Source organism: Phyllobates terribilis, unplaced genomic scaffold (genome assembly GCF_046119375.1).
Source record: "Phyllobates terribilis strain yellow unplaced genomic scaffold, ASM4611937v1 Scaffold_1__5_contigs__length_1240528914, whole genome shotgun sequence".
NCBI lineage: Eukaryota > Metazoa > Chordata > Amphibia > Anura > Dendrobatidae > Phyllobates > Phyllobates terribilis.
The window spans coordinates 873878494-874022672 of record NW_027362761.1 but is presented as its reverse complement, the minus strand read 5'-3'; positions in this window follow the sequence as shown (position 1 = coordinate 874022672).

Sequence of the window (144179 nt, the reverse complement as noted above, 5' to 3'; positions counted from 1 at the left end):
TGCCCCTTGGAAGAGACATGGAGGTCGCAGTAGCTTAACAAGACGGTTTTAATGCCCCTTGGAAGAGACGTGGAGGTCACAGAAGCTTAAGAATACGGTTTGAATGCCCCTTGAAAGAGACGTGGAGGTCGCAGTAGCTTAACAAGATGGTTTTAATGACCCTTGGAAAAGTGGTGGAGGTCGCAGTAGCTTAACAAGACAGTTTTAATGCCCCCTGGAAAAGTGGTGGATGTCACAGCAGCTTAAGAACACGGTTTTAATGCCCCTCGGAAGAGACGTAGAGGTTGCAGTAGCTTAACAAGACAGTTTAATGCCCCTCGGAAGAGACGTGGAGGTTGCAGTAGCTTAACAAGACGGTTTTAAGGCCCCTTGGAAAAGTGGTGGAGGTCACAGTAGCTTAACAAGACGGTTTTAATGCCCCTTGGAAGAGACGTGGAGGTCACAGTAGCTTAACAAGACGGTTTTAATGCCCCTTGGAAGACACACGGAGGTCGCAGTAGCTTAACAAGATGGTTTTAATGCCCCTCGGAAGAGACGTGGAGGTCGCAGTAGCTTAACAAGACGGCTTTAATGCCCCTTGTAACAGTGGTGGATGTCACAGTAGCTTAACAAGACGGTTTTAATGCCCCTCGGAAGAGACGTGGAGGTTGCAGTAGCTTAACAAGACGGTTTTAATGCCCCTTGGAAACGTGGTGGAGGTCACAGTATCTTAACAAAAGGGTTTTAATGCCCCCTGGAAGAGAAGTGAAGGTCACAGTAGCTTAACAAGACGGTTTTAATGCCCCTTGGAAGAGACATGGAGGTCGCAGTAGCTTAACAAGACTGTTTTAATGCCCCTTGGAATAGTGGTGGAGGTCGCAGTAGCTTAACAAGACGGTTTTAATGCCCCTCGGAAGAGATGGGGAGGTCGCAGTAGCTTAAGAAGACGGTTTTAATGCCCGTTGGAAGAGACGTGGAGGTCGCAGTAGCTTAACAAGACAGTTTAATGCCCCTCGGAAGAGACGTGGAGGTTGCAGTAGCTTAACAAGACGGTTTTAATCCCCCTTGGAAAAGTGGTGGAGGTCGCAGTAGCTTAAGAACACGGTTTTAATGCCCCTTGGAAGAGACGCCGATGTCGCAGTAGCTTAACAAGACAGTTTTATTGCCCTTCGGAAGAGACGTGGAGGTTGCAGTAGCTTAACAAGATGGTTTTAATGCCCCTTGGAAAACTGGTGGAGGTCGCAGTAGCTTAACAAGACAGTTTTAATGCCCCTTGGAAAACTGGTGGAGGTCGCAGTAGCTTAAGAACACGGTTTTAATGCACCTTGAAAGAGACGTCGATGTCGCAGTAGCTTAACAAGACAGTTTTATTGCCCTTCGGAAGAGACGTGGAGGTTGCAGTAGCTTAACAAGATGGTTTTAATGCCCCTTGGAAAAGTGGTGGAGGTCACAGTAGCTTAAGAAGACGCTTTTAATGCCCCTTGGAAGAGACGTGGAGGTCAGAGTAGCTTAACAAGATGGTTTTAATGCCCCTTGGAAGAGACATGGAGGTCGCAGTAGCTTAACAAGACGGTTTTAATGCCCCTTGAAAGAGACGTGGAGGTCGCAGTAGCTTAAGAAGACGGTTTGAATGCCCCTTGGAAGAGACGTGGAGGTCGCAGTAGCTTAACAAGATGGTTTTAATGCCCCTTGGAAAAGTGGTGGAGGTCGCAGTAGCTTAACAAGACAGTTTTAATGCCCCCTGGAAAAGTGGTGGATGTCACAGTAGCTTAAGAACACGGTTTTAATGCCCCTCGGAACAGACGTGGAGGTTGCAGTAGCTTAACAAGACAGTTTAATGCCCCTCGGAAGAGACGTGGAGGTTGCAGTAGCTTAACAAGACGGTTTTAATGCCCCTTGGAAAAGTGGTGGAGGTCACAGTAGCTTAACAAGACGGTTTTAATGCCCCAAGACGGCTTTAATGCCCCTTGTAACAGTGGTGGATGTCGCAGTAGCTTAACAAGATGGTTTTAATGCCCCTTGGAAGAGATGTGGAGGTCGCAGTAGCTTAACAAGACGGTATTAATGATGCTTGGAAGAGATATGGATGTCGCAGTAGGTTAACAAGATGGTTGTCATGCCCCTTGGAAAAGTGGTGGAGGTCGCAGTAGCTTAACAAGACGGTTTTAATGCCCCTTGGAAAAGTGGTGGAGGTCGCAGTAGCTTAACAAGACGGTTTTAATGCCCCTTGGGAAAGTGGTGGAGGTAGCAGTAGCTTAACAAGATGGTTTTAATGCCCCTTGGAAAAGTGGTGGAGGTCACAGTAGCTTAACAAGACGCTTTTAATGCCCCTTGGAAGAGACGTGGAGGTCACAGTAGCTTAAGAACACGGTTTTAATGCCCCTTGGAAGAGACCTGGAGGTCGCAGTAGCTTAACAAGACGGTTTTAATGCCCCTCGGAAGAGACGTAGAGGTCGCAGTAGCTTAACAAGACGGTTTTCATGACTCTTCGAAAAGTGGTGGTGGTCGCAGTAGCTTAACAAGACGGTTTTAATGCCCCTTGGAAGAGACAGGGAGGTCGCAGTAGCTTAACAAGACGGTTTTATTGCCCCATGGAAGAGACGTGGAGGTCGCACTAGCTTAACAAGATGGTTTTAATGCCCCTTGGAAAAGTGGTGGAGGTCGCAGTAGCTTAACAAGACGGTTTTAATGCCCCTTGAAAAAGTGGTGGAGGTCACAGTAGCTTAACAAGATGGTTTTAATGCCCCTTGGAAAAGTGGTGGAGGTCACAGTAGCTTAACAAGACGGTTTTAATGCCCCTTGAAAAAGTGCTGGAGGTCGCAGTAGCTTAACAAGACGGTTTTAATGCCCCTTGGAAAAGTGGTGGAGGTCACAGTAGCTTAACAATACGGTTTTAATGCCCATTGGAAGAGACGTGGGGGTCACAGTAGATTAATAGATGGTTTTAATGCCCCTTTGAAGAGACGTGGAGGTCACAGTAGCTTAACAAGACAGTTTTAATGCCCCTTGGAAAAGTGGTGGAGGTCGCAGTAGCTTAACAATATGGTTTTAATGCCCCTTGGAAAAGTGGTGGAGGTCACAGTAGCTTAACAAGACGCTTTTAATGCCCCTTGGAAGAGACGTGGAGGTCACAGTAGCTTAAGAACACGGTTTTAATTCCCCTTGGAAGAGACCTGGAGGTCGCAGTAGCTTAACAAGACGGTTTTAATGCCCCTCGGAAGAGACGTAGAGGTCGCAGTAGCTTAACAAGACGGTTTTAATGACTCTTCGAAATGTGGTGGAGGTCGCAGTAGCTTAACAAGACGGTTTTAATGCCCCTTGGAAGAGACATGGAGGTCGCAGTAGCTTAACAAGACGGTTTTATTGCCCCATGGAAGAGACGTGGAGGTCGCAGTAGCTTAACAAGATGGTTTTAATGCCCCTTGGAAGAGACATGGAGGTCGCAGTAGCTTAACAAGACGGTTTTATTGACCCCATGGAAGAGACGTGGAGGTCGCAGTAGCTTAACAAGACGGTTTTAATGCCCCTTGGAATAGTGGTGGAGGTCGCAGTAGCTTAACAAGACGGTTTTAATGCCCCTTGAAAAAGTGTTGGAGGTCACAGTAGCTTAACAAGATGGTTTTAATGCCCCTTGGAAAAGTGGTGGAGGTCACAGTAGCTTAACAAGACGGTTTTAATGCCCCTTGGAAAAGTGGTGGAGGTCGCAGTAGCTTAACAAGACAGTTTTAATGCCCCTTGAAAAAGTGGTGGAGGTCACAGTAGCTTAACAATACGGTTTTAAAGCCCCTTGGAAGAGACGTGGGGGTCACAGTAGATTAACAAGATGGTTTTAATGCCCCTTTGAAGAGACGTGGAGGTCACAGTAGCTTAACAAGACAGTTTTAATGCCCCTTGGAAAAGTGGTGGAGGTCGCAGTAGCTTAACAATATGGTTTTAATGCCCCTTGGAAAAGTGGTGGAGGTCACAGTAGCTTAACAAGACGGTTTTAATGCCCCTCGGAAGAGACGTGGAGGTTGCAGTAGCTTAACAAGACGGTTTTAATGCCCCTTGGAAACGTGGTGGAGGTCACAGTAGCTTAACAAAATGGTTTTAATGCCCCTTGGAAGAGACGTGAAGGTCACAGTAGCTTAACAAGACGGTTTTAATGCCCCTTGGAAGAGACATGGAGGTCGCAGTAGCTTAACAAGACGGTTTTAATGCCCCTTGGAATAGTGGTGGAAGTCGCAGTAGATTAACAAGACGGTTTTCATGCCCCTTGGAATAGACGTGGAGGTCGCAGTAGATTAAGAAGACGGTTTTAATGCCCCTTGGAAGAGACGTGGAGGTCACAGTAGCTTAACAAGATGGTTTTAATGCCCCTTGGAACAGTGGTGGAGGTCGCAGTAGCTTAACAAGACGGTTTTAATGCTCCTTGGAAGAGACGTGGAGGTCACAGTAGCTTAACAAGATGGTTTTAATGCCCCTTGGAAAAGTGGTGGAGGTCACAGTAGCTTAACAAGACTGTTTTAATGCCCCTCGGAAGAGACGTGGAGGTTGCAGTAGCTTAACAAGACGGTTTTAATGCCCCTTGGAAAAGTGGTGGAGGTCACAGTAGCTTAACAAGACGGTTTTAATGTCCCTTGGAAGAGACGTGAAGGTCACAGTAGCTTAACAAGACGGTTTTAATGCCCATTGGAAGAGACATGGAGGTCGCAGTAGCTTAACAAGACGGTTTTAATGCCCCTTGGAATAGTGGTGGAGGTCGCAGTAGCTTAACAAGACGGTTTTAATGCCCCTTGGAATAGACGTGGAGGTCGCAGTATCTTAAGAAGACGGTTTTAATGCCCCTTGGAAGAGACGTGGAGGTCACAGTAGCTTAACAAGATGGTTTTAATGCCCCTTGGAACAGTGGTGGAGGTCGCAGTAGCTTAACAAGACGGATTTAATGCCCCTTGGAAGAGACGTGGAGGTCACAGTAGCTTAACAAGATGGTTTTAATGCCAATTGGAAAAGTGGTGGAGGTCACAGTAGCTTAACAAGACTGTTTTAATGCCCCTCGGAAGAGACGTGGAGGTTGCAGTAGCTTAACAAGACGGTTTTAATGCCCCTTGGAAAAGTGGTGGAGGTCACAGTAGCTTAACAAGACGGTTTTAATGTCCCTTGGAAGAGACGTGAAGGTCACAGTAGCTTAACAAGACGGTTTTAATGCCCCTTGGAAGAGACATGAAGGTCGCAGTAGCTTAACAAGACGGTTTTAATGCCCCTTGGGACAGTGGTGGAGGTCGCAGTAGCTTAACCAGAGGGTTTTAATGCCCCTTGGAAAAGTGGTGGAGGTCGCAGTAGCTTAACAAGACGGTTTTAATGCCCCTTGGAAAAGTGGTGGAGGTCGCAGTAGCTTAACAAGATGGTTTTAATGCCCCTTGGAAAAGTGGTGGAGGTCACAGTAGCTTAACAAGACGGTTTTAATGCCGCTTGGAAGAGACGTGGAGGACACAGTAGCTTAAGACCACGGTTTTAATGCCCCTTGGAAAAGTGGTGGAGGTCGCAGTAGCTTAACAAGACGGTTTTAATGCCCCTTGAAAAAGTGGTGGAGGTCACAGTAGCTTAACAAGATGGTTTTAATGCCCCTTGGAAAAGTGGTGGAGGTCGCATTAGCTTAACAAGACGGTTTTAATGCCCCTTGGAAAAGTGGTGGAGGTCGCAGTAGCTTAACAAGACGGTTTTAATGCCCCTTGGAAGAGACGTGGAGGTCACAGTAGCTTAAGAACACGGTTTTAATTCCCCTTGGAAGAGACCTGGAGGTCGCAGTAGCTTAACAAGACGGTTTTAATGCCCCTCGGAAGAGACGTAGAGGTCGCAGTAGCTTAACAAGACGGTTTTAATGACTCTTCGAAATGTGGTGGAGGTCGCAGTAGCTTAACAAGACGGTTTTAATGCCCCTTGGAAGAGACATGGAGGTCGCAGTAGCTTAACAAGACGGTTTTATTGCCCCATGGAAGAGACGTGGAGGTCGCAGTAGCTTAACAAGATGGTTTTAATGCCCCTTGGAAGAGACATGGAGGTCGCAGTAGCTTAACAAGACGGTTTTATTGACCCCATGGAAGAGACGTGGAGGTCGCAGTAGCTTAACAAGACGGTTTTAATGCCCCTTGGAATAGTGGTGGAGGTCGCAGTAGCTTAACAAGACGGTTTTAATGCCCCTTGAAAAAGTGTTGGAGGTCACAGTAGCTTAACAAGATGGTTTTAATGCCCCTTGGAAAAGTGGTGGAGGTCACAGTAGCTTAACAAGACGGTTTTAATGCCCCTTGGAAAAGTGGTGGAGGTCGCAGTAGCTTAACAAGACAGTTTTAATGCCCCTTGAAAAAGTGGTGGAGGTCACAGTAGCTTAACAATACGGTTTTAAAGCCCCTTGGAAGAGACGTGGGGGTCACAGTAGATTAACAAGATGGTTTTAATGCCCCTTTGAAGAGACGTGGAGGTCACAGTAGCTTAACAAGACAGTTTTAATGCCCCTTGGAAAAGTGGTGGAGGTCGCAGTAGCTTAACAATATGGTTTTAATGCCCCTTGGAAAAGTGGTGGAGGTCACAGTAGCTTAACAAGACGGTTTTAATGCCCCTCGGAAGAGACGTGGAGGTTGCAGTAGCTTAACAAGACGGTTTTAATGCCCCTTGGAAACGTGGTGGAGGTCACAGTAGCTTAACAAAATGGTTTTAATGCCCCTTGGAAGAGACGTGAAGGTCACAGTAGCTTAACAAGACGGTTTTAATGCCCCTTGGAAGAGACATGGAGGTCGCAGTAGCTTAACAAGACGGTTTTAATGCCCCTTGGAATAGTGGTGGAAGTCGCAGTAGATTAACAAGACGGTTTTCATGCCCCTTGGAATAGACGTGGAGGTCGCAGTAGATTAAGAAGACGGTTTTAATGCCCCTTGGAAGAGACGTGGAGGTCACAGTAGCTTAACAAGATGGTTTTAATGCCCCTTGGAACAGTGGTGGAGGTCGCAGTAGCTTAACAAGACGGTTTTAATGCTCCTTGGAAGAGACGTGGAGGTCACAGTAGCTTAACAAGATGGTTTTAATGCCCCTTGGAAAAGTGGTGGAGGTCACAGTAGCTTAACAAGACTGTTTTAATGCCCCTCGGAAGAGACGTGGAGGTTGCAGTAGCTTAACAAGACGGTTTTAATGCCCCTTGGAAAAGTGGTGGAGGTCACAGTAGCTTAACAAGACGGTTTTAATGTCCCTTGGAAGAGACGTGAAGGTCACAGTAGCTTAACAAGACGGTTTTAATGCCCATTGGAAGAGACATGGAGGTCGCAGTAGCTTAACAAGACGGTTTTAATGCCCCTTGGAATAGTGGTGGAGGTCGCAGTAGCTTAACAAGACGGTTTTAATGCCCCTTGGAATAGACGTGGAGGTCGCAGTATCTTAAGAAGACGGTTTTAATGCCCCTTGGAAGAGACGTGGAGGTCACAGTAGCTTAACAAGATGGTTTTAATGCCCCTTGGAACAGTGGTGGAGGTCGCAGTAGCTTAACAAGACGGATTTAATGCCCCTTGGAAGAGACGTGGAGGTCACAGTAGCTTAACAAGATGGTTTTAATGCCAATTGGAAAAGTGGTGGAGGTCACAGTAGCTTAACAAGACTGTTTTAATGCCCCTCGGAAGAGACGTGGAGGTTGCAGTAGCTTAACAAGACGGTTTTAATGCCCCTTGGAAAAGTGGTGGAGGTCACAGTAGCTTAACAAGACGGTTTTAATGTCCCTTGGAAGAGACGTGAAGGTCACAGTAGCTTAACAAGACGGTTTTAATGCCCCTTGGAAGAGACATGAAGGTCGCAGTAGCTTAACAAGACGGTTTTAATGCCCCTTGGGACAGTGGTGGAGGTCGCAGTAGCTTAACCAGAGGGTTTTAATGCCCCTTGGAAAAGTGGTGGAGGTCGCAGTAGCTTAACAAGACGGTTTTAATGCCCCTTGGAAAAGTGGTGGAGGTCGCAGTAGCTTAACAAGATGGTTTTAATGCCCCTTGGAAAAGTGGTGGAGGTCACAGTAGCTTAACAAGACGGTTTTAATGCCGCTTGGAAGAGACGTGGAGGACACAGTAGCTTAAGACCACGGTTTTAATGCCCCTTGGAAAAGTGGTGGAGGTCGCAGTAGCTTAACAAGACGGTTTTAATGCCCCTTGAAAAAGTGGTGGAGGTCACAGTAGCTTAACAAGATGGTTTTAATGCCCCTTGGAAAAGTGGTGGAGGTCGCATTAGCTTAACAAGACGGTTTTAATGCCCCTTGGAAAAGTGGTGGAGGTCGCAGTAGCTTAACAAGACGGTTTTAATGCCCCTTGGAAGAGACGTGGAGGTCACAGTAGCTTAAGAACACGGTTTTAATTCCCCTTGGAAGAGACCTGGAGGTCGCAGTAGCTTAACAAGACGGTTTTAATGCCCCTCGGAAGAGACGTAGAGGTCGCAGTAGCTTAACAAGACGGTTTTAATGACTCTTCGAAATGTGGTGGAGGTCGCAGTAGCTTAACAAGACGGTTTTAATGCCCCTTGGAAGAGACATGGAGGTCGCAGTAGCTTAACAAGACGGTTTTATTGCCCCATGGAAGAGACGTGGAGGTCGCAGTAGCTTAACAAGATGGTTTTAATGCCCCTTGGAAGAGACATGGAGGTCGCAGTAGCTTAACAAGACGGTTTTATTGCCCCATGGAAGAGACGTGGAGGTCGCAGTAGCTTAACAAGACGGTTTTAATGCCCCTTGGAATAGTGGTGGAGGTCGCAGTAGCTTAACAAGACGGTTTTAATGCCCCTTGAAAAAGTGGTGGAGGTCACAGTAGCTTAACAAGATGGTTTTAATGCCCCTTGGAAAAGTGGTGGAGGTCACAATAGCTTAACAAGACGGTTTTAATGCCCCTTGGAAAAGTGGTGGAGGTCGCAGTAGCTTAACAAGACAGTTTTAATGCCCCTTGAAAAAGTGGTGGAGGTCACAGTAGCTTAACAATACGGTTTTAAAGCCCCTTGGAAGAGACGTGGGGGTCACAGTAGATTAACAAGATGGTTTTAATGCCCCTTTGAAGAGACGTGGAGGTCACAGTAGCTTAACAAGACAGTTTTAATGCCCCTTGGAAAAGTGGTGGAGGTCGCAGTAGCTTAACAATATGGTGTTAATGCCCCTTGGAAAAGTGGTGGAGGTCACAGTAGCTTAACAAGACGGTTTTAATGCCCCTCGGAAGAGACGTGGAGGTTGCAGTAGCTTAACAAGACGGTTTTAATGCCCCTTGGAAACGTGGTGGAGGTCACAGTAGCTTAACAAATTGGTTTTAATGCCCCTTGGAAGAGACGTGAAGGTCACAGTAGCTTAACAAGACGGTTTTAATGCCCCTTGGAAGAGACATGGAGGTCGCAGTAGCTTAACAAGACGGTTTTAATGCCCCTTGGAATAGTTGTGGAGGTCGCAGTAGCTTAACAAGACGGTTTTCATGCCCCTTGGAATAGACGTGGAGGTCGCAGTAGATTAAGAAGACGGTTTTAATGCCCCTTGGAAGAGACGTGGAGGTCACAGTAGCTTAACAAGATGGTTTTAATGCCCCTTGGAACAGTGGTGGAGGTCGCAGTAGCTTAACAAGACAGTTTTAATGCCCCTTGGAAGAGACGTGGAGGTCACAGCAGCTTAACAAGATGGTTTTAATGCCCCTTGGAAAAGTGGTGGAGGTCACAGTAGCTTAACAAGACTGTTTTAATGCCCCTCGGAAGAGACGTGGAGGTTGCAGTAGCTTAACAAGACGGTTTTAATGCCCCTTGGAAAAGTGGTGGAGGTCACAGTAGCTTAACAAGACGGTTTTAATGTCCCTTGGAAGAGACGTGAAGGTCACAGTAGCTTAACAAGACGGTTTTAATGCCCATTGGAAGAGACATGGAGGTCGCAGTAGCTTAACAAGACGGTTTTAATGCCCCTTGGAATAGTGGTGGAGGTCGCAGTAGCTTAACAAGACGGTTTTAATGCCCCTTGGAATAGACGTGGAGGTCGCAGTATCTTAAGAAGACGGTTTTAATGCCCCTTGGAAGAGACGTGGAGGTCACAGTAGCTTAACAAGATGGTTTTAATGCCCCTTGGAACAGTGGTGGAGGTCGCAGTAGCTTAACAAGACGGATTTAATGCCCCTTGGAAGAGACGTGGAGGTCACAGTAGCTTAACAAGATGGTTTTAATGCCAATTGGAAAAGTGGTGGAGGTCACAGTAGCTTAACAAGACTGTTTTAATGCCCCTCGGAAGAGACGTGGAGGTTGCAGTAGCCTAACAAGACGGTTTTAATGCCCCTTGGAAAAGTGGTGGAGGTCACAGTAGCTTAACAAGACGGTTTTAATGTCCCTTGGAAGAGACGTGAAGGTCACAGTAGCTTAACAAGACGGTTTTAATGCCCCTTGGAAGAGACATGAAGGTCGCAGTAGCTTAACAAGACGGTTTTAATGCCCCTTGGGACAGTGGTGGAGGTCGCAGTAGCTTAACCAGACGGTTTTAATGCCCCTTGGAAAAGTGGTGGAGGTCGCAGTAGCTTAACAAGACGGTTTTAATGCCCCTTGGAAAAGTGGTGGAGGTCGCAGTAGCTTAACAAGATGGTTTTAATGCCCCTTGGAAAAGTGGTGGAGGTCACAGTAGCTTAACAAGACGGTTTTAATGCCGCTTGGAAGAGACGTGGAGGACACAGTAGCTTAAGACCACGGTTTTAATGCCCCTTGGAAAAGTGGTGGAGGTCGCAGTAGCTTAACAAGACGGTTTTAATGCCCCTTGAAAAAGTGGTGGAGGTCACAGTAGCTTAACAAGATGGTTTTAATGCCCCTTGGAAAAGTGGTGGAGGTCGCATTAGCTTAACAAGACGGTTTTAATGCCCCTTGGAAAAGTGGTGGAGGTCGCAGTAGCTTAACAAGACGGTTTTAATGCCCCTTGGAAAAGTGGTGTAGGTCACAGTAGCTTAACAATACCGTTTTAATGCCCCTTGGAAGAGACGTGGAGGTCACAGTAGATTAACAAGATGGTTTTAATGCCCCTTTGAAGAGACGAGGAGGTCACAGTAGCTTAACAAGACGGTCTTAATGCCCCTTGGAAAAGTGGTGGAGGTCGCAGTAGCTTAACAAGATGGTTTTAATGCTCCTTGGAAAAGTGGTGGAGGTCACAGTAGCTTAACAAGACGGTTTTAATGCCCCTCGGAAGAGACGTGGAGGTTGCAGTAGCTTAACAAGACGGTTTTATTGCCCCTTGGAAACGTGGTGGAGGTCACAGTAGCTTAACAAAACGGTTTTAATGCCCCTTGGAAGAGACGTGAAGGTCACAGTAGCTTAACAAGACGGTTTTAATGCCCCTTGGAAGAGACATGGAGGTCGCAGTAGCTTAACAAGACTGTTTTAATGCCCCTTGGAATAGTGGTGGAGGTCGCAGTAGCCTAACAAGACGGTTTTAATGCCCCTTGGAAGAGATGGGGAGGTCGTAGTAGCTTAAGAAGACGGTTTTAATGCCCCTTGGAAGAGACGTGGAGGTCGCAGTAGCTTAACAAGATGGTTTTAATGCCCCTTGGAAAACTGGTGGAGGTCGCAGTAGCTTAACAAGACAGTTTTAATGCCCCTTGGAAAAGTGGTGGAGGTCGCAGTAGCTTAAGAACACGGTTTTAATGCCCCTTGGAAGAGACGTCGATGTCGCAGTAGCTTAACAAGACAGTTTTATTGCCCCTTGGAAAAGTGGTGGAGGTCACAGTAGCTTAACAAGACGCTTTTAATGCCCCTTGGAAGAGACGTGGAGGTCACAGTAGCTTAACAAGATGGTGTTAATGCCCCTTGGAAGAGATATGGAGGTCGCAGTAGCTTAACAAGACGGTTTTAATGCCCCTTGGAAGAGACGTGGAGGTCGCAGTAGCTTAACAAGATGTCTTTAATGCCCCTAGGTATAGTGGTGGATGCCGCAGTAGCTTAACAAGATGCTTTTAATGCCCCTTGGAAGAGACGTGGAGGTCACAGTAGCTTAACAAGACGGTTTTAATGCCCCTTGGAAGAGACATCGAGGTCGCAGTAGCTTAACAAGACGGTTTTATTGCCCCATGGAAGAGACGTGGAGGTCGCAGTAGCTTAACAAGACGGTTTTAATGCCCCTTGGAATAGAGGTGGAGGTCGCAGTAGCTTAACAAGACGGTTTTAATGCCCCTTGAAAAAGTGGTGGAGGTCACAGTAGCTTAACAAGATGGTTTTAATGCCCCTTGGAAAAGTGGTGGAGGTCACAGTAGCTTAACAAGACGGTTTTAATGCCCCTTGGAAAAGTGGTGGAGGTTGCAGTAGCTTAACAAGACAGTTTTAATGCCCCTTGAAAAAGTGGTGGAGGTCACAGTAGCTTAACAATACGGTTTTAAAGCCCCTTGGAAGAGACGTGGGGGTCACAGTAGATTAACAAGATGGTTTTAATGCCCCTTTGAAGAGACGTGGAGGTCACAGTAGCTTAACAAGACAGTTTTAATGCCCCTTGGAAAAGTGGTGGAGGTCGCAGTAGCTTAACAATATGGTTTTAATGCCCCTTGGAAAAGTGGTGGAGGTCACAGTAGCTTAACAAGACGGTTTTAATGCCCCTCGGAAGAGACGTGGAGGTTGCAGTAGCTTAACAAGACGGTTTTAATGCCCCTTGGAAACGTGGTGGAGGTCACAGTAGCTTAAGAAAATGGTTTTAATGCCCCTTGGAAGAGACGTGAAAGTCACAGTAGCTTAACAAGACGGTTTTAATGCCCCTTGGAAGAGACATGGAGGTCGCAGTAGCTTAACAAGACGGTTTTAATGCCCCTTGGAATAGTGGTGGAGGTCGCAGTAGCTTAACAAGACGGTTTTCATGCCCCTTGGAATAGACGTGGAGGTCGCAGTAGATTAAGAAGACGGTTTTAATGCCCCTTGGAAGAGACGTGGAGGTCACAGTAGCTTAACAAGATGGTTTTAATGCCCCTTGGAACAGTGGTGAAGGTCGCAGTAGCTTAACAAGACGGTTTTAATGCCCCTTGGAAGAGACGTGGAGGTCACAGTAGCTTAACAAGATGGTTTTAATGCCCCTTGGAAAAGTGGTGGAGGTCACAGTAGCTTAACAAGACTGTTTTAATGCCCCTCCGAAGAGACGTGGAGGTTGCAGTAGCTTAACAAGACGGTTTTAATGCCCCTTGGAAAAGTAGTGGAGGTCACAGTAGCTTAACAAGACGGTTTTAATGTCCCTTGGAAGAGACGTGAAGGTCACAGTAGCTTAACAAGACGGTTTTAATGCCCATTGGAAGAGACATGGAGGTCGCAGTAGCTTAACAAGACGGTTTTAATGCCCCTTGGAATAGTGGTGGAGGTTGCAGTAGCTTAACAAGACGGTTTTAATGCCCCTTGGAATAGACGTGGAGGTCGCAGTATCTTAAGAAGACGGTTTTAATGCCCCTTGGAAGAGACGTGGAGGTCACAGTAGCTTAACAAGACGGTTTTAATGCCCCTTGGAACAGTGGTGGAGTTCACAGTAGCTTAACAAGACGGTTTTAATGCCGATTGGAAGAGACGTGGAGGACACAGTAGCTTAAGACCACGGTTTTAATGCCCCTTGGAAAAGTGGTGGAGGTCGCAGTAGCTTAACAAGACGGTTTTAATGCCCCTTGAAAAAGTGGTGGAGGTCACAGTAGCTTAACAAGATGGTTTTAATGCCCCTTGGAAAAGTGGTGGAGGTCGCATTAGCTTAACAAGACGGTTTTAATGCCCCTTGGAAAAGTGGTGGAGGTCGCAGTAGCTTAACAAGACGGTTTAAATGCCCCTTGGAAAAGTGGTGGAGGTCACAGTAGCTTAACAATACCGTTTTAATGCCCCTTGGAAGAGACGTGGAGGTCACAGTAGATTAACAAGATGGTTTTAATACCCCTTTGAAGAGACGTGGAGGTCACAGTAGCTTAAGAAGACGGTCTTAATGCCCCTTGGAAAAGTGGTGGAGGTCGCAGTAGCTTAATAAGATGGTTTTAATGCTCCTTGGAAAAGTGGTGGAGGTCACAGTAGCTTAACAAGACGGTTTTAATGCCCCTCGGAAGAGACGTGGAGGTTGCAGTAGCTTAACAAGACGGTTTTAATGCCCCTTGGAAACGTGGTGGAGGTCACAGTAGCTTAACAAAACGGTTTTAATGCCCCTTGGAAGAGACGTGAAGGTCACAGTAGCTTAACAAGACGGTTTTAATGCCCCTTGGAAGAGACATGGAGGTCGCAGTAGCTTAACAAGACTGTTTTAATGCCCCTTGGAATAGTGGTGGAGGTCGCAGTAGCCTAACAAGACGGTTTTAATGCCCCTTGGAAGAGATGGGGAGGTCGTAGTAGCTTAAGAAGACGGTTTTAATGCCCCTTGGAAGAGACGTGGAGGTCGCAGTAGCTTAACAAGATGGTTTTAATGCCCCTTGGAAAACTGGTGGAGGTCGCAGTAGCTTAACAAGACAGTTTTAATGCCCCTTGGAAAAGTGGTGGAGGTCGCAGTAGCTTAAGAACACGGTTTTAATGCCCCTTGGAAGAGACGTCGATGTCGCAGTAGCTTAACAAGACAGTTTTATTGCCCCTTGGAAAAGTGGTGGAGGTCACAGTAGCTTAACAAGACGCTTTTAATGCCCCTTGGAAGAGACATGGAGGTCACAGTAGCTTAACAAGATGTGTTAATGCCCCTTGGAAGAGACATGGAGGTCGCAGTAGCTTAACAAGACGGTTTTAATGCCCCTTGGAAGAGACGTGGAGGTCGCAGTAGCTTAACAAGATGTCTTTAATGCCCCTAGGTACAGTGGTGGATGCCGCAGTAGCTTAACAAGATGCTTTTAATGCCCCTTGGAAGAGACGTGGAGGTCACAGTAGCTTAAGAACACGGTTTTAATTCCCCTTGGAAGAGACCTGGAGGTCGCAGTAGCTTAACAAGACGGTTTTAATGCCCCTCGGAAGAGACGTAGAGGTCGCAGTAGCTTAACAAGACGGTTTTAATGACTCTTCGAAATGTGGTGGAGGTCGCAGTAGCTTAACAAGACGGTTTTAATGCCCCTTGGAAGAGACATGGAGGTCGCAGTAGCTTAACAAGACGGTTTTATTGCCCCATGGAAGAGACGTGGAGGTCGCAGTAGCTTAACAAGATGGTTTTAATGCCCCTTGGAAGAGACATGGAGGTCGCAGTAGCTTAACAAGACGGTTTTATTGCCCCATGGAAGAGACGTGGAGGTCGCAGTAGCTTAACAAGACGGTTTTAATGCCCCTTGGAATAGTGGTGGAGCTCGCAGTAGCTTAACAAGACGGTTTTAATGCCCCTTGAAAAAGTGGTGGAGGTCACAGTAGCTTAACAAGATGGTTTTAATGCCCCTTGGAAAAGTGGTGGAGGTCACAGTAGCTTAACAAGACGGTTTTAATGCCCCTTGGAAAAGTGGTGGAGGTCGCAGTAGCTTAACAAGACAGTTTTAATGCCCCTTGAAAAAGTGGTGGAGGTCACAGTAGCTTAACAATACGGTTTTAAAGCCCCTTGGAAGAGACGTGGGGGTCACAGTAGATTAACAAGATGGTTTTAATGCCCCTTTGAAGAGACGTGGAGGTCACAGTAGCTTAACAAGACAGTTTTAATGCCCCTTGGAAAAGTGGTGGAGGTCGCAGTAGCTTAACAATATGGTGTTAATGCCCCTTGGAAAAGTGGTGGAGGTCACAGTAGCTTAACAAGACGGTTTTAATGCCCCTCGGAAAAGACGTGGAGGTTGCAGTAGCTTAACAAGACGGTTTTAATGCCCCTTGGAAACGTGGTGGAGGTCACAGTAGCTTAACAAATTGGTTTTAATGCCCCTTGGAAGAGACGTGAAGGTCACAGTAGCTTAACAAGACGGTTTTAATGCCCCTTGGAAGAGACATGGAGGTCGCAGTAGCTTAACAAGACGGTTTTAATGCCCCTTGGAATAGTGGTGGAGGTCGCAGTAGCTTAACAAGACGGTTTTCATGCCCCTTGGAATAGACGTGGAGGTCGCAGTAGATTAAGAAGACGGTTTTAATGCCCCTTGGAAGAGACGTGGAGGTCACAGTAGCTTAACAAGATGGTTTTAATGCCCCTTGGAACAGTGGTGGAGGTCGCAGTAGCTTAACAAGACAGTTTTAATGCCCCTTGGAAGAGACGTGGAGGTCACAGTAGCTTAACAAGATGGTTTTAATGCCCCTTGGAAAAGTGGTGGAGGTCACAGTAGCTTAACAAGACTGTTTTAATGCCCCTCGGAAGAGACGTGGAGGTTGCAGTAGCTTAACAAGACGGTTTTAATGCCCCTTGGAAAAGTGGTGGAGGTCACAGTAGCTTAACAAGACGGTTTTAATGTCCCTTGGAAGAGACGTGAAGGTCACAGTAGCTTAACAAGACGGTTTTAATGCCCATTGGAAGAGACATGGAGGTCGCAGTAGCTTAACAAGACGGTTTTAATGCCCCTTGGAATAGTGGTGGAGGTCGCAGTAGCTTAACAAGACGGTTTTAATGCCCCTTGGAATAGACGTGGAGGTCGCAGTATCTAAAGAAGACGGTTTTAATGCTCCTTGGAAGAGACGTGGAGGTCACAGTAGCTTAACAAGATGGTTTTAATGCCCCTTGGAACAGTGGTGGAGGTCGCAGTAGCTTAACAAGACGGATTTAATGCCCCTTGGAAGAGACGTGGAGGTCACAGTAGCTTAACAAGATGGTTTTAATGCCAATTGGAAAAGTGGTGGAGGTCACAGTAGCTTAACAAGACTGTTTTAATGCCCCTCGGAAGAGACGTGGAGGTTGCAGTAGCTTAACAAGACGGTTTTAATGCCCCTTGGAAAAGTGGTGGAGGTCACAGTAGCTTAACAAGACGGTTTTAATGTCCCTTGGAAGAGACGTGAAGGTCACAGTAGCTTAACAAGACGGTTTTAATGCCCCTTGGAAGAGACATGAAGGTCGCAGTAGCTTAAGAAGACGGTTTTAATGCCCCTTGGGACAGTGGTGGAGGTCGCAGTAGCTTAACCAGACGGTTTTAATGCCCCTTGGAAAAGTGGTGGAGGTCGCAGTAGCTTAACAAGATGGTTTTAATGCCCTTTGGAAAAGTGGTGGAGGTCGCAGTAGCTTAACAAGATGGTTTTAATGCCCCTTGGAAAAGTGGTGGAGGTCACAGTAGCTTAACAAGACGGTTTTAATGCCGCTTGGAAGAGACGTGGAGGACACAGTAGCTTAAGACCACGGTTTTAATGCCCCTTGGAAAAGTGGTGGAGGTCGCAGTAGCTTAACAAGACGGTTTTAATGCCCCTTGAAAAAGTGGTGGAGGTCACAGTAGCTTAACAAGATGGTTTTAATGCCACTTGGAAAAGTGGTGGAGGTCGCATTAGCTTAACAAGACGGTTTTAATGCCCCTTGGAAAAGTGGTGGAGGTCGCAGTAGCTTAACAAGACGGTTTTAATGCCCCTTGGAAAAGTGGTGTAGGTCACAGTAGCTTAACAATACCGTTTTAATGCCCCTTGGAAGAGACGTGGAGGTCACAGTAGATTAACAAGATGGTTTTAATGCCCCTTTGAAGAGACGAGGAGGTCACAGTAGCTTAACAAGACGGTCTTAATGCCCCTTGGAAAAGTGGTGGAGGTCGCAGTAGCTTAACAAGATGGTTTTAATGCTCCTTGGAAAAGTGGTGGAGGTCACAGTAGCTTAACAAGACGGTTTTAATGCCCCTCGGAAGAGACGTGGAGGTTGCAGTAGCTTAACAAGACGGTTTTAATGCCCCTTGGAAACGTGGTGGAGGTCACAGTAGCTTAACAAAACGGTTTTAATGCCCCTTGGAAGAGACGTGAAGGTCACAGTAGCTTAACAAGACGGTTTTAATGCCCCTTGGAAGAGACATGGAGGTCGCAGTAGCTTAACAAGACTGTTTTAATGCCCCTTGGAATAGTGGTGGAGGTCGCAGTAGCCTAACAAGACGGTTTTAATGCCCCTTGGAAGAGATGGGGAGGTCGTAGTAGCTTAAGAAGACGGTTTTAATGCCCCTTGGAAGAGACGTGGAGGTCGCAGTAGCTTAACAAGATGGTTTTAATGCCCCTTGGAAAACTGGTGGAGGTCGCAGTAGCTTAACAAGACAGTTTTAATGCCCCTTGGAAAAGTGGTGGAGGTCGCAGTAGCTTAAGAACACGGTTTTAATGCCCCTTGGAAGAGACGTCGATGTCGCAGTAGCTTAACAAGACAGTTTTATTGCCCCTTGGAAAAGTGGTGGAGGTCACAGTAGCTTAACAAGACGCTTTTAATGCCCCTTGGAAGAGACGTGGAGGTCACAGTAGCTTAACAAGATGGTGTTAATGCCCCTTGGAAGAGATATGGAGGTCGCAGTAGCTTAACAAGACGGTTTTAATGCCCCTTGGAAGAGACGTGGAGGTCGCAGTAGCTTAACAAGATGTCTTTAATGCCCCTAGGTATAGTGGTGGATGCCGCAGTAGCTTAACAAGATGCTTTTAATGCCCCTTGGAAGAGACGTGGAGGTCACAGTAGCTTAACAAGACGGTTTTAATGCCCCTTGGAAGAGACATCGAGGTCGCAGTAGCTTAACAAGACGGTTTTATTGCCCCATGGAAGAGACGTGGAGGTCGCAGTAGCTTAACAAGACGGTTTTAATGCCCCTTGGAATAGAGGTGGAGGTCGCAGTAGCTTAACAAGACGGTTTTAATGCCCCTTGAAAAAGTGGTGGAGGTCACAGTAGCTTAACAAGATGGTTTTAATGCCCCTTGGAAAAGTGGTGGAGGTCACAGTAGCTTAACAAGACGGTTTTAATGCCCTTGGAAAAGTGGTGGAGGTCGCAGTAGCTTAACAAGACAGTTTTAATGCCCCTTGGAAAAGTGGTGGAGGTCGCAGTAGCTTAACAATATGGTTTTAATGCCCCTTGGAAAAGTGGTGGAGGTCACAGTAGCTTAACAAGACGGTTTTAATGCCCCTCGGAAGAGACGTGGAGGTTGCAGTAGCTTAACAAGACGGTTTTAATGCCCCTTGGAAACGTGGTGGAGGTCACAGTAGCTTAACAAAATGGTTTTAATGCCCCTTGGAAGAGACGTGAAGGTCACAGTAGCTTAACAAGACGGTTTTAATGCCCCTTGGAAGAGACATGGAGGTCGCAGTAGCTTAACAAGACGGTTTTAATGCCCCTTGGAATAGTGGTGGAGGTCGCAGTAGCTTAACAAGACGGTTTTCATGCCCCTTGGAATAGACGTGGAGGTCGCAGTAGATTAAGAAGACGGTTTTAATGCCCCTTGGAAGAGACGTGGAGGTCACAGTAGCTTAACAAGATGGTTTTAATGCCCCTTGGAACAGTGGTGGAGGTCGCAGTAGCTTAAAAAGACGGTTTTAATGCCCCTTGGAAGAGACGTGGAGGTCACAGTAGCTTAACAAGATGGTTTTAATGCCCCTTGGAAAAGTGGTGGAGGTCACAGTAGCTTAACAAGACTGTTTTAATGCCCCTCCGAAGAGACGTGGAGGTTGCAGTAGCTTAACAAGACGGTTTTAATGCCCCTTGGAAAAGTGGTGGAGGTCACAGTAGCTTAACAAGACGGTTTTAATGTCCCTTGGAAGAGACGTGAAGGTCACAGTAGCTTAACAAGACGGTTTTAATGCCCATTGGAAGAGACATGGAGGTCGCAGTAGCTTAACAAGACGGTTTTAATGCCCCTTGGAATAGTGGTGGAGGTTGCAGTAGCTTAACAAGACGGTTTTAATGCCCCTTGGAATAGACGTGGAGGTCGCAGTATCTTAAGAAGACGGTTTTAATGCCCCTTGGAAGAGACGTGGAGGTCACAGTAGCTTAACAAGACGGTTTTAATGCCCCTTGGAACAGTGGTGGAGTTCACAGTAGCTTAACAAGACGGTTTTAATGCTGCTTGGAAGAGACGTGGAGGACACAGTAGCTTAAGACCACGGTTTTAATGCCCCTTGGAAAAGTGGTGGAGGTCGCAGTAGCTTAACAAGACGGTTTTAATGCCCCTTGAAAAAGTGGTGGAGGTCACAGTAGCTTAACAAGATGGTTTTAATGCCCCTTGGAAAAGTGGTGGAGGTCGCATTAGCTTAACAAGACGGTTTTAATGCCCCTTGGAAAAGTGGTGGAGGTCGCAGTAGCTTAACAAGACGGTTTAAATGCCCCTTGGAAAAGTGGTGGAGGTCACAGTAGCTTAACAATACCGTTTTAATGCCCCTTGGAAGAGACGTGGAGGTCACAGTAGATTTACAAGATGGTTTTAATACCCCTTTGAAGAGACGTGGAGGTCACAGTAGCTTAACAAGACGGTCTTAATGCCCCTTGGAAAAGTGGTGGAGGTCGCAGTAGCTTAACAAGATGGTTTTAATGCTCCTTGGAAAAGTGGTGGAGGTCACAGTAGCTTAACAAGACGGTTTTAATGCCCCTCGGAAGAGACGTGGAGGTTGCAGTAGCTTAACAAGACGGTTTTAATGCCCCTTGGAAACGTGGTGGAGGTCACAGTAGCTTAACAAAACGGTTTTAATGCCCCTTGGAAGAGACGTGAAGGTCACAGTAGCTTAACAAGACGGTTTTAATGCCCCTTGGAAGAGACATGGAGGTCGCAGTAGCTTAACAAGACTGTTTTAATGCCCCTTGGAATAGTGGTGGAGGTCGCAGTAGCCTAACAAGACGGTTTTAATGCCCCTTGGAAGAGATGGGGAGGTCGTAGTAGCTTAAGAAGACGGTTTTAATGCCCCTTGGAAGAGACGTGGAGGTCGCAGTAGCTTAACAAGATGGTTTTAATGCCCCTTGGAAAACTGGTGGAGGTCGCAGTAGCTTAACAAGACAGTTTTAATGCCCCTTGGAAAAGTGGTGGAGGTCGCAGTAGCTTAAGAACACGGTTTTAATGCCCCTTAGAAGAGACGTCGATGTCGCAGTAGCTTAACAAGACAGTTTTATTGCCCCTTGGAAAAGTGGTGGAGGTCACAGTAGCTTAACAAGACGCTTTTAATGCCCCTTGGAAGAGACATGGAGGTCACAGTAGCTTAACAAGATGGTGTTAATGCCCCTTGGAAGAGACATGGAGGTCGCAGTAGCTTAACAAGACGGTTTTAATGCCCCTTGGAAGAGACGTGGAGATCGCAGTAGCTTAACAAGATGTCTTTAATGCCCCTAGGTACAGTGGTGGATGCCGCAGTAGCTTAACAAGATGCTTTTAATGCCCCTTGGAAGAGACGTGGAGGTCACAGTAGCTTAACAAGACGGTTTTAATGCCCCTTGGAAGAGACATGGAGGTCGCAGTAGCTTAACAAGACGGTTTTAATGCCCCTTGGAATAGTGGTGGAGGTCGCAGTAGCTTAACAAGACGGTTTTCATGCCCCTTGGAATAGACATGGAGGTCGCAGTAGATTAAGAAGACGGTTTTAATGCCCCTTGGAAGAGACGTGGAGGTCACAGTAGCTTAACAAGATGGTTTTAATGCCCCTTGGAACAGTGGTGGAGGTCGCAGTAGCTTAACAAGACGGTTTTAATGCCCCTTGGAAGAGACGTGGAGGTCACAGTAGCTTAACAAGATGGTTTTAATGCCCCTTGGAAAAGTGGTGGAGGTCACAGTAGCTTAACAAGACTGTTTTAATGCCCCTCGGAAGAGACGTGGAGGTTGCAGTAGCTTAACAAGACGGTTTTAATGCCCCTTGAAAAAGTGGTGGAGGTCACAGTAGCTTAACAAGATGGTTTTAATGCCCCTTGGAAAAGTGGTGGAGGTCGCATTAGCTTAACAAGACGGTTTTAATGCCCCTTGGAAAAGTGGTGGAGGTCGCAGTAGCTTAACAAGACGGTTTTAATGCCCCTTGGAAAAGTGGTGGAGGTCACAGTAGCTTAACAATACCGTTTTAATGCCCCTTGGAAGAGACGTGGAGGTCACAGTAGATTAACAAGATGGTTTTAATGCCCCTTTGAAGAGACGTGGAGGTCACAGTAGCTTAACAAGACGGTCTTAATGCCCCTTGGAAAAGTGGTGGAGATCGCAGTAGCTTAACAAGATGGTTTTAATGCTCCTTGGAAAAGTGGTGGAGGTCACAGTAGCTTAACAAGACGGTTTTAATGCCCCTCGGAAGAGTCGTGGAGGTTGCAGTAGCTTAACAAGACGGTTTTAATGCCCCTTGGAAACGTGGTGGAGGTCACAGTAGCTTAACAAAACGGTTTTAATGCCCCTTGGAAGAGACGTGAAGGTCACAGTAGCTTAACAAGACGGTTTTAATGCCCCTTGGAAGAGACATGGAGGTTGCAGTAGCTTAACAAGACTGTTTTAATGCCCCTTGGAATAGTGGTGGAGGTCGCAGTAGCCTAACAAGACGGTTTTAATGCCCCTTGGAAGAGATGGGGAGGTCGTAGTAGCTTAAGAAGACGGTTTTAATGCCCCTTGGAAGAGACGTGGAGGTCGCAGTAGCTTAACAAGATGGTTTTAATGCCCCTTGGAAAACTGGTGGAGGTCGCAGTAGCTTAACAAGACAGTTTTAATGCCCCTTGGAAAAGTGGTGGAGGTCGCAGTAGCTTAAGAACACGGTTTTAATGCCCCTTGGAAGAGACGTCGATGTCGCAGTAGCTTAACAAGACAGTTTTATTGCCCCTTGGAAAAGTGGTGGAGGTCACAGTAGCTTAACAAGACGCTTTTAATGCCCCTTGGAAGAGACGTGGAGGTCACAGTAGCTTAACAAGATGGTGTTAATGCCCCTTGGAAGAGACATGGAGGTCGCAGTAGCTTAACAAGACGGTTTTAATGCCCCTTGGAAGAGACGTGGAGGTCGCAGTAGCTTAACAAGATGTCTTTAATGCCCCTAGGTACAGTGGTGGATGCCGCAGTAGCTTAACAAGATGCTTTTAATGCCCCTTGGAAGAGACGTGGAGGTCACAGTAGCTTAACAAGACGGTTTTAATGCCCCTTGGAAGAGACATGGAGGTCACAGTAGCTTAACAAGACGGTTTTAATGCCCCTTGGAATAGTGGTGGAGGTCGCAGTAGCTTAACAAGACGGTTTTCATGCCCCTTGGAATAGACGTGGAGGTCGCAGTAGATTAAGAAGACGGTTTTAATGCCCCTTGGAAGAGACGTGGAGGTCACAGTAGCTTAACAAGATGGTTTTAATGCCCCTTGGAACAGTGGTGGAGGTCGCAGTAGCTTAACAAGACGGTTTTAATGCCCCTTGGAAGAGACGTGGAGGTCACAGTAGCTTAACAAGATGGTTTTAATGCCCCTTGGAAAAGTGGTGGAGGTCACAGTAGCTTAACAAGACTGTTTTAATGCCCCTCGGAAGAGACGTGGAGGTTGCAGTAGCTTAACAAGACGGTTTTAATGCCCCTTGGAAAAGTGGTGGAGGTCACAGTAGCTTAACAAGACGGTTTTAATGTCCCTTGGAAGAGACGTGAAGGTCACAGTAGCTTAACAAGACGGTTTTAATGCCCATTGGAAGAGACATGGAGGTCGCAGTAGCTTAACAAGACGGTTTTAATGCCCCTTGGAATAGTGGTGGAGGTCGCAGTAGCTTAACAAGATGGTTTTAATGCCCCTTGGAATAGACGTGGAGGTCGCAGTATCTTAAGAAGACGGTTTTAATGCCCCTTGGAAGAGACGTGGAGGTCACAGTAGCTTAACAAGACGGTTTTAATGCCCCTTGGAACAGTGGTGGAGTTCACAGTAGCTTAACAAGACGGTTTTAATGCCGCTTGGAAGAGACGTGGAGGACACAGTAGCTTAAGACCACGGTTTTAATGCCCCTTGGAAAAGTGGTGGAGGTCGCAGTAGCTTAACAAGACGGTTTTAATGCCCCTTGAAAAAGTGGTGGAGGTCACAGTAGCTTAACAAGATGGTTTTAATGCCCCTTGGAAAAGTGGTGGAGGTCGCATTAGCTTAACAAGACGGTTTTAATGCCCCTTGGAAAAGTGGTGGAGGTCGCAGTAGCTTAACAAGACGGTTTTAATGCCCCTTGGAAAAGTGGTGGAGGTCACAGTAGCTTAACAATACCGTTTTAATGCCCCTTGGAAGAGACGTGGAGGTCACAGTAGATTAACAAGATGGTTTTAATGCCCCTTTGAAGAGACGTGGAGGTCACAGTAGCTTAACAAGACGGTCTTAATGCCCCTTGGAAAAGTGGTGGAGGTCGCAGTAGCTTAACAAGATGGTTTTAATGCTCCTTGGAAAAGTGGTGGAGGTCACAGTAGCTTAACAAGACGGTTTTAATGCCCCTCGGAAGAGTCGTGGAGGTTGCAGTAGCTTAACAAGACGGTTTTAATGCCCCTTGGAAACGTGGTGGAGGTCACAGTAGCTTAACAAAACGGTTTTAATGCCCCTTGGAAGAGACGTGAAGGTCACAGTAGCTTAACAAGACGGTTTTAATGCCCCTTGGAAGAGACATGGAGGTTGCAGTAGCTTAACAAGACGGTTTTAATGCCCCTTGGAATAGTGGTGTAGGTCGCAGTAGCTTAACAAGACGGTTTTCATGCCCCTTGGAATAGACGTGGAGGTCGCAGTAGATTAAGAAGACGGTTTTAATGCCCCTTGGAAGAGACGTGGAGGTCACAGTAGCTTAACAAGATGGTTTTAATGCCCCTTGGAACAGTGGTGGAGGTCGCAGTAGCTTAACAAGACGGTTTTAATGCCCCTTGGAAGAGACGTGGAGGTCACAGTAGCTTAACAAGATGGTTTTAATGCCCCTTGGAAAAGTGGTGGAGGTCACAGTAGCTTAACAAGACTGTTTTAATGCCCCTCGGAAGAGACGTGGAGGTTGCAGTAGCTTAAGAAGACGGTTTTAATGCCCCTTGGAAAAGTGGTGGAGGTCACAGTAGCTTAACAAGACGGTTTTAATGTCCCTTGGAAGAGACGTGAAGGTCACAGTAGCTTAACAAGACGGTTTTAATGCCCATTGGAAGAGACATGGAGGTCGCAGTAGCTTAACAAGACGGTTTTAATGCCCCTTGGAATAGTGGTGGAGGTCGCAGTAGCTTAACAAGACGGTTTTAATGCCCCTTGGAATAGACGTGGAGGTCGCAGTAGCTTAAGAAGACGGTTTTAATGCCCCTTGGAAGAGACGTGGAGGTCACAGTAGCTTAACAAGATGGTTTTAATGCCCCTTGGAACAGTGGTGGAGGTCGCAGTAGCTTAACAAGACGGTTTTAATGCCCCTTGGAAGAGACGTGGAGGTCACAGTAGCTTAACAAGATGGTTTTAATGCCCCTTGGAAAAGTGGTGGAGGTCACAGTAGCTTAACAAGACTGTTTTAATGCCCCTCGGAAGAGACGTGGAGGTTGCAGTAGCTTAACAAGACGGTTTTAATGCCCCTTGGAAAAGTGGTGGAGGTCACAGTAGCTTAACAAGACGGTTTTAATGTCCCTTGGAAGAGACGTGAAGGTCACAGTAGCTTAACAAGACGGTTTTAATGCCCCTTGGAAGAGACATGAAGGTCGCAGTAGCTTAACAAGACGGTTTTAATGCCCCTTGGGACAGTGGTGGAGGTCGCAGTAGCTTAACCAGACGGTTTTAATGCCCCTTGGAAAAGTGGTGGAGGTCGCAGTAGCTTAACAAGACGGTTTTAATGCCCCTTGGAAAAGTGGTGGAGGTCGCATTAGCTTAACAAGACGGTTTTAATGCCCCTTGGAAAAGTGGTGGAGGTCACAGTAGCTTAACAATACCGTTTTAATGCCCCTTGGAAGAGACGTGGAGGTCACAGTAGATTAACAAGATGGTTTTAATGCCCCTTGGAAAAGTGGTGGAGGTCACAGTAGCTTAACAATACCGTTTTAATGCCCCTTGGAAGAGACGTGGAGGTCACAGTAGATTAACAAGATGGTTTTAATGCCCCTTTGAAGAGACGTGGAGGTCACAGTAGCTTAACAAGACGGTCTTAATGCCCCTTGGAAAAGTGGTGGAGGTCGCAGTAGCTTAACAAGATGGTTTTAATGCTCCTTGGAAAAGTGGTGGAGGTCACAGTAGCTTAACAAGACGGTTTTAATGCCCCTCGGAAGAGACGTGGAGGTTGCAGTAGCTTAACAAGACGGTTTTAATGCCCCTTGGAAACGTGGTGGAGGTCACAGTAGCTTAACAAAACGGTTTTAATGCCCCTTGGAAGAGACGTGAAGGTCACAGTAGCTTAACAAGACGGTTTTAATGCCCCTTGGAAGAGACATGGAGGTTGCAGTAGCTTAACAAGACTGTTTTAATGCCCCTTGGAATAGTGGTGGAGGTCGCAGTAGCCTAACAAGACGGTTTTAATGCCCCTTGGAAGAGATGGGGAGGTCGTAGTAGCTTAAGAACACGGTTTTAATGCCCCTTGGAAGAGACGTGGAGGTCGCAGTAGCTTAACAAGATGGTTTTTATGCCCCTTGGAAAACTGGTGGAGGTCGCAGTAGCTTAACAAGACAGTTTTTATGCCCCTTGGAAAAGTGGTGGAGGTCGCAGTAGCTTAAGAACACGGTTTTAATGCCCCTTGGAAGAGACGTCGATGTCGCAGTAGCTTAACAAGACAGTTTTATTGCCCCTTGGAAAAGTGGTGGAGGTCACAGTAGCTTAACAAGACGCTTTTAATGCCCCTTGGAAGAGACGTGGAGGTCACAGTAGCTTAACAAGATGGTGTTAATGCCCCTTGGAAGAGACATGGAGGTCGCAGTAGCTTAACAAGACGGTTTTAATGCCCCTTGGAAGAGACGTGGAGGTCGCAGTAGCTTAACAAGATGTCTTTAATGCCCCTAGGTACAGTGGTGGATGCCGCAGTAGCTTAACAAGATGGTTTTAATGCCCCTTGGAAAAGTGGTGGAGGTCGCAGTAGCTTAACAAGTCGGTTTTAATGCCCCTTGGAAAAGTGGTTGAGGTTGCAGTAGCTTAACAAGACGCTTTTAATGCCCCTTGGAAAAGACGTGGAGGTCACAGTAGCTTAACAAGACGGTTTTAATGCCCCTTGGAAGAGACGTTGAGGTCACAGTATCTTAACAAGACGGTTTTAATGCCCCTTGGAAAAGTGCTGGAGGTCGCAGTAGCTTACCAAGACGGTTTTAATGCCCCTTGGAAAGTGGTGGAGGTCACAGTAGCTTAACAAGATGGTTTTAATGCCCCTCGGAAGAGACGTGGAGGTCGCAGTAGCTTAACAAGATGGTTTTAATGCCCCTTGGAAAAGTGGTGGAGGTCACAGTAGCTTAACAAGACAGTTTTAATGCCCCTTGGAAGAGACATGGAGGTCACAGTAGCTTAACAAGACGGTTTTAATGCCCCTTGGAAGAGACATGGAGGTCGCAGTAGCTTAACAAAACGGTTTTAATGCCCCTCGGAAGAGACGTGGAGGTCGCAGTAGCTTAACAAGACGGTTTTAATGCCCCTTGGAAAACTGATGGAGGTTACAGTAGCTTAACAAGACGGTTTTAATGCCCCTTACAAGAGCCATACAGTACAGCATCTTAAAAACATTATTCCCATTATTGGGGATTGGGTCTCCCATAGTCTTTGCTTATGCCTTCCAAGCAAAAGCTGCCAAAAATTAGGACGGAGGAATTTGCAATGCCCCTTAGAAGAATCATAGAATCATAGAATGGTAGAGTTGGAGGAGTCCTCCTGGGTCATCTGGTCCAACCCCCTGCTCAAAGCAGGATTCACTAAATCATCTCAGACAGATATCTGTCCAGCCTCTGTTTGAAGACGTCCATTGAAGGGGAACTCATTACCTTTCGTGGCAGCCTGTTCCACTCATTGATCACCCTCACTGTCAAAAAGTTTTTTCTAATATGTAATCTGTGTCTCCTCCCGTTCAGTTTCATCCCATTGCTTCTAGTCTTTCCTTGTGCAAATGTGAATAAAGATGATCCTTCTACAATGTGACAGCCCTTGAGATATTTGTAGACAGCTATTAAGTCTCCTCTCAGTCTTCTTTTTTGCAAGCTAAACATTCCCAAACCCTGTAACCGTTCCTCATAGGACATGGTTTGCAGACCGGTCACCATTCTGGTCTCTCTTCTCTGAACTTGCTCCAGTTTGTCGATGTCTTTTTTAAAATGTGGTGCCCAAAACTGGACGCAGTATTCCAGATGAGGTCTGACCAAAGAGGAGTAAAGTCCGATAATGACTTCACGTGATCTAGACTGTATGCTTCTGTTAATACATCCCAGAATTGTATTTGCCTTTTTTGCTGCTGCATCACACTTTTGACTCATGTTCAGTCTATGATCTATTAGTATACCTAAGTCTTTTTCACATGTACTGTTGCTTAGCTCTATTCCTCCCATTTTGTATATGCTTTTTTCATTTCTATTGCCCAAATGTAGTACTTTGCATTTTTCCCTGTTAAAAACCATACTGTTAGTTACTGCCCACTGCTCCAGTTTATTTAGGTCTTTTTGAATCCTCTCTCTCTCTTCTCTAGTATTAGCTATCCCTCCTAGCTTTGTGTCATCAGCAAATATAATCAGTTTACCCTCAATTCCTTCATCTAAATCATTGATAAAGATGTTGAACAATACAGGTCCCAGGACAGAGCACTGTGGTACCCCACTTGAGACATTCATCCAACTGGATGTGAAGCCATTTACGACCACTCTTTGAGTCCGATCACTAAGCCAGTTATGAATCCACCTAACAGTTGCCTTGTCCATTCCATAGTTGGTAATTTTTTCAATAAGGATGGTGTGAGATACTTTGTCAAATGCTTTGCTGAAGTCAAGGTATATTATATCTACATCATTTCCCTGATCCACCCAGTCAGTGATTCTGTCATAGAAGGAAATTAAGTTATTCTGACACGATTTGTTAGTTACAATCCCATGCTGACTCTGGTTAATCACTTCATTCTTATCCAGGTACTTACATACATGTTGTTTAATAATTTGTTCAAAGATCTTTCCTGGTATAGAAGTCAGACTCACCGGCCTATAGTTCCCTGGTTCCACCTTCTTCCCTTTTTTGAAGATAGGAACAACATTTGCTCTTCTCCAGTCTTCTGGGACTTCTCCTGTTCTCCAAGAATTTTCAAGGATTATGGAGAGTGGTTCTAAAATTTCTTCTACGATCTCCTTCAGTACTTTGGGGTGTAATTCATCTGGAACTGGAGACTTGAACTCATTTATGTTAGCTTAATATTCCCTCACAATCTCTCTGTTTACAGATAACTTGGATTCTTCTATTCCTTTATTAGGACAGTGAAGATCAGTTGATGTTACATTTTCTTTCTGAGAGAAAACAGATGCAAAATAGGAATTAAAAAGTTCGGCCTTCTCAACATCCTTTCTTACTATTTCACCATTTTCATCCTGTAAAAATCCTATAGCATCTTTGACATTTCTTTTACTTTTGTCATACCCCCAAAATCCTTTTTTATTGCTTTTGACATCTCTTGCAAGCCTTAATTCATTGTCAGCTTTAGCTAACCTGATACGTGCCCTGCAGGATCTGCAGACTGCATTATAATCTTCTTTAGATATGCCTCCCTCTTTCTATTTGATAAACATTTCTTTCTTTCTTTTTAGCATGTGTTTAAGTTCTGTGTTCATCCCACCTGGTTTCCTTAAATGCTTCCCATTCTTCCTACTTTTCGGGATTGTTAATGATTGTGCTTTGAGAATCTCATTTTTAAAAATTTCCCATCCTTCCTGGACATTTTTGTCCTTAAGGACATCCAGCCATTGGATCCTTCCTATGCTCTTTCCGAGTCACTTAAAATCTGCCTTTCTGAAATCTAACCTTGAAGTTTGAGTCTTCACATGTCTTCCTCCTCTAGTTATCCAAAATTCTATAATAGCATGATCGCTGCCTCCGAGGGTCCCAGCCACTTTTACCTCCTCAACCATTTCCTCCCTGTTTATAAGGATTAGATCCAAAGTAGCAGATCCCCTTGTTTTCTCCCCTACCTTTTGGAAGATAAAGTTGTCAGCAAGAGAGGATAAGAATTTGCTTGACCTGTTAGCTTTACTTGAGAGAGATTCCCAACAAATGTCTAGATAGTTGAAATCTCCCATGACCACTACGTCATATTTTTTGGAGAACTTGGTCGTTTGATACATAAAGAGTTCATCCATTTCTTCAGCTTGCCCAGGTGGCCTGTAGTAAATGCCTACAATGGTGTCCTTTCTGTTGTTCTCTCCTTGTATTTTTACCCAAACAGTTTCCACAGAACTCCCAGTCTCTGCTTCAATCTCTGTGCAGATATATGCTTTTCTAACATACAATGGGACACCTCCTCCTCGTTTATCAAGTCTGTTTCTTGCAAATAAGTTGCATCCTTTTAGCCTTGTATTCCAATCATGTGTATCATCCCACCAAGTTTCAGTGATTCCAATGACATCATATTTCTTTTCCTGCATTAGTACTTCCAATTCTCCTTGTTTGTTGCCCATGCTTTGTGCATTTGTATAAAAACATTTTAGTTTGTGATTGGTTTCTCTTCCTCCAATATTTTTTATTATTTACATTTTTTTGTCTTTGTTCTTCCTTTCCACTTCCAGTAGCAGAGATCTCAATAGTATTTGTCAGCTGTATAGCTTTTTCTGGCCTTTTGCTTCCCTTCCCACATTGTTCTAGTTTAAAGCTCTCCTGATGAGTGTAGCAAGGCGACTTCCAAATACATGTTTTCCAGTCTTCGTAAGGTGCACCCCATCTCTAGAAAGTAGTCCATCATATAGGTAATTCATTCCGTGATCCAGAAATCCAAATCCTTGTTGATGGCACCATCGACGTAGCCAGTTGTTCACCTGTAGAATCTTATTCCACCTCATTGTTCCATGGCCATCCACTGGGAGGATGGATGAGAAGACCACCTGCGCTCCCAATTCTTTCACTTTCTTGCCTAAGTCTTCAAAGTCACTGCAGATGGTTTCCAGGTCCTTTCTTGCGGTGTCATTTGTCCCCACATGTATTAGCAGGAATGGGTAGTGATCTGTAGGTCTGAAGAGTCTTGATATCCTGTCAGACACATCTTTAATTTTTGCTCCTGGAAGACAGCACATTTCTCTTGAGGTTATGTCTGGTCTGCAGATAGCGGCCTCTCAACAGGGAATCCCCCATGACCACCACTCTCCGTTTTTTCTTCACAACATTTTTCTTTCTCCATCCAGGAGGATTCTGAGGGCTTACATGGTTATTCATTGTGGGCAAAGTCTTATCTTGCTGTATTTCTTCATGGTTCTCCTGCGTGAGAGCCTGATACTGGTTCCTGAGCAGTATAGGTGCTGACTGCCTCTCGATCCTCCGGCTTCTCTGGGTCACATGCTTCCATTCCTCTGTTTTGTCAGGTGCAGTTCAAATTTCCTCTCTTTCTGTATCACCTTCCTTAATGATTTTCAAGGTAGTTAACCTCTCTTCTAGATTTCGCAACTTTTCCTCCAACAGGGACACAAGCTTGCATTTCTGGCATGTGAAGTTTGGCTTTTTCACTGGCAAGTCTGTGAACATGTAGCAGGATATGCAGCTCACCAAATGGCTCCTGGACTCTTCCATGTTCTTATTGTTGATATGTTATGAAAACAGTGAAAAACGCTCCAAAATTCGCGCACCAATAGGCGCTCGGTTCACCGATGTCCTCCTTTCAGCTCCAACGGCCAAGATCCAGTGTTCTTTGAGCTCGCGGAGACTCTTCACTTATCCGAAAATGCAGTGAGAATATGCAAATTGTCTCCTCAGGACTCCTCCCCTGGTTCACCGATGTCCTCCTTTCAGCTCCGATGGCCAAAATCCAGTGTTCTTTGAGCTCGCGGAGACTCTTCACTTATCCGAAAATGCAGTGAGACTATGCAAATTGTCTCCTCAGGACTCCTCCCCTGGTTCACCGATGTCCTCCTTTCAGCTCCAACGGCCAAAATCCAGTGTTCTTTGAGCTCGCAGAGACTCTTCACTTATCCAAAAATGCAGTGAGAATATGCAAATTGTCTCCTCCCCTGGTACATCGATGTTCTCCTTTCAGCTCCAACGGCCAAAATCCAGTGTTCTTTGAGCTTGCGGAGACTCTTCACTTATCCGAAAATGCAGTGAGAATATGCAAATTGTCTCCTCAGGACTTCTCCCTTGGTTCACCGATGTCCTCCTTTCAGCTCCAACGGCCAAAATCCAGTGTTCTTTGAGCTCACGGAGACTGTTCACTTATCCCAAAATGCAGTGAGAATATGCAAATAGCAAGCGGAGCAGGCGAGGGGCACAAATCTGGAAATGGACCAGTGAACAGCTCTTCAAAGTGTACAAGTGTGGGATTACTTGCTGTCTGACGACACTCGGCATGGTGGGAGGAAGGAGCATCAGGGTGAGGAGGAGTATGTGGTCGAGACTCACGGCTACTAAGATTTGACCGTGTGGAAGATAGACCGGAGGTGGTGTTGCCCAGATAACTGGAAGTATTATCTGCTATCCAATTAATAACCTGTTCACACTGATCAGGTCGCAATACTGGTGTTGTTCTGTGCTTCCCTAGTAATTCGGTCAAGAACTGGGAGTGAGAAGATGTGGCTGTTGGTTGTGGCACATTTTCACCTTGGCCACGGCCCCGTCCTCTGCACGCACCATCACCAGAACATCCAGTTCCACGTCCCTTGCCACGCGCCTTGCCCATTGTAAATGAAGTAAAATAGATTACACTCGCACTATCAATGGAAAAAGGGTAATAAAAAGGAGATTAGAACCGTGGAAGAGGAAAACCACAGTTCTATTTCTCTGGCCTACACCCGACTCTTTTAAACAATCTGAACAATCAGGGAGAAACTATTACTGTTTATCTTTACGGAAAAAATACCAAAAGCTGGATAATAGAGATTTTTTACTGTGGAACAGCAAAACCACAGTTATAATTTACTGGTGTATACCAGACTCTTTTAACCAGATATATTTGTGTATGCACAATCAGGAGACACTATTACTGTTTTTCTTTACGGCAAAAAATGCCAAAAGCAGGATAATACAGAGATTTGACCCATGGAACTGCAAAACCACACTTCTATTTGTCGGGCCTACACCAGACTCTTTTAAACAGATATATTTGTGTCTGAACAATCAGGAGACACTATTACTGTTTTTCTTTACGGCAAAAAATGGCAAAAGCAGGATAATACAGAGATTTGACCCGTGGAACTGCAAAACCACACTTCTATTTGTCGGGCCTACACCAGACTCTTTTAAACAGATATATTTGTGTCTGAACAATCAGGAGACACTATTACTGTTTTTCTTTACGGCAAAAAATGCCAAAAGCAGGATAATACAGAGATTTGACCCGTGGAACTGCAAAACCACACTTCTATTTCTCTGGCCTACACCAGACTATTTTAAACAGATATATTTGTGTCGGAACAATCAGGGAGACACTATTACTGTTTTTCTTTACTTAAAAAATACCAAAAGCTGGATAATAGAGATTTTTTACCGTGGAACGGCAAAACCACAGTTATAATTTACTGGTGTATACCAGACTCTTTTAAACAGATATATTTGTGTCTGAACAATCAGGAGACACTATTACTGTTTTTCTTTACGGCAAAAAATGCCAAAAGCAGGATAATACAGAGATTTGACCCGTGGAACTGCAAAACCACACTTCTATTTCTCGGGCCTACACCAGACTATTTTAAACAGATATATTTGTGTCTGAACAATCAGGGAGACACTATTATTGTTTTTCTTTACGGCAAAAAATGCCAAAAGCAGGATAATACAGAGATTTGACCCGTGGAACTGCAAAACCACACTTCTATTTCTCTGGCCTACACCAGACTATTTTAAACAGATATATTTGCGTCGGAACAATCAGGGAGACACTATTACTGTTTTTCTTTACTTAAAAAATACCAAAAGCTGGATAATAGAGATTTTTTACCGTGGAACGGCAAAACCACAGTTATAATTTACTGGTGTATACCAGACTCTTTTAAACAGATATATTTGTGTCTGAACAATCAGGAGACACTATTACTGTTTTTCTTTACGGCAAAAAATGCCAAAAGCAGGATAATACAGAGATTTGACCCATGGAACTGCAAAACCACACTTCTATTTCTTGGGTCTACACCAGACTATTTTAAACAGATATATTTGTGTCTGAACAATCAGGAGACACTATTACTGTTTTTCTTTACGGCAAAAAATGCCAAAAGCAAGATAGTACAGAGATTTGACCCGTGGAACTGCAAAACCACACTTCTATTTCTCTGGCCTACACCAGACTATTTTAAACAGATATATTTGTGTCTGAACAATCAGGGAGACACTATTATTGTTTTTCTTTACGAAAAAAATACCAAAAGCTGGATAATAGAGTTTTTTTACCGTGGAACGGCAAAACCACAGTTATAATTTACTGGTGTATACCAGACTTTTTTAAATAGATATATTTGCGGCTGAACAGTGAGCGACACTCTCATACTATTTTTTTTAGGTAAAAATGACCCAAAAGTGGATAATACAGAGATTTGAACCGTGGAACTGCAAAACCACACTTCTATATCTCTGGCCTACACCAGACTCTTTTAAACAGATATATTTGTGTCTAAACTGTCACAGACACACATTTTTTTTGGGGGGGGGGGGGGACACCAAAAGGTTAATAAGATGGGTATTTGTACAGTGTGAGGCTTAGTTCACACAATGCGTATTTAATGCGTTTCCGCGGCGTTTTTGCAGTTGCGTAAACGCCATGGAAATGCATGAAAAACGCATGGTAGAAGGGCAGCAATGTTCCCCAATTGAAATCCGCATGTGCTGTGCCCATGATGCGGATTTTTCCGCAGCGCAAACGCTGCGCTCAAAAATCCGCAGCATGTCAATTAATTTTGCGTAAACGCGGCGTTTTCGCCGCCACTGACTTGCATTAGAACGCGCCAATTCCGCAAGACTGCATCTGTACTTGCGTTATTGGCGCGTTCTAATGTGCGGATGGTACCCGAGTGTGGAGAAGAGGAGAGTCTCCTCCACACCCAGGTACCATTAAAAAAGGTGTAAAACAAGAATAAAATAAAAAATATATATATACTTACCATCTGTCGGCCCACGCAGCGCTCCTGCTTGGTTCCCGGCACTTGCAGTGAGTTGAAGGACCTGCGCTGACGTCAGAGTCATGTGACGGGTCACGTGACGCTGACGTCGGCCGGTCTTTCAATTCAAAGTTGCCGGCAGCCGGGAGAACGGAGTGTAAAGCAGGACAGCGCGGGCCATCGGAGGTAAGTATATACACTCTCTCGGGTCACACTATATAAATCCATGCCGTTTGCATGGATTTATATAGTGTGACCTAGTTGTCAAGCACTTTCCAGGTGATGCTAAAATCGGCTGGAAAGCGCTTGTCAATCTGCATGCGGAAACGCATGTGAATCCGCATGTGGATCCGCATGTATTCTGCAGGAAAAACGCATGCACAATCTGCATGCGTTTTTTCTGCCAGGGAGATGCAGAAATGATGCAGAAATTTTCTGCTTCATTTCTGCATCGTGTGCACATACCCTGAAGGAGGAAAAAAAAAAAGAGGATTTAGATGAAAAAAAATGGATTTTTCCTGGCCCCCGAGACCTGGAGCTAATTCTAGCAATTTGAGCAGCACCACACAGGACTGTAATGCAGCGTTTGCTGGTATAACCACTGCGTCTCCTATACAGCCTGCCTGCCTGTCTGATATCTGGGATGGATATTAGTCCTGAGAAGGACTGTTTGTTTGATTTGGCAGGCTATAGAGACCCTACACTACCTATTTTTCACTATAAATCTCTCCCTAGCTCAGCAGCACTTTCCCTTCACTAGCTGATCCCGGCCGTCTGTGTCCAAGATGGCGGCGCCCGGTTTTAAATACTCGAGGTGACGCTGTGCGGCCAGCCAATCAATGTAATGCCCACAACCAACATGGCTGCGGCATTACAGTGACTGGCTGGCAATCCCTGCATGTTCATTGGCTCTGTAAAGAGCGCCAAACATGCAGGGCGGAGACCCGAGCTCCGCCCGAGTAACCCGGAAATGCTCGGTGCTCGCCGAACATCCCGAGTAGCGTGATGCTCGGGCGAGTACCGAGAAGTGTCGAGCATGCTCGCTCAACACTAGAAGGGTCCAATAGTATATACACTAATCTATATGGACAAAAGTATTAGGACACACTCCCTAATCACTGAATTTAAGTTTTTCACTCAGTCCCATTGTCACAGGTCGCGGTGTATAAAATTTCACAAAATAATGGGTCATTCTAAACAGCTACTTGAAATGTAGTGTGGTACTGTAATAGGATGTCACCCATGCAACAAGTCAGTTTGTGAAATGTTTTCTCTCCTGAATATTCCACAATCAACTGTGAATAGTATCATTGAAAAATGGAAGGATTTAAAAACCACGGACACTTACCCACAAAGTGCCAGACCAGGTAACTTATGGAGGGAGTTGAAGCTCCGAGTTGCCAACCGACAGCCTCAAAATCTTAATGATTTAGAGATGATCTGCAAAGAGGAGTCGACCAAAATTCCTCCTGATGTGCACAACCCTCATCATCAACTACAAAAAACATCAGACTGCTGTGCTTGCCAACTAGGGTTTTGCCACCAAGTATGAAGTGTTGTTTGCCAGAGGAATCAAATACTTATTTCTCAACGCAAATGCAAATATATTTATCTAATTTATACAATGTGATTTTCTTGATTTTTTTGGGGATATTCTATCTCTCAATGTTAAAATTAACCTACCCTTAAAATTATAGACTGTTCATGTCTTTGTCAGTGGGCAAACTTACAAAAACAGCAAAGGATCAAATACTTATTTCCCGCACTGTATATTTGAGTTTTCTGTGTATGTAAGCCTATGTTTCCTAACTTTGGCAATGTGGTTTGTCCAGATTAAGAAGTTTGTGTACTTTGAAACGCATTCACCAATAAAAACCTCAGTCATTTAGTTGGCCTTCTGGATATTTTTGTCATATATACCAAGGAATCCTTTGGTGCCTTTGGCAGTGCAGTAATGATCCCTATCTCCATTTATCTATCATTGGACATCGCTCCGTGGATCTGCAGCAGCTGTTCGTTATTGAACCCTTACAGTGTGGTGGAAAAACAACCTGACCAGGTGAACACATCCCAGCTGTCTCTATCTCCATCTAGTATCAGATAAGACCCTATATTGCGTTATTGGTTGCCAGTGCTTCCCTCTCCAAATCTGGGGTAACATTTTGGGAAAGGCCCTTTTATTTTTCCAACATGACTGTGCCTAAGTGCACAAAGCAAGGCCCGTAAAGGCTTGGTTGGGTGAGTTTGGTGTGAAAAAGCTTGACTTGCTGCACAAAGCCCTGACATCAACCCCATCAAACAACTTTGGAATCAACCAATACAGAAATTATGAGCCAAGTTTTTTCACCCAACATCAGTGCCTGATCTGACAAATGCTGTAATGGATGAATGTGCAAGAATTCCCCCCACAAACACAAATTGTTGTAGAAAACCTTTCCAGATAAAAGGAAGCTGTGTGGAGGGAGGACCAACTCCATATTAATGCCTGCGGATTAGACTGCATTGTCATAGACACCCCTACAGGTGTAATGAGTAGGTGTCCCAATATTTCCACCTCTACAGGTTAGGCCACGTTCACACGTTCAGTATTTGGTCAGTATTTTACATCAGTATTTGTAAGCCATGGCCAATCGATTGGCATGTTTATGGGTACGTGTGAAGTCTATGGGTATGTGTGAAACATTGAACTGCACTTGGATGTCATCCCAGTTCAGTCCAATATACGCAAAGACAAGCCATGGAGGAAATGGAGAAATTACTTTCTCCGTCTCCTCCGCACCTGTGCTGCGATGCTCTCATGGGAGATGATAGGAGCACAGAGCACTGACACTCGGCTCACGCTTGCAGCAGAGCAGGAGCCGAGTGTCATTAGTATATCGCATCCGATGCTATACGCTAATGTGATTCCAACCTCACTGTCCCCATTGGGACTCACAAGCTAAATTCCCTATCAGTATGTCTCTGGAGTGTGGGAGGAAATCAGAGAACCCAGAGGAAACCCAACATGAGGAGAATATACAAACTCCTTTCAGGGATTGTCCTTGGTGGTATCCGTGAGGCCCACAATACAATGATGCAAAGGCAAAATATGTTCAAATTTCTAGACATGCAAAAAGATGAATTTTTAGATGCCTGATATTTGGCAGTAGTTGTACTCAGCCTGACTGGGAATTGAGCCCTGCGATCATATGCATGGCTTAGAATGTGCACCTTCTAATAAAAAGGCCTCTTTTCACATGCTGTGGCTCTCATAGGCTGCACCTCTGTGCAATGAACTGGATCAGCTTCCTCTGAGAACAAAGAATGGAAGAGAAAATCAACTCTGCATTTGCTCTGCTCCAGACACACATACACACACACAACTAGAACCTTGGGAAACAATTTTAGAATTCTGACACACACATTGCTCTAATAATACATGCAATGTTTTTAGACCTTTACTGTATGAATACATATATCAATGCACATGCACACACATCTAGAAGGACTGTGTTTTTGTTTCCTATTGCACGCTATAAGGGTAGAATAAAAATCTTCTATTTATGCTGTTTTATACTATGCAGCACGCTTTATTAGATTTATAAAACTGCCTTAAATCATGCAGTTCCTCTTCAATAACACCCGTCATCCGAATATCTAATATTTTACACTAATCTATACAAAAATATCGAAAAAATGATGTAAAAATAAACAATAATAAACAAAAGACTAAAATAATAATAAAAACTATTCCAAACCAAACCGACCTGCTTTTCTAATATTTTGGCTCCGAGCCCTTTTGTTTGGGAAATGACTAGTAGGGAATGTATCTAGGCATTCTAAGACTTTAATCCTCAACGTTGTAATCAGCCGTTCAGGGTAGTTACACAAGGTTACACGAAATAACTGATGTAAGAATATAAAATATATGCACGCTTCCAGAATATATTTTATTTTTGTTTTGTTTTAATTGAAAGAGCAACGTTTAAAGTTCCACCTTAACAGAGCTCCTTAAAAGATTATCTCGGTTATTTCACAGGCACCGAGCCGGCACTAATAGTCCAAGGCAGATATTGAAAAGCAGCACAGGGCCAGGCAGATCTATTAGAAATTCCCATCCACGCGCCTCATACATATTGATTTCTGACACCAAGCAGCAGTGAAAGGCCCCGTGGGAATAATATATTTAGCAGGGTTCGCTGTGAGGAGGTCACAGAGTGCATACAGATTAGCTTCACAGGACCAAGGCAGTAGTGTAGGAGCCAAATGCTAGATTTCATATCATTTTAATCTGAACTTTTATAATCCTTTTAGTTCCTCTTTCTCTGGGCGGTAAGACGAAGGTCTCTCCACATTCATTCTCCTTTTGCTTTCCACCCCTTTTCGACATTTTCTTCCCGTTAAGGCAGGTGTCAAAAAATGTAACCTCATCGTTGCCAAACGATTTAAAAAAAAATTAAAAATAGAAATAAATTGCTTTAAAATCCAACAATATATCAATATTTTTAACATGATGGTTGTAAAAAAAAATACTTATGTTGAGCAGATTTGCATAAATCGTGACGCTAGAGTGAGAAATAGTAAAATATCACAACAGGGATTTCTGGGAAAACCTGCGCTTTAATTTAGTTAGCCTTTAAGTGCTTAATTAACGGAGAATTGTGCTATGCGTGCTTTAATTAGTGCGGCAGAAACATGTAACACAATTTCATAACCTCTAGGAGGATAATGTATCTCTCCTCGGGAAAATGTGTTATGCCATGCCAAACAGACATTTTATCTGCCCAGTGTATGACCAGAACAGGACCCTGGTGCTGAAGGTATTATATATGCTGCCACGTTATTTTATGGAATATATAGTGTCGCTAGCAATGGTAATATTTTTATAAGCAGAGGATGTTTCCATTAGATTTTTTTTTCCATTTGTTATGTATTTGGTATCATTTTGGCAGCTGCATCGGTTTCATTGTAACCCTTTGCTGATTGTTGATTTTAGGAAGGACAGTTGCATTTGAGCATATTACCATTGCTTTTAGGATATATGCACACAACATCTTTTAGGTGTTTTTCTTTGTCGTCTTTTTTGTCTTTTGGATTTGTCTTTTTTTTAATATCATACATAAAATAGAGCCACCTGAAGAATGGACCAGACACTACTTTTAGCCACTTTAAGACTTTTAAAGCCTGAAGCAGTTAAAAAAGACTGAACATTTAAATGCATGTGTTCATTGTTTTTAACATTTATTGAGCACTTTTTCAGGTGGAATCCACTTGAAAATGATGATGCCTGTACAAACCTCTAGGGTATGTGCTCACTGTCCGGAGCCGGCTGCAGCCCCTACGCTTCGGAATAGCCGCGTGGCTTCCGCTCATTATGCAAATTAGCGGCGCCATTTTTTTTCTTTCACCTGCGGACTTTCCTCATAGAGGTTAGGTCTATGGGGAAAGTTCGCATGTGGACCCGCAAGAGAAATTAACATGCTGCGGTATAGAAAGACGCACCACATGTCAGTTTCCGCGGGTGATCCGCAGGTGCACAGATATGCATAGTGGACACGGGATTTCTAAAATTCCCATCCACTATGCTGTAACATCTGTCCACTGCGGGTTTGACGCATGCAGCGTCAAATTAGGTTACTTAAGGTTTTTTCATAGTGTTTTTTAATGCGTTTTTTTTACAAGCGTTTCTATTGCGTTTTTAATACTGCGGTTTTTGTCTCTGTCAGGTATGCCATATTTTAAATAAAGTTGTTCGTGCAGATCACATGCGTTTTCCATGCTTTTACGCAGCACTTGAAACACATGTGCATTTTTACCTGCGGATTTTCCGCATCTAATGCAAGTCTATGTGGAAAATCTGCGCATAAAAATCAGCGTACCTGCAAGAGAAACTGACATGCCCGGGATATGAAACAGCATGGGAGATCAGTCTACGTTGAGTAAAAAGAAGCATGATGGGCATGAGATTTCTATAAATGCCATTCACTTTACAGGAACTGTGAGACGCTGCGATTTGATGCAGTGAAAATACACTGCGTCAAAATCTGACCAAAAACTCATTGTGGGCACACTGCCTGAAAAAAGATTATACGGCCATTCTGACATTGATTTTCAAAACAAGCATACTAGTCTTATTAAGAGATCTGTGTAATAATGTATACAGTTTGCATTGTGAAATTTGGTGAGGGATTCTCGTTAAGAGTACGCTTGTTGTGGCTGCAATGCTGACACTAAAATGTGGCGTTCTAACAGCCATCCTCAATCTGGTAAAAGTATCATGCACATGGAAAAGCTGTGTGCACAAGGCCATATAAAGGGACATACATAAGTCTTACTGCTCTATATGTGAGAACAATAGATTCTCTGTTGGCTGCTGTATGGTGACACATTAAGGAGCTATTCTCCCCTAATGGTATCACTTTTGGTGGAGTCTGACTCTGTATTTTGATAGAAAAAGGCAGAATAAAGCCATATGTCTCGTGTAGGATTGAAGACATATGGAGATGATTGGCAGCAGAGCCTCATGGAAGTCTATTGGTGCGGTATCACTCCTATGTATTACTCAGCTGTAATATGATAATATGCATGATGCCTTACACGAAGTTTTACCTCCTAGTTTGTTAATCTGTTTCAGATCAGAAACTAATGGGAACTTCCATATTTATGTTTCTGTTACGGATCCGGGTGGTGGAACCTCTGTGATGAGATGCAAGGAGGGACCAGAGGGGCGTAACTAAGGGCCAACCCGGACCGACCCTGGCCACACGGCGGCTTAGTCAACTCCGTGAACCAAGGAGGGACCGGGAAGGTGAACCAGGTGCCACTCTGGGACCGACCTTGTGTGAGAGCAGGCGACTCCCACTGGTCAGATAGCTGAAGCTGACAGGTATAGCGGATGAGCGCGGCAGGTGGTCTGACAGGTGATCCGGTTAGGCAAGCAGGCGGGCATGGCAGGTAGTCTGACAGGTGATCCGGGTAGGCAAGCAGGCGGACACGGCAGGTAGCCTGACAGGTGATCCGAGTAGGCAAGCCGGCGGGCACGGCAGGTAAACTGACAGGTGATGCAGGTAGGCAAGCCGGCGGGCATGGCAGGTAGACAGGCTGGCAGGCGCGGCTGATAGACAGGCAGGCGGGCAAGGCTGATAGACAGGCTGGCGGGCACTGGAACCTGAGGGCTGAGGAGTGTGTTAGCACACAAACAACAACCTTGCACAGGCACCTCCATTTTGGAGGAGGCGCTTTAAATAGGAGTGGTCCTCCGGATATTGGCCGGGGACTCTTTAGGCCACTTCAAGAGGGACGGAGGGCGCATGCGCGCACCCTAAGCACGTGCCCGAGAAGCTGCACGGGTGCGCGCACCCCGGGTGGCAGCAGGGGAGCTGGAGGACGCCGGACCGGTGAGGGAAACGGCGTCTCTGCCCGGCAGGAGGCAGAGATGCCGACACTGCAGTACCCCCCCTTTACGGCCCCTCTACTTTAGGCCCCCAAGAAATTTTTCTAGAAGATGAGGGGCATGAATGTTCTCCCTGGGCTCCCAAGACCTCTCCTCAGAACCAAACCCCTTCCAATCCACAAGAAAGAAAATCTTTCCTCTTACCCTCTTGATGGCCAAAATGTTCTCTACCCAAAGACGTCCTCAGCGGAGACGGGAGCTGGAGTGGTACCTGGATCATCAGAGAAAGAATTAAGGACAACTGACTTGAGAAGGGACACGTGAAAGGAGTTCGGAATCTGAAAGGAGGCCAGAAGTTTCAGCTTGTAAGCCACTGGATTTATTTGGTTCAGAATCTTGAACGGACCGATGAACTGAGGACCCAACTTGTATGATGGTATCTTGAGACGGATATATTTGGAGGAAAGCCAGACCTTGTCTCCCGGACGGAATTGAGGCGGATCCAGACGTCTCTTATCAGCATGCTTCTTCATCCGCTCGGAGGACTGAAGGAGCGCAGATCTAGTGTCTTCCGAAATCGCAGAAAATTCACTGACGAGAGACTGCATGGCAGGAATGTCCACTGAAGAGGAGACGGAAACGGAATCCGGGGGTGTCAACCGTAAACCACAAAAAACGGAGCCTTAGCAGAAGACTCACTCACATGGTTGTTATAGGAAAACTCGGCCCAGGGCAGGAGCTCTACACAATCGCTATGGTGAGCGTTGACAAAGTGCCGAAGAAAACTGGTAAGGATCTGATTAATACGTTCCACTTGACCATTGGACTGAGGATGATAGGCCGAAGCAGCTTGCACGTGGCTCTCCAGAAGCGAAAAGTGAACTGAACTCCTCGGTCCGAGACAATGTGGAGGGGTAAGCCGTGGAGATGGAAGATGTGACGGATGAAGTCCTTAGCCAGCACAGGTGCAGACGGAATACCAGGCAGAGGGATGAAATGAGCCATCTTGGAGAAGCGGTCAGCGACCACCCAAATGACAGTACAACCGGTCGATACAGGAAGATCCGTGATGAAATCCATTGCGATATGTTGCCAAGGAGCGGAAGGCACGGGAAGAGGAAGAAGACCACCGTCTGGAAGGTGTCTAGGTATCTTGTTACAGGCACAAGAGGAACAAGGTGTGACAAAATCCGCAACATCCTTGCGCAGGGTGGGCCACCAATAATGCCGGGCAATGAGCAGAAGCGTCTTCCTCTGGCCGGCATGGCCAGCCAGTTTGGACGAATGACCCCAGAGTAAGACCCTCTTCCGATCCTGAGCCGCTACAAAGGTCTTACCAGGAGGTAGATAAGACAGGTCGAACGGAGCAACAGTCATTATTCTGGAGGGGTCAATGATGTGTAGAGGCTCCTCCTCTTGGTCGGTAGACAGAAATGAGTAGGAAAGAGCGTCGACCTTAATATTCTTGTCTGCCGGGTGGTAATGAAGGGTGAAGCAGAATCGAGCAAAGAACAAAGACCATCTGGCCTGACGCGGGTTTAGTCTTTGGGCGGTCTGTAAATAAGCAAGATTTTTATGGTCAGTGTAGATGACCACCAAGTGCAGGGCCCCCTCAAGCAAGTAGCCCACTCCTCCAGCGCTAATTTGATGGGCAGCAGTTCTCGATCTCCTATGGAGTAATTGCGCTCGGACGGAGAGAAGAGTTTGGAGAAGAAACCGCAGGTCACCATTCGCCCGGACGATGATTTCTGGGTGAGCACTGCTCCGGCCCCGGAGGAAGAGGCATCAACCTCCAGGAAGAACTGTTTATTGCAATCCAGACGGTGTAGCACTGGAGCGGAGGAGAAGGCTTGTTTAAGAGAGACAAAGGCATTCTCCGCCTCGGAAGTCCACTCCCTGGGATTTTCTCCCTTACGGGTGAGAGCAGAGATGGGAGCTGTCCGGGAGGAGAAATGAGGAATGAAGAGGCGGTAATAGTTAGCGAATCCCAGAAACCACTGAATATCCTTCAACCATCCGCAGTCCGGTTTCAGAGATGATATACCCCAGAAATGGTAGGGAGGTCTGCTCAAAGAGGCATTTCTCGTACTTGGCATACAGGTGATTCTTCTGGAGCCTCAGCAGGACCTGACGAACATCCCTCCGGTGAGAGGGCAGATCAGGGGAGAACACCAAGATATCGTCCAGATACACCACCACTCAGGAATACAGGAGATCTCGGAATATGTCGTTTACTAACTCCTGGAAGACGGCTGGAGCATTACAGAGACTGAAGAGCATCACGCGGTATTTATAGTGACCATCCCAAGTGTTGAATGCCGTCTTCCACTCGTCTCTCTGGCGAATCCGGGCCACATTGTACGCCCCACAAAGATTGAGCTTAGTGAAGATCTTTGCACCTTTTAGGCGGTCAAACAACTCCAAGATGAAAGGCAAGGGGTACTTATTTTTGATAGTAATCTGGTTTAGGCCCCTGTAGTCGATACAAGGACGAAGAGAGCCGTCTTTCATTTGACGAAGAAGAATCCTGCTCCAACCGGAGAGGTGGATTTCTGGATAAATCCCCTAGCAAGATTTTCTTCAAAGTATTCAGACATGGCACGGGTCTCGGCCAGCGACAAGGGGTAGATTCGCCCGTGAGGAGGTGAAGCACTAGGTATTAGGTCAATGGGGCAATCATACGACCTATGAGATGGTAGTGTCTCTGCCTCCCTTTTATCAAAGACGTCCGCATAGGACCAGTAGGGTGCTGGCAGGCCAGGTAGGTTAGCCGGAGTAGACGGGGGTCGAGCAGGACGAACCGGAACCAGATAGGTCTTATGGCATTCCTGTTCCCAACGGAGCACCTCACCCGAGCTCCAATTCAGGACGGGCTCATGTCTCTGTAAACAAGGTAGACCAAGCAAGAGGGGATGAGAGAGACTGGACAGTACGTAAAAGGAGATCTTCTCTTGCGAGACTGGACTTTGGAGGATTGGAGCGAGGCGCAGAGGTTTCCTCTCACTGGTCGCCTCCTTAGCACGTTCCAGAAAACGGATGTCAATTCGGGTAGCTAATGACACCAGGTCGTCCAGGGAGGGAGGTATGTCACGACCGGCTAGCTCATCCTTGATCCGTCCGGAAAGGCCCTCCCAAAAGTGGACACCAGGGCCTCATTGTTCCAGGCAAGTTCAGATGCGAGGGTTCGGAAACGCACAGCATACTGTCCCACAGAGAGACTCTCTTGGCGGAGTTGGAGAAGTGAGAAGGAAGTAGAAGATTTTCGTCCAGGCTCATCGAACACCTTCCGGAAAGCCGCGAGGAAAGCCTGGAGATCGGACACCAGAGGATCCCCTCTCTCCCACAGAGGGTTAAGCCATGCCAAGGCCTCTCCGGTGAGGTGAGACATGATGAATGCCACCTTAGCCCGGTCGGAGGTGAACTGGTGTGAGAGGAGTTCAAAGTGCAGTGTGCACTGATTTCTGAAGCCCCGACATAGGACAGGGTCACCACCAAAACGTGGAGGCGCAGAAAGCCGGGGTCCGAAGCCGGGTGCCACAGCGCCACTTGGTTGAGGTGCCGCCGAAGCGGGAGCCACTCAGTTAGAGGCGGACACAGTCGGGATGGACAGCGCGTCCAGATGGGAGTTGACTGTCCGCAGATAAGACAGGATAGTATCCTGTTGGGATCTCTGGCGAGAGACCTCTTGATTCAGGTCTGGGAGCGAAGGAGCTTGGGAGCGACCGGGTTCCATGGCCTGTGCATGCTGTTACGGATCTGGGTGGTGGAACCTCTGTGCTGAGATGCATGCAAGGAGGGACCAGAGGGGCGTAACTAAGTGCCAACCCGGACCGACCCTGGCCACACGGCGGCTTAATCGACTCCGTGAACCAAGGAGAGACCAGGAAGGTGAACCAGGTGCCACTCTGGGACCGACCTTGTGTGAGAGCAGGCAACTCCCACTGGTCAGATAGTTGAAGCTGACAGTTACAGCGGATGAGAACGACAGGTGGTCTGACAGGTGATCAGGGTAGGCAAGCAGGCCGGCACGGCAGGTAGCCTGACAGGTGATCCGGGTAGGCAAGACGGCGGGCACGGCAGGTAAACTGACAGGTGATGCAGGTAGGCAAGCCGGCGGGCACGGCAGGTAGACAGGCTGGCGGGCACGGCTGATAGACAGGCAGGCGGGCACTGCTGATAGACAGGCAGGCGGGCACGGCTGATAGACAGGCAGGCGGGCACGGCTGATAGACAGGCCGGCAGGCACTGGAACCTGAGGGCTGAGGAGAGTGTTAGCACACAAATAACAACCTTGCACAGGCACCTCCATTTTGGAGGAGGTGCTTTAAATAGGAGTGGTCCTCCGGCTATTGGCTGGGGACTCTTTAGGACGGCGTGCGCGGCCCCTTTAAGAGGGAGGGAGCGCGCCCTAAGCACAGTGCTTGGGAAGCTGCGCGCAGTGCGCGCACCCCGGGCCGCAGCAGGGGGGCTGGAGGACGCCGGATCGGGACCGCGGCGGTGAGGGGAACGACATCTCTGCCCGGTAGGAGGCAGAGACGCCGACGCTACAGTTTCCCTTTTGGTCCATAATATTTTAATCTGTAACTTTAATGGAATATAAAGAAACCCTCCTGTAGAAACTGTAATAGAAATGCAGAATGTTGCACTTTTTGGACCAACAAAGAATATGAAAAATAATAGATTGCCAGTCAACAGAGACAAAGAATGTTTGAAATCCGATTGAAATACATTGGCTGTATGTTAAATAGCACGTTATCCATTATTTTATGGAAAACAGGATCACTAATGGTCCGGAAAAATGTGCAGATAGAGATATAGTAAATGTAGGAAACAGACTACATTGAAGTGCCCTTGAGAGCAAGAACCCAGTGATTACACTGCACAAAGGTGTCATAAACAATACGTGGCTGAAGGAGGAAGACGTTATCCAGCGATGTATCAGAATAATTAAAGGGCCTTCAAAAATCAATGGCCTAGCCTTAGGATAGGCCATCAAAGTTGTATCATGGGAGTCCAATGATCAGCTGTCTATCGGTACGTGCACACAAGGTCTTTTTCAGGCTGGTCAGCTCCAAAACCTAAGAAAGCCCTCAGGAAGCACAAAGAAGAATGAACATATGTATTTCTATGTAAAAAAAGACTTTCTGTTCATATTTTAGTCCTTTGAACATCTTTTAACCACTTCCCGCTTCCAAAGACGCAAAACAGTTTAAGGCCACGTTCACACGTTCAGCATTTGGTCAGTATTTCACATCAGTATTTGTAAGATAAAATCAGGAGTGGGTGAAAAATACAGAAGTGGTGACGTATTTCTATTATACTTTTCCTCTGATTGTTCCTCACCTGGTTTTGGTTTACAAATACTGATGTAAAATACTGACCAAATACTGAATGTGTGAACGTGGCCTAAAAGAAGTGAGCTTACCATTTTTCAGGCATCTTTCACTCTGAAGACATTCTACACTTTACAATACAAGTTGATGGGTTGTCTCAGAAAACTGCTGACAGCCAAAAAATTACTAAATAGATCTCAGGAAATAACCCCCAAAAAATGCCAAAAAGATGCTCCAGGAAAAAAACCCACTGGTGTTTCCTGCAGTGTCATGCTCTTGGAAAAAACATCAGGTTTACCCACCTGAAAAAACTTCACATGCACACACGCTCTAAAAAAAAGCACAGTGTGCATGAGATTTCTATAAAACCACGATCACATGTTCACACGTTCAGTATTTGGTCAGTATTTGGTCAGTCAGGAACAATCAGAGGAAAAGTATAATAGAAGCATGTCACCACTTCTGTTTTTATCACCTACTCCTGGCTTTGGCTTACAAAAAGCCCCGGGTCCCACGAGCATATGGCATCGGATGCAATATGTTAATGATACTTGGCTCCTGCTCTGCTGCGAGTGTGAGCCGAGTGTCAGTGCTCTGTGCTCCGATCCTCTCACACAGAGAAGATTGCAGCACAGCTGCGGAGAAGATGGAGAAATCAATTTCTCCATCTCCTCTGTTGCTGGCATCGGCGGGAATCGCACTACACTCGGCTGTTATCCGAGTGCAGTGCGATGTTTCACACACACACCCATAGACTTATATGAGTGCGTGCGATCTGAATCCAGCATGCAATTGCAGTATGCTACAATTTTTTTTCTAGCCCAATCGCAATCCGATCGGAGCTGGAAAAAAAACGCCACTGAGCACATCATCATGGGATTAAATTGGTCCGGATGCAATCCAACTTTTTATCTGATTGCATTTGTCTGACTTAATCGCAAATGAGAGCGAGCCCATACTGAGGTAAAACACTTCCCAAATACTGAGCGTTTGAAAGCGGATTTAGGCACTGCGCATTTTGATCAGTGAAAATATGCAGCGTCAAAAACTCACCAAAAACACGTTGTGGGAACTTAGCCTCAGGATGTTTGGCAATCAAAATACCAAATGTTGAGATCTGTAAAATGAGATTTGTTTGCATTTGAAGCCAGCTCATTACTTTAAATATATGGCCAATCTGTGAATGCACTTTGTCCATGGCACAAAAGTCTGTATGGTAAAACGTACCCGTAAATGGCTGATGGTCCTGAATTATAACTGCTTAGTAAACCAAACAAAACTGACAGCTTTTGTAATAAAATGCAATACTATTTCTAGACAATTAATGTGTTATTTACACGGACTTTATATAGAGATACCTATGCCTAATGTGACCAGTAAGGGCTCAGTCAGACGTCCGATTTTCTCATGTACGAGAAAAACAGACCTATTATATCAATCAGATTTTGATCATAGTTCGTCATCCGAGTGCAGTCCGAATTTTTTTTTTGTCACGGACCCATTGACTTGCATTGCCGATTTTGATCTGACGTGTGAATAAAAATCAGATGGATCTGCATTTCTTTAAACGGATCACTTAGTCCGAGAAAAAAAAATCCAACATGGGAACAGCCCCATAGACTGTCATAGGTTCGAGTGCTATCCATAAAAAACACGAATAGCACTCATATGAGAATTACTGATTAGGGCCATTGGAGCCTTAAACAGATTAATATAGTTTATTTATTTATATTACATAACGCCATTAATTCCACAGCGCTTTACAGACTTTATCATCACTGCCCCCAATGGGGCTCACAATCTAAATTCCCTATCAGCATGTCTTTGGAGTATAGTTAAGATTACTAAATTGATTGAATAATTTAGGAGCAATGAAGTTGCACAATGTGACTAATATCGTTTTAATCTTCTCTGAGCAAGTCAAGTAATGGGGGACGGTTTTCAATTTAGACATCCTGCATATTAAATAAACCAATGTCAAATGTCCATGGTGGCTTTCAAGGGTCACTTTTGTACATGGATTTGCAGATTTTCAGCTACTACTTCACATTTCTGACATGTTTATTGGGTCAGTGATGGGGGAAGGGCTTTTCAACACGAATTTCCTATCTCCCTTTGTCGTATTAAATAAACACCAGCCTCTTTTTACATTTAAAAGCCTTCTACCAGCCGGTGCATTTATTAAAACACCATTAGGTGCCGACAAGGAAGCACACATGCACTGTTCTGCATGAATAGTAAGCTTAATTTTTCTCTTTTTTTTCATGTTTAGATTTAGTGCCTGAACAAGTATGTGGCAATTAGGACTATTCTAAGAGATGGAACAGGTGATAATAGCTTTCCAAAGAAGATGATGTGCTAGCAAAGACGAAGCAACACATTTAAGAAGGGAACATATATATTCCACTGATTATGTGTAGCTTTTCTTACAACAGTCAACTTTTCACTGAAGTTAGAATAGAATCAAGCATGCAACATAAAGAAGCAGCATGGCAATTTTGTCATACAGAAAAAAAATGTTGCTCTTTTTTTTTCTTGAATGGGTTCTTTTTTTGCTATTTGAGAAGCTGTTCATTGACGAGAATGTGTTTATATTAGTGGTGAATGCAGGATAATGCTTTTTCCTTTTAGCTTTAAAAATTCAAGGTATTGCTTAAATGGTTGCCAACAAATAATGGAAAAATGGACAGTTGCTGTTTGGTATGGGATCATGCTGCGGACCAATCGTTGCTATTTTTTAAGACTACATACAAACTGACACAGCATAGTATGTCCATAGTGGTCCATTCTTTGTGGAAGAAAATCCATGTAAATGTAGCTGTAAGAATAGCCACTATTCAATATTTTTGTCACCTGGTTTCCAACCCATGAAAACACACACAAAGGTGTTTTTTTTTTCAATAACTCTGTATTTTTTTTAAATTTTGAGTACAAACAGTAAAACGATAAATAAATATCAAAAGAAGACAGCGGGACTTGTGCTTACATTACATAAGAGACCGTGAGAATGGTCCATATACATTACATAGGACACAGTGGGGCTGACACATACATTACATATAAGACAGTGGGGCTGGTGCATATACTGTACATTACATGGGAGTTAGCGAGTCTGATTTATAAATCACATAGTAAGCAGTGGAGCTGGTGTATACATCACAGAGGAGAGAGTGAAGCTGGTGCATACGTTATATAGGAGACAGAGGGGCTGACACATATATTGCATAGTAGACAGTGAGGCTGATGCACATATCACACAGGAGACAGTGGGGTTGGTGCATATATTATATAGGAGACAGTGAGGCTGGTGCATATACATTGCATCGGAGACATTGGGGCTGGTGTATATACATTACTTAGAAGACAGTGCGACTGGTGCATATACATTACTTAGAAGACAGTGCGACCGGTGCATATACATTACTTAGAAGACAGTGCTGCTGGTGCATATACATTACTTAGAACACAGTGAGGTTGGTGCATATACATTACTTAGAAGACAGTGGTGCTGGTGCATATACATTACTTAGAAGACAGTGGTGCTGGTGCATATACATTGCATAGGAGACAGTGGGGCTGGTGCATATATTACATAGGAGACGGTTGGGCTGGTGCATATATTACACAGGAGACGGTTGGGCTGGTGCATATATTACACAGGAGACGGTGGGGTAGTGCATACATTATATAGGAAAGAGTGGGTCTGAAGCATACATTACATAGGAGACAGTGGGGCTGGTGCATATGTGACGCGCCCCCTGGGCCGTGGGGTACTCGGTAGCCGGGCCGGTCGAAGCTGGGGGATGTCACAGTGGCAGTGACCCGATCCGTGACCCAGGGCGGTCAATAAAAGGGGAAAAGAAAAAGGGGAATATAGTTGTTATAGATAATGTTCGTGATGCCACTTGTGGTATGCGGCTATATGGAGCAGATCCAGAGCAGATCCACTGGAGCTGATGATGATGCAGCAGAGTTGGTTCAGCTCTCCACAGGCAGAGCTTAGCTCCAGGGCAGGAAATAGTGATGTTATGAGGTAGATGTTGTTGGTGCTGTGTAGTGCAGGGCTGGTGATGGCGCAGCAATAATTCTAGGACACAGTGGGGTGCAGTCTTCAAGGTTTACTCACAGTTGTTCAGAATCCAGGTTACCAGCGCCAGTGTAACCTCCCACGTCGTCCTGCGTTCACCAAGGAAGGGGTTCAGCAATCTCTAAGGTATTTCAGGAGTACTTAAAGGGAGCCCGTTCTATGTGCCTTCCTCGGTCGTCTTCCTGCGCTGGCTCTCACCCTCCTACCCTGCGCCTCACAATCAGTGTCCCAAGCCAGTAGCCTCGGATCTTTTCGGGCGACCTGCAGTCCCCTAGACCCTATATGGCCACCTTTTCGGCGATATAATTGTGGTAGTGAGCAGCTGCACCTTGAAAGTACAGTAGCCTCCGGTTATCTAGCTGAGCCTTATAGTTCTCCACTAGTTAGGGGCCGGTCCCCTCTGCGGCCTGATCCCTCCACGTCTGTGTAGATTCGAGCGCACGGGTGGCTTCCTGCACTCACCGTGCCCCTGGGATCCCCTCTGTCTCTAGAGTTTTCCCTCTGCTCCCGTCTTCTCTCACTCTCTCTCCTGGGCCTCTCATACTAGGCCCGTTCTCCTCTCTCCTCTCAACTCCTGCTCCAAGAACTGGAACCAGGAGCCTGGACCTCCTACACTGCTCTCCTGAGCAGGACTGGCTGTTTCAAGATGGTTCCCTTTCTTCTTATACTCTTCCTGATGGTGCTCCCCTGATCTTCTTCCTCCACCCACACCCACTACATGGTTCCCCCTCTCTCGGTTCCCCCCCTTCCAACCAGGGACAGGGCTCAGCAGTGGATTCGTGCATCTTGCCCCTCCTGCTGGTCTGGAATGGTGTACTGTTGGATACAGGTGGGTGGGCCCCAGGTAGTACTCCCTCCTTACCTGAGAGTGGGGTACCACACCTCTGGGTGAGATGCAGTACCTCTGTGGCAACTGAACCCGCAGGGGCGCCACATACCCCCCCTGTTAAACACAGCACATCCGCGGGCTAGAACAGAGTAAAAACACAGGTGTTTTAGACATACAAAATTTTTAGAATGCATTCACATAGAAGAATAATCATAACTTTTCCTTCCCTTTATGGGAGCACTTTCCTTGAACGTTACATGTTTCTATCTTTATGTAAAAAACATTATAAAACCATTTTTAATAACATTCTTCTTCACACTTATAAAACTTTTTTCCATATAAAACACATTTTCAACAAACTACAGTGAGATTTATAACTAGGTGTCCATCTCACTAGAGAAGGTGCAAAGTGGGGGACCCGTCCACAACAAACCCCCAACGTAGGTGACTCGCCCCCAGGGGCCTTACTATTTGGGGTAGTATATCATGGTGGCTGGCCCAGGGCGGTCAGTGCACAAAGGGGTAGCAAATACTAATAACAGTTCAGAGAATTTGTGACGCCACCTGTGGTGTCTGGTGAAGGTCACCAGCGCTGCAACAGTCCTCTGAGGCAGGTGTCAAGGCAGCTTAAGATGGTACAGCTCCCCACAGGTGGAGCGGGCCTCAGGGCAGTGTAGATAGATAGATGATGGAAGGTACGCTGGGCATTGTAGTGCAGGGGAAGAACGATGGCGTTGCCGGAGTAACGGACAGAGACAGGGGGTTTTGCTTTGTTACCTTTACTGGTACAGCTGTTAGATACGGTCCAGGGTACTCTAGGTGAAGGGCGCACTTTTGGACTTCTCCCCAGGGAGCGGGTATAAGGCCTTCTGATCTGAGTCTGTCTCTGTGTAAGCTCCTGGCCAGCCTGCAACTGGGCCTAGCTTATGTGTCCTGCTTTTACTCCACCTGTTGCTCTGAAGTAGGACCTCCGGTTGGTAACCACTTTCCCTGGACATCGGGTCCTTCGTGGTTCCTGGTCCTGTACGTGTCTAGCTTCTGGTTTGCCAGGGACTTGTAGTCCTCCTGGGATTCCAGTTAACCCTACTGGGTGTAAAGGGTCCCTGTAGGCTCGGTCCCGGTGTCCGGTATATATACTGGGGTGAGCCTGGTATGCTCCTCTGCCCCCTTTATCACTCCATCCTTCCTCTCACCTTCGACCATGCTCGGGGCCCTCACTAGGCTTCAGTGCTGCTGGAGTCCTAGCTTGCCTCACACAGCAGCCTGCGTGCTGCTCTCACTCTGACTGAGCACAAACTTCACACTGACTAATCTGTCTGCACTCACTGCAGGCTAAACACTAAACTCAGCTGCCTGGCTCCACCTTCCCTTTATATATCCCTATCAGGGCTCCCTTTGCTGGTATGAGGTGGAAGGTGGAGGTGTTTGTATGCAGTGAGGGCCTCTTGTGGAGAAATCCATCTATGCACCCTTCTGGGTTCTGTGGCACCCTGCGCAGCAGGACGCCACATAGGCCCTGGGCGTGGCTGCAGGGCATAACTGATCCAGTTGTTGGACCACGTCTTCGGCTACGCCAAATGGGTTTTAGTTCGGTGGTCATTATAAAATCAACAAGAAGCACCTTAAGAAGTGCTAACTTTTTACAAGGAAAGTTTTTTGGCTGTTCACCGTCCACAGCCTATAAGTCTTTGTACTTTAACCAAGTACACTAAATAAACAAACTTTTCAAACACACAAGATTATATCAAAACCCTTCCGGGTAACTATATACAGTTCTTAATTTTTAACTAAGCAGTTCAGTTTTTATAGTGGTGCCCCCTCCGGGGGAGTGATTCACCACTAGATGGCCCAGCCGGGTCATCAGCTCTTGATGGCAGGGGCATCCTCTCTTCCTCCACCACCCTATGAACATGGAGGGCGTACCACACACGTTATCCGCGGTGACGGGTATAAGTAACTCTGTCTCTAGGGTACTTAGCTGCAGCCGGAGCAGATGCCGCTTGTGGACGGCCAGGATCAGCGACACCAGAAGTCAGGGGCATGTCCTCCGCGCTCGCCTTCGGCACATCAAGCACGTATCACACGTGGGCATCTTTCTTCCCCCCTAGTTCACCCTTGCTGGGGTAGGACTCACCGCTCCGGATGCTTATGTCGTCGCTCCTTGCACAGCCGGTCACCGAGACTGCACTGCTGGTCACTGTACAGCCACACTCTTGCTGCATAGCTTCGCACACTTGTGTTGTATTCACAGAGCGGCAGCAGCTGGATGGATGGGATCACACAGCAAAGAGCTGCAGTAGCTGGGATGGATGGGATCACACAGCCCTCTGAAGGGGGAGGTGACAATTTCCCCCTTCAGTCAGAAGGGGAAGGCTGGCACCTTTCAGCCTGAGTGACAGACAACTGTGGTACAGTCTATGCAAGTGGGAGGGGCCTATACTCACCATGCCCCTGGGATCCCCTCTGTCTCTGGAGCCTTCCCTCTGCTCCCATCTTCTCTCACTCTCTCTCTCCTGGGCCTCTCAGACTAGGCCCGTTCTCCTCTCTCCTCTCAACTCCTGCTCCAAGAACTGGAGCCAGGAGCCTGGACCTCCTACACTGCTCTCCTGAGCAGGACTGGCTGTTTCAAGATGGTTCCCTTTCTTCTTATACTCTTCCTGACAGTGCTCCCCTGATCTTCTTCCTTTACCCACACCCACTACATGGTTCCCCTTCTCTCGGTTCCCCCCCTTCCAACCAGGGACAGGGCTCAGCAGTGAATTCGTGCATCTTGCCCCTCCTGCTGGTCTGGAATGGTGTAGTGTTGGATGCAGGTGGGTGGGCCCCAGGTAGTACTCCCTCCTTACCTGAGAGTGGAGTACCACACCCCTGGGTGAGATGCAGTACCTCTGTGGCAACTGAACCCGCAGGGGCGCCACACATACATCATAGAGTAGACATTGGGGTTGGTGCATACATCATAGAGTAGACAGTGGGGTTGGTGCATACATTATGTTGGAGACAGTGTGGTTGATGCATTTATTAAATAGGAGACAGTGGGACTGGTACATATACATTAGATGGGAGACAGTGGGACTAGTGTATATACATTAGATAGGAGACAGTTGTACTGATGCATATACATTAGATAGGAGACAGTGGGGCTAATGCATACATCATATAGAAGACAGTGGAGCTTATACATATATTATATAGGAGATAGTGAAGCTAGTGCTTATATTAAATAGGCGACAATGGGGCTGGTGTATATACATTACATAGGAGACAGTGGGGCTGATGCACAGGGGTGCCAGCTGTTTCCAGGGTACCACAATGCCATGCAGGAACTTCCTGGTTTAAGTAAGGACCCTGCCCCCACGTCCCGCCCCAAAGCACACAAGATGTCATTTTCTGAAAACTTCATAAGGTGAGTAATAAACAACCACTGAGCAGATCCCTTCACATCAGGTATCATATTAATCAGCATCACAGCACCATTATAGCCATGGGTTTAGTTTATAGAAAGAGAAATTAACAGCGGAAGAAAGTCGACACTCTGTTTTCCAAATTGCGTAAGATGTATTGAAGACCGCACTGTATGTCATTTGTGCATATGGATTTCCAATAAAGCATTGAACCAAGGAAAACGAAGTGCCAAATTTCTTCTGCTGTTATACCTCTGTCGTGGCTGTCGTGCACCCAGGATGCAAGTGATGCAGGTGTGATGAGCTGTCATTTTCTGTGTTTGCAAGAGAAATTGACATGTTGCGTATTTGAAACACACCCTACATGTCAATTTATGCTGAGTAAAAAAATGCACAGTGGGTGTGAGATTTCTATGAATTGTATCCACTTTGCCTGAACTGTAAGGCAGGGTGCCCACAATGTTTTTGGTGAGTTTTTGACACTGCAAATTTTAGATTTTGACACACCAAAAAGATCCAGAAAACGCAGCGTCAAAAACGTATCGTAAAACATAAGTAACTTAACTTAATAATAATAGGTCCAGAAATGGGGAAGAAAATTTGCAACATTAAAAACTCACCAAAAACTCATCGTGAGCACACAGCTTTAAAGAAGTTGTTCACTACTTTTTATTACCCCCCCAATGTATCCCCCCGGGGGCCCCTAAGGGTATGTGCACATGGTGGGGATTTGCTGCGGCTTTGATGCTGCAGAATTTCTGCATCATTTCCGCACCCGATATGCAAATTAGGTTCATTTCGTTTTTGGATGCGTTTTTTATGCATGCGTTTTTCATGTCTTCATGTTGAAATTTGCAGAGTTTCAGACAATAGGGGTTTTTTTTAAACAAACTTTATTGATCATCGTGTAGCGTTTTTGTGTGCGTTTCCGCTGCAAAAAACACTATTGAAACACACATGCGGTTTTTACGCATGCGGATTTTCCTTATCTAATGCAAGTCTATGGGGAAAATCCGCATGCGTTTCCGCAAGAGAAATTGACATGCTGCGGTCTGGAAAGACGCGCCTCATGTGAGTTTCCGCAGGGTGCACAAAAATGCACAGTGGGCATGGAATTTCTAGAAATCTCATCCACTATGCTGTAACATCTGGCCGCTACAGTTTTGATGCTGCATAAAAAAAACCTGCAGCAAATCCGCACCGTGTTCAGATACCCTAAGGGTCTTTGTAATTACCTTGTGTTGCAGTTATTGCCTGTGAGCGCCGCTATCCTTGGCCCGCCACTGATGTCAAGTGAAATGAGGCGTGACATCAGTGACGTGGTCCCCGTGGTGGATGCTGGGTTGTCGTTGGGGAGAGGGAGAGCGCGCGGTGGATGCTGGGTGTGAGTGGCCAAGGATAGCCCCGCTCACAGGCAGTAACAGCAACACAAGGTATTTACAAAAACCCTTAGGGGCCCCGGGGGAATACATTGGGGGGTAATAAAAAGTAGTGGACAAACCCTTTAAAGATGGTAAAATGTTAAAAACTGCATTCAAACAGTTTGTTAACCCTTCAGAAAATGGAGTGAAAAAATGAAAAAATTTTTTAGCTTTTTTTTTTTTACAAAAGTATTACTTTAGACAGAAATGTTTCACTTTCACACAGGTAACAGGACAAAAAGAACCACTTAATTTGTTGGGCAATTTCTCATGAGTATGCTAATGCAACATTTAGAGGGGAAAATAAGTATTTGATACACTGCCGATTTTGCAAGTTTTCCCACATACAAAGAATGGAGAGGTCTGTAATTTTTATCGTAGATACACTCCAACTGTGAAAGACAGAATGTAATAAAAAATCCAGAAAATCACATTGTATGATTTTTACATATTTTATTAAATAAAATGCTAATTAATTAAGTATTTGATCACCTACCAACCAGCAAGAATTCTGGCTCTCACAGACTTGTTTGTTTTTCTTTAAGAAGCCCTTCTACTCTGCACTCATTATCTGTATTAATTGCACCTGTTTGAACTTGTTACCTGTATAAAAGACACCTGTCCACACACTCAATCAATCACACTCGAACCTCTCCACCATGGCCAAGACTAAAGAGCAGTCTACGGACACCAAGGACAAAATTGTAGACCTGCATAAGGCTGGGATGTGCTACAGTACAATATGCAAGCAGCTTGCTGAGAAGGCAACAACTGTTGCAATTATTAGAAAATGGAAGAAACACAGGATGACTTCCTTTGTCTGAGGTCCCATGCAAGATCTCGCCTTGTGGGGTAAGGATGATTCTGAAAAAGGTCAGAAATCAGCCTAGAACTACACAGGAGGATCTAGTCAATGACCTGAAGAGAGCTGGGACTACAGTCTCAAACATTTCCATTAGTAACACACTATGCCGTCATGGATTAAAATCCTGCAGGGCATGCATGGTCGCCCTGCTCATGCCAACACATGTCCAGGTCCGTTTGAAGTTTGCCAATGACCATCTGGATGATCCAGAGGAGGCATGGGACAATGTCATGTGGTCAGATGAGACCAAAATAGAACTTTTTGGTATTAACTCCACTCGCCGTGTTTGGAGGAAGAAGAAGGATGAGTACAACCTCAAGAACACCATCCTAACTGTAAAGCATAGAGAGGGAAACATCATACTTTGGGGGTGCTTTCCTGCAAAGGAGACAGGATGACTGTGTCATATTGAAGGGAGGATGGGTGGGGTCATGTATCGTGAGATTTTGGCCAACAACCTCCTTCCCTCAGTAAGAGCATTGACAAAGGGTTGCGGCTGGGTCTTTCAGCATGACAATGACCCGAAACACACAGCCAGGGAAACTAAGGAGGGTCTCTGTAAGAAGCATTTCAAGGGCCTAGCCAGTCTTCAGACCTGAACCCAACAGGAAATCTTTGGAGGGAGCTGATGTTAGAACCCTCCTGTTTGTTTTTTCCATCTTGTGTTTTGCGGTCATGTGACCATCTGCCTTTATATTCCAGCTCCACCCTTTTGGCTGTGCTAGATTTCAGTGTTTGACTGTTTCTCTAGCCAGGTGCTTCTGTGCCTTTCTCTGTCAGTTCGCTTGGTCCTTCTGGGACCTCTAGTACCTTTTAGTCAGTTTGTCTTTTTGTGTTCTGCAACAACTTCTCTGTTTGGGAGGTGTCCCATTTTTTGTCCCAGTCCTTAGTTCTTTTAGGGACCCCTCCCCTTATGCTATAGGTCTTCATTCAGATTAGCCAAGGACTAAGGCGGTTCTGTTCGCTAGGAACAGTCAGTCTGCTACATCGTAGGGATTCAGCTTAGTCTTACTGTAGGGACAGCTTTCCCCTATCTTTCCTTAGTACTTGTTGCAGATCATAACAGTATGTCCAGCCCAAAAAACTAAAAGGAAAGAAATTCGGGGATCAGTATGGTTTCCGTCCAGGATTTGGCTCAACGCTTGCAGGGATTGTCTCTGGAGGTGGCCGAGCTACAGCAACACGTGAGTAGCTGTTCTGGAGTGCATTTTGTGGAACCCAAGATAGGACTGCCTGATATTTTTTATGGTAAACAGCAAGATTTTTTTTCCTTTAAAAATGCTTGTTTGTTATATTTTCGTTTGAGGCCAAGGTCCTCTGGGAATGAATCACAGCGCATTGGTTTTATTATGTCACTTTTGCGCAATAAACCACAGGGGTGGGCTTTTTCTCTCCAACCTAATGATCCGTGTTTAAGGTCTGTAGAAGAATTTTTTTCTGCTATGGGGCTATTATATGATGATCCTGATAGAATCTCATCTGCTGAGGCAGAAGTCAGGCATTTGAATCAGGGGTCAGGTGATATTGAAAATTATTGCATACACTTCAGGAAATGGGCTTCATAAGTCAAATGGAATTATCCTGCGGTGAAATGTTTATTTCTTGCTGGTCTGAGTGAAAGGGTTAAGGATCTGCTAATTGCATTCCCACACCTGAGACTCTGCAGGATGCCATGCAGTTAGCTGTTCGTGTGGACAGGAGACTGAGGTCCAGGGTGAATGAAGTAAAGACTCCTATTATGTCAGGTCCTAGTCCCTAGAAAATCTGCTCTGACGGCGGAGAACCTATGGAGGTTGGGGCGATGTCACTCCGCTCTCAGGAAAGAGACCAGAGGTTCGCCGAGGGATTGTGTCTTTATTGTGGTAAAGCTGACCATTTGATTAAGTATTGTGAGCTTCGTTTAAGTAAAGAAAAAAAAAAGTCAGTTATGCCCGTATAGCTTGTTTACGCTCTGCAGGAGTATTTCTTTCTAGGAGTACTACTTTGCAGGAAAATTTGATTGAATTTCAGGTATTTGTGGATTGTGGTTCAACACTTAATGTGATTGATAAAGGGGTTTTGGAAAACCTTAAATTGAAATCCAAACCTTTGTCATCACCTATTTCTGTGATTGCAATTGATAACACTCCCTTGAAATGTATTACTCACAAGGTTGCTGCATTTCCCCTCACTATCAATGGAGTTCACCATTTTGGACTTGGTTGTATTAGATAATTTACCCTCTCCGGTCGTTTTAGGTTTGCCTTCGTTAAAACTGCACAATCCTTTGCTGGACTGGTCTACTAATGAGATTAAGTCTTGGAGTCCCAAGTGCTATGATAAATGTTGTAATGGTCGCATTGCGGCTGTGGAAAAAAGGGAATTACCTTTACCTATTCAAGATTTTTGGTGGGTTTTTTCAGAGGAGGAGTCGCAAGTTTTACCTCTTCATAGGGATTATGATAGCGCCATTGTGTTTGTTCCTGGAGCTACTTTTCCCAAGAGTCGCTTGTTTAATCTGACTATTCCTGAAAGAAAGGCCTTGGAGGAGTACATACAGACTAGCCTGGCTGCTGGTCACATTAGACCTTCTAAGTCACCTGTGGCAGTTGGATTTTTCTTTGTTAAAATAAAGGACGGGGGTTTACGTCCATGTCTGAATTTTCGTGAAATTAATAAGATTACCGTACGCAATTCCTACCCATTGCCATTAATTCCTGACTTGTTTGACCAGTTGGTGGGGGCCAAAAGGTTCTCTAAAATTGATCTCCGGGGGGCATACAATTTGTTACGAGTGAAGGAGGGTGATGAATGGAAAACTGCTTTTAACACTCCGGTAGGTCATTTTGAGAATCTGCTGATGCCTTTTGGTCTTACCAATGCACCTGCAGAACCTTATTAATGACATCCTGAGACCTTTGATTGGTAAGAATGTGGTTGTGTATTTGGATGACATTTTGATTTATTCACCAGATTTAGAGTCCCATTGACAGAGTATACGTGAAGTTTTGCAGTTATTGAGTGATAATTCACTCTTTGCTAAGCTGGAGAAATGTGAGTTTGCTGTGCAGAAAATTAATTTTTTGGGCTACATTGTCTCCAGCGAGGGCTTTGAGATGGACCCGGTGAAGGTTCAGGCTGTGCAGGAATGGCCTAGGCCTATTGGTTTGAAATCTATACAGATATGTTTGGGTTTTGCCAATTATTACAGGAAATTCATTAAGAATTTTTCTATAATTGTTATGCCTCTGACCGATCTCACCAGGAAAGGTGCGAATACGGTCCAGTGGTCTACTGAGGTCTCCGAGTATTTCTGGGGTTGCTCGGCGGGAGCTCAGGTCCCCTCCCTGCATGTTTGGCGCTCTTTACAGAGCCAGAGAATATGCAGGGATTGCCTGCCACTCACTGTAATGCCGCAGCCATGTTGGTTGAGGCATTACAGTGATTGGCTGGCCGCACAGTGTCATCAGGTCTATATCAGACCTGGCGCCGCCATGCTCATCACAGTCACTCCGGAATCAGACAGTGTAGGGAGAGGTACTGCTGAGAAAGGGAGAGATTTGCTTGTTTCTAGTTAGTGTGGGTATTCCAAACTATATTAGAGACACATATCCATCTCAACAAACAGTCCATCTGAGGACTAATCCATCTGCCTAGATATCAGGCAGGCAGTGTATATAGGCAGGCAGAGTATATAGCAGACTGCAGTGCATATAGCACAATAGGCGCCATTCCATTTTTGTCTACTGCTGCAGCTGTTAGATATTTCTAGAAATAGACCCAGGTCTCATGGGCCAGGAATAATTTTTTTTTGGATCTTAATCCTCATTATTTGCTTAAAAAGCAATCCAAAGAACACCGTTTTTCTGCGCCATTTGCTTGTTGGCACTGCAGAATACAGCCAGGTCCTTTCCATATTACAGCGCTAAAAATCCAGCTATTTAAAACTGTGGTTTGTCCGTCACACGGATCACATATAATTGCTCTGAAAATACTGCCATTTCTGGCCTCCATTAAAAATTTGTTTCAGTGTGTCAGTGAAGCTATTGACACCAGTTTTCTGTTCAAAATAGTTACCTACAGGCCAGCTATTTAAAACTGTGTTTTCTCCATCACACGGATCACATATACGTTTTCAGAAAATGCTGCCATTTCTGGCCTCCATTAAAAATTTGTTTCAGTGTGTTAGTGGCCGCAGACAGAAGGCAGGCAACCATTCCCCGTAACACCAACACAAAGGAAGTTGCCAGTACAATTGTTAGGTCTTCCCGAGTCTGGTTGTTTTTTAAAGACTCTGCCAATAACCCCAAGAAGGCCATTTTCACCACCTGCCAGGCCAGAATCAGCAGGGGTGGCAAAACTAGCAGCCTGACCACCACCAGCTTGATCAGGCACATGGAAGCAAAACACCCGACTTTGTGGGCTAAACCCCAGGGTCCAGGAACAGTGTCTGTGGGTGGCACCTTTGCTTCTTCCGCTATTGTGCATGCAAGCCAATCCCCTGTCCATGGTGCATGCGAAGATGCCTCCTGCCCTGCACCTGTCATTATACACTCTCAAGTAGCAGCTTCAGGAAGCACGTCCACGTCCTTGTCCCAGCACAGAATTCAGTTGTCCATAACCCAATCCTTGGAACGCAAGCACAAATACGCAGCCAATGCCCCACAGGCCACACTACTAAATTCCCACATTTCGCGACTACTTGCACTCGAAATGTTGCCTTTTAGGCTTGTGGAGACGGAAGCATTCCGCAGACTGATGGCGGCGGCCGTCCCTCGGTCCTCGGTCCCCAGCTGCCAATATTTGTCCCGGTGTGCTGTCCCCGCATTACACAAGCACATGTCCCAAAACATTAGTCGTGCCCTCAACAACGCAGTTACCGGGAAAGTCTACCTAACCACTGACAAGTGCTTGTGGACAGGGACGGTGCATCTCGCTGACGGCACACTGGGTTAACATAGTGGAAGCCGGGACCCAGTCGGACCTTGGGACGGAACACATCCTCCCAACGCCAAGGATTGCAGGCCCTAGGCCCCCACAGTCTACAGCTCCTGCACCTCATGCTCCTCAGCCTCATCCTCCTCTTCAGCCTACATCTCCAAAATGACCACATCAGTCACAAGCTGGAAGCGCTGCAGCATTGCCTCAGCCAAGCGGCAACAGGCTGTGCTGAAGCTAATATGCTTAGGTGACAAACCGCACAATGCTGAAGAGTTGTGGACAGCTCTGAAAGAGCTGGCAGATCTGTAGCTCACACCGCTGAACCTACAGCCAGGCATGGTTGTGTGTGACAATGGGCAGAACCTGTTGGCGGCTCTGAGACGAGGTGAGATCATACACGTACCGTGCCTGGCCCATGTGCTTAACCTCGTGGTTCAGAGGTTTCTCAAATCCTACTCGGAGCTGCAGGATCTGCTTGTTAAAGTACGCTGCCTGTGTGCCCATTTTAGAAAGTCACCTACAGCTTCCACCGCCCATGTTTCAGCAGCGTTTGCAGCTTCCAGCTCACAGACTGGTGTGTGATGTCCCCACGCATTGGAACTCTACACTGCAGATGTTGGAAAGGATTTGTGAACAGAAAAGGGCAGTTACTGAGTACCAGCATCAACAAGGCCTTTGGTATTCAGTTCAGACTCAACACATAAGACCTCAGGAGTGGACATGGATGTCAGACATATGTACCATTCTACAAAACTTTGAGGACTCCACCAAGATGGTGAGCAGTGATGATGCCATAATTAGCGTCACCATCCCACTTCTATGTCTTCTGAAATGCTCTCTGCTCACAATCAAAGAGGATGCATTGCATGTGGAGCACGATGAGATGGAGCAAGGAACCATACAGGGTGATTACAAACAGCCCAGCATCATCTCATCCCAAAGTGGATTGGGTGACAATGAGGGAGAGGAGAAGGAAGAACAGGAGCTTGTTTCATGCGCTATAGACAGTACTACCTGCACAACTGTCATACCATCTGTTCAGCGTGGGTGGCCTGAGGACAGAGATGAGGAGGAGGAGGAGAGCATGATCACTCATCCTTTTGGTGAGGACACAGAAGTCTTGCCTGTTAGCAGTCTGGCATGCATGGCTGAGTATATGTTACGCTGCCTTTCCCATGACCCTCGCATTCTCAAAATTTTGGGTGACAGTCATTACTGGTTGGTGACACTTCTAGACCCACGCTACAAGGAGAACTTTATACCTCTTATTCCTGAAACGGACAGGTCTACAAAAATGGGGCAGTACCAGAAGGTACTGTTGTTGCGGAACTATTAAAAAAAATTCCCATCTGAAAATGCTGGCAGCGGAGGTCACAGTTCGTTGGACAACCAAGGACTACAGGCGAGAGAGACACAACTCCAATCCAGCAGAGGCAGGGGAACACTGTCAAAGTTCTAGGAGAATTTTCTCAGCCCCTCCCATCTCACAGGCCCTGACGTCCGGGGTACTCTCACAAGGAGTGAAAAGTTTGGTAAGATGCTGAGAGAGTACCTTGCCAACCGTACCAATAGGCCAACACTATGGGAGACCAACTTCCTAATAATGGGAACATTGCTTTTAGGAGGCTCTACGACCTCTACGTCTCTTCCAAGGGGCATTGGAGTGCCTCCAAATTTTTGGCAGCTTAAACATTCACTGCATAGGCAAACACTATGGGAGACCCACTTCCTAATAATGGGAACATTGTTTTTAGGAAGCTATCCTACCTCTACGTCTCTTGCAAGGGGCATTAGAGTTCTTCCAAATTTTTGGCAGCCATTGCTTCACTGCATAGGCAAACAGTATGGGAGACACTTTCCTTTCTGATGGGAATTTGCCATTACCGTGGCCCTCCTCTATGTGTCTTTAAATTGTTAGTGGGGTTTTTCTCAAATTTTGGCAGCCCTTGCAGTCATGGGCATTACCACTATAGCGGATCCGCTCCTTTATAATGGGAACATTTTTTTTACTTAGACCCTTCTCTATGTCTCTTCAAAGTAGTATTGGGTTGCGTCCGAATTTTTGGCAGCCCTTGCATGCAATAACAGTATAGGAGACCCACTTGTTAATAATGGGAACAACAAAGCATAGCCGGCTGATGGCTCTCTAACAATAGCGAGGGCCTACTGCTGGCCCTTTAAGAATAGTAAGGGCCGCCTGATGGCCCTATAAAAGAGGCTTTGCGACTTTCAGAGTCCCTCCATCATCAATGAAACAGGATGTGTCTGATGATGTGTCACACACCACATGGCCAGATAAGGTTATAAAATGTTAAAACTACATTTCCCTGTGAATGCATTTGTCTTAAAAAATAACGTACAAAAAAAAACCCAGTAGGATCTTTCTTTAGTATAAAAAACAGAGTCGTCAATGTAATCTCAATGTAATCACATTGTTCAGCTCCTGCACCTCCTCCTCCATTTCCGAAATGACCACATCAGTCACAAGCTGAAAGCACTGAAGCACTGCCATGGCCAAGCGGCAACAGGCTGTGCTGAAGATAACATGCTTAATGCTTAGGTGAAAAACCGCCCAGCACTGCAGAGTTGTTGAAAGCTGTAACAAAGCAGCCTGATCTGTGGTTCTCACCTCTAAACATACAGCCAGGCATGGTTGTGTGTGACAATGGGTGGAACCTGGTGATGGAGAAATGACAGCTGGAGTAGATACGGTTTCCCTCTATGCCAGTCCTTTCACGGAGCTAAATAATATGGCTGTGGTGAAATACAACTCCCACTGAGAAGCAGTTTTAAACTGAAAAACATTGGTCCCACTGGAGGATTTGATTCTGAGGGCTCACCTTTCTCCCTCACTCAAGAGCCCCATAGCTGCTGCAAAGTTTGCGCTATCATGAACTCTCCTGATGGAGAAGCCAGGGCCCACCCGAGGACTCTTTGGTGGGACTGTCCAACCCTGCCTAGAAGCAGTCCTGGCTAAGAAAAGTGTGTGGGAAGGTTACCGGACACTCTATGGCTCCTTTTTTACTGAGGTGGAAACCCATGCAAACACGGGGAGAACATACAAAATCCTTGCAGATGTTGTCCTTGCTGGGATTTGAAGCCAGGATCCCAGCGCTGCAAGGCTTCAGTGCTAACCACTGAGCCAATGTGCTGCCGTTCACCCTGTGATATCTAACAGGCTGGAGAAACTTGCACCTACTGCAACTCTATCTTCAGCTCCTTTGTGAGAAACTAATGTATTTGGGCAGCCACTCAGTCTACCAAATAGAATTCCTTTGAAAGAAATTGGGGATGGCTTCGCTACTGGTACTCGGGGCAGTGCTAATACCATGGCGTTGTACCATAGTTCACTGGAAATATTACAGGCTGGTAGGAGGCAAGCAGATTCCCACAGAAAAGTACCAGCAGTAATGTTCAGGGACCCTTGCTTGTGGAAGGCGGAGGCGATACCGGGAGAAATAGTGGCGGCTGGAGACCGAGTATGGACACCCGGTCGCCGCCAGCATGAGGTAGTGAAAAGCTTCCGCCTCCATGAGCCTAAAAGGGCACATTTCAAGTGCAAGCAGCTTTAGAGGACTTCCTGGGAGAAATGACAGCTGGAGTAGATACGGTTTCCCAAAAGTCATTCCTTTCACCGAGCTAAAAAATATTGCTGTGGTGAAATACAACTCACCGACAAGCTGAGGCCACATTTCAAGCTGTCAAAGATTTGGCAGTATAGTATTGCAGCCTGTGGGTGGGTGGGTGGCTGGCTGCATACTTGAGCTTGCATTCCAAGGAATGGGGTAGGGATAACTGAACGCTACACTGAGACAAGGACGTGGACGGTGATTGTTGCAAGTCTGCAATGACAGGTGCATGGCGGAAGGCATCTTCGCATGCGCCAAGGATCACTTATGATGGGCACACTTTTAGGCAGTGACCTGGGAGTCAGAGATGCTTCCAGGGGTCTTCCCCATGCTGTTCCCATGTCTTTTCAGCACTGTATGCATGTGTCTGATAATGTGTCACACACCACATGGCCAGATAAGGTTGTAAAATGTTAAAATGACATTTCCCAGTGAATGCATTTGTCTTGGTTGAAAGCAATGCAAAAGTGCAAAAATGCATCAAAAACGCTACGTGTGAACATAGCCCAGGGTGTGGAGGAGCATTTTTGTATATTTATTTTGCCTCATATACAAGTCATTACCGTAGAAATAATGTTCCTTAACATATTTCCCAGGAAAATTCATTTTAGTTTCATTTTTGTATATGTTTTATTGTGAGTCTGTAAAAGTGGCGTAATACCTGTGACAACGTTGTTGACACCAGTGACCTGGGAGTCAGAAATGCTTCCAGGGGTCTTGCCCATGCTGTTCCCATGTCATTTGAGCACTGTTCCTATCGATTTTTTTAGGCCCTCTGTAGACCGCCAGGGGGAGCCGCCTGAAAAATGCTAAAGTTTCCCATAGACTTACATTGGGCTCGTTGCTTGGGTCGCGCACCCAAGTATTCCAATGTGCTCGACCCGAGCATCGAGCACCCGAGCATATTAGTGCTCGCCCATCACTAGTGCATACCTGTGTAATATTTTACTATTAAATCAAGTGTGTAAAACAAAAAAAAAATTTTAAAACATGCTCATTTTGTGAGGTAGACAGTTGGATTTAAAATTCTGTAATGTTACGAATTTTCTTTTGTATTGAAAAAATAAAGAATAAATCCTTAAAAATAAAAGCAAAAGAAAAAAGATGTCACTTCTCACAAGCTAGGAAGCAAAAATTCTCAGACAGGACTTAGGGTTTGCTCACACTGGGGTAAGTTCTCTCATGTGAGAGAACGGGCCGATTATGCTAATGAAACTCTGTGAGAGTTTGATTCGAGTGTCATCTGAGTGTGATCCGATTTTCTTGCATGAGAGAATCGCTTCACAGGTGTGGAGAAGACAGAGATCCTAATTTCTCCATTTTATCCATTCTCTCTGTGCGCTTACTTCGGACTGCACTCGGATGACATCCGAGTGCAGTGCGATGCTTCACATGCACTCATAATCTTGTATTTGTGCGCATGATCCGAATATCAGAGCCACACGCAGCAAGTTGCGATTGTTTTCTGATGCAGAATTGACATGAAAAAATAATCGCAGATCTGCTCTGTCCCATAATATAATATTTGGCCCTGTGTTATCTGATGAAATATCAGATAGCACTCGGCCGTGTTATACCCCAGGATGACCGAGCCCTTAAACTGCCTTCTTTGTCTATAGAGTGAAGAGAATGAAAATAAATTGGCGTTTGCTGCTGATTGCTTTAACAAATCAATCAATATACAGATTCTGTAGTTCATGCGCCTCACTATCACTTTAATCTACTGTATTTTTCGGACCATAAGACGCACCTAGGTTTTAGATGAGGAAAATAGGAAAAAAAATGTAAGCAAAAATGTGGTCATAATGCCCTGTTAAGGGGAAGGGGGTCTGACTGCTGACACTGTTATAGGGGTAATGTCCCACAATTCTGTTAATATCCCCTGTCCTGGTATATATGGCCCCCTCCTTCCTGCTATACTTAGCCCTCATCTTAGCCCTCATCCCCATCATTATATGCATGGCACCCCTCATCCCCATCCTGGTATGCATGGCAACCCTCATCACCATCCTGGTATGTATGGCGCTCCTCATCCTGGTATGTATGGCCCCCTTCATCGCCATTCGGGTATGTATGGCACCCCTCATCCCCATCCTGGTATGCATGACACCCCTCATCCCCATCCTGGTATGTATGGCACCCTTCATCCCTCATCCTGGTATGTGTGGCCCACCTCATCCCCATCCTGCTATGTATGGCATCCCTCATCCCGATCCTGATATGTATGGCACCCTTCATCCCTCATCCTGGTATGTATGGCCCCCCTCAACCCCATCCTGGTATGTATGGCACCCTTCATTCTGGTATGTATGGCTCCCCTCATCCCCATTCTGGTATGTATGGCACCCTTCATCCCTCATCCTGGTATGTATGGCACCCCTCATCCCTCTTCCTGGTATGTATGGCACCCCTCATCCCTCTTCCTGGTATGTATGGCCCCCCTCATCCCTCTTCCTGGTATGCTTGGCACCCCTCATCCTAGTATGTATGGTCCCCCTCATCCCTCTTCCTGGTATGTTTAGCACCCCTCCATCTTGGTATGCTTAGCACCCCTCTTCCTGGTATGTATGGCCACCTCATCCACCTCATCCCTCTTCCTAGTATGTATGGCACACTTCATCCTAGTATGTATGGCACCCTTCATTCATTATCCTGGTATGTATCTCCCCCCTCATTCCTCTTCCTGGTATGTATGGCACCCTTCATCTTTCTTCCTGGTATGTATGGCACCCCTCATCCCTCTTCCTGGTATGTATGGCACCCTTCATCCCTCATCCTGGTATGTATGGCACCCTTCATCCCTCATCCTGGCATGTATGGCCCCCCTCATCCCTCTTCCTGGTATGCTTGGCACCCCTCACCCTGATATGCTTGGTACTCCCTGATCCCCATCACACTGCACACAAAAAATAAAGAATTATACTCACCTCCTTTCTCCTCCAGCGCTGCGTCCCACTCTGCTGGCGGCAGGGATCTCACTGTGTGAGCCGCGCATGGCATTACTGCCATGCGCCCTCACCCTGTGAGATGCTGTGCCGGAATAGTCACTGCTCCCCACGCCGGGACTGTGTGCGTGGGGAGCAGTGACCATTCACTCATCTTAATAGAGCGCACACTGTACCTGCAGCATGGCTCCTGCTGTGGCCGGTGGTCACGTGTGCCCGCTATTAAAAATCCCATGGGAGTGGATTGTAGTGAATATTCATGGTCTTTAATAGCGGGCACACAGACTGCAGAGCGGCAGCAGGAGCCGCACTGCGGGTACAGTGTGCGCGCTATTAAGGTGAGTGAATGGTGACTGCTCCCCACGTACACAGTATGCGCGCTATTAAGGTGAGTGAATACTATACATACCATGATGAGGGGTGCCAAGCATACCAGGAAGAGGGATGAGGGGGGCCATACATACCAGGATGAGGAATGAGGGGTGCCATACATACCAGGAAGAGGGATGAGGGGTGCCATACTTACCAGGAGTCAGGCGCTATTAAGGAAAAGGGGCGTGGGGAGCAGTGAATATTAATTTTCGTTAGTAGCGGGCACAGTGTAGGCTGCAGCAGGCGGCTCCTGCCTCCTGTGCCCCTCTTCTCTGTTGCTGCTGCTCCCCCCCACAGCCACAGTGTATGTATGTATGTATGTATGTATATATATATATATATATATATATATATATTGTAATGCAGCGACTTGCAGCATTACGGTAATGGTCCAGGATGTGTTTTGGCTGACCATGTACCTCCCCCTCAGGTGACTGTTCACATGACTGCGACATAGCACAGGTCCTGTGCATACAGAATGTCTGATCACATGACTGTGACAACAGCACAGGTCCTGTGTGTGTACTACAGGATATATAAACCCTGGTAGTTTTGAGACAGGTGTGTGTAAGGCGCGAGGCCTGTTCCTGTGTGGGACACCGCTAGAGTGTGAGGCCTAGTGAGGCCTATTGAAGCCTGGTGAAGCCTGAAAGGCGGAGGCTGGATCCTTAGCTGTGTAAGCGATCCCAGTAGCCTTGGAGGGCCAGAGGCTTGGAAGGCAAGAGCCTGAAAGGTAGAGGCTGGATGTTGGCTGTGTAAGCATACCAGTAGCCTTGGATGGTACGAGGGCTGGAGACCCCCTTCTGGGAAGCCAAAGCCACAGTGGTGGCAGAATAAGTCTGAAGCAGCTAAAATCCGGCGAAGGTAAAAACACTGATTGATGTGGACATTTCTTTAAGTGACTTTGCTGGGGGGCTGCAACTGGAGCCAAGTGGGCCTGTCTGCCACTTGAAAGGCTCCTGGGCGTTATATGTAATATGTCGGCGAGTCACTGAGTTGGACTCGGTTATAGCAGTTATGATGTATAATAAACTGCTGGAGTGTGAAAACTGGAAAAACGTGGCTGGTGTGCTTTAATTGACCCGGTGCAGCAAGTATCCCCCAGTATGATGACTAGCGCTGCCTTACAATATATATATATATATATATATATATATATATATATATATATATATATATATATATATACAGTACAGACCAAAAGTTTGGACACACCTTCTCATTTAAAGATTTTTCTGTATTTTTTTGACTATGAAAATTGTACATTCACACTGGAGGCATCAAAACTATGAATTAACACATGTGGAATTATATACTTAACAAAAAAGTGTGAAACAACTGAAAATATGTCTTATATTATAGGTTCTTCAAAGTAGCCACCTTTTGCTTTGATGACTGCTTTGCACACTCTTGGCATTCTCTTGATGAGCTTCAATAGGTAGTCACTGGAAATGGTTTTCACTTCACAGGTATGCCCTGTCAGGTTTAATAAGTGGGATTTCTTGCCTTATAAATGGGGTTGGGACCATCAGTTGTGTTGTGCAGAAGTCTGGTGGATATACAGCTGATAGTCCTACTGAATAGACTTTTAGAATTTGTATTATGGCAAGAAAAAAGCAGCTAAGTAAAGAAAAACGAGTGGCCATCATTACTTTAAGAAATGAAGGTCAGTCAGTGCGAAAAATTGGGAAAACTTTGAAAGTGTCCCCAAGTGCAGTTGCAAAAGCCATCAAGCGCTACAAAGAAACTGGTTCACATGAGGACCGCCCCAGGAAAGGAAGACCAAGAGTCACCTCTGCTTCTGAGGATAAGTTTATCTGAGTCACCAGCCTCAGAAATCGCAGGTTAACAGCAGCTCAGATTAGAGACCAGGTCAATGCCACACAGAGTTCTAGCAGCAGACACATCTCTTCAACAACTGTTAAGAGGAGACTTTGTGCAGCAGGCCTTCATGGTAAAATAGCTGCTAGGAAACCACTGCTAAGGACAGGCAACAAGCAGAAGAGACTTGTTTGGGCTAAAGAACACAAGGAATGGAGATTAGACCAGTGGAAATCTGTGCTTTGGTTTGATGAGTCCAAATTTAAGATCTTTGGTTCCAACCACCGTGTCTTTGTGCGATGCAGAAAAGGTGAACGGATGGACTCTACATGCCTGGTTCCCACCGTGAAGCATGGAGGAGGAGGTGTGATGGTGTGGGGGTGCTTTGCTGTTGACACTGTTGGGGATTTATTCAAAATTGAAAGCATACTGAACCAGCATGGCTACCACAGCATCTTGCAGCGGCATGCTATTCCATCCGATTTGCGTTTAGTTGGACCATCATTTCTTTTTCAATAGGACAATGACCCCAAACACACCTCCAGGCTGTGTAACGGCTATTTGACCGAGAAGGAGAGTGATGGGGTGCTACGCCAGATGACCTGGCCTCCACAGTCACCAGACCTGAACCCAATCGAGATGGTTTGGGGTGAGCTGGACCGCAGAGTGAAGGCAAAAGGGCCAACAAGTGCTAAGCATTTCTGGGAACTCCTTCAAGATTGTTGGAAGACCATTTCCGGTGAGTACCTCTTGAAGCTCATCAAGAGAATGCCAAGAGTGTGCAAAGCAGTCATCAAAGCAAAAGGTGGCTACTTTGAAGAACCTAGAATATAAGACATATTTTCAGTTGTTTCACACTTTTTTGTTAACTATATAATTCTGCCTTCAGTGTGAATGTACAATTTTCATAGTCATGAAAATACAGAAAAATCTTTAAATGAGAAGGTGTGTCCAAACTTTTGGTCTGTACTGTATGTCGGACTATAAGACACACCCCCCACTTTCCTCCAAAATTTAGGAGGAAAAAGTGCGTCTTATAGTCCGAAAAATACAGTATATACTACTATTTACAGCGTGATACTGTCACTCCCATTTTCTATTTTCTTCAGCGCTGCAGTAGTATATCACACTCTGTTTTAGGCATTCCTCTCCCTATCTCTAATGAGTTGTGCGCTCTGACCTCCTATCCCTATGCTGTAAAACCCTAAAATGGCCACTGTTGTTCCTGCCTCATCTTTATTAGTGGCTGTGATAGTCCCTCCTGATTGGCTGTGCTAGACCATGTGATATAATAATTTCAAGGCAATATTGGGAAGCCTGCCCAGCTAGGCCTGAAATGATGTGAGTACACTCTCTGGCTGAAGCAATCTTTGGCAATATGTGAAATGATAGAAATGACTTTTTTTAGAGATCCAAATCAAATTGCAAGTTCTTGAATTCACCTTAACCTCGGAATTTCATTAAATTCAACTTAATGATCATTCACTACGGATTGATTTGATAATCTCTAATATTAAGATCTTTAAACTGATACAGTAAAGGAGACTTATGTATAAGAGTGGTCAACTATGCAACATGTTGTATATGTAACTTGTTTAGTGTTTTTTTTATAGTAGGCTTTTTGATATTAAACCACTACTAAAAACACCTTAAGAACTTTAGAAAACTGCATATGTTTTTGGAGCCATTAATCCATGTATTTTAAATGCTATTAAAAAAATGTATACACGTGTCACTTAATCTTATGCATAGTCTTTTTTACCATTATGTTAAAGCGCTGTAAATGGTATAATTATGGATAAGTGTGTTCAAATGTTTACATTTCTGTTTCCTTTTATAAGATTTCATGAGTTTTAAAACTAATGCAACATATAGATAATGCAGAAAGTTGATGAAAACAAGATAAAGTTTTCAAGTCATCAAGTAATGATGAAGTGTAAAACCTCATTTTATCTTTTAAACAGTACACCATTCTCAATATAATTTGGGGTTTGGCTCTCCCTAAGGACAGTTTAACACATCTTTGAAACAAAGACTAGTCTCACATCCAAAAGCCTTGCCCAACATAAACTAGCTGATTTACTGCTGCATTTATGAAGCAGGTAGTTCATGTCTGTAGACCTATTGGCCAGGCCAAGCCTTCCGATGTGAAAACAGTCCATGTAAGGATATGGACATGCTGCCCATGTTTCCCTCTTGAAGAAACAAGCTTCAATGTTGTGTGATGCGATAGTATGTAATGTAACATAGTAACATTGTAACATAGTTTTTAAGGTTGAAGGAAGACTAAGTCCATCTAGTTCAACCCATAGCCTAACATGTTGATCCAGAGGAAGGCAAAAAAAACCCATGTGGCAAACACTAAGCTCCACATTAGGGAAAAAAATTCCTTCCCGACTCCATACGACAATCAGACTAGTTCCCTGGATCAACGCCCTATCAAGGAATCTAGTATTTATAACCTGTAATATTATACTTTTCAAGAAAGGCATCCATGCCCTTCTTAAATTTTAACAGTGAATCACTCATTACAACATCATGCGGCAGAGAGTTCCATAGTCTCACTGCTCTTACAGTAAAGAATCCCCGTCTGTGATTATGATTAAACCTTCTTTCCTCCAGACGTAGAAGATGCCCCCTTGTCCCCGTCTCAGGCCTCAGAGTAAAAAGATCAGTAGAAAGGTCTTTGTACTGTCCCCTCATATACTTGTACAGAGTAATAAGATCACCCCTAAGCCTTCTTTTTTCCACAGTAAATAACCCCAAGTGTAATAGCATGTCTTGGTATTGCAGACCCCCTAGTCCTCTAATAACCTTGGTCGCTCTTCTCTGCACCCGCTCTAGTTCAGCTGTGTCTTTCTTATACACCGGAGACCAGAACTGTACACAGTATTCTAAGTGTGGTCGAACTAGTGACTTGTATAGAGGTAAAATTATGTTCTCCTCATGAGCATCTATGCCTCTTTTAATGCATCCCATTATTTTATTTGCCTTTGCAGCAGCTGCCTGACACTGGCCACTAAACGTGAGCTTGTTGTCCACCAAAACACCCAGGTCTTTTTCAGTTACAGTTTTGCCCAGTGTTTTACAATTAAGCATATAATTATACATTTTATTTCCTCTGCCCAAGTGCATTACCTTACATTTAACCCCATTAAAGCTCATTTGCCATTTATCAGCCCAAGCTTCTAGTTTACATAGATCCTCCTGTAATATAAAATTGTCCTCCTCTGTATTGATTACCCTGCAGAGTTTAGTGTCATCTGCAAATATTGAAATATTACTGTGTATGCCCCCTACAAGGTCATTAATAAATATGTTAAAAAGAAGCGGGCCCAATACTGACCCCTGTGGTACCCCACTGTTAACTGAGACCCAGTCTGAGTGTTTTCCATTAATAACCACCCTTTGTTTCCTATCACTGAGCCAATTCTTAACCCACATACATATATTTTCCCCTATCCCCATTGTTCTCATTTTATGTATCAACCTTTTGTGTGGAACCGTATCAAAAGCTTTTGAAAAGTCCATATACACAACATCCACTGCATTTCCTTGGTCCAGTCCAGAACTTACCTCCTCATAAAAGCTGATCAGATTAGTTTGACAGGAATGGTCCCTTGTAAACCCATGTTGATATTGGGTCATGAGGTTATTCTTCTTCAGATACTCTATTATAGCATCTCTTAGGAAATCCTTCAAGATTTGACCCACAGTAGAGGTTAAGCTTACCGGCCTATAATTTCCAAGTTCAGTTTTTGTCCCATTTTTGAATATTGGCACCACATTTGCTATACGCCAGTCCTGTGGTACAGACCCTGTTATTATGGAATCTTTAAAGATCAAAAATAATGGTCTATCTATGACGTTACTTAATTCCTGCAGTACTCGCGGGTGTATTCCATCCGGGCTCGGGGATTTGTCAACTTTAGTGATTTTTAGACGCCGCCATACTTCCTGCTGGGTTAAGCAAGTGACATTTAATGGAGAATTTTTGTTATCACTAATCATGTTTTCTGTCATGCGATTTTCTTGTGTAAATACGGTTGAAAAAAAATCATTTAGCATATTGGCTTTTTCCTCATCCTCATCCACCATTCCAGACTATTTTTAAGGGGGCAAAAACTATCATTTTTTAGTTTTTTACTATTTATGTAGTTAAAGAATATTTTGGGGTTATTTTTACTTTCTCTGGCAATGATTGACTCTGCCTCAATCTTTGCTGTCTTGATTTGTTTTTTACATAATTTATTTAAGTTTCTATATTTATTTAATGCCTCATCACTACCTACTTGCTTTAGTTCTCTAAATGCTTTCTTTTTGTCACTTATTGCACCCCTTACAGCTCTATTTAGCCATAGTGGTTTCCTCCTATTTCTAGCATGTTTATTCCCAAAGGGTATATATTGTGCACAGGTACTATTCAGAATGTTAATAAATGTCTCCCATTTGCTTTGTGTAGCTTTATGTCTCAGGATATCGTCCCAGTTTATTGCACTAAGATCACCTCTCAACCGTTGGAAATTAGCCTTCCTGAAGTTTAGTGTCCTTGTAACCCCTCTACTACACATCTTATTAAAGGTTACATGAAAACGTATTATTTTGTGATCACTATTACCCAAGTGACCCCCAACTCGTATATTTGATATGCGGTCTGGCCTATTGGTTAATATTAGGTCTAGCAGTGCCCCCCTTCTTGTTGGGTCCTGAACCAGTTGTGAAAGGTAATTGTCTCTCATAGTTGTCAAAAACCTATTACCTTTGCTTGAACTACATGTTTCTGTCCCCCAATGCATTTCAGGGTAGTTGAAGTCTCCCATAATAATGACTTCTCCTTGAGTCGCTGCTTCATCTATTTGCTTTACGAGGATATTCTCCGCTACTTCCATTATTTTTGGAGACTTATAACAAACCCCTATCAGTAATTTATTATTTTTTCCCCTTCCCCTTATCTCCACCCACAGGGACTCTACATTTTCATTAGATTCACATATATCCTCCCGCAAGACAGGTTTTAAGGATGATTTTACATATAAACACCCCCCCCTCGCTTGTTTGTACGGTCATTTCTGAACAGACTATAGCCCTGTAAATTAACTGCCCAGTCATGGCTCTCATCCAGCCACGTCTCAGATATCCCTACCATGTCATAATTATTTTCCAACAAATTAATTCTAATTCCTCCATTTTGTTGGTGACGCTTCTAGCGTTAGTGTACATGCATTTTATGTATCTCTCTGTACCTCTATTCCTTCTTACTTTATTGACTGTTCTAACCCCACCCCCAATTTCTTTATTTATGCCCAGGTCACTATCTGCACTATCTTCCCCACCTATAAAATGAATACCCTCCCCCCCAATTCCAATTTTAAACACTCCTCCAACCTTCTAGCCATTTTCTCCCCCAGCACAGCTGCACCCTCCCCATTAAGGTGCAGCCGGTCCCTAGCGTAGAGTCTGTAGCCAACTGAGAAGTCGGCCCAGTTCTCCAGGAACCCAAATCCTTCCTTCCTACACCACTTCTTGAGCCACTTATTTATCTCCCTAATCTCCTGTTGCCTCTCTGGCGTGGCATGTGGTATCGGTAGTATTTCAGAGAATACCACCTTGGAGGTCCTTGCTTTCAGCTTGCAGCCTAATTCCCTGAAATCATCTTTAAGGACCTTCCACCTACCTTTGGCACAAATGACAAAGTTAATGTGCACCATGACCGCTGGGTCCTCACCAGCCCCTCCCAGTAATCTGTCAACCCGATCAGCGATGTGCCGGACTCGAGCGCCAGGTAGGCAGCACACTGTTCGACGATCCCTGTCTTTGTGACAGATTGCCCTATCTGTTCCCCTAATAATTGAGTCCCCCACTACCAGCACCTGCCTGGCCCGCCCTACTCTCCTATTTCCCTCCTTACTGGAGCTGACACTCCTCCGCCTTTCAGGGGACATGCCTTGCTGCAGCAGTGCTACCCCTGTACCGTCACTCCCCTCATCTGTCAACTTTGCAAACTTATTGGGGTGTGCCAGATCAGGACTAGCCTCCCTAGCACTCTTCCCTCTACCCCCCCCTTCTAACTGTAACCCAACTAGCGGCCTCACTGTCCTGCAGCTCCCGACTACCACCCTCCCCCACATCTACCCCAGTGAGCTGCTGCTCAGTGAGCAGCAGACTCCTTTCCATGTTGTCAATGGATCTCAGTGTTGCCAGCTGCTCATTTAGATCCAGTATCTGGGCTTCCAAACACATAACGTGCACACATCTCGTGCAGCAGTAAGCAACCCCGACCGGCTGTTCAAGGAATGCATACATGTGGCAAGATGTACACTGGATAGCATTTTCAATAATGGAGCTCATTTCCTAATGGGGATTGCAATAGACAAAAAATACAGACAGCAATTCAGTCCAAAGTCCTCCCTTCCAAACTCTCTGAATCCAAGTCACTGAAAAACAAGTCACACACTTACTTTCGTTCGCACTTACGCTCCGGTCACACTCAGCTCGTTCACATTCGCAAATTAAGAGATTTAAAGAGGTTTTTTTTTTTTTCCCTTTTCCAGCAATGCACCATTCACCTCAATGCACTTCCAAAGGACTGGATGCCCAAGCAGCTGCCCCTTATAAACCCTTAATTATGACCCCCTTCCCATTAATTAACCCCTTGTGAGTAAAGCTACACCTCAGGATTTTAGTGCAATATAGTTAACCCTTAAATACACAGGTAGTAAACTAAGAAACTAAAACTGTAGTGAGAAAATAGGTTTTAAAAAGCCCAATAAAACTAAACAGGTAGAAAAGCAATCAGCAGGTCACAATGCAGCACTCACCGCAATTCACACAGGTATTTCTGCAGGATTCCCAAATACCTCTTCACTGAAAAACAAGTCACACACTTACTTTCGTTCGAATTTACGCTCCGGTCACACTCAGCTCGTTCACACTCGCAAATTAAGAGATTTAAAGAGTTTTTTTTTTTTTCCCTTTTCCAGCAATGCACCCTTCACCTCAATGCACTTCCAAAGGACTGGATGCCCAACCAGCTGCCCCTTATAAACCCTTAATTATGACCCCTTCCCCTTAATTAACCCCTTGTGAGTAAAGCTACACCTCAGGATTTTTAGTGCAATGTAGTTAACCCTTAAATACACAGGTAGTAAACTAAGAAACTAAAACTGTAGTGAGACAATAGGTTTTAAAAAGCCCAATAAAACTAAACAGGTAGAAAAGCACTCAGCAGGTCACAATGCAGCACTCACTGCAATTCACACAGGTATTTCTGCAGGATTCCCAAATACCTCTTCACTGAAAAACAAGTCACACACTTACTTTCGTTCGCACTTACGCTCTGGTCACACTCAGCTCGTTCACACTCGCAAATTAAGAGATTTAAAGAGTTTTATTTTTATTTTTTTTCCCTTTTCCAGCAATGCACCCTTCACCTCAATGCATATCCAAAGGACTGGATGCCCCCGCAGCTGCCCCTTATAAACCCTTAATTATGACCCCTTCCCCTTAATTAACCCCTTGTGAGTAAAGCTACACCTCAGGATTTTAGTGCAATGTAGTTAACCCTTAAATACACAGGTAGTAAACTAAGAAACTAAAACTGTAGTGAGAAAATTAGTTTTATTGGGCTTTTTAAAACCTAACAGGTAGAAAAGCACTCAGCAGGTCACAATGCAGCACTCACCGCAATTCACACAGGTATTTCTGCAGGATTCCCAAATACCTCTTCACTGAAAAACAAGTCACACACTTACTTTCGTTCGCACTTACGCTCCGGTCACACTCAGCTCGTTCACACTCGCAAATTAAGAGATTTAAAGAGGTTTTTTTTTTTTTTTTTCCCCTTTTCCAGCAATGCACCCTTCACCTCAATGCACTTCCAAAGGACTGGATGCCCAACCAGCTACCCCTTATAAACCCTTAATTATGACCCCTTCCCCTTAATTAACCCCTTGTGAGTAAAGCTACACCTCAGGATTTTAGTGCAATGTAGTTAACCCTTAAATACACAGGTAGTAAAATAAGAAACTAAAACTGTAGTGAGAAAATTAGTTTTATTGGGCTTTTTAAAACCTAACAGGTAGAAAAGCACTCAGCAGGTCACAATGCAGCACTCACCGCAATTCACACAGGTATTTCAGCAGGATTCCCAAATACCTCTTCACTGAAAAACAAGTCACACACTAACTTTCGTTCGCACTTACGCTCCGGTCACACTCTGCTCGTTCACACTCGCAAATTAAGAGATTTAAAGAGTTTTTTTTTTTTTCCCTTTTCCAGCAATGCACCCTTCACCTCAATGCACTTCAAAAGGACAATTGTGAATTGTGATGTGCGTTAGATATGTTAGTAATATAGTAATATATATAGGCTGACCGTATGAACAGTTAGAGTTAATGATTGATATTAGCCCAGAGTGAGAGGGGAAGCGGCATAGAGAAAGTGCCAATTTCCTGTCAGAAAGGGCCTGGAGTGCAGAGGTCCAATTTGAGCAGTGCTGCATTCTAAGTAGTGTTGAGTGAGCATGCTCGACACTGCTCGGTACTCGCCTGAGCATCTCACTACTCGGGATGTTCGGCGAGCACCGAGCATTTCCGGGTTACTCGGGCGGGAGCTCGGGTCTCCGCCCTGCATGTTTGGAGCTCTTTACAGAGCCAATGAACATGCAGGGATTGCCAGCCAGTCACTGGAATGCCGCAGCCATGTTGTTTGTGGGCATTACAGTGATTGGCTGGCCGCACAGCGTCACCTCGAGTATTTAAAACCGGGTGCCGCCATCTTGGACACAGTCGCTCCGGATCAGACAGTGTAGGGAGAGTGCTGCTGAGTTAGGGAGAGATATATAGTGCGAAATAGGTAGTATAGGGTCTCTAAAGCCTGCCAAATCAAACAAACAGTCCTTCTCAGGACTAATATCCATCCCAGATATCAGGCAGGCAGGCAGGCAGGCTGTATAGGAGACAAAGTGGTTATACCAGCAAACGCTGCATTACAGTCCTGTGTGCTCCTGTTGGTCAAATTGCTAGACTTATCCCCCGGTCTCAGGGGCCAGGATAAATTCTTTTTTTTTTTCATCTAAATCCTGTATTTTTTTATTCCCTGAGTCAGACTGTACAAATACGCGTCTTATTAACCTTTTGGTATTCCCCAACCCCAAAAAAAAAATTGAGTGTGTCAGTGACTGTTCAGACACCAATATATCTGTTTAAAAGAGTCTGGTGTAGGCCAAAGAAATAGAACTGTGGTTTTGCAGTTCCACATGTCAAATCTCTGTATTATCCTGCTTTTGTCATTTTTTGACATAAAAAAAACTGTAATAGTGTCTCCCTGACTGGTCAGACACCAATATATCTGTTTAAAAGAGTCTGGTGTAGGCCAGAGAAATAGAACTGTGGTTTTGCAGTTCAACGTGTCAAATCTCTGTATTATCCTGCTTTTGCATTTTTTTGCCGTAAAAAAAAACTGTAATAGTGTCTCCCTGACTGGTCAGACACCAATATATCTGTTTTAATGAGTCTGGTGTAGGCCAGAGAAATAGAACTGTGGTTTTCCTCTTCCACGGTTCTAATCTCCTTTTTATTACCCTTTTTCCATTGATAGTGCGAGTGTAAGCTATTTTACTTCACTTACAATGGGCAAGGCGCGTGGCAAGGGACGTGAAGCTGGACGTTCTGGTGATGGTGCGTGTAGAGGATGGGGCCGTTGCCAAGGTGAAAATGTGCCACAACCAACAGCCACATCTTCTTGCTCCCACTTCTTGACCGAATTACTAGGGAAGCACACTACAACACCAGTATTGCGAACTGATCAGTGTGAACAGGTTATTAATTGGATAGCAGATAATACTTCCAGTTACCTGGGCACCACCACCTCCGGTCTGTCTTCCACACGGTCAAGCTTTAGTAGCCGTGAGTCTCGACCGCATACTCCTCCTCACCCTGATGCTCCTTCCTCCCACCATGTCGAGTGTCGTCAGACAGCAGCTGATCCCACACTTGGACACTCTGAAGAGCTGTTTACTGGTCCATTTCCATATTTGTGCCCCTCGCCTCTCCGCTTGAAGTGGTGGAAGAGGAGATCTCATGTAGCGATGCCCAAATATTTGAACAGCCACGGCCACAGGAAGTCGACGCTGGCAACTTGTCACAAGAGGTGGACGATGATGAGACACAATTGCCACGAAGTGAGGAGGAGGATCGTGGTGCGCAAGTGGAAGAGGAGGAGGTGGTGGATGATGTAGTAACTGACCCAACGTGGCAGGAGGACACGCAGAGCGAGGCCAGCAGCACACAGGGGGAGGGAGTCAGAGTACCCCAACAGGCAGGAAGAAGCATTGTGGTGGCTGAATACAGAAGGCGGGCAACAGTTCCCCATAACACCAACACGAGGGACGTTGCCAGTACAACCGGTAGGTCTTCCAGAGTCTGGAATTTTTTTAAAGACTCTGCTGATAACCCCAAAAAGGCCATTTATACCACCTGCCATGCCAGCATCAGCAGGGGTGACAAAACTACCAGCCTGACCACCACCAGCATGATTAGGCACATGTCAGCAAAGCACCCGACTTTGTGGGGCGAACGCCATGGTCCACGACCAGTGTCAGCGGGTGTCACCACTGCTTCATCCGCTGTTGTGCGTGTAATAGAACCCCCTGTTGTGTGTGCAAGGCAATCCCCTGTCCATATTGCACGCAAAGATGCCCCCTCCTCTCAGTCTTCACTTGTTATGGCAGTTTGTCAAGAAACAGCATCAATGTCCACGTCCCACCGCAGCGTTCAATTGTCCATATCCCAGAGCTTTGAACGAAAGCGCAGATTCGCAGCCAACACACCACAGGCCACAGTCCTAAATTCGCACATTTCACGACTGCTTGTGTTGGAAATGCTGCCTTTTAGGCTGGTGGAGACGGAATCCTTCCACAACCTTATGGCGGTGGCCGTCCCTTGGTACTTGGTCCCCAGCCGACACTGGCCCGGTGTGCCATCCCCGCACTACACAAGCACGTGTCCCAAAACATTTGCTGTGCCCTCAACAACGCAGTTACCGGGAGAGTCCACCTGACAACGGACACGTGGACAAGTGCTTGTGGCCAGGGATGGTACATCTCCCTGACGGCACACTGGGTAAACATAGTGGAAGCCGGGACCCAGTCGGACCTTGGGACGGAACACATCCTCCCCACACCGAGGGTTGCGGGCCCTATGTCAGTCAGAGTTGCCCCCACAGTGTACAGCTCCTGCACATCATCCTCCTCCTCCTCTTCATGTTCAGCCTCCATCTCAGATATCACCACATCAGTTACAAGCTGGAAGCACTGCAGTACTGCCTCAGCCAAGCGGCAACAGGCTGTGCTGAAACTCATAAGTTTAGGTGATAAACCTCACAATTCTTGTGAGTTGTGGACACCAGTGAAAGAGCAGGCAGATCTGTGGCTGAGACCACTGAACCTACATCCAGGCATGGTCGTGTGTGACAATGGCCGTAACCTGGTGGCGGCTCTGAGGCGAGGCAAGATCACACGCGTACCATGCCTGGCTCATGTGCTTAACCTCGTGGTTCAGTGGTTTCTTAAATCGTACCCCGAGTTGCCAGATCTGCTCATCAAAGTACGCCACCTGTCAGCTCATTTTCGAAAGTCGGCTACAGCTTCCGCCGCCCTTGCTGTGTTGCAGCAGAGTTCGCAGCTTCCGGCACACCGACTGGTGTGTGATGTCCCCACACGTTGGAACTCTACCCTCCACATGTTGCAAAGGATTTGTGAGCAGAAGAGAGCAGTTGTGGAGTACCAGCTGCAACAAGGCCGTCGATATTCAGGTCAGACTCCACACATAAGACCTCAGGAGTGGACCTGGATGTCTGACATATGTACCATCTTGACAAACTTTGAGGAGTCCACTAAGATGGTGAGTGGCGATGACGCCATCATTAGCGTCAGCATCCCACTTGTCTGTCTTTTGCAACGCTCTCTGCAGAGAATTAAAGAGGAGGAATTGCAGCCAGAATATGATGAGATGGATCAAGAAGCCATAATGGGCGATTACACACAGCCCAGCCTCATCTCATCCCAACATGCCTTGGGGGACAATGAGGGAGAGGAGGAGGAGGAGGAGGAAGAACAGGAGCTGGTATCATGCGCTGTAGACGGTAGTACCTGTACAACTCTCATATAGTCGGTTCAGCTTGGGTGGCCTGAGGACAGGGGGGAGGAGGAGGAGGAGGAGGAGGAGAGCATGGTCAGTCGTCATCTTGGTGAGGACACGGAAGTCTTGCCCATTACCAGTCTGGCACGCATGGCTGACTTTATGCTATGCTGCCTTAACCGTGACCCTTGCGTTGTCAAAATGTTGGGTGACAGTCATTACTGGTTGGTGACACTTTTAGACCCCGGCTACAAGGATAACTTTCACTCTCTTATTCCTGAGGTGGAGAGGTCTACAAAAATGTGGCAGTACCAGAAGGCCCTTGCTGCAGAACTGTTAAAAAAATTCCCATCTGAACACGCTAGCGGCAGAGGTCACAGTTCGTTGACCAACCAAGGCATAGAGGCGAGAGAGAAGCAACTCCAATCCAGCAGAGGCAGGGGAACACTGTCAACATTCTGGGACAGTTTTCTGAGACCCGCCCAGCTTACAGGCCCTGAGGCGCGGGGTACTCTCACAAGGAGTGGAAAGTTTCAAAAGGTGGTGAGGGAGTACCTTGCCGACCGTACCAGAATCCTCAGTGATTCCTCTGTGCCTTTTAATTATTGGGTATCCAAGCTGGACACTTGGAATGAACTCGCTCTGTACGCCTTGGAAGTCCTGGCCTGCCCTGCCGCTAGCGTGTTATCGGACCGTGTTTTTAGTGCCGCTGGGGGAATTATAACTGATAAGCACACTCGCCTGTCAACTGACAATGCTGACAAGCTGACCCTTATCAAAATGAACAAGGGCTGGATGGGGCCAGACTTCTCATTACCACCAAATGACAGCAGAGTAACATAAAGTCAAATCCACTGTGTTATTTCGGGAGGTGTATTCCCATGCACCGCTTCACACCCACACATGGGTATACGCTTCCTCATTTCGGCTGTATTTTGCTCTTCTTCTTATCCTCAGCCTCCACCACCCCTATACCACCAGGGTGACCGTGGTCCGTGTTGCCAGCATTGCAAATTCCTCCATCCCAAATTTTGGCAGCTTTTGCTTGGAAGGCATAGGCAAAGACTATGGGAGACCCACTCCCCAATAATGGGAATAATGTTTATAATATGCTGTACTAAATGGCTCTTGTAAGGGGCATGAAAACCGTCTTGTTAAGCTACTGCGACCTCCAACACTTTTCCAAGGGGCATTGATATTGTCTTTTTATTCCACTGCGACCTTCACCATTCTTCCAAGGGGCATTAAAACCGTCTTGATAAGCTACTGCGACCTCCACGTCTCTTCCAAGGGGCATTAAAACAATCTTGTTAAGCTACTGCGACCTCCACCACTTTTCCAAGGGGCATTGATATTGTCTTTTTGTTCCACTGCGACCTCCACCATTCTTCCAAGGGGCATTAAAACTGTCTTGTTAAGCTACTGCGACCTCCACATCTCTTCCAAGGGGCATTAAAACTGTCTTGTTAAGCTACTGCAGCCTCCACCACTTTTCCAAGGGGCATTGATATTGTCTTTTTATTCCACTGCGATCTCCACCATTCTTCCCAGGGGCATTAAAACCGTCTTGTTAAGCTACTGCGACCTTCACCATTCTTCCAAGGGGCATTAAAAGCATCTTGTTAAGCTACTGCGACCTCCACGTCTCTTCCAAGGGGCATTAAAACCGTCTTGTTATGCTACTGCGACCTCCACCACTTTTCCAAGGGGCATTGATATTGTCTTTTTATTCCACTGCGACCTCCTCCATTCTTCCAAGGGGCATAAAAACCGTCTTGTTAAGCTACTGTGACCTCCACTTCTATTCTAAGGGGCATTAAAACTGTCTTGTTAAGCTACTGCGACCTCCACCATTTTTCCAAGGGGCATTGATATTGTCTTTTTATTTCACTGCGACCGCCACCTTTCTTCCAACGGGCATTGCATTTCCTCCTAATTTTAGTCAGCTTTTGCTTTTCAATGCATAGGCGAAAACTAAGGGAGACCCACTCCCCAATAATGGGTAGAAGGCTTTTAGTATGCTGTAATCCACGTCTGTTTCAAGGGGCATTGCAGTTCCTCATAATTTTTGGAAAGCCTTCCATTCACTGCTTAGGCCAACCGTGCACAGGAGACCCAGTTGCTATAAATGGAAAAAAACGGTTTAGTTAAGGCGGTCTGACCTCCATGTCACTTCCAAGGGGCATTGGAGTGCCTCGAAATTTTTGGTAGGCATTGAACTCACTGCATGCCCTATAACTGTGTAGCCGAACCGCTCCTTTTGGTACAGAAACATATCCTACAAGACATGTGTGGTTGACTGGCCTGATATTGATGTGAATGGTCCCTGTTCCTCCTGCTCTTTCTCCTTTGCCACCACCTCATCCATGATTCATCACCTGAAGCTTTGTTTTAACGGGAGTCATAGAACTGGGATAGTAGCAGGAAAACATCCAGCAATCCTCGGAGGAGGCAGGATATGCGCCAAAATGCTGACCACCTCAGGCCTAGCCGCTACTACATACATGCACTTGCATTCCAGGAAAACAAAGGAGATGCTAACTTCTATCATCATCATCATGCTCCTCACCTTGGCACTCTCAACTCCCCTGATGGAGAAGCCAGGGCCCACCGGAGGAGTCTGGTTCTCTGGTGGGCTCGTCCAATGCTGCCCTAAAGCAGGCCAGGCTAAGAAAAGTGTGGGGGAAGTTGACAGGAGAAATGGGGGTGGCTGGGGACCGTTTATGGACACCCGGCCGCCCCCAGGCGGCTGGGGACCGTTTGTGGACACCCGGCCACGGGGCGGCTGGGGACCGAGTGTGGACACCCGGCCGCCCCCTGGCGGCTGGGGACCGAGCGTGGACACCCGGCCGCCGGGCGGCTGGGGACTGAGTATGGATACCAGGCCGCCGACGCAGCCATGACATGGTGGCCGGCGTCTGCCTCCACATGCCTAAAAGGCCCAATTTCAAGTGCAAGCAAGCTAGCAGTATGGTATTGCAGCATGGGGGTGGGTGGGTGGCAGGTTGTACACTTACTCTTGCATTGCAAGGAATGGGGGAGGTACAATTGAACACTGCCCTGGGACAAGGACTTGCACGGGGATAGTTGCAAGTCTGCATCTTCTGATGCGGCAAGGATCACTTCTGATGGGCACACTTTTAGGCAGTGACCTGGGTGTCAGAGATGCTTCCAGGGGTCTTCCCCATGCTGTTCCCATGTCTTTTCAGCACTGTATGCATGTGTCATACAGCACATGGCCAGATAAGGTTGTAAAATGTTAAAATGACATTTCCCGGTGAATGCCTTTGTCATGGTTGAAAGCAATACAAAAGTGCAAAAACGCATAAAAAATGCTACTTGTGAACATAGCCTAAGGTGTGGAGGAGTATTTTTGTTTTTGGTTATTTATTTTACCTTATACACAAGTCTTTACCCTGGAAAGGAAGTTCCTTAACATATTTTACAGGAAAACCTTTTCAGTTTAGTTTTTGAATGTTTTATTGTGAGCCCATAAAAGTGGCTTAATACCTCTGACCACGTGGTTGACAGCAGTGACCTGGGGGTCAGAAATGCTTCCTGGGGCGATGCCCATGCTGTCCCCATGTCTTTTGAGCACTGTCACTATCGTTTTGGGCACTTTTTAGGCTTTCTGCAGACTGCCGGGGGTGCCGCCGCAAAAATGCTCGGGTCTCCCATAAACTAACATTTGGCTCGTTGCTCGGATCAAGCACCCGAGTATCACGGTGAGCTCGGCCTGAGCTTCGAGCACCCGAGCATTTTAGTGCTCGCTCAACACTAATTCTAAGGTGTTCCTATGTGACAGGAGACTGAAGAGGGATACCGAGGTCCGGATTACAAGTGACTAAGAGATAGAGTGGCCTTCTGGAAACGGGTCCTAGGAGAGAACGCTTAGTCACGAGACCCAAATGTGATACCACTGGAAGGTAACGGACCTAAATAAGACTGGGTATGCGGGACTAGTAAAGTGTCCCAATCTGGAGTTCCAAGTTGCCAGAAGTGGAAAGAGGACCCGGAACTGGAGAACAAGTAAAGTACACTTGTTAATTAATACTATGGCATTAAAGCTGGGTTGTGGTGAATTAGAGAGAAACAGTGGACATAGGGAGCCCTTGAGTAAACTACCGAGGAATGAAACTGTATGAAAAATGCTTCGAGTTGAAAAGGAAAAATTGATAAGACTTTGTACCCGTTATCCCTTGTATATAACCCTTATCAAGTTACCTTTCAAATAAGAGTTTATTTGTGAATGGTGGTCTCCCTTATTGAACTGTGAAACATCTGATCCTGGCAAACCTGCAACAATGGTCACATGCTGCCTGAATGGGTGAAATGCACTCATAGCAAACATGCAGCCAAGACCTCCACTTTCATGTAACATACCGGGGCACCACAGACGAGTGCCTCGCCCACGGCTACCGCCCCACTCCATGTTACATCTGTGTTTCATCGATGTGTGAAAAAAGCATAAATATATGATAATCTTCCTTGTAAAACATTTATAAAGTGAATAACGAGGGTGTCTCCAGATGACCAAATATTTATATATTTTGAGAAGAATATTCATATGCATTGACCTGCGATATATACTATATATACTGTGGTCTTGCTAGCATAAAAGCATAAGCCATAAAACAAGCATCCAACAATGCTTCGAGCAGTAATCATCCTTGCCTTTTATTTAGGCTCATGCACAAGAAACTGAACTCAAATCTTCTATCTGCTGGAAAAACAATGAGATCTTGTCCCCTATTAGCCGTAAACATTTGTCACTGACAAATGCTTGATGGCTAAAAGACACAGGCAAGCCACAAAGTTCAATAAAAAAACATCTAGTTTATAAGTATCATGGGAGTCTGACCTAGACTTTCCTCTTTATGTACTGTTTAATTTTAAGCAAAAGATCCATAAAAGTAGAGAATCGATGGTTAAAGATGGCACTCAATTTCAATACTGTGTTTTCAAAAGCATGTAACATTTTATAAGACATCATTGCACAACTAGTTCGTATACCTTCTGTGCCAAAATCAGATTAAGGCCAGTTAGATTGAGGCACAAAGTTTATGGAAATATGGTCTTTGGTCTTAACTAGTGATGAGCGAACGTGCTCGCCACTACACGGTACTCGCCCGAGCATCACTGTGCTTGACGAGCTCGGCGAATGTTTCTGGGTTGCTCGGGCGGGAACTCGGGTCCCCTCCCTGCATGTTTGGCAGTTTTTAGAGAGCCAATGAACATGCAGGGATTGTCTGCCATGCACTGTAATGCCGTAGCAATGTTGGTTGAGGGCATTACAGTGATTGGCTGGCTGCACAGCATCACCAGGTGTATATAAGACCGGGCGCCGCCATGCTTTTCACAGTCTACTCTGGAACCAGGCAGAGTAGGGAGAGGTGCTGCTGCATCAGGGAGAGATTTGCTTGTGTATAGTTAGCATAGGTATTCCACAACATAGTCCTTCTGAGGACTAACCCAGCTGCATATATTCAGTGGTGATAGCAGGAGTTAGGCAGGCAGGGTATGTGGCCGATTGCAGTGCATGATACAGCACAAGAGGGTCCATTGAACGTCCTGTTAGTATAGGTATTCCACAACATATACATTACAGACCAAAAGTCTGTGCACACCTTCTCATTTAAAGATTTTTCTTTATTTTCATGACTATGAAAATTGTACATTCACTATGAAGGCATCAAAACTATGAATTAACACATGTGGAATTATATACTTAACAAAAAAGTGTGAAACAACTGAAAATATGTCGAACCATACAGGGTGATTACACACAACCCAGCCTCATCTCATCCCAACATGGATTGGGTGACAATGAGGAAGAGGAGGAGGAGGAAGTACAGGAGCTAGTTTCCGGCACTATAGACAGTACTACCTGCACAACTGTCATATCGTCTGTTCAGCGTGGACGGCCTGAGGACAGAGCGGAGGAGGAGGAAGAGGAGGAGCGCATGGTCAGTCATCCTCTTGGTGAGGAGACGGAAGTCTTGCCTGTTTGCAGTCTGGCATGCATGGCTGAGTTTATGTTACTCTGCTTTTACCGTGACCCCCGCATTGTCCAAATTTTTGGTGACAGTCATTATTGGTTAGTGACACTTTGACACTTCTAGACCCACGCTACAAGGAGAACTCTCTGTCTCTTATTCCCTTGCAGGACAGGCCTAATAAAATGGTGCAGTACGAGAAGGCCCTTGTTGTGGAATTATTAAAAAAATTCCCAACTGAAAACACAAATGCAATCCAGCAGAGGCAGAGGAACTGTTAGAACCTTGCTCTTAGGTTTTTTCCTTTGCTGGTCACATGACCTTGTTGGCCTATTTAATCCTGCTCCGCCCTTCTGGCTTTGCTGGACTTCATTGTATAACTACTTTCTAGCTAGCCTGTGCTCTGTATCTAACTCTGTTAGTTTGCTTGGTCTACGGACCTCTATGTTCTATATATTTTGTTTGTTCGTCTGTCTGCTACTATTTCTGTTAGGAGGTGTCCCATTTTCCTCCCAGTCCTTAGTACTTGTAGGGATTCCTTCCCCACATCTATAGGTCTCCGTACAGACTAGCTTAGGACTTTAGCAGGTCTGATCGCAGGATCAGGTCCCCTGTTACATCGTAGGGATAAAGCTGAGTTCTATCGTAGGGACAGATCTCCTCTCTTTCCTTAGCTCTGGTAGCAGAACATAACAGTAAGTCCAGCCTGCAAATTCTCTAAGGAAAGATTTTTCTGTTCCACCATGGTGTCGGTTCAGGATTTGGCTCATCGCCTGCAGGGACTCTCTCTGGAGGTGGCCGAGCTCCATCAGCACGTGAGTAACTGTCCTGGAGCACATTTCTTGGAGCCTAAGGTATGTTTGCCGGATTTATTTTTTGGTGAACACCGAGAATTTTTTTCATTTAAAAATGCTTGCTTATTGTATTTTCGTTTGAGACCCAAGTCCTCTGGGGATGAATCCCAGCGCATAGGGTTCATAATGTCACTTTTGCGCAAAGAGCCTCAGGAGTGGGCCTTTTCTTTGCAACCTAGTGATACATGCTTCAGATCAGTGGATAGTTTTTTTTCTGCTTTGGGGCTATTATATGATGATCCTGACCGTGTCGCATCAGCTGAGACTGAGTTGAGACGTTTGAAACAGGGATCAGGTAATGTGGAAAAATATTGTACTCATTTCCGTCGTTGGTCTACTCAAACAGGGTGGAACGATTCTGCTCTGAAAAGTCTATTTCTTGCTGGGCTCAATGAAAGGGTTAAAGACCTGCTAATTGCTTATCCTACACCTGAAGATTTGCAACAGGCTATGCAATTAGCTATACGGGTGGATAGGAGACTGCGTGCAAGGGTTAATGAGAGCAAATCCTCTGCTATGTCAGTTTCTGGTTATGAGAATGTGTGTACTAACAGTGGTGAACCGATGGAGATTGGATCGGTGGCACCTCGCTCTCAAGAAAAAGATCGCAGATTTTTTGAAGGCTTGTGTTTCTATTGCGGAAAATCTGGTCATTTGATTAAAGGCTGTGAGCTTCGTATGAAGAAAGAAAAAAAAATGGTCAGTCATGCCCGTATTGCCTGTTTAAATTCCAAGGGTGTATTTTTAGCTGCTTCCACGATTGCTCAGAAAAAATTAATGGAATTTCGGGTGTTTGTTGATTGTGGGTCTACTCTGAATGTAATTGATGGGGGATTCTTGGAAAGACTCAATTTAAAACCCGAACCTTTATCATCCCCCATTGCTGTGGTTTCTGTGGATGGTTCCCCTTTGAAGAATATTACTCTCAAGGTCTGTGAATTTCCTCTCACTATTAATGGTGTTCACCATGAGAAATTGGATTTGGTAGTTTTGAATAACTTGCCTTCTCCAGTTATATTGGGATTGCCCTGGTTAAAATTTCACAATCCTGTACTGGATTGGTCTACCAGTGAAATTAAATCCTGGAGCCATAAATGTTATGACAAGTGTTGTAACGGGCGTATTGCAGCTTTGGATAGGGGGGAATTGCCTGTTCCTATTCAGGATTTTTGGAGAGTTTTTTCTGAGAAGGAATCGCAGGTTTTGCCTCCCCATAGAGACTATGATTGTTCTATTGAATTTGTCCCTGGAGCGACTCTTCCTAAAAGTCGTTTATTTAACCTTACTATTCCTGAGAGGAAGGCTTTGGAGGAGTACATACAGACAAGTTTGGCCGCCGGTCACATTAGGCCCTCTAAGTCTCCTGTGGCGGTTGGATTTTTTTTTGTAAAAAAAAAGGACGGCGGTTTACGTCCTTGTCTGGATTTTCGTGAGATTAACAAAATTACTGTACGCAATCCTTACCCACTGCCATTGATTCCTGATCTGTTTAACCAGTTAATGGGGGCCAAGTGGTTCTCTAAAATTGACCTTAAGGGGGCATACAATCTGTTGCGCATGAAGGAGGGTGACGAATGGAAGACTGCTTTTAACACTCCTGTGGGTCATTTTGAGAATCTGGTTATGCCTTTTGGTCTTACTAATGCTCCTGCATTTTTTCAGAATCTTATTAATGACATCCTTAGACCTTTGATCGGCAAAAATGTGGTTGTGTATTTGGATGACATTTTGATTTATTCGCCGGATCTGGAGTCTCATTGGCGGAGCGTACGTGAGGTATTACAGTTGTTAATGGACAATTCGCTTTTTGCTAAGCTGGAGAAATGTGAGTTCGCTGTACAGAGAATTAGTTTTTTGGGTTACATTATCTCCAGCGAAGGTTTTGAGATGGACCCGGTTAAAGTTCAAGCTGTACAGGAATGGCCTAGGCCTATTGGTTTGAAATCGATACAGAGGTTTTTAGGTTTCGCCAATTATTACAGAAAATTCATAAAAATTTTTTCTAGTATTGTCAAACCTCTGACCGATCTCACCAGGAAAGGTGCTGATGCGGTTCAGTGGTCTTCTGAGGCCATTGAAGCTTTTGTGTATCTCAAGGAGAGGTTCACCTCTGCTCCCATCCTTATGCAGCCTGATGTGACTAAGCCGTTTTTGGTTGAGGTTGATGCTTCCTCTGTGGGGGTTGGCGCAGTATTGTCTCAGGATAACGGGGATGGATTACATCCCTGTGCCTTTTTTTCAAAAAATTTTTCGGAGACTGAACTGAATTACGATATTGGTAATCGGGAATTATTGGCTATTAAACTCGCATTTGAACACTGGCGCCACTTCTTGGAAGGTGCGGAATTTCCCGTTCAGGTTCTTACGGATCATAAAAATCTGATTTATCTTGATGCTGCCAAGCGCCTGAATGCCCGTCAGGCTAGGTGGGCACTGTTTTTCTCGCGGTTTAATTTCTCCGTTACTTACATCCCTGGTACTAAGAATGTTAAGGCGGATGCCTTGTCTCGCAGTTTTTCTCCCATAGTCGGTGCTGAGAAAGATGAGAACATTTTACAAGAAGGTGTTGTGATAGCTGCTTTGGACTCCGTTTTGGAAGATGAGATTCTTAAAGCACAGGAGAATGCCCCATCTAACACTCCTCATGGGAGGTTGTTTGTGCCTGGGACCTTTAGGAGAGATTTGTTTGTTGAGTGTCACGAATCTCGGTTGGCAGGTCATCCCGGAATCTCTGAGACCAAGAGACTGGTGGGTCGCAGTTTTTGGTGGCCTGGATGGCAGAAGGAAGTCATTAAGTGGGTGCGTCAATGTACTATATGTGCTAGATCTAAGTCCTCACATACTCCTGCTGCGGGGTTGCTTTGTCCTTTGGAGGTTCCCAGTGCTCCTTGGACACATTTGGCTATGGACTTTATAACTGACCTTCCCCCCTCTGAGGGTTTTACTGTCATCTGGGTGGTCGTGGACCGTTTTAGCAAGATGTGTCACTTGGTTCCCTTCGTCAAACTGCCCTGCGCTAAAACTCTCGCTAAGGCCTTTGTCAAGGAAATTGTCAGACTTCATGGCGTTCCTACTGACATTGTTTCTGATAGGGGTCCTCAGTTCGTGGCTCGTTTTTGGCGTGCCTTTTGTGACAGGTTGGGAGTTCATTTGTCGTTCTCGTCCGGATATCATCCTGAATCTAATGGCCAGACAGAAAGGAAAAACCAGGATGTTGAGCAGTTCTTGCGTTGTTTTGTGGCAGACAATCAAGAGGGGTGATCTGAGTTTCTGCCACTTGCTGAATTTGCTCTGAACAATCATACATCTTCTTCTGCTGGTTGTTCGCCTTTTTTTTGTTGTTCTGGGAGACATCCGTCGTTTGGGTCGTTCTCCAAGTTGGGATCTGCCGTGCCTGAGGAGGAGAATTTTTCCGGTGATTTGGAGAGAGTTTGGACGGATGTGCGTGGTAATCTTCAGGAGGCCAACAGAAAATCTAAAGACTACTTTGATAGGAAACGACAGGAGGTTTTGTTCGCTGTTGGTGACATGGTTTGGTTGTCCTCTAGGAATCTGCGGTTGAGGATTCCTTCTAAGAAATTGGGTCCCAAGTTTGTAGGGCCCTTTAAGGTGCTTCAGGTTGTCAACCAATCTGCTGTTAGGTTGGAGGTTCCTACCTCCTGGAGAATTAATCCGGTATTTCATGTCTCTCTGTTAAAAAAAGCTGTTGTGTCGGATGGTGACGCCTCTGCCTCTGTTCCTCCGGTGGTGGAGGACGGGGAATATGAAATTTCTCGCATCCTTAACTCTAGACGGTATAGAGGTAGTTTGCAGTATCTTGTGGCCTGGAAAGGTTTCGGACCCGAGGATAACTCTTGGGTGAGGTCAGATGATGTTTCCGCGTCCAGACTTATCAGAGCGTTTCACAGGAGATTTCCTGATAAGCCTGGTCCTAGGGGATCCGGAGGATCCTCTTAGAAGGGGGGGTACTGTTAGAACCTTGCTCTTAGGTTTTTTCCTTTGCTGGTCACATGACCTTGTTGGCCTATTTAATCCTGCTCCGCCCTTCTGGCTTTGCTGGACTTCATTGTATAACTACTTTCTAGCTAGCCTGTGCTCTGTATCTAACTCTGTTAGTTTGCTTGGTCTACGGACCTCTATGTTCTATATATTTTGTTTGTTCGTCTGTCTGCTACTATTTCTGTTAGGAGGTGTCCCATTTTCCTCCCAGTCCTTAGTACTTGTAGGGATTCCTTCCCCACATCTATAGGTCTCCGTACAGACTAGCTTAGGACTTTAGCAGGTCTGATCGCAGGATCAGGTCCCCTGTTACATCGTAGGGATAAAGCTGAGTTCTATCGTAGGGACAGATCTCCTCTCTTTCCTTAGCTCTGGTAGCAGAACATAACAGGAACACTGTCAAAGTTCTGGGACAGTTTTCTCAGACCCTCCCATTGCTCAAGCCCTGATGCGCGGGGTACTCTATCAAGGAATGAACACTTTAGGAAAATGCTGAGGGATTACTTTACCAACCGTACCAACATCCTCCGTGATTCCTCTGTGCCTTATAATTATTGGGTATCCAAGCTGGATACGTGGAATGAACTGGCTCTCTACGCATTGGAGGTCCTGGCCTGCCCTGCCGCTAGCGTTTTATCAGAGCGGGTTTTTAGTGCTGCTGGTGGAATTATTGCTGATAAGCGCATCCGCCTATCAACTGAAAATGCTGACAGGCTGACTCTTATAAAAATGAACAAGGGCTGGATTGGGCCAGACTTCTCAACACCACCACTGATAGCAGCGTAAAATAAACTCAATTACAGTGTCATTTTTTGGGAGGTCTAACTCTATTGCCATGCACCTTTGTCTTCACACTCAGACATAGGTATACGCTTCCTGATTTGGTCTATTTGCTCTTGTCCTCCTCCTTCTCCGCATCCTCATCCTCCACCACCATTTCACCACCATATGTACCATATCAACATATTTACATCTCTTGCAAGGGGCATTGGAGTTCCTCCAAATTTTTGGCAGCCGTTGCTTCACTGCATAAGTAAACAGTATGGGAGACACACTTCCTAATAATGGGAGCATTTTTTTGCTGGAGGCCCTCTGACCTCTACGTCTCTTGCAAGGGGCATTGGAGTTCCTCCAAATTTTTTGCAGCCATTGCAGTCACTGCATACGCAATAACATTATAGGAGACCCACTCGTTAATAATGGGAATAACAAAACATAGCCGGCTGATGGCTCTCTAACAATAGCGAGGGCCGACTGCTGGCCCTTTAAGAATAGTAAGAGCCGCCTGATGGCCCTATAAAAATAGGCTTTGAGTCCCTCTATCATAAATGAAACAGGATGTGTCCGATGATGTGTCACACACCACATGGCCAGAAAAGGTTGTAAAATGTTAAAATGACATTTCCTGGTGAATGCATTTGTCTTGGTTGAAAGCAATGCAAAAGTGCAAAAACGCATCAAAAGCTCTACATGTGAACATAGCCCAAGGTGTGGAGGAGCATTTTTGTATATTTATTTTGCCTTTTATACAAGTCATTACCCTGGAAAGGATGTTCTTTAACATATTTCCCAGGAAAATCCATTTTTGCTTCATTTTTGTATGTTGTATTGTTAGTCTGTAAAAGTGGCGTAATACCTCTGACAACGTTGTTGACAGCAGCGACCTGGGAGTCAGAAATGCTTCAAGGGGTCTTCCCCATGCTGTTCCCATGTCATTTGAGCACTGTTCCCATCCATTTGGGCAATTTTTAGGCCCTCTGCAGACCGCCGGGGGGAGCTGCCGGAAAATGCTTGAGTTTCCCATAGACTTACATTGGGCTCGTTACTCGGTCCGAGCACTCGAGCATTCCAATTTGCTCGACTCGAACAACGAGTACCTGAGCATTTTAGTGCTCGCTCATCACTAGTCTTAACATCTAAGAGAAGATATGGTCTTTGCTGCACTGTTATTCCTAGCTCATGGTCCACAAATTGTCTCAACTAATTGGTGGTTGCCAGAATGACAGTGGAACTACAGATTTACCTCAACACAAAGCTGAAGCTCTTCCCTTAAACTACTTCAGGTGAAACAAACAAACTGCCAATCAGTGACTTATCAGTGAACTTGATCTGGAAATCTGAATGGTTAAAGGGAGTCTGTCTGTCCAAAATGACAGTGTTAAAAGGCTCGGATGCCGCACACAGCACGCAGAGAGTATGGCAGAGGTTTAATTCAAGATTTGGTTTCTCCACACAGGAAGTGTAAATTTAAGTAACACAACAATAAAGCAGTAAAATCGGACAATAAATGATTGTGGTTTAACTATAACACGGAAAGGATGAACAATACGACGCAGTCCCAAAAGTTCAGGGTGAATAAGAGAAGGTAGATTACTGAAGGCTTGCACTTATCTGTCCTTTAGCGATAACTACGTCCGTCTTCAGACACTCACTCCGGAGGGTGTCTGTCTTCTGACGTCAGTGGGCGGTCTCGGGTCTCACCCACTGGGCCCCCAGTCCTTTTGACCACACGACAGCAGTCGCGACTCCTTTAAGAGCCGTGGCAAGCTCCTCCGGCGTACAACAAACTGCGCTAGGATCACTAATCCCGGGTGCGTCCTCACCGGTAGGTCACCGTCAGATGTCTGGAAAACTGTGGTGATGCAGGTAACTGAACGATCACTTTCTGTAGGTCCGGTACAGACCGCACGCCCCTTGTTTGTCGGCAAGCTGTGTCACCCGTTCATCCATCACCGCAGACAGGTCAGCACGTCTCTATTTCACCGAGGACAGGGCAGCACGTCTCTCTCTCATCGGCACGACAGACCGTTTCTCCCCAACTGCCGGTCTGCTCTCCACAACCAACTGTCACTTTCACGCGAGCCCAGACACCTGACTTCCTCTCTTCCATCCCTCTCCTCTGTCCCCCAGCACTGTCCACGAAGTCTCCCGTGCACTCTTAATCCCGTCCCCTGGCAACACTGGGCAGGACCCTGGCAGTTCCGGTGCCGGAGCTCCGCACCTATCTCTAGGCAAGTCTTCCATCTAACACCAGCATAAACTAAGGACATACCTCTGTTGGAGATACAGCCCCTGGTATGACTCAGCTTAGTGCACCTTTTACCTACTGATTTTTAATACCCTGGCTCCCCTCACTAGTGATTAACAGTGCTGTCTTACCTGAACTTCTTCTGCAGGCAATACTCACTCAATGCAAGGCAGTGCTGTCAATCACCAGTGAAAGGGGCAGGCAAAAACAGTAGGCAGAACAGAGCACTAAACCCCACACCAGGTATTCGCTGAATGCCCTAATTAGCATATTTGGTTAAACCCCAGTATCTACAGAATGGAGGCAGCGATTAGAATGGTAAAGGTGCATTTTTCATACAGGTTATATCTTCTACAATGCTACAGTATGTGATTAGTTTATACTGTTAGTTTGCAAAGAAGTATGGACTTAAAGGGAGTCTGTCAACTCAAAGTTATAAAGGTAAATGAAAGGATCCCTTAGACTAGATACAACCTTTGTATAATATTTGTGTCAGTTCCGGTCTCCTCTGTTTCTTCTTTAGGTGGCACCTTTGCTTTGTTGCGAGTGACGTGTGACTGCTACAGTCCTGTAAGGTTAATTGTCTTACTCCTTTCTGAGAGTCCTGGGTGGAGCTGTTTGCTATTCCTGATTTCTCCCATTTTCTGACCTCAGCTTGTATTTTGAACTTCCGCTTGCTTTTATGATTTTGACTCTGATGTGACCTCTTGGCATTGACCAAGCATGGTGACCCTTCATGCCTTCAGCTTTCTCCACTGGTCATCAGCTGACTGTGTGGCACCAGGCCTGGGACCCCTGTGTAAATCCAGATCCTTGTACAGGGGTTAAAGGGTAAGGGTCAAGGCAACCAATATAATCTGGTAAGCAAAGTGGTTTGTGCTAAGCCTGTCCATGGAAGCTCTTTTAGCAGTTGCCAGGCTTCCATGAACAATGCTACGATTTTGAGACATAGAATTTTCTGGTAATTAAAAATGCATACAGTATTTGCCTATACAATTGGCATTGAGTTTTAATGTGCAAAAAAGAAAAATATAAATTTTCATAAATGTTACATTACATTTACAACAGCACAGAAAAAAGCAACTGTTTAGTAAAAATGTGGTATAAACACAGCTATAGTCGAGCTGCAGTCTCAAGATTTCACAGTCAAGTATAAGTTGAATCAGACCATAGAACTGAATGACACTCCGTTAACCCTGTTCTTCCTGAATAGTTGTACTTAAACCATTTTTTAACTGCACTTGCTCCACCACAAGCAGTGCACACATCAACTACAGTGGCACTTCCTAGTGATGCCATGAGACATATCTGACCTTATTCTGCAGTGCAAAAATAGACACTTGGATTTTTTTTATTTTTCTGCAAAAAATATAAAAGTTACAGCTCTCAGAACATAGCGATTCAAAAACAAATTAAATTTTGTAAAATATTTTTGTGTGTAAAATTAGGAACACATAAAAAGACAATATAAATTTGGCATTGCTGTAATCTATACTAACCAAAAGAATAAATTGGACTTGTCAATTGGACCGCATGGTCAAAAAAAAGAATCAAAACAATAATTGAATTGTTGGTTTTTGTTCATTCTGTGTCTGAAAAATCAGAATAAAAAGTGATCAAAAAATGTTATATTCCCCAAAATGGTGCAAAAAAAAATCATCAACTCGTTTCGCAAAAAATAAGCCCTCATAGAGCTCTGTTTGCCAAAAAAATAAAAAGCTACAGATCACGGAATATATCGACAAAAAAATATTTTTTTGAATAAAGCATGTTTATAAATCTGGTATTGCTGTAATCGCACCAAACTGATGAATGAAGCTGTCTTATCACTGATACCTACTGTGAACTGCGCAAAAATAAAATTCATTCTACCTCCCAAAAATCAAAATAAGGCTCGGTTCACATTTTTCCTGTGTTCTCTGTTGAGCACTTATGTCGGGGTTTCTACTTTGCGGATGGTACCAAGTATGAAAGGTCTGTTCCACTCCCAGGCGGACATTATTTCCTGCATCACTTTTCTAGTGAACTTTTCTAGTTTTCTAGAACTTTTCTAGCCTCTGTCACTCTCTATGGTCTTGGGTACCCCGTATCTGCAGACAACTTCTGCCTTGGCTGTGGCTTTACACATGGGGTACACTTCTGGCCATCCTGTGAAGAGGTCAACACACACAAGTACATACTCGTAATTTTGAACCTTGGGCAGTTGAATTTAGTCTATCTAAAAGCGCTGGAATGGATACAGGGGCCTTGGTGTGTGTCTCATAGGCGTGCGTGGTGCATCTCACGTTGTTGAAAAAATTGAGTGCAAACACGCCTTTAGAGATGAAAATTCGCAGTACCAAAATACCCAAAGGGTAAATAAGCCCTGATTAAGGGATGTACTAAAACATGCCTTTTATTATTTTTATTTCAAAGTGGTAAAGTCTGATTAAAATTACAGAAGTAAGTGTAAGGATTTCTGCTGCCTTCTACAGATTGACCACTAGTGGCTGCTATTGTTTACTTAATAATTGTGCTGGAGTTTCACTTCTTACCACTGGAGGCTGCTGTTGTGTTCTGCAATTGCCCTTAAGCAAGATGGCAGATTCTGAATCTATGGAATCTATCTTGTTTCCTGTTTGGGCCTACTTAAAGCCGAATGGATCTCTCACTCATTGCTTGAGTATTGTGTCTAGCTGAACATTCTTATCCAGACTGTTCTAATTTATCTACAGATTGTTTCCTAAAACACCTTGCTATCTCCAAGAACAGGTAATGCTGCTTGCTGTTCATGCTTGTGCTCCTTCGGCTACTGGTTTCCAGCAGTACTACGCCAGTATCGCAAAAGTGAGCCTGTGTCATTTCTATGTCAAGTATGATCCCTAGATCCTATACATTGAGCTGATTGACCTAAATGCATTGCTGAAGCTATGCTAACCTATCTATACCATGGCTGCAGTCCATGGGTTGAGACATTTTCAAAGTAACTGTAGTCTATGATTCACACAGGTTTCACTAGTGCTATCTAAAATGAATACATAGCCACCCCAATAAGTTTTGCCTCAACAGGCTTCCTCAGGGAACTGGGGCTAGAATGAGTATTGAAATGGAGTTACTCACCTTTTAAAGCCTTTACTTTGATGCCATAAGTCACATGAAAAACAATACAAAATCCTTATGGCATATCCAATCAATCTTCAGTTGTAATAAACCAATCTGAGCTCATGTAATTTTCATAGGCAGTCAGAATCATACAAGTACCTATACACTCATCTCCTCTTTACCCACGTAGTTTCTGGTGAGAAAAAATGCCCAATGCTGTTCTTCGACATCAGACGTGGACAGCGTTACGACTGTGTCTCGACACAGGATACATTACTGACCGGCCGATGGTAGCAGGCAGAAAATAATTGCCTCTACGCGCAAGGCAATTACCTGCCTAATCATTGGCTGCTTACATTGCCCAATCACGGTTCTATACGTATAGACATCCCATTGGCTCATACCTATCAGCGTCATCACAACTCACAGCCAATAGCATTGGATCTCTGATGTCAACGCACGTTACTCCGTAGTACGCAAGTTTTGGACTTCATTTAAAATTCAGAGCAATTAATCTGTGTTTAATGCGCATGTCGGCGGACTTTAACAAAAACTAAAGGTCTATTTGTGCGCATGTCATCAGACTTAGTCCCATAAGTCATTACCAATAGAGATGATATCTTTAAACTGATCTATATATATATATACAGTGGGGGAAATAAGTTTTTGATCCCTTGCTGTTTTTGTACGTTTGCCCATTGATCAAGACATGAACAGTCTATAATTTTAAGGGTAGGTTAATTTTAACAGTGACATATAGAATATCCCCCAAAAAATCAAGAAAATCACATTGTACAAATTAGATAATTTTTTTTGCATTTTGCAGTGAGAAATAGGTATTTGATCCCCTACAAACCATTATGAGTTCTACCTCCTACAGACAAGTTAGACGCTCCTAATCAACTGGTTACCTGCATTAAAGACTCCTGTCAACAGACTCAATTAATCTGTCAGACTCTAACCTCTATAACATGGGCAACACCAAAGAGATTTCTAAGGATGTCAGGGACAAGATCATAGACCTGCACAAAGTTGGAATGGGCTACAAAAACATAAGTAAGACGCTGGGTGAGAAGGAGACAACTGTTGGTGCAATAGTAAGAAAATGAAAGAAATACAAAATGACTGTCAATCGACAACAATTTGGGGCACCTTGCAAAATATCACCTCGTGGGGTTTCCTTGATCATGAGGAAGGTGAGAGATCAGCCCAAAACTACACGGGGGTAACTTGTTAATGATCTCAACGCATCTGGGACCATAGTCACCAAGAAGACCATTGGTAACACATTACGCCTTAAAGGTTTAAAATCCTGCAGTGCCCGCAAGGTCCCCCTGCTCAAGAAGGCACATGTGCAGGCCCGTCTGAAATTTGCCAATGAACACCTGGATGATTCTGTGATTTACTGGGAGAAAGTGCTGTGGTCAGATGAGACAAAAATTGAGCTCTTTGGCATTAACTCAACTCGCCGTGTTTGGAGGAAGAAGAATAATGAGTACAACCCTAAGAACATCGTCCCGACCGTGAAGCATGGTGGGGGAAACATTATACTTTGGGGGTGCTTTTCTGCAAAGGGGAAAATGACGACTGCACCATACTGAAGGAAAGATGGATGAGGTCATGTATTGCGAGATTTTGGCCAACAACCTCCTTCCCTCAGTAAGAGAATTGAAGATGAGTCGTGGCTGGGTCTTCCAGCAAGACAATGACTCAAAATATACAGCCAAGGCAACAAAGGAGTGGCTCAAAAACAAGCACAGTAAGGTCATGGAGAGGCCTAGCCAGTCTCCAGACCTTAATCCCATAGAAAACTTATGGAGGGAGTTGAAGGCCCGAGTTGACAAGCGACAGCCTCAAAATCTTAATGATTTAGAGATGATCTGCAATGAGGAGTCAACCAAAATTCCTCCTGACTTGTGCACAGACCTCATCATCAACTGCAAAAAACGTCTGACTGCTGTGCTTGCCAACAAGGGTTTTGCCACCAAGTATTAAGTATTGTTTGCCAGAGGGATCAAATACTTTTTTCTCACTGAATAATGCAAAAAAAAATTATCTAATTTACACAACGTGATTTTTTAGATTTTTTTTTGGATATTCTATCTCTCAATGTTAAAATTAACCTACCCTTAAAATTATAGAGTGTTCATGTCTTTTGCCAGTGGGCAAACTTACAAAAACAGCAAGGGATCAAATATTTATTTCCTCCACTGTATATACTGTACATATATATATATATATATATATATATATATATATATATATATATATATATATATATACACTGCTCAAAAAAATAAAGGGAACGCTCGAATAACACATTTTAGATCTGAATGAATTAAATTAAAGTGGAAAAACACACTACAGGCTGATTCAACTTTGATGTAATGTCCTTAAAACAAGTCAAAATGAGGCTCAGTATTGTGTGTGGCCTCCACGTGCCTATATGACCTCCCTACAACACCTGGGCATGCTCCTGATGAGGTTGCGGATGGTCTCCTGTGGGATCTCCTCCCAGACCGGGACTAAAGCATCCGCCAACTCCTGGACAGTCTGTGGTGCAATGTGACGTTGGTGGATGGAGCAAGACATGATGTCCCAGATGTGCTCAATCAGATTCAGGTCTGGGGAACGGGCGGGCAAGTCCATAGCTTCAATGCCTTCATCTTGCAGTAACTGCTGACAACTCCAGCCACATGAGGCATTGTCCTGCATTAGGAGGAACCCAGGGCCAATTGCACCAGCATATGGTCTCACAAGGGGTCTGAGGATCTCATGTCGGTACCTAATGGCAGTCAGGCTACCTCTGGCGAGCACATGGAGGGTGTTATGCTGGCGTGTCCTTTAATGAAATAAAATAAAACTTAAAGGACTCGTCGGGGTCCACCGTCTAGCAGAGGAGCTGCAGCAGCTGAGTCCCAGGGGAATGTTCAGCTAAGCACAGAGAAAGAAATGAACTAGTGTGTTAAGTGCACACACAAGTAGTAGCTAACAAGGTACAATGCTGGGAGTTAGCAACACTCCAAAAACGAAACTAATAAACTTCTGCACTGCAAGACACCGCTGTGCAGAGCAGGAAGAATTCGGCAGCATGAAACACCTGAGCACTAGATGGCAGCGTATAGAGCTGCAGATAGCTGCAGGCCAGAAAAGGCCTGGAACCTAAGTTCCTAAAGAGGAGGAGGATCTCAGCAGCACCCAACACATGGGTGTAAAAGCGACAGTGTGACCACACATACAATGGCGGACCTTGGAATGCTGGATTGGTAGCAAGGACGCCTCCATGGCGTGGACACCAACCGGTGAACCGACACAGTAGAGCGTGCTGCTCACAGCATTCCCCTAGCCCTAATTGATGGCTAGGATGACTAGGGAGCTTTCAGCAGGAACCCTTGACAACGACTCTCACACAGTGCATTTACTGCCAGAGACCTCACCCTAGGATAGAGATAGACTATGCACCGGGGCGGACCCACGGAGCCCTTAAATACACTAGAGACAGCCCCAGCCCCTCAGGACAACCAACCACGCTGTACCAGACAACAGGGGGCATGGCTTAGTGGCACATGACCACAAGGGGGTGTGACTTAGCGGCACATGAGCAGAAATGCAGAAACCACACTTAGAATCCCTAGAACGGAACCTAAATGCTGACAATTACTGACCAGCAGGAAAGGGCCTGGCCGGACGCCGCGAGAAAGCCCTTCTCCTGCGTACTGGCCTAATATTACCCCCCTCTCTAGGGCTCCCCCCGGAATTATGGATACGCTCAAAAGCAGCGATAAGATCCGGAGTGTTGATATTGTCTACCGGCTCCCAAGTCCTATCCTCCGGACCATAATCCCGCCAGTCCTCCAAATAAAACTTCTTGCCCCTAACCACCTTAGAAGCAATGATTTCATTTACCTCAAAGTCATCCTGTGCAGATTCCGATTCAGCTGCAAAGGAACCAGAAAATTCATTGAGAGTAACCGGCTTGAGTAAAGAAACATGGAAGGTGTTAGAAATTCGTCAAGCGGCCGGCAATTTCAGCCAATAAGCCGCATCATTCACTTTGGCCAAGATCTTAAATGGCCCCAAATACCGGTGAGGAAATTTAGTAGAAACCACCCGGAGGCGAATGTTGCGTGCAGAAAGCCACACCAAGTCCCCAGGAGCATAACTTGGAGCAGGAAGCCGATGCCTATCGGCCGTGACCCTCATACGCTCCTTAGAAGCATGCAAAGACTCCTGAGTCTGATCCCAGATATCCCTGGCATTCGTTGCCCAATCCTCCACAGCGGGAAGAGGCATAAAAATTCCCATCGATCGTTCCCTAGACAGCTTATTTCGCGCACAAGAGACACAGGCGGCGACAAAATGGGAGATATCAGTAGACATCTTGGGCCACCAATAGGACCGAGAAATTAGCTCTTTGGTCCGTTTCTCCCCAAATTGCCCTCGAATCTTGGAGGAGTGACCCCAATGGAGAACCTCTTGCCTACAAGACTCTGGCACAAAGGTCCTCCCAGGCTGTAGTCCCTGCAAGGTGACAGGGTTCACAGAGAGTAAATTCTCGGATGGAACAATAAGCCGCGGATCCAACTCTTCACTGAGGGGGTCAAAAGAGCGAGACAGAGCATCTGCCCGTGGATTAGATTTACGGATAAACCCCCTTGCCAGATTATCTGCAATGTATTCTGACATTGCTTTCGTATCAGGGACCGACAAAGGATATACCCTGCCTCTTGGGGGTTTCGAACCCGGTAGTAAATTTATGGCGCAATCATACGCCCAGTGAGGTGGTAGAATCTCTGCAGCTTTTTTGGAGAAAACATCTGCATACTCCGCGTATTGAACGGGTAATGCTGACAGCTCCGGAGGTAACTCATAACGAGAAACCGGAAGCACCGGACGAATACAATTCCCCTGGCAGGAAGAGCTCCACTGGATAACCTGACCAGTCGACCAGTCCAGATGGGGGGAATGCCTCCGGAGCCAGGGCAGGCCCAAAATTACCGAATCCACCCCCTCCTCCATCACTAGGAAAGAAATAGATTCGTAATGGCTAGCTCCTATCTGGAGCTGTATAGCCTCAGCACGATGGGTAACCTCCTTAGGCAGAACAAACCCATTAACTACTCGGATTTTAACAGGTTTAGGAAGTAAAATTAATGGAACTGAGTGGCTCTGAGTGAAAGACCTGGACATAAAGTTTGCCTCTGCTCCCGAGTCCACACAAGCTCCTATCTCCACAGTCTTCTGATCAAGAATGACTGAGGAAGGCAACAGAATTTTGGAGGAAACAAATTCATTTTCTAGTGACTCGCCTCCAACAGACTAGAACTCCCCGTTTAACATGCGGAGAGAGACTGGCGCATCGCCCAGACCCCCGAGGGGTGTGGGACAATAGACCGGACTTTATTGACTGTTTGGGAAGACAAGGACCCTCCGTGCGTGACACCTCCATGGGCACAGAGGGGTCGAAATTGCCCGAACCCTCACTCAGAAGCACTGAGAAGGTTGGAGCAGAACGCTCCCGTAGCTTCTCAGCAGTCACCTCTAGTCGTCTCTCGGCAAACCGAAGGTCAATTCTGGTAGTGAGATTAATCAATGCCTCAATCGTTACTGGCACCCCCCGGGTAGCCAACACATCTTTTACATGGGAGGCCAGACCTCTCCAGAAAATGGGAATCAGAGCTTTGTCTGGCCAATCCAACTCAGCTGCTAGGGTGCGGAAACGCACCGCATAGTCGCTTACGGACGACGTAGCCTGACTAATAGCGAGAAGACGCATGGCAGTGTCATTGCTGACCTCAGAACCCGGCTTTGCGAAACCGGCTACAGTCTGCACAACTGCATCCGACCATTCCCAGAGTGGAGTAGCCCACTCCAGCGCCCGCTCGGAGAGCAAGGAAAATATAAATCCCACCCTAGACCTATCAGTGGGGTACACCTGCGGTTGTAACTCGAAGTGCACCGCACACTTATTAAGAAATCCCCGACAATGACCCAAAACACACAGCCAGGGCAACTAAGGAGTGACTCAGTAAGAAACATTTCAAGGTCCTGTAGTGGGCTAGCCAGTTTCCAGACCTGAACCCAAAAGAAAATCTTTGGAGGGAGCTGAAACTCAATGTTGTCCAGCAACAGGCCCAAAACCTGAAAGACCTGGAGAAGATCTGTATGGAGCAGTGGGCCAAAATCCCTGCTGCAGTGTGTGCAAACTTTGTCAAGAACGACAAACATCTGACCTCTGTAATTGCAAACAAAGGTTTCTGTACCAAATATTAAGTTCTGGTTTTCTATTGTATCAAATACTTATTTCATGCAATAAAATGGAAATTAATTATGTAAAAATCATACAATGTGATTTTCTGGACTTTTTTTATTTAAGATTCTGTCTCTCACAGTTGAAATGTACCTACGATAAAAATTACAGACCTCTCCATTCTTTGTAGGTGGGAGAGCTTGCAAAATCGTCAGTGTATCAAATACTTATTTTCCCCACTGTATGCACAGTTTCCAGTGTCTCTTCACAGATCTGCTTGTCTCATCCTCCTAAGCTACAGACTTTTGTATCTCCTGTTTTATGTCAAAGTGCTTATACTCACTTGCAAGAAAAACGGACGAGTGCAATCCGATAAAACATCGGATTGCACTCGGACCAACGTTAATCAATGAGTGACATCTCATCTGCAATTTTTTTCTCAGCTGAAATCGGGCTAAAAGGCCAATATACATGGCCCCTTCCTAGGCTATTAATATCAGTCCCCAGATGTCTGCTGGCTGTTAAAATAGGGGGACCCCACATCAATTTTTTTTGAGGTCCCCCATTTTAATAGCCAGAAAAGGCTAAGTATTCAGCTGGGGGCTCATATTAGTAGCCTGGGAAGCTCCGTGGGTATTACCCCCTTCCCAGGCTTCAAACATCTGCCCCAGTTGTCCACTTAACCTCTGCTAGAGTATAAAATTACAGGGGACTCCACGCCAATTTTTTTTTAAATAAATTCTTTAATTTAACAATAAATGACAAGTACAGTAATCAATACAGTCACTGTCATGGGTGTTTCAGAGGTGACAGACAGTCACCCTGCAGTTGGTTGCAGGAGATCTCTACGCTTGGCATGACAGACATCTTCTTAGATGAGAGGCTGTCTCTAGAACCTAGCGGCTACCTGCCTCTGGTAATTAGCTCCCTGGCCTGAGTGTATATATACCTTGTGTGTCTGAGAGGGAGGTGCCGACTATATTCATTTCTACTTAAGGCTTAGCAAGAGCAGTACTTTGTCCTCTCTGGAGCTTGAGGCCAAGTTCGCATTTGTCTTGAGTCGTCTAAAGCTAAGCATACTCCCCCTGTTTATCTACCCTTGTTGTCTACAGAGTTTAGTGGAGATCGACTAGTGCTCATCTCCCATCCCTACCCTTAGCCTTAGCCATACCCCAGGGAAAGCCAGGGTGAGGCATGCGTGTGGTGATTGCTGAAGAGGCAATACAGGGACGGTAGTTGAGGCAGCGTGACACTAGACCAGGTCTCCACTTCCCCCTTTCCCTAGTGTCTGGGCTCCCTTTCCCTCTTCCCTCTGTGTTGCACTAAGTCTTTCCCACACCTGGCATGACAGTCACTGTACTAATTATATATGTGACTGACATCTTTCTATCTATCTATCAATCTATCTATCTATTCTATGTTTGTAGATCTATTCTCTCTATTCTAAATTGTCGGGTACCGCTGTGTTGTAACTGTATGCGGCTGATGAATTGTCAGGTTTTAAAGAGACGGGTGCATGAAAATCGCATAGCACGCGCATGACACTCGCATGGCACTCATCCGTTTTTTTTCTCATATATGGGTATGAGCCCAAAGAGTCTTTGTAAAGCACTGTGGAATATGTTGTCGCTATATACAGTAAATAAAAAGATTATTATTATTATGCTAGGCATCCTCTTTTTTTTACAAACTTTTTATAGAATCAGCTAAATTAATTTTGGAGCTACCATAGCTAGCCAAATTGCAATTTTTCTGAATAAATTTCCAAATTCACACTTCACCTTACAGTTTTCAATCAAGAAGTTCAGTTTATATCTAGTAAAACTGCAATGTTCTGAACCTGTTGCTAGATTTTTCTTTAATTTATTATTTCCAAACTAATGGACAGACAGAGAAGTGCACTCAGTCCGTGGAACATTATTTATACTTCTAAGTGAATGCATCAGAAATTCTGCAATGGACAGAACAACCATATCTCTTGCCTTTCAAAGTTCCTCTTGGGTTGTAATTTAGCTTTTCTCCCCCTTTAACCAGCCAGTCAACTGTGCCTGCTGTTATGATCTGCAACACGTACTCAGGAAAGATAGGGGAAAGCTGTCCCTACAGTAAGACTAAGCTGAATCCCTGCTATGTAGTGGGCTGCCTGTTCCTAGCGAACAGACCCGCCTTAGTCCTCGGCTTGTCTGAACGAAAGCCTATACCATTAAGGGAGGGGTCCCTAAAAGAACTAAGGACTGGGACAAAAATGGGACACCTCCTAAACAGAGAAGTTGTTGCAGAACACAAAAAACAACTGACAAAAAGGTACTAGAGGTCCCAGAAGGACCAAGTGAACTGACAGAGAAAGGCACCGAAGCACCAGGCTAGAAAAACAGTCAAACACTGAAGTCCAGGACAGACAGAAGGGCGGAGCTGGAATATAAAGGCAGATGGTCACGTGACCGCAAAACCCAAGATGGAAAAAACAAACAGGAGGGTTCTAACAGTACCCCCTCTTTTATGAGGATCCTCCGGATCCTCCAGGCCCAGGCCTATCCAGAAACCTCTTGTGGAAAGCTTTAACAAGCCTAGGAGCAGAGACATCATCCGTCCTTACCCAGGAGTTGTCTTCGGGACCGAAACCCTTCCAGGAGACAAGATACTGTAATCTCCCTCTATGCCATCTAGAATTCAAGATACGAGAAATTTCATATTCGCCGTCTTCCACCACAGGAGAAACTGTAACAGTGGCGTCCCTATCAGATACATCAGCCTTTTTCAACAAGGAAACATGAAACACAGGTTTAATCTTCCAGGAAGTAGGGACATCCAATCTAACAGCAGACGGGTTAACAACCTGAAGCACTTTAAATGGACCCACAAACTTAGGACCCAGTTTTTTAGAGGGAATCCTCAACCGCAGGTTCTTCGAGGACAACCAAACCATATCACCCACAGTAAACAAAACCTCCTTACGTTTCCTGTGAAAATATTTCTTTTATCTTATTAGCCTCTTGAAGGTTGCAATGTACATTAGTCCAAACTCTCTCCAAATCACCGGAAAAATTCTCCTCCTCCGGCACCGCCGACCCCAATTTGGAGAACGAACCAAAAGAAGGATGTCTCCCAGTACAACAAAAAAAAGGAGAACACCCAGCAGAGGAGGATGTATGATTGTTAAGAGCAAATTCTGCGAGAGGCAGAAACTCAGACCACACCTCTTGATTGTCCGCCACAAAACAAAGCAAAAACTGGTCAACATCCTGGTTCTTTCTTTCAGTCTCTCCATTAGACTCAGGATGATAACCAGACGAAAATAACAAATGGACTCCCAACCTGTCACAAAAAGCACGCCAAAAGCGAGCCACAAACTGAGGTCCTCTATCAGAAACAATATCTGTTGGAACGCCATGGAGCTTGACAATCTCCTTAACAAACGCCTTAGCGAGTGTCTTGGCGCAGGGCAACTTAATGAATGGAACCAAATGACACATCTTACTAAAACGGTCCACGACCACCCAGATGACAGTAAAACCCTCGGACTCAGGAAGATCAGTAATAAAATCCATTGTGAGATGCATCCAAGGCGCACTAGGAACCTCCAGAGGGCAAAGCAACCCCGCAGCAGGAGTATGTGAAGCCTTTGACCTAGCACACACAGTACATTGAGGCACCCACTTGATGACTTCCTTCTGCCATCCAGGCCACCAAAACCAGCGACTGATAAGTCTCTTAGTCTCCGAAATTCCTGGATGACCTGCCAACCGAGACTCATGACACTCCACAAACAAATCTCTCCTAAAGGCTCTAGGCACGAACAACCTCCCATGGGGAGTATTAGATGGAGCATCATCTTGAGCTTTCAGAATCCCATTCTCCAAAACGGAGTCCAATGCCGCCACCACAACTCCTTTCTGTAAAATGCTCTCCTCCTCCTTGGCACTGACCATAGGAGAGAAGCTGCGAGATAAAGCATCGGCTTTAACATTCTTAGTACCAGGGATATAGGTAACAGAAAAATGAAACCGAGAAAAAAAAAGTGCCCACCTAGCTTGATGGGCATTCAAGCGCTTGGCAGCATCCAGATAGATCAAATTGTTATGATCTGTGAAAACCTGAATAGGAAATCTAGCGCCTTCCAAAAAATGACGCCAATGTTCAAACGCGAGTTTAATAGTCAGCAACTCCCGATTTCCAAAGTCATAATTCAGCTCGGTTTCCGAATTTTTTTTCGAAAAGAAGGCACAAGGATGTACTCCACCCTTGTTCTCCTGAGTCAAAACTGCTCCAACCCCTACCAGATGAAGCATCGACCTCGACCAAAAAAGGCTTGGTCTCATCAGGCTGCATAAGGATAGAGCCAGAATTGAACCTCTCTTTGAGATACTCAAGCGCTTCAATGGCCTCAGTAGTCCACTGGGCTGTATTCGCACCTTTCCTGGTGAGATCGGTTAGAGGTTTAACAATTACAGAAAAATTCTTAATGAATTTCCTGTAATAATTGGCAAAACCCAAAAATCTCTGTATAGATTTCAAACCAATAGGCCTAGGCCATTCCTGCACAGCCTGAACCTTCACCGGGTCCATCTCAAAGCCCTCGCTGGAGACAATGTAGCCCAAGAAACTAATTTTCTGCACAGCAAACTCACATTTCTCCAGCTTAGCAAAGAGTGAATTATCACTCAATAACTGCAAAACTTCACGTACACTCTGCCAATGGGACTCTAAATCTGGTGAATAAATCAAAATGTCATCCAAATACACAACCACATTCTTACCAATCAAAGGTCTCAGGATGTCATTAATAAGGTTCTGAAAAAATGCAGGTGCATTGGTAAGACCAAAAGGCATCACCAGATTCTCAAAATGACCTACCGGAGTGTTAAAAGCAGTTTCCCATTCATCACCCTCCTTCACCCGTAACAAATTGTATGCCCCCCGGAGATCAATTTCAGAGAACCAATTGGCCCCCACCAACTGGTTAAACAAGTCAGGAATTAACGGCAATGGGTAGGAATTGCGTACGGTAATCTTATTAATTTCACGAGAATCCAGACATGGACGTAAACCCCCGTCCTTTTTTTTAACAAAGAAAAATCCAACTGCCACAGGCGACTTAGAAGGTCTAATGTGACCAGCAGCCAGGCTAGTCTGTATGTACTCCTCCAAGGCCTTTCTTTCAGGAATAGTCAGATTAAACAAGCGACTCTTGGAAAGAGTAGCTCCAGGAACAAACACAATAGCACAATCATAATCCCTATGAGGAGGTAAAACTTGCGACTCCTCCTTTGAATAAACCCTCCAAAAATCTTGAATAGGTACAGGTAATTCCCTTTTTTCCACAGCTGCAATGCGACCATTAAAACATTTATCATAGCACTTCGGACTCCAAGACTTAATCACATTATTAGACCAGTCCAGTAAAGGATTGTGCAGTTTTAACCAAGGCAAACCTAAAACGACCGGAGAGGGTAAATTATCTAATACAACCAAGTCCAAAATTTCTTGGTGAACTCCATTTAGTGAGGGGAAATGCAGCAACCTTGTGAGTAATACATTTTAAGGGAGTGTTATCAATTGCAATCACAGAAATAGGTGATGACAAAGGTTTGGATTTCAATTTAAGGTTTTCCAAAAACCCTTTATCAGTCACATTAAGTGTTGAACCACAATCCACAAATACCTGAAATTCAATCAAATTTTCCTGCAAAGTAGTACTCCCAGAAAGAAATACTCCTGCAGAGCGTAAACAAGCTATACGGGCGTAACTGACTTTTTTTTCTTCTTTACTTAAATGAAGCTCACAATACTTAATCAAATGGTCAGCTTTACCACAATAAAGATGCAATCCCTCGGCGAACATCCGGTCTCTGGGGACTAGGACCTGACATTACAGAAGTCTTTACCTCATTCACCCTGGACCTCAGTCTCCTGTCCACACGAACAGCTAACTTCATGGCATCCTGCAGAGTCTCAGGTGCAGGGAATGCAATTATCAAATCCTTAACCCTTTCACTCAGACCAGCAAGAAATAAACATTTTCAGAGCAGGATCATTCCATAAGACTTCTGAAGCCCATCTCCTGAAGTATGTGCAATAATTTTCAACATCACCTGAACCCTGATTCAAACGCCTGAGTTCTGCCTCAGTAGATGAGACTCAGTCAGGATCATCATATAATAGACCCATAGCAGAAATTTTTTTTCTACAGACCTTAAACAAGGATCATTAGGTTGGAGAGAAAAGGTACACCCCTGTGGTTCATTGCACAAAAGTGACATAATAAAACCAATGCGCTGTGATTCATTCCCAGAGGACCTTGGTCTCAAACGAAAATATAACAAACAAGCATTTTTTTTACCATAAAAAACATCAGGCAGTCCTACCTTGGGTTCAACAAAATGCGCTCCAGAACAGCTACTCACGTGTTGCTGAAGCTCGGCCACCTCCAGAGACAATCCCTGCAAGCGTTGAGCCAAATCCTGGAACGGAAACCATACTGATCCCCGAATTTCTTTCCTTTTAGTATTTTGGGCTGGACTTACTGTTATGATCTGCAACATGTACTTAGGAAAGAAAGGGGAAAGCTGTCACTACAGTAAGACTAAGCTGAATCCCTATGATGTAGCGGACTGCCTGTTCCTAGCGAACAGACCCGCCTTAGTACTCGGCTAGTCTGAACGAAGCACCTATAGCATTAAGGGAGGGGTCCCTAAAAGAACTAAGGACTGGGACAAAAATGGGACACTTCTTAAACAGAGAAGTTGTTGCAGAACACAAACTGACAAAAAGGTACTAGAGGTCCCAGAATGACCAAGCGAACTGACAGAGAAAGGCACCGAAGCACCCGCGGTGGGGGGGGGGTAACATCTGCAGAAGAAAGACCATCTTCCAGCCAAACTAAGATGTCGACTTCTTTTCGTGGGCAATGTGATACGATCCTTTTCTTACGGACACGCTTCAGCGGATATCAAGTGCTCCTTCAAGTGGGCTCTCCTCCACCTCAATTTCAACATCACAAATACTCCAGTCCTCAGAGGTGTCACCCCAATCGCACTTGCTTCCTCACAGCTCCCAAGTCTCCAGCTGCCCGTCTGAGTATGGGGTAACACAGATGGTTGAGTCTGCAGAGCTGTTTACTCATACTATAGCCTGGGAAACGGAGGTCTGCTCCAGAGCTTCTGTTAATCCAGACGAGGAAATGATCTGCACTGATGCCCAGAATCTTTATAAGTCGGATCCAGGACCAGATGAAGAAGGTTCTGAGCATAATGTAGACCCTCGTTCCCAAACTGTCACTCCTATTGGTGGAGACAATGATGAAGACGATGATGAGACTCAAATACCTGATTGGAGCGACAACTTGACTTTTCGGTCAGGGCAGGAAGAGGTTGGCTTTGAGGACGACGGGTGTGACAACACACAGGGTGATGATGACGAGGTTGGAGATCCCACTTACTGTCAACCCACAGTCAGCCAGTTGATGAGGTCAACGGAGGAGGTGGAGGAGGATGTGACTAGCCCAGGGGATGGGGATGACTCGGTACCCGGGCCTTTGCCTGGCCTTGGGGATGTCGCGGTGGTCGGCTCCCTGGCCCGTACCCTGGGGTCACTCTTTAAAAGAGTGGATAATTGTTAATTTTATAAGAGTTCGTGATGCCACCTGTGGTATCTGGTGAGAAGCACCAGCGCTGCAGCAGTCCACTGAGACCCGTGATAAGGCAGCTCGATGGTTTAGCTCCCCACAGGTAGAGCTAGGTCTCAGGGCAGCTTATGCTTGGGAATGTAGGACAGGCGAGACCCAGCTGGGTCAGAGCAAGAACTGGAACGGACATGGTAGTCACTTCAGTACCTTTTACTGGAGGAAATTCAGGCACATCCCGGAGCACTGTAGGGTGAAGGGTGAATATCAGGATCCTCCCCAATGAGCGGGTGTAGGGCCTCCTGTTTCTTGCCTCTGCGTAGTAAGTTTCTGACCTGCCTGGAGCTAGGCCTAACTTTGTCTCTGTCCTGCGCTGGCTGACCTTGTGGTAGGGCCTTCTCTTGGAGTTCACGCTCCCACTATGCGGGGCCTAAGCGTCTCCTGGCTCTGTTACGTATCAGCACCTAAGCGATCCTGGGACTTGTAGTTCTCCAGGGATTCCGGTTATGCCTTACTGAATCTAGCTAGCAGGAGCCTCGTGCTCCACTGCTGAACTATTAACTGAGTTCTCTAGACTAGACTGAGCTCCACTGCAGACTGACCTCTCTTAGGCTTCTCTACTGCAGGAACTCATCAGAGGAACTGAATTGCCTAACTCCACCTTCCCTAATTATATCCCTAACGGGCTCCCTCTGCTGGTCTGAGGTGGAAGGTGGAGATGTGTGAATGTTTATGGGGGCCTCTTGTGGTGGATTCCATCAATACACTCTTCTAGGATCTGTGATACCAAGCACAGCGGGGCGTCACAGATGCTATTGACGACGAGGTTAGGTTGCGCCTTCCTGGACAGAGACGGAGTACTGGAAGCACGTCAACAACTGCATCCTCAACCACAACTCTGCCTCTGACCACAAGTCGTAGTGGCTCTTCAGGTCGCATGGGCTCTAAGCCTTGCATAGCCTGGGCATTTATTCAGAATGATAAGGATGACCCAACTCGTGTTATCTGTAATATTTGTCACCAAAAGCTAAGTAAGGCCAAAAAATCCATAGTTTGAGTACTTCATGCATGTACCGTCACATGGATATGAAGCATAAGTTGCAGTGGGAAGCTCACTGTGCTACAATGCGGCCTAGCAGGCTGGGTCAACCACCGTCTGCCCCATCTTGTGCATCCGCGGCCTCTTCATCCTCTGTGACTGGGGGGACAGCAGTCACACATGTTTTTAGACGCAGACCTGCCACCTCTTTACCTGCAACAGCCAGTTGTGATTGGCTGGTCGTCAGTTCATTGGGAAGTGGAAACACCTGCTGGTGTTGAGCGCTCTCTGACATCGAGAGCACCACCTTTGGATCAAGGCAACCTAACATGTCCGCCTGCATCTTCCTCACAGACCGGCAGTTTGCCGGGGACACCCTACTCAACCCCGTCTAAGCACAACAGCCAACCCTCGGTCCCTCAGATGTGGAAAAGTAAAAGACCATTTCCTCCTAGCCATGAGAAAGCTAAGAGGTTGAATTTCACCATCTGCAAGCTCTTGGCTACAGAAATGCTGCCTTTCCGCCTGGAGGACACAGTGGATTTTCGAGACCTTATGTCCGTCGCAGTGCCCCAGTACCAGATGCCCAGTCGGCACTACTTCTCAATGAAAGGAGTGCCTGCGCTCCACCAGCATGTCGCACACAACATCACCGCTTCTTTGAGAAACTCTGTGTGTGACAGGGTGCATTTCACCACAGACACTTGGACAAGTAGGCATGGACAGGGGCGTTTCATGTCGCTGACTGGGCACTGGGTAACTATGGTGACAGCAGGACAAGGGGCTGCTGTCCAAGTCTTACCATCCCCATGAGTTGTGCGTCAATCCTCTTTATCTCGAAGTTCCTCCACTGCTTCTGCCTCCTCAACCTACTCTCGGTCCTCCACCTGCACCCAAAGCCTGTCTGGTAATGCCACCTGCTTTCTAACTGCGCAGAAGGAATCCTGCACACCTCCTTACTATGCTGACAGCAGGGCTCAAGGCATCAGTGTTTACTTTGAAATGTCTGGGAAATGTAAGTCACACAGCTGAGGAGTTGTGGTCAGCTCTGGAGACCCAGTTTCATGAATGGTTGTCTCCACTGGACCTGCAACCAGGGAAGGCCGTGTGCGACAATGCTGCAAATCTGGGTGCGGCCCTTCGCCGGGGCAATGTCACACACGTGCCTTGTATGGCTCACGTGTTGAACCTGGTTGTCCATAAATTGTTAGCCCACTATCCCGGACTAGATGGCCTTATGCAGATTGCACGGTCGCTGTGTGCTCACTTCCGCCGTTCGCATCCCTCAGCTCAACGACTTACATCTCTACAGAAGTCGTTGGGCCTGCCAGTTCACCGGCTGAAATGCGATGTGCCGACACGGTGGAATTCAACTCTGACCATGTTGCAGCGACTGTGGCAGCACCGACAAGCCCTGGTGCAATACGTTCTGACGTATAGCCTGGGCCAACGAGATCCAGAGGTGGGGCAAATCACGCTGCAGGAGTGGTCTCAGATCAGGGACCTATGAAGTTGACGCGCCCCCTGGGCCGTGGGGTACCCTGAGCCGGGCCGGTAGACGCTGGGGGTTGTAGTCACTGTGGCGGTGACCCGGTCCGTGATCCAGGGCGGTCAATCCAAGGGAAATTTGTATATATGGGTTTTATAATGTCCGACTACGCCACCTCTGGAGTGGGGCAAAAGGGGCCGCCACTGCGGAACAGTCCTCTGAAGCTGGTGGTTTTGCAGCAATGGTATTATTACTCACCACAGGAAGAGTGTAGCTTCAGGGCAGTGTGGGTGGATGATGGTGGTTGTAGTGCAGGGAGTCAGTAATGAACACAGAGTACATGTGATGCAGTCCCAAGATCTTTACTCACAGTTGTTGCAGTCCAGATTACAGGTACCAGAGCAATCTCACCCGTCGTGCTGCGCGTACTCAGTGAGGGGCTCAGTCCACCCCCAGATAGCTCCGGAGTACTTAGCAGGACCCCCTTCTGTGTGTCCTTTCTCTGGCCTTCTCCCTGCACCTCACACCCAGTGACACTTCTATCCGGTATCCTCGGGCCTTGGCGGGCGACGTGTGTTCCATCCCCTGGGTCCTATGTGGCTACCTTCTTAGTGAGACTGGTGTGGACTTTTACCTGAAGTACATGGAATGCTGCAGCCTCCGGTTTCTAGTTGAGCCTTGCTGTTTCACCGCTAGTTGAGGGACCGGTTCCCCTTATCTGGCCTGACCCCTCTACCTCCTGGTAGCAGCAGGAGTACGGGTGGCCTTCTGCACGGCCCATAGCCCTAGGGTCCCTTCGGTTCCTGGAGCCTTCCTGCTCCCACTCCTCTCTTCTCTCCTTCAGTCCTGGGCCTCCCAGACTAGGCCCGCCTCTGGAGCAGAGCTCATGCCGAGCCTCTGCTCCTGTCACTTTTCCTCCTCTGACTGGCTTGCTCTTTCTAAGATGGCTTCCTATTTATACTCTCCCTGTCATGTGCTCCGCTAAGCTGCTCCCCTAAGCACCCACTACATAGGACCCTCCCACCAGCTAGGGACCTGGGACTGTGCTCTCCCTTAGGAGCAATCTCGCCCTACCCCCACTGCGGGTATGTGTTGGATGCAGGTGTTAGTGTCCCGAGCCATATGCCTTCCTTACCTGAGGGTGAGATACCACACCTCTGGGTGAGATGCAGTAACTCTGTGGCGACTGAACCCTCAGGGGCGCCACACACCCTTCTGCACAGTTTTGAAATGGCGACGAAGATGTTTAGTGCTGACGATGATGCCATTATCAGCATGACTATTCCGGTGATTTACATGCTGGAGCACACATTAAACAGAATTCAGAGTCAGGTGGTGGGACAACAGGAGGTGGAGGAAGTAGAGGAGGAGTCGTATGCAGAAGGGATAACATCTCCAAGGTCCAGACGGTTGGCAGCACCAAGGCGGCAGGCATGGGAGGGTGGGGGAGAGGGATTAACCAGGGCGCATGGTAGCAGCCAAACTGTTGAGGAAGGTGCAGGAGCCGAGGAAGAAGTGGAGGACGAACTGGCGATGGGCATGGAAGACTCATCAGATGAGAGAGACCTTGATCACATTTCTGTTGTGCGAGGTTGGATGGAGAGGGCAGAGGAAGGAAGCATGATTCTTACCTCGCTACCAGCACAACAAGGACTTGGTCCTCCTGGATGCGCAAGACACATGAGTGCCTTCTTGCTGCACTACCTGCAACATGACCCTCAGATTGTCAGAATTCGAAGTAATCCCGACTACTGGGTTGCCACACTCTTAGATCCCCGGTACAAAAGTCAATTTGCCGAAATAATTCCTGCCATAAAAATGGATTGACGCATGCAGGAGTATCTGCAGACGCTGTTGCAGAATCTTACATGTGCTTTTCCAGAAAACACCAGTGGTGCACGTAGTGAATCTCACAGTTCTAACTTGCCAACCGTGGGACTGTCGAGTCTTCATCACTCAAACCGTAACAGTAACACAGTATCTGCTGGTAACAGCAATTTTCTGGAATCGTTTCACCACTTTTTTAGACCATCCTTTGCAAGGCCACAGGAGACAAGAAGTCTGACACATAGTCAATGCCTAGAGAGGATGGTGCAGGAGTATCTCCAAGTGAACATCGAAGCCATGACTGTGTCACTAGACCCTTGCTCATTTTGGTATTCCAATCTGGAAAAATGGCCGGAGCTCGCCACTCACGCCTTGGAGATCTTGTCATGCCCTGCAGCCAGTGTTCTCTCTGAACGTGTGTTCAGCGCTGCTGGTGGTGTGCTGACAGATAAGCGCACGCGTCTGTCCACTGAGAATGTAGACAGACTCACGAACAGAATGTAGACAGACTCACGAACAAATCATGGATTCGCAAGGACTTTTCTACCCCTGTGTTATCCTTGGGAGACTAAAACCTTGAGGATTTGGTAAAATCACCTCACCAACCGTTTTAAGCAACTGTGGGGCAATTGATGCCACTTAACCCTAGAACGCATGACCATAAAAATCTACACTTTCATATACCTGGGGCCTTTTAGGCCCGTGTGCAAATAACATGGAATAACTCAAACTCAAATGACAAACAACTATATACATGAAGAATACCTAGAGTTTCAAAATTCTAACTAAAGTAATCTTGCAGAAAATAGAAAACAATTAACAGGGCGGGCCTGCGAGGCCCCAGGTTTGCGTTCTAGGGTTAATTGGTGTCTGTGCCACAATTTTGGGAAAAAATGGAGACTCTTTTTGGAGTCCCCTTGCTGTGTATTACGTGACGTTGGCATCGTCAATTCCAGGTGGATTGGGTCGCCCCCCCCCCCTTTTAACTGTAAGAAACTACATACACTATGGCTTGGGGTAACACAGATGGTTGAGTCTGAAGAGCTTTTTACTCAGAGGTCTGCTCCAAATCTTCAGTGTCTGCTAGTCAGCGTAGAATTTTTAACTGCATCTAGCCTAGGCAATACTTTGGGCGTAGTAGCCCAGCTGCGAAGCAAGCTGCACCGCCTGTGTATCTAATAAGAATTTTTAAATGCATCTAGCCTAGGCAGACTGTGGGGACCCCCAACCAAACCCAGACGCTCAGCCCCCCTACCGCCCCCCTTTCCTTGACAATACAATAATGTAACTCTTACAACTGGATGGGTGAGGATCGGTCACAGCTTTATTAACTCTTTATACTCATTCCATTAGAAAGGCATTTTATTTCTAAAATAATTCAGCTTGTTGCAGCATGCCCTGGGTCTCCACTCCGGCAAGTTGGCCAAGAAGTGTAACTCTCCAACATGTCCTTTCTATTTCCAGGCCACGGAGGATCCTGTGTACTTGTATGCAGGACTCTGACCCCCACCCATCACTCTTAACGCTTGTTCCACTCCGTCCTGGAGTCCTGACAGGAATATGTCCAGTATAATATCCATTATGTGAACAACGTCGGGCCGTATGAGGCCTGCTTTATCTCCTTCCAGTTGTCGGTGTCGTACCACTACACCGCCTCTGTCTCTTCTAAATTTTGCCATCCGAATATTTATTACCCGCCTTGTCCGTTCGGTGGCCGTGATGTCTCGCGCACCTTGCCATACCGCTATCGGCACAATCTCTGACCATACTATAGCTAGTTTTGTGAAAAATTCTCTGAAGCGCTCAGTGTCTAGTTTCATTATTGCCATTAGTTATGCGCTGTTGTGATGACCTAGGTTGTTTCCCCCGGCCTGTATAACTAAGATGACCGGACATCTTGCCTCTCTCCCTACCTTGATTACCTCCATTAGTACCTGTGGCCATAGCAGGCCTCTAATACCTCTCTAGTTGAAATATGTGTTATGAAACTCTAATTTCCTCCCGCCTGGGCAGACTTTCGCCCTTTTTTCTGCCCAATACATATACGAGTGGCCTATCACCCACACTGTTGGCTTAGTGTCACCTGTAAAAGAAACAAACCACGTTAGGATAACAAGTCCGGTCTTATGTATCTTGCCAAACACGTGGATCTCCACCTCCCTATCCTCTGAACTTCCGTTTCTGACAGTCCTGCTCTTGCTGCTTCCGTGGCCGCGCCTATGCGGAATGAGTGTGTCCCGTAATCTTTGGGGTGGTTCCCTGCCGATGTTATGCATTTATAAAATATAGCTTGTAACTGGTATCTTGATAATGGCATTCCATCAATGTGTGATAGGAAGAAATTACTTTGTGATCTGATGGTTAGATATGTTTTTACTATTGTTACCCGACTCAGTGTACCGTTTGTGGGTTGTAGAAGTACCCAAGTGCCCCTGCCTGCTGGAACCGTTTTCGATTTGTGTATGCGTAGACGTATTGCATTATTGGCTATGACTACATCCTGGTGTAATAAGCCTCCACTGGTGGTAATTTTGGATTGAGGGACTAATTCGCTTATGCATAGCGCCCCCAATAAGGCGATCACAAATGCAGTAGACAGTAGTGTTGCTTCAAATTGTGAGTGTCATGTTAATGGTGTTAGGGATATGATGTGAGAAATCAGTTTTAGTGACACGGGACTGGACGTCTACACTCCTGACTTGGCTGACCCCTTTTCCACCTTTTTATGGATTGTCTGATGATGAACCTTTGTCACATCTCCCCAATTCAGTAGTTGGAAGTGAAATGCTACTCCGGTCAGACACCGCTGCGCTGACGCCCCTGATATGCCCCTCATAATTAGCTGGTGGAGAAATTCTATGGTGACTTGTGATCTGGCTTGTTCACATTGGTCAACTACTAGTCGTGTCCACTCTTCCCATGCCTTACCGTATGCTTGCCATGTCGACGGGGCAACTGACGCTCTGATTAATGGCATCAACTATTCGCTTCTAGATCCCATAGGGAAGGTGGGCAACTGTTGCCCGATGGGTGGGCTTTGTGGAAGAGCTCTGTGAAAATCTGCCAATTGAATTGTTATAAAGCGTTAGCAGCAGCTTTAGACCCCTCAGCATAGTGGCTAGCGCGGACCCATACATTGTGTTTTAGGCACAGGAATACTAGCCTGGGTAGTAGGCCTAGCACTGGGAGAGAAGATGATGCCATCTTATTAATGCAGTGCGCTAGGCTGGTGTTTTTTGTTATGAAGCGTATATTTTTGTAAGCCAGGCGCGCGCCCCATATTTCTATTGCTACCACTATTGGGAAGTAAAATTATTTTCAGGGCTAGATGCAGCTAAAAATTATTTTTAATTTAAAAGCTGGTGGAGCTTGGTATAGATGGCCTAATACAATGAGTCCCACACACTGCTAGAAGGCCAAATATATTTTCAGAGCTAGATGCAGATAAAAATTATTTTGAATTTGCAACCTGATGGAGGTCAGTATAGATGGACTAATAGAGAAAGTCCCACACACTGTTAGAAGGCCAAATATTTTTTCAGAGCTAGATGCAGATAAAAGTTATTTTTCATTTGCAACCTGATGGAGGTCAGTATAGATGGACTAATAGAGAAAGTCCCACACACTGCTAGAAGGCCAAATATTTTTTCAGAGCTAGATGCAGAAAAAAATTATATTCAATTTGCAACCTGATGGAGGTCAGTATAGATGGACTAATAGAACAAGTCGCACACACTGCTAGAAGGCCAAAAATTTTTTCAGAGCTAGATGCAGATAAAAATTATTTTTAATTTGCAACCTGATGGAGGTCAGTATAGATGGACTAATAGAGAAAGTCCCACACACTGCTAGAAAGCCAAATATTTTTTCAGAGCTAGATGCAGAAAAAAATTATATTCAATTTGCAACCTGATGGAGGTCAGTATAGATGGACTAATAGAACAAGTCCCACACACTGCTAGAAGGCCAAATATTTTTTCAGAGCTAGATGCAGATAAAAATTATTTTTAATTTGCAACGTGATGGAGGTCAGTATAGATGGACTAATAGAGAAAGTCCCAAACACTGCTAGAAGGCCAAATATTTTTTCAGAGCTAGATGCAGATAAAAATTATTTTTAATTTGCAACCTGATGGAGGTCAGTATAGATGGACTAATAGAGAAAGTCCCACACACTGCTAGAAGGCCAAATATTTTTTCAGAGCTAGATGCAGATAAAAAATATTTTTAATTTGCAACCTGATGGAGGTCAGTATAGATGGACTAATAGAGAAAGTTCCACACACTGCTAGAAGGCCAAATATTTTTTCAGAGCTAGATGCAGAAAAAAATTATATTCAATTTGCAACCTGATGGAGGTCAGTATAGATGGACTAATAGAACAAGTCGCACACACTGCTAGAAGGCCAAATATTTTTTCAGAGCTAGATGCAGATAAAAATTATTTTGAATTTGCAACCTGATGGAGGTCAGTATAGATGGACGAATAGAGAAAGTCCCACACACTGCTAGAAGGCCAAATATTTTTTCAGAGCTAGATGCAGACAAAAAAATATTTTGAATTTGCAACCTGATGGAGGTCAGTATAGATGGACTAATAGAGAAAGTCCCACACACTGCTAGAAGGCCAAATATTTTTTCAGAGCTAGATGCAGAAAAAAATTATATTCAATTTGCAACCTGATGGAGGTCAGTATAGATGGACTAATAGAACAAGTCACACACACTGCTAGAAGGCCAAATATTTTTTCAGAGCTAGATGCAGATAAAAGTTATTTTTCATTTGCAACCTGATGGAGGTCAGTATAGATGGACTAATAGAGAAAGTCCCACACACTGCTAGAAGGCCAAATATTTTTTCAGAGCTAGATGCAGAAAAAAATTATATTCAATTTGCAACCTGATGGAGGTCAGTATAGATGGACTAATAGAACAAGTCGCACACACTGCTAGAAGGCCAAAAATTTTTTCAGAGCTAGATGCAGACAAAAAATTATTTTGAATTTGCAACCTGATGGAGGTCAGTATGGATGGACTAATAGAACAAGTCCCACACACTGCTAGAACGCCAAATATTTTTTCAGAGCCAGATGCAGCTAAAAATTATTTTCAATTTGCAACCTGATGGAGGTCAGTATAGATGGACTAATAGAACAAGTCCCACACACAGCTAGAAGGCCAAATATTTTTTCAGAGCTAGATGCAGAAAAAAATTATATTCAATTTGCAACCTGATGGAGGTCAGTATAGATGGACTAATAGAACAAGTCCCACACACTGCTAGAAGGCCAAATATTTTTTCAGAGCTAGATGCAGATAAAAATTATTTTTAATTTGCAACCTGATGGAGGTCAGTATAGATGGACTAATAGAGAACGTCCCAAACACTGCTAGAAGGCCAAATATTTTTTCAGAGCTAGATGCAGATAAAAATTATTTTTAATTTGCAACCTGATGGAGGTCAGTATAGGTGGACTAATAGAGAAAGTCCCACACACTGCTAGAAGGCCAAATATTTTTTTCAGAGCTAGATGCAGATAAAAATTATTTTTAATTTGCAACCTGATGGAGGTCAGTATAGATGGACTAATAGAGAAAGTTCCACACACTGCTAGAAGGCCAAATATTTTTTCAGAGCTAGATGCAGAAAAAAATTATATTCAATTTGCAACCTGATGGAGGTCAGTATAGATGGACTAATAGAACAAGTCGCACACACTGCTAGAAGGCAAAATATTTTTTCAGAGCTAGATGCAGATAAAAATTATTTTTAATTTGCAACCTGATGGAGGTCAGTATAGATGGACTAATAGAGAAAGTCCCACACACTGCTAGAAGGCCAAATATTTTTTCAGAGATAGATGCAGACAAAAAATTATTTTGAATTTGCAACCTGATGGAGGTCAATATAGATGGACTAATAGAGAAAGTCCCACACACTGCTAGAAGGCCAAATATTTTTTCAGAGCTAGATGCAGAAAAAAATTATATTCAATTTGCAACCTGATGGAGGTCAGTATAGATGGACTAATAGAACAAGTCCCACACACTGCTAGAAGGCCAAATATTTTTTCAGAGCTAGATGCAGATAAAAATTATTTTTAATTTGCAACCTGATGGAGGTCATTATAGATGGACTAATAGAGAAAGTCCCACACACTGCTACAAGGCCAAATATTTTTTCAGAGCTAGATGCAGATAAAAATTATTTTTCATTTGCAACCTGATGGAGGTCAGTATAGATGGACTAATAGAGAAAGTCCCACACACTGCTAGAAGGCCAAATATTTTTTCAGAGCTAGATGCAGAAAAAAATTATATTCAATTTGCAACCTGATGGAGGTCAGTATAGATGGACTAATAGAACAAGTCCCACACACTGCTAGAAGGCCAAATATTTTTTTAGAGCTAGATGCAGATAAAAATAATTTTCAATTTGCAACCTGATGGAGGTCAGTATAGATGGCCTAATAGAACAAGTCCCACACACAGCTAGAAGGCCAAATATTTATTCAGAGCTAGATGCAGAAAAAAATTATATTCAATTTGCAACCTGATGGAGGTCAGTATAGATGGACTAATAGAACAAGTCGCTCACACTGCTAGAAGGCCAAATATTTTTTCAGAGCTAGATGCAGATAAAAATTATTTTTAATTTGCAACCTGATGGAGGTCAGTAGAGATGGACTAATAGTGAAAGTCCCACACACTGCTAGAAGGCCAAATATTTTTTCAGAGCTAGATGCAGACAAAAAATTATTTTGAATTTGCAACCTGATGGAGGTCAATATAGATGGACTAATAGAGAAAGTCCCACACACTGCTAGAAGGCCAAATATTTTTTCAGAGCTAGATGCAGAAAAAAATTATATTCAATTTGCAACCTGATGGAGGTCAGTATAGATGGACTAATAGAACAAGTCACACACACTGCTAGAAGGCCAAATATTTTTTCAGAGCTAGATGCAGATAAAAGTTATTTTTCATTTGCAACCTGATGGAGGTCAGTATAGATGGACTAATAGAGAAAGTCCCACACACTGCTAGAAGGCCAAATATTTTTTCAGAGCTAGATGCAGAAAAAAATTATATTCAATTTGCAACCTGATGGAGGTCAGTATAGATGGACTAATAGAACAAGTCGCACACACTGCTAGAAGGCCAAAAATTTTTTCAGAGCTAGATGCAGATAAAAATTATTTTTAATTTGCAACCTGATGGAGGTCAGTATAGATGGACTAATAGAGAAAGTCCCACACACTGCTAGAAAGCCAAATATTTTTTCAGAGCTAGATGCAGAAAAAAATTATATTCAATTTGCAACCTGATGGAGGTCAGTATAGATGGACTAATAGAACAAGTCCCACACACTGCTAGAAGGCCAAATATTTTTTCAGAGCTAGATGCAGATAAAAATTATTTTTAATTTGCAACGTGATGGAGGTCAGTATAGATGAACTAACAGAGAAAGTCCCAAACACTGCTAGAAGGCCAAATATTTTTTCAGAGCTAGATGCAGATAAAAATTATTTTTAATTTGCAACCTGATGGAGGTCAGTATAGATGGACTAATAGAGAAAGTCCCACACACTGCTAGAAGGCCAAATATTTTTTCAGAGCTAGATGCAGATAAAAAATATTTTTAATTTGCAACCTGATGTAGGTCAGTATAGATGGACTAATAGAGAAAGTTCCACACACTGCTAGAAGGCCAAATATTTTTTCAGAGCTAGATGCAGAAAAAAATTATATTCAATTTGCAACCTGATGGAGGTCAGTATAGATGGACTAATAGAAAAAGTCGCACACACTGCTAGAAGGCCAAATATTTTTTCAGAGCTAGATGCAGATAAAAATTATTTTGAATTTGCAACCTGATGGAGGTCAGTATAGATGGACGAATAGAGAAAGTCCCACACACTGCTAGAAGGCCAAATATTTTTTCAGAGCTAGATGCAGACAAAAAAATATTTTGAATTTGCAACCTGATGGAGGTCAGTATAGATGGACTAATAGAGAAAGTCCCACACACTGCTAGAAGGCCAAATATTTTTTCAGAGCTAGATGCAGAAAAAAATTATATTCAATTTGCAACCTGATGGAGGTCAGTATAGATGGACTAATAGAACAAGTCACACACACTGCTAGAAGGCCAAATATTTTTTCAGAGCTAGATGCAGATAAAAATTATTTTTAATTTGCAACCTGATGGAGGTCAGTATAGATGGACTAATAGAGAAAGTCCCACACACTGCTAGAAGGCCAAATATTTTTTCAGAGCTAGATGCAGATAAAAATTATTTTTCATTTGCAACCTGATGGAGGTCAGTATAGATGGACTAATAGAGAAAGTCCCACACACTGCTAGAAGGCCAAATATTTTTTCAGAGCTAGATGCAGACAAAAAATTATTTTGAATTTGCAACCTGATGGAGGTCAGTATGGATGGACTAATAGAACAAGTCCCACACACTGCTAGAACGCCAAATATTTTTTCAGAGCCAGATGCAGCTAAAAATTATTTTCAATTTGCAACCTGATGGAGGTCAGTATAGATGGACTAATAGAACAAGTCCCACACACAGCTAGAAGGCCAAATATTTTTTCAGAGCTAGATGCAGAAAAAAATTATATTCAATTTGCAACCTGATGGAGGTCAGTATAGATGGACTAATAGAACAAGTCGCTCACACTGCTAGAAGGCCAAATATTTTTTCAGAGCTAGATGCAGATAAAAATTATTTTTAATTTGCAACCTGATGGAGGTCAGTAGAGATGGACTAATAGTGAAAGTCCCACACACTGCTAGAAGGCCAAATATTTTTTCAGAGCTAGATGCAGATAAAAATTATTTTTCATTTGCAACCTGATGGAGGTCAGTATAGATGGACTAATAGAGAAAGTCCCACACACTGCTAGAAGGCCAAATATTTTTTCAGAGCTAGATGCAGAAAAAAATTATATTCAATTTGCAACCTGATGGAGGTCAGTATAGATGGACTAATAGAGAAAGTTCCACACACTGCTAGAAGGCCAAATATTTTTTCAGAGCTAGATGCAGATAAAAATTATTTTTCATTTGCAACCTGATGGAGGTCAGTATAGATGGACTAATAGAGAAAGTCCCACACACTGCTAGAAGGCCAAATATTTTTTCAGAGCTAGATGCAGACAAAAAATTATTTTGAATTTGCAACCTGATGGAGGTCAGTATGGATGGACTAATAGAACAAGTCCCACACACAGCTAGAAGGCCAAATATTTTTTCAGAGCTAGATGCAGAAAAAAATTATATTCAATTTGCAACCTGATGGAGGTCAGTATAGATGGACTAATAGAACAAGTCCCACACACTGCTAGAAGGCCAAATATTTTTTCAGAGCTAGATGCAGATAAAAATTATTTTTAATTTGCAACCTGATGGAGGTCAGTATAGATGGACTAATAGAGAACGTCCCAAACACTGCTAGAAGGCCAAATATTTTTTCAGAGCTAGATGCAGATAAAAATTATTTTTAATTTGCAACCTGATGGAGGTCAGTATAGGTGGACTAATAGAGAAAGTCCCACACACTGCTAGAAGGCCAAATATTTTTTTCAGAGCTAGATGCAGATAAAAATTATTTTTAATTTGCAACCTGATGGAGGTCAGTATAGATGGACTAATAGAGAAAGTTCCACACACTGCTAGAAGGCCAAATATTTTTTCAGAGCTAGATGCAGAAAAAAATTATATTCAATTTGCAACCTGATGGAGGTCAGTATAGATGAACTAATAGAACAAGTCGCACACACTGCTAGAAGGCAAAATATTTTTTCAGAGCTAGATGCAGATAAAAATTATTTTTAATTTGCAACCTGATGGAGGTCAGTATAGATGGACTAATAGAGAAAGTCCCACACACTGCTAGAAGGCCAAATATTTTTTCAGAGCTAGATGCAGAAAAAAATTATATTCAATTTGCAACCTGATGGAGGTCAGTATAGATGGACTAATAGAACAAGTCGCTCACACTGCTAGAAGGCCAAATATTTTTTCAGAGCTAGATGCAGATAAAAATTATTTTTAATTTGCAACCTGATGGAGGTCAGTAGAGATGGACTAATAGTGAAAGTCCCACACACTGCTAGAAGGCCAAATATTTTTTCAGAGCTAGATGCAGATAAAAATTATTTTTCATTTGCAACCTGATGGAGGTCAGTATAGATGGACTAATAGAGAAAGTCCCACACACTGCTAGAAGGCCAAATATTTTTTCAGAGCTAGATGCAGAAAAAAATTATATTCAATTTGCAACCTGATGGAGGTCAGTATAGATGGACTAATAGAGAAAGTTCCACACACTGCTAGAAGGCCAAATATTTTTTCAGAGCTAGATGCAGATAAAAATTATTTTTCATTTGCAACCTGATGGAGGTCAGTATAGATGGACTAATAGAGAAAGTCCCACACACTGCTAGAAGGCCAAATATTTTTTCAGAGCTAGATGCAGACAAAAAATTATTTTGAATTTGCAACCTGATGGAGGTCAGTATGGATGGACTAATAGAACAAGTCCCACACACAGCTAGAAGGCCAAATATTTTTTCAGAGCTAGATGCAGAAAAAAATTATATTCAATTTGCAACCTGATGGAGGTCAGTATAGATGGACTAATAGAACAAGTCCCACACACTGCTAGAAGGCCAAATATTTTTTCAGAGCTAGATGCAGATAAAAATTATTTTTAATTTGCAACCTGATGGAGGTCAGTATAGATGGACTAATAGAGAACGTCCCAAACACTGCTAGAAGGCCAAATATTTTTTCAGAGCTAGATGCAGATAAAAATTATTTTTAATTTGCAACCTGATGGAGGTCAGTATAGGTGGACTAATAGAGAAAGTCCCACACACTGCTAGAAGGCCAAATATTTTTTTCAGAGCTAGATGCAGATAAAAATTATTTTTAATTTGCAACCTGATGGAGGTCAGTATAGATGGACTAATAGAGAAAGTTCCACACACTGCTAGAAGGCCAAATATTTTTTCAGAGCTAGATGCAGAAAAAAATTATATTCAATTTGCAACCTGATGGAGGTCAGTATAGATGAACTAATAGAACAAGTCGCACACACTGCTAGAAGGCAAAATATTTTTTCAGAGCTAGATGCAGATAAAAATTATTTTTAATTTGCAACCTGATGGAGGTCAGTATAGATGGACTAATAGAGAAAGTCCCACACACTGCTAGAAGGCCAAATATTTTTTCAGAGATAGATGCAGACAAAAAATTATTTTGAATTTGCAACCTGATGGAGGTCAATATAGATGGACTAATAGAGAAAGTCCCACACACTGCTAGAAGGCCAAATATTTTTTCAGAGCTAGATGCAGAAAAAAATTATATTCAATTTGCAACCTGATGGAGGTCAGTATAGATGGACTAATAGAACAAGTCCCACACACTGCTAGAAGGCCAAATATTTTTTCAGAGCTAGATGCAGATAAAAATTATTTTTAATTTGCAACCTGATGGAGGTCATTATAGATGGACTAATAGAGAAAGTCCCACACACTGCTAGAAGGCCAAATATTTTTTCAGAGCTAGATGCAGATAAAAATTATTTTTCATTTGTAACCTGATGGAGGTCAGTATAGATGGACTAATAGAGAAAGTCCCACACACTGCTAGAAGGCCAAATATTTTTTCAGAGCTAGATGCAGAAAAAAATTATATTCAATTTGCAACCTGATGGAGGTCAGTATAGATGGACTAATAGAACAAGTCCCACACACTGCTAGAAGGCCAAATATTTTTTTAGAGCTAGATGCAGATAAAAATAATTTTCAATTTGCAACCTGATGGAGGTCAGTATAGATGGCCTAATAGAACAAGTCCCACACACAGCTAGAAGGCCAAATATTTATTCAGAGCTAGATGCAGAAAAAAATTATATTCAATTTGCAACCTGATGGAGGTCAGTATAGATGGACTAATAGAACAAGTCGCTCACACTGCTAGAAGGCCAAATATTTTTTCAGAGCTAGATGCAGATAAAAATTATTTTTAATTTGCAACCTGATGGAGGTCAGTAGAGATGGACTAATAGTGAAAGTCCCACACACTGCTAGAAGGCCAAATATTTTTTCAGAGCTAGATGCAGACAAAAAATTATTTTGAATTTGCAACCTGATGGAGGTCAGTATAGATGGACTAATAGAGAAAGTCCCACACACTGCTAGAAGGCCAAATATTTTTTCAGAGCTAGATGCAGAAAAAAATTATATTCAATTTGCAACCTGATGGAGGTCAGTATAGATGGACTAATAGAACAAGTCCCACACACTGCTAGAAGGCCAAATATTTTTTCAGAGCTAGATGCAGATAAAAATTATTTTTAATTTGTAACCTGATGGAGGTCATTATAGATGGACTAATAGAGAAAGTCCCACACACTGCTAGAAGGCCAAATATTTTTTCAGAGCTAGATGCAGATAAAAATTATTTTTCATTTGCAACCTGATGGAGGTCAGTATAGATGGACTAATAGAGAAAGTCCCACACACTGCTAGAAGGCCAAATATTTTTTCAGAGCTAGATGCAGAAAAAAATTATATTCAATTTGCAACCTGATGGAGGTCAGTATAGATGGACTAATAGAGAAAGTTCCACACACTGCTAGAAGGCCAAATATTTTTTCAGAGCTAGATGCAGATAAAAATTATTTTTCATTTGCAACCTGATGGAGGTCAGTATAGATGGACTAATAGAGAAAGTCCCACACACTGCTAGAAGGCCAAATATTTTTTCAGAGCTAGATGCAGACAAAAAATTATTTTGAATTTGCAACCTGATGGAGGTCAGTATGGATGGACTAATAGAACAAGTCCCACACACTGCTAGAAGGCCAAATATTTTTTCAGAGCTAGATGCAGATAAAAATTATTTTCAGTTTGCAACCTGATGGAGGTCAGTATAGATGTATTAATAGAACAAGTCCCACACACAGCTAGAAGGCCAAATATTTTTTCAGAGCTAGATGCAGAAAAAAATTATATTCAATTTGCAACGTGATGGAGGTCAGTATAGATGGACTAATAGAACAAGTCCCACACACAGCTGGAAGCCCAAATATTTTTTCAGAGGTAAATGCAGAAAAAAATTATATTCAGTTTGCAACCTGATGGAGGTCAGTATAGATGGACTAATTGAACAAGTCCCACACACAGCTAGAAGGCCAAATATTTTTTCAGAGCTAGATGCAGAAAAAAATTATATTCAATTTGCAACCTTATGGAGGTCAGTATAGATGGACTAATAGAATGATGCTATGCCCAAAAGGTTTTACTTCACTAGGTTCAGTAAAAAAATTGGTATTCTATACACAGGTGGTGTATCTTGCAACACAGATAGGCTACTCCTCTGACTAACACACTCTGCAATAGGCCAAAAAGGATTAGCTTTGCTAGATTCAGCCAAATGCTGTGAAAAAAACTTGCACAGCACTGGCACAGACCTGCCTGGCAAAAACTGATAGGAACTGATGTAACTTAGCCCTGAAAAGGACTGCAATTACAATTAGTCTTTACTCCCAACCTATCTATTTAAGAGCACAGACCTGCCTGATAAAAGTCGTATGAAATGATGTAACGTAGTCCTTAAAAGGACTGCAATCACAACTATTCCCTACTCCCAAGCTATCTGTAGATTTGTGCGAAAATTGACTTGAAATTAACAAGGTATAGCGCACACAGCAACAGCGGTGCCGTCTAACACGCAGCTGCAGCAGTGAGAAAATGGTGGCGACGGGGAAAATGGCTGGGTCTTATAGGGCAAGGACATGTGACATACAGTGCCAAAGACACATGCCCTTGCTTGTGTGAAAAAAAGCACTTCGCTCCATGTGTGCGCTGCTGATAGGCTGACAGATTGCACCTCCCCACTGTAAATGCGGGATAGAGAAAAAAAAATGGAGATCTTCATTATTCCTGCAGAGATCCATCCCCTGCCCCTCCCCCCGCCCCGCTGTACACTCAAACTGCGTATTAACTTTAATTTTCATCATTACTGAGAAAAAATCCAGTTATGATTTTGGTGCACGAACAGTTATCGAACCTAACCTCGAACAGCCGAATTTTTCTCAAATCGTTCGTGTTTGCCAAACAGCTCGAATTTGAGATTGGCGAACAGTTCGAGTCGAACACCGCTCATCTCTAGTTCTAACACCTGCTTCCATTCCCTCTGCAGAAACCTAAGATACATGAGGAACAAGGGCTTTACTAGACTGACATATTGATGATGTCTCTGTAGAATAGGTCATAATTAGGGATGAACGAGCATTAAAATGCGCGTTACTCGAACCGAGCAATTTCTAATGCTTGGATGCTTGTTTCGAGTAACGAGTATAATAGGAGTCAATGGGAAATCAGAGTATTTTTCCATCAGACCTTACAAGGAGATCTGGGGGGGGCAGTGAAAATGTTGAAATGGATGGAAAAAGTGCTGAATGGAAGGAGAGCAACACGGGGAAGACCACTTAAAGCATCCCTGACTCTCAGATTGCTGCTGAGAACAATGGAGTCACACTTTTACTCCACTTTAAGGACTGACACTAAAACATTCAAAATCAACAGGAAATTGGAGTTTACAGGAAAAGAAATGTTAATAAACATTCTTCCCTGTATAATGACTTGAATATAAGGCAAAATTTAAAAAGGATTAAAAAAACTATTAAAGGAAACCAAAACTGAGTTTTTTATACATTTTTATTACATTTTTATTTTTTGATTACAAATTTTAAATGTCCATGTAATTTATGAAGGAAGCAAAAACTGCCAAAATTAGATGGAAGAGGAACTCAGATACACCCTGTATTAGGCATAAACGAGGGCCTCATACACATTCTGTTCAAATTGTCATGTAGTGGTACTCCTAGACTGATACCAAAACACAAAGTCCAATTCAGCACTGGTCTTGTTGACAGACTACATCTTGACCACTGTAGCAAAACACTGAGCTCAGTGGCTTCTGCTGCCTACATCAGCATCACTACTGAGCTCTGTGATTGGTTGAGGCGATCATGCTTACATTAGTCATGGCATCACTACTTCAGTCTGTTAACAAAGACCAGGGCAGCGGCGGAGAGGCAGCACTGGACCTGGGGAGGGTGAGTATTGCTGTGTTCGTTATTTTCAATAGCTGCAAATATTTGGCCAAGTTAAATTTAATCGGGAACAGCTCCTTTAAGTCTCCTAGACTCTCAAACCCGCACATCACTGTCTCTTCCTATGAATTTGAGGTCAATGAAGTCCTCTCGATATAGAAATTGTACTTTAAAGTATTTCTCAATTTAATTCCTCTTAAGGTTATTTGGCTTTATACTCTATATATGTCGTAATAACAGTAATTTTATTCCTGTTTTTGACTACTTGTATTTTCTAATAATTCTGAGCTAGCTATAATCATTATTTCATGTACTGACTGGTCATCTTGCACTAAATTATGCTTATATATAGAAGTCAGTCTGAGTACATAGAGCTGGATCCACAGAAACATGAGCTATCGAGAAAACAGGAGGTATACTTCAAACTACTCCGACTTTCTTTATAGCTAAAAAGCAGGTAGGCACTCACCACTGAAGAAAATAAGAGCAAGTAGCATTATCCAACTGGACTTCTGCTACTCATCTATACTCTTAATGCAACATCAATTTTTGTTCTCCTTTTCTGATCAAGTATGATTGTATATGAAGGACACATAATATTTTAGTTTGGAGATCGAATTTGGTGCATATGTTGTTTTTGTTAAAACTCCAAATAATCAACTACACTTTTAAATTATGTCAATGCCTGTGGTAACAAAAATATCATTAAATACAAGTCAGTAAAAACTACTTTTAAACTATGTGCTTCAAAACTTTGCATAGTTTTCCTGAATATTGCACTTGAAATGGAACGCAGCTAAAAGCATTAGCATATTTCCTGAACCAAGAATAAGCTGGGCTTTTTGTATGAAACTAGTTAATAGTGACTAACATGACTACAATACTTCAATAGCATATTGGTGTGGATTGTTTTTTGCGGCTGTCAGGACCATGGACAGGACACATTTGATGTGTAGTTGGGGAAGCTCTCTAATACATATACATTTGAAAATTCATGAAACAATAAAACAATATATATCTTGTTTTGTCTAATATTCACCTCCTCATTCCTTAGGTACTGTTGTGCATAACATATTTGCTTAGTTTTCACATGTTCTTCCCAACCAGAGAGTGAATGCCACCCACATCTCTGCTGTATGATGAAACCATGTTTTTGTGGAAGACCATAAAAAAATGGGGGGAACCAGAGGGTATATGTGGGAACTAAGTAGGCTTTTGGCATACAATTTCTATAGATCCTATACAACTTACATACTCAAAAAATAAATCTGCCATCCTCAGAAATCATTTTCTTAATTTAAGGGTTTACACTTTTTTATTTATTTTTCACATGCTACATTTATTATGCTCTGGTGTCTAAGGAGACCCCAGAGCATATTAAGGAATTTACAAACAACAACTTCACTGTGTATTGAATTTCCCTAGAAAATCCAGGGGATTTGAAAAATTCTAATTTTGTCAGATTTGCTCATTTGTAATTGCTGTATACAAGGGGCATTGCAGTTTCCCCAAATTTTTGGCAGCCGTTGCAGTCAATTCATACGCAATAACATTATAGGAGACCCACTCGTTAATAATGGGAATAACAAAGCATAGCCAGCTGATGGCTCTCTAACAATAGCGAGGGCCGACTGATGGCCCTTTAAGAACAGTAAAATCCGCTTGATGGCCCTATAAAAATAGGCTTTGTGACTTTCAGAGTCCCTCCATCATAAATTAAACAGGATGTGTCCGATGATGTGTCACACACCACATGGCCAGATAAGGTTATAAATTGTTAAAATTACATTTCCTGGTGAATGCATTTGTCTTGGTTGAAAGCAATGCAAAAGTGCAAAAACGTATCAAAAACTCTACGTGTGAACATAGCCCACGGTGTGGAGGAACATTTTTGTTTTTGTATATTTATTTTGCCTTTTATACAAGTCATTACCCTGGAAAGGATGTTCCTTAACATATTTCCCAGGAAAATCCATTTTTGTTTCATTTTTGCATGATTTATTGAGAGTCTGTAAAAGTGGCGTAATACCTCTGACAACGTTGTTGACAGCAGCGACCTGGGAGTCAGAAATGCTTCCAGGGGTCTTCCCCATGCTGTTCCCATGTCATTTGATCACTGTTCCCATCCATTTGGGCAATTTTTAGGCCCTCTGCAGACCGCCAGTGGGGAGCTGCCTGAAAATGCTTGAGTTTCCCATAGACTTACATTGGGCTCGTTACTCGGTCCGAGCACTCGAGAATTCCAATTTGCTCCACTCGAACAACGAGTACCTGAGCATTTTAGTGCTCACTCATCCCTAGTCTTAACATCTAAGACAAGATATGGTGTTTGCTGCACTGCTATTCCTAGCTCATGGTCCACAAATTGTCTCAACTAATTGGTGGTTGCCAGAATGACAGTGGAACTACAGATTTACCTCAACACAAAGCTGAAGCTCTTCCCTTAAACTGCTTAAGGTGAAACAAACAAACTGCCAATCAGTGACTTATCAGTGAACTTGATCTGGAAATCTGAATAGTTAAAGGGAGTCTGTCTGTCCAAAATGACAGCATAAACTAAGCACATACCTCTGTTGGAGATATAGCCCCTGGTATGACTCAGCTTAGTGCACCATTTTGCCTACTGATTTTTAATACCCTGGCTCCCCTCACTAGTGATTAACAGTGCTGTCTTACCTGAACTTCTTCTGCAGGCAATACTCACTAAAGGCAAGCCTGTGCTGTCAATCACCAGTGAAAGGGGCAGGCAAAAACAGTAGGCAGAACAGAGCACTAAACCCCACACCAGGGATTCGCTGAATGCCCTAATTAGCATATTCGGTTAAACTCCAGTATCTACAGAATGGAGGCAGCGATTAGAATGGTAAAGGTGCATTTTTCATACAGGTTATATCTTCTACAAGGCTACAGTATGTGATTAGTTTATACTGTTAGTTTGCAAAGAAATATGGACTTAAAGGGAGTCTGTCAACCCAAAGATATAAAGGTAAATGAAAGGATCCCTTAGACTTGATACAACCTTTGTATAATATTTGTGTCAGTTCCGGTCTCCTCTGTTTTTTCTTTAGGTGGCACCTTTGCTTTGTTGCGAGTGACGTTTGACTGCCACAGTCCTGTTTTAGGCTATGTGCCCACGATGCAGAAATGAAGCAGAAAATTTCTGCAGCATTTCTGCATCTCCCTGAGAGAAAAAACGCATGCAGATTGTGCATGTGTTTTTCCTGCCAAATACATGCGGATATGAAGCGTTATTCACATGCGTTTCTGCATGCGGATTGACAAGCGCTTTCCAGGCGATTAGCATCACTTGGAAAGTGCTTTACAACTAGGTCACACTATATAAATCCATGCAAACAGCATGGATTTATATAGTGTGACCGTAAGAATGTTTAAAAATAAAAAAATAAACCTTGATACTTACCTACCGATGGCCCGGCGTGTGTTGCTGCGCTCCTTCCTGGCTGCCAGCTGATCGCGGGACACTGCACTGAAGGGCCTGCGGTCACATGACTGTGACGTCACTGCAGGTCCTTCAGTCCTGCCCGCAAGCACAGGGAAGGAGACCGGGGGCCGTCGGAAGGTGAATATTATCTTTATTTTTTATTTTATTCTTTTTTTTACAGGTACAATGGTACCCAGGTCTGGATGAGAGTCTCCTCTCCTCCAGACTTGGATACCATCCGCTTATTGAAACGCATATAATCCGTGAGTACAAATGTACTGACACGAATTATGTGCGTCTCAATCCAAGTCAATGGCGGCGATTACGCCGCACATCGGCAAAATTAATGGACATGCTGCAGATCTTTGAGCGCAGCATAAACGCTGCGGAAAAATCCGCAGCATGGGCATAGAACTTGCGGAATCCCCTTGGGGACCATGGGGGGCGGATTACCTAGCGTTTAACAAGCATTTACGCTGCGGAAATTCCGCAGCATATACGCTTGAAAAACGGTACGTGGGCACTTAGCCTTATTCCTGAGACTTTTGGTGCCGCTGGATCAGGGAGCTGTAAGGTTAATTGTCTGGAATTTATTACTCCTTTCTGAGAGTCCTGGGTGGAGCTGTTTGCTATTCCTGATTTCTCCCATTTTCTGACCTCAGCTTGTATTTTGAACTTCCGCTTGCTTTTCTGATTTTGTCTCTGATGTGACCTCTTGGCATTGACTAAGCATGGTGACCCTTCATGCCTTCAGCTGTCTCCACTGATCATCAGCTGACTGCGTGGCACCAGGCCTGGGACCCCTGTGTAAGTCCAGATCCTTGTACAGGGGTTAAAGGGTAAGAGTCAAGGCAACCAATATAATCTGGTAAGCAAAGTGGTTTGCGCTAAGCCTGTCCATGGAAGCTCTTTTAGCAGTTGCCAGGCTTCCATGAACAATGCTACGATTTTGAGACATAGAATTTTCTGGTAATTAAAAATGCATATAGTATTTGCCTATACAGTTGGCATTGAGTTTTAATGTGCAAAAAAGAAAATATAAATTTTCATGAATGTTACATTACATTTACTACAGCACAGAAAAAAGCAACTGTTTGGTAAAAATGTGGTATAAACACAGCTATAGTCGACCTGCAGTCTCAAGATTTCACAGTCAAGTATAAGTTGAATCAGGCCATAGAACTGAATGACACTCCGTTAACACAGTTCTTCCTGAATAGTTGTACTTAAAAACCATTTTTTAACTGCACTTGCTGCTCCACAAGCAGTGCCCACATCAACTACAGTGGCACTTCCTAGTGATGCCATGAGACATATTTAACCTTTTTCTACAGTGCAAGAAGAGACACTTGGATTTTTTTTATTTTTCTGCAAAAAAATATAAAAGTTACAGCTCTCAGAATATAGCGATTCAAAAACAAATTAAATTTTGTAAAATAGTTTTGTGTGTAAAATTAGGAACACATAAAAAAAACAATATAAATTTGGCATTGCTGTAATCTATACTAACCAAAAGAATAAATTGGACTTGCCAATTGGACCACATGGTCAAAAAAAAGAATCAAAACAATAATTGAATTGTTGGTTTTTGTTCATTCTTTGTCTGAAAAATCAGAATAAAAAGTGATCAAAAAATGTTATATTCCCCAAAACGGTACAAAAAAAATTCATCAACTCGTTTCGCAAAAAATAAGCCCTCATATAGCTCTGTTCGCCAAAAAAGTAAAAAGTTACAGTTCACGAAATATATCGACAAAAAAATATTTTTTGGAATAAAGCATGTTTAGTGTTGGATAGAAGAAAAACATAAAAAATCCTTTACAAATCTGGTATTGCTGTGATCGCACCAAACTGAAGAATTAAGCTGTCTTATTACTAATACCTACGGTGAACTGCGCAAAAATAAAATTCATTCTACCTCCCAAAAATCAAAATAAGGCTTTGTTCACATTTTTCCTGTGTTCTCTGTTGAGCACTTATGTCGGGGTTTCTACTTTGCGGATGGTACCGAGTATGAAAGGTCTGTTCTACTCCCAGGGCGGACATTATTTCCTGCATCGCTTTTCTAGTGAAGTTTTCTAGTTTTCTAGAACTTTTCTAGCCTCTGTCACTCTCTATGGTCTTGGGTACCCCGTATCTGCAGACAACTTCTGCCTTGGCTGTGGCTTTACACATGGGGTACACTTCTGGCCATCCTGTGAAGAGGTCAACACACACAAGTACATACTCGTAGTTTTGTACCTTGGGCAGTTGAATTTAGTCTATCTGAAAGTGCTGGAATGGGTACAGGAGCCTTGGTGTGTGTCTCATAGGCGTGCGTGGTGCATCTCACGTTGATGAAAAAATTGAGTGCAAACATTGAGCTGATTGACCTAAATGCATTGCTGAAGCTATGCTAACCTATCTATACCATGGCTGCAGTCCATGGGTTGATGCATTTTCAAAGTATCTGTAGTCTATGATACACAGTTTTCACTAGTGCTAACTAAAATGAATACATAGCCACTAGTGTTGAGCGAACATGCTCGACACTGCTCGGTACTCGCCCGAGCATCACGCTACTCGGGATGTTCGGCGAGCACCGAGCATTTCCGGGTTACTCGGGTGGGAGCTCGGGTCTCCGCCCTGCATGTTTGGTGCTATTTACAGAGCCAATGAACATGCAGGGATTGCCAGCCAGTCACTGTAATGCCGCAGCCATGTTGTTTGTGGGCATTACAGTGATTGGCTGGCCGCACAGCGTCACCTCCCAGACGATCAGCCCGTCATGATTGGTGTGTGTGGGTGTCTGTGCGTGTGTCTGCGAGTGTGTGCGATGTCTGGGGGTGTGTGCGGTGTCTGTGCGATGTGTGCGGGTGTGCGCGGTGTCTGTGCTATGTCTGCGGTGTCTGTGCGATGTCTGCGAGTGTGTGCGGTGTCTGTGCGATGTCTGCGGGTGTGTGAGGTGTCTGTGCGATGTCTGCGGGTGTGTGCGGTGTCTGTGCGATGTCTGCGGGTGTGTGCGGTGTCTGTGCGATGTGTGCGGGTGTGTGCGTGCAGGCAGACATAGGCCGATGTGACACTACTACTCCCATCGGCCTATGTCTGTCCCCCGTCCACTCGTGCCAGCAGGATCAGCTCGATGGGAGCAGTAGTTCCCATCAGCCTGATCCTGCTATATAAATTGCCCTACTGTGTCCCCAATAAATTTTAAATACATGTCATTGGTGGCCAGTGGTTGCCTACAATAAATTAGTTCATACATTACCTGTCCCCGCCGATCGCCACCTAAAATAAAGTAAAAAATAAAAAACTACACCTATACTCACCTAGACACCTAATTCCCCGAAGCCATCGATCTCCTGTATAAAATAATAAACCACAACCTTATCCTTACCCCTCCGTAGTAGTCCACGAGTGTCCCACGATGATCTCCAGTTTAGAGCAGCCACATAGAATGTGACCGCTCTGAACCGCTGCCGCCGCTAGAATGATGGGGCCGTAAAGCAGCCGCGTCATTGCATAAGCGGGTTCGCCGAAGTTCAGGCAGCGCTGCTCCGGTTAGCTCCTTTACGGCCCTGCTGTATCGTGAGAAATTCCCACAGTACAGCAGTGCCGTAAAGGAGGTCTCCGGAGCTGCGCTGCCTGAATGCACTCCGGTGACCTCAGTCAGTGGCTCCCGCTGCCGGGAGCGGACGTGTTCCCGGCAGCGTGAGCTTACAGCAGCCATGCACAGCTGTCACCATCTCCAGATGTGACAGCTGTGCATGGGAGATCAGCGCAGGAACGTGGACAGGTAACTATTTTTTTTTAGTAAACTAAGAATTAAATAAAATTGTGTGTTTTATTTCAAATAAATTAGTTTTTTCTGGGTGTAGTGTGTTTTTTCTTTTTAACACTTTGTAGGTTAGTAATGGGGGTGTCTTATAGACGCCCATCATTACTAACCTGGGCTTCATAGCAGCTGGCGCTGACATGAACCCCAACCCTATTACCCCCTGCCACCGCACCAGGGCAGCGTGGAAGAGCGAGGCTAAGTGCCAGAGTTGGCGCATCCTATGGATGCGCCATTTCTGGGGCGGCTGACGGCTGGTGTTTCTAGCCTGGGAGGGGGCCAATATTCATGGCACCCTTCCTGGGCTATTAATATCAGCCCCCAGCTGTCTGCCTAGCCTTTGCTAGCTATTAAATAGGGGGTACCCCACATCATTTTTTTGGGGGGGTCCCCCATTTTAATAGCTAGTAAAGGCTAGGTATTCAGCTGGGGGCTGATATTAGTAGTCTGGGAAGCTCCGTGGGTATTACCCACTTCCCAGGCTTCAAACATCTGCCCCAGCCATCTGCTTAACCTCCGCTAGAGCCTAAAATTATGGGGGATCCCACGCCAATTTTTTTTTAAATAAATCCTTTATTTTAACACTAAATGACATTTGAGGAGTTAATAAAGATGCAGTCCCTAAATTATTATTTATTTTTTAATTAATTTTTCCCAAAAATTTTGACGTGGGCTTTGCCATATTTTTGTATGCCAGCCAGGTACAGCATCCAGCTTCTATGAACGCGCCATTTTCCGGGGTGGCTGCGGACTGCAATTTGCACCGGGGTGGGGGGGGGGCAGAAAGCTTGGGCCTCCCTGCGCTGCAGATTCCATCCCCCAGTTCCCTAGTTGTACCTGGCTGGACACACAAATAGGGAGAAGCCCCACGTATTTTTTTTTTAAATTATTTCATGAAATTCATGAAATAATAAAGAAAAAAAGGGCTTCCCTATATTGTTGTGTCCGGCCAGGTACAAATAGGCAGCTGGTGGTTGGGCGCAGCCCATTCCTGCCTGCTGTACCTGGCTGGACACAAATAAAGTGCGAAGCCCCAAGTCAATTTTTTTTTAATTATTTCAGGAAATTCATGAAATAATTAAAAAAAAATTGATGTGGGGCTTCGCCCTATATTTGTGTCCAGCCAGGTACAGCAGGCAGGAACGGGCTGCGCCCAACCACCAGCTGCCTATTTGTACCTGGCCGGACACAACAATATAGGGAAGCCCTTTTTTTCTTAATTATTTCATGAATTTCATGAAATAATTTAAAAAAAAAATATGTGGGGCTTCGCCCTATTTTTGTGTCCAGCCAGGTACAGCTAGGCAGCTGGGGGCTGGAATACGCAGCGCAGGGAGGCCCAAGCTTTCTGGGCCCCACCCGCTGCAAATTCCAGTCCGCAGCCACCCTGGAAAATGGCGCGTTCATAGAAGCGCCATCTTCTGGCGCTGTACCCAACTCATCCAGGGCCCTGGTGCGGTGGCTCACTGGGTAATAAAGGGGTTAAGGCCAGCTTGGCATTATCAGCTGGCCCTAAGCCCGAAATTCATGGGGTCACGCCAATATTAGACATGACCACCATGAATTTCTAGTAAAGTATTTAAAAAAAACACAACACCCAGAAAAAAGTCCTTTAATTGAAATAAACACACAATTCTTTATTGTTCTAAATTAAACTATACTTACCATCACGCCCATTCCAGCTGAAGCCAACGATCTCCTGCAATAAAAGAAAAATAATAAATCAACCTCATCCTTACCTTTCCATGGTTCCCACGACAGCTTCAGCTCTGCTACATCGAGATGACAGGCTGGACCGCAGCAGAACGCTGCCATCCAGCCTGTCATCCCACAGACACTGAGAAGCGCAGGCTTGCTTGCGCTCCTCAGTGTCTCTCTGTGACGGCATAAAGATGAGCCGAGTTCATGTCCAATGAACTCGGCTCACCTCATGCACGTCACTGACAGCGCGGGAAAATTCTCCTGCACTCAGCGCTTCAGCGTGAGAATTTTCCCACGCTGTCAGTGACGTGAATGAGGTGAGGTCATGTCCAATGAACTCAGCTCACCTCATGCACGTCACTGACAGCGTGGGAAAATTGTCACGCTGACGCGCTGAGTGCAGGAGAATTCTCCCACGCTGTCAGTGACGTGCATGAGGTGAGCTGAGTTCATTGGACATGAACTCAGCTCATCTGGATGCCGTCACAGAGAGACACTGAGGAGCCCAAGCATGCCTGCGCTTCTCAGTGTCTGCGGGATGACAGGCTGGATGGCAGCGTTCTGCTGCGGTCCAGCCTGTCATCTCGATGTAGCAGAGCTGAAGCTGTCCTGGGAACCATGGAAAGGTAAGGATGAGGTTGCTTTATTATTTTTCTTTTATTGCAGGAGATCGTTGGCTTCAGCTGGAATGGGCGTGATGGTAAGTAGAGTTTAATTTAGAACAATAAAGAATTGTGTGTTTATTTCAATTAAAGGACTTTATTCTGGGTGTTTGTGTTTTTTTTTTTAACTTTGACTATGGGGTTAGTAATGGGGGTGTCTTATAGACGCCTCTCCATTACTAACCTGGGCTTGATGTCAGCTGGCATTATAAG